Below are 133,902 nucleotides of genomic sequence, written 5' to 3'. Positions count from 1 at the left end.
CTGCAGTGTCTCCTGTTATGCCATGCAGTTTTTTCTCTTGTTCTCACAGCTCCTCACCTTGGCAAAATAGCTCTATCACACACCTTCTGCAGGCAAGGACACTGTTTTTCCCTGCTCCAGACTTTGGGAGAGGCACTCTCTGCAGCCTAAAATCTGGGGTGCTTCCTCTTCCCACCGGAGCTGTGACTTGAGTAGAGGCCTCTGCTGTGCCTGGGGTAGTGCTCCATTTGGTGCTTGGAACTGTGCCCAGTGGTGCAACACTATTGTTAATGAGTCCCATACGGTCTTCAGCTAATTTCTGGCTCCCTTCTGTGTGCCCTTCTGGGCAAAGAGCTGCTTCTGAGAGCTATACCTTGGGACATTTGCTGAGGGACTACCAATTATGTGGCTGTCCCCTAACACTGGCTGAATCCCCTAACACTAGCTGAACTAGTGTTGACTCTGCTTAACCAGGTTTCTCCTTTCCCGACAACAAAGGCTGAATCTGGAAATGACAGAAAAGCTCCCAGAAGATGTAGAAGCAAAGTCCAGAACTGCTCAGCAAACAGCTAGCACTGACAGAAAACAGCAGTGCAAGGAGTGCTGCTGCTCCCCTGCATGTGCCCCTGCACATGCCCTGCACTGCTGCTCCCCTGCAAGATCTCCCCACATCAATCTCTTTTCAGGAGACTATGAGACTGCCCCAATGCCCTCTGAGTGGGACTCACTTAGCTCGTGACTGTGGTTGCCATCACGTGCTGCTGCTACAGGTATTGCCAACAAGATTCCTGGAGAAGTCATCACCTGATTGTGGGAACAGATTCACATTTTCTACCTTCCAATAGCAGTTGATTTTGAAGAAACTACCTGGTTTTGTTAGCATCTCAGACACTTCATCATTAAATTCTTCAGAAACCTTGGGTAGAGAGTTTTAGGGCTTACATATTGCTCCTTTTTAACAACTGTTTTATTCCAGTACTTCTTCTTGGATGCTTCAGTTGTTGAAAAGTGCTTTATCTTACTTAGAGAAAAAGTGGATAGAAAGTTCCTTAAAATGTCAATTGTATTTTGGAAATGTTAAGAGTTGGTTGAACTGCTCACCCAAGTCAGTAGATAAGTCCTGGGGAACAACAACTCACAGACATTACAAGAAAAAATTATTTTCAGCCATGTTCTAAATCTGACTTTTTAGACATGGTTCCCAGTGAAACTCAGGGCTGAAGAATGAGACTTGCTGTTAGATATTGTAAGGCCTGCAAAGCAGGGAAGGAGGCTGGGCCCGACAAATGGTATTTGTCTCATAGTTCATTTGGCCAATGCTGGGGTTGTTGGCCTGCAGTTAAGGCCAGGGTTCAGGTCTGATTGTGTCAGATTTTGCATTTAGGACAGTCAAGACTGAAGACTTATGTTTGTCCTGGAAACTGCCAAGACTGGTGCTGATGCAAGCAGCACAGAAAGATTCATGGCAGATGACTGGGCATCTGGTGGTCACTGGGCTGTAGTTAGCTAAGATTAGTGTTATGCTTAGGACTTATGACACCAGGGCTGTAAGATTTTGCTTTGCTGCCGCACTTAACAGACGTAGTATGAGAACTAATAGTGGCAAGGGTGAATGGGACCAGCTAAGTGTTGCGTCAGAGTCACTTGGCAGGGACTATAACTGCTTTCAAATAGGTTTAAGGTTATGGCTTGGTAGAATATGGGCTGAAAGTTAGTCTTAACAATGGATCCTCTATGGCCTAGGGTGAGATCTGATGCTGGGAACGTTGGAAATGCTGAGTTGCTTATGGAGGCTTCTAGGGAAGTGTGGATCTTGCAGCTGTGGTCAATTCTAAAATTGGAATTGAAGTTTAAACAGTGTTGTGTACTGGGGTCTCATTCCTGTCTCGCAGGGAGATGTCATTTGTGTGCACTTATATTGGGAAAGTATTCAGCTTTAGTGCTGATTCTGCGAGACTTAAAGCAGTAGAAAATAGCTAATGCTGGGCGAAACAATAGCTTATGTTAGGGCAATTATGGACTAGTTGGCTATTACTAACTAGGAAAAATGTGTTAAGGGATTCTAGCATAAAAATGTGTTTCAGTAATCATGTTTGACACACATATTTGGTCTGGTGGTGACAATGAATTATAAATTTTTCCACTTAAATGTTGGTATACAGCACACAGTAATTGTGCCATCACTGTCCTCCTCCTCCTCCTAAACTTTCAACCCTTTATCTCAGAAGCTGAATGGCTTCAAGAAGTCAGTTAACATCTGTGAGATAATACAGAAGGCCCTTTTTCTATGGCAGTGAGCTTTGAGTGGCAAAACATTATGGTACATGTTATTCCCATGCAGATCATCTAACTTCTTTAATCAGTGTGTCCAGATATTAATGTTGCCATCTAATTATTAATGTCTTTGTTCCTGTAATATCTCATACACCCTGGGGGAAAAAGTGCTTGATGAAGCCAGACAAATATTATGGCATCACTTCCCTATTTTTCTAATTTAGAACACCTGACTGCTATTGCAAGATGATGTTTCAGAGGATAGTTTTCTGTTTGCATGCAAGAGGTGTAGTATTATTGATCTATGAAAATACTAAATATTTCATATCTTAATCAAAAAAATGATTTTAAGTCTCTGTAGTTCTTTGGTTTTCTTTGAATAAAGGAAAAAAAAAAAACAACAGAGTTTTAGTCTTTCACTCAGAAGGACTATTAAGTTGTATTTGCTCCCATTCAAGCTTGGGCATACACTAATACATCTGAGGATGTACTCTTTAACAATCTACCATGAATTTAACTTAGATATCTAGTTGTATAGCAAGGCGATTACTAGTGAATTTATTAGTGTGCCAAGAGTAATTTTCAATGTAATGTGGAAAATTTCAGCATGAAATTGAAACTTTAATTTTTTTAATAAACGTTATAAGATACTTAACAGGGATTGCAAACTTCAAATGTTCTTTATATAATAATTGTCTCTGTTAAATAAGTAAGCTTACAGAAAGCTTAAATTCCTCAACAGCTTCTCATAAGCTATGACCTTGCATGTGACCTCTTTAAAACAAAACCAAAAACAAACAAGGTGACAAAACTGACATAAATCTAATGAATATTTGCAGCAGGTAGGATGATATTGGATTGATTCAACACTGCTCATTAGTCTTCAGCATCAATTAAGACACAATGCCACTTCATATTCAAAATGTGCAGGAACAGTCGTGACTATTTTTAAGCTGAAAATATTTGATCCATTAGAAAAAAAAAAAAAGCAATGCTTTCCCCAAGTTGCTAGGTTTCCTTGGGTTTCCTCAGGAAAAAGAAAAAAGCAAAAACACAGAATGGAGTGGGAACCAGAAAATCAGCTGGCTTTCATCCCCTTGTAATATCTCTGCTAGCTTCTTTTTTTAAGCTTTGCTTATACAGAATTCTAGGTACACATGAGAGGCAAAGTTGTTTTCTTAACTTAGACTATTCCATACTTCTTTTGAAAAGGAACCTTACTTTTGAGACTTTTAGCCTCCATTTAGAGTATAACAATCAGATAATCTGTTTGTTTTAAGACAGATATGCTATTTTACCAGTGCATCACTTATTTCAGTACTGGATAGAGCTGTACAAACCTGTCAAAGTCAAAATAAAACTCTGTATTTGACTTCATTGCCCTGAGAAAAATAATACACAGATGAGACAAAGTATAGGTGAGAACACAGCTCTACAAACAGTAAATGTAAGCATATCTCATTCAGTTTCTGTTCAAAACTGTTAGTTTTGAATGCAAATGACGTAAATGTTGGCCTTGTGTTCTTCTCACCCAAGAGGGAACTTGGTATCTTTATGTCTTTAATATTTTTTGTGAATGTGCAACCCAGTTTACATCCCTGTGTTTGCTTTGTGCCAAATCTGAAAAGCAAGGTTTCTGCAAAACAGGTGAAAGATTTAAGTCTGAGTGATCCTCATGTACAGAGGCACAGTGAACTATCAGCAAAATATCCTTCAGAATAGAAAGAAAACAAAACAAAACAAAACAAAAAAAAAAAACACATCTTAAATAAGGAGATATTATGAGGGTTCAGGAAGAAACTCCCTTTCTCTTCAGTTCCAGGTGGACATTGAAACTAGTGCCAAATGAAAATTATTCTTCCTCATATTAGTCCTCTCTTAGATCTTAAGGAGATCCTGAGATTCTCAAACAAATATAATGCAGCTATAACACACACAGAGCTAATTTCTAGACCTTTCCTAGTCTCATATCTACATACCCTGACTCTTCCTTTCAGAAGGTAATGATTCCTTCCCTGTTTGCTTGGGAAAGTCTGTTTTCCACTCTGTAAACTGTCGTCATTCCCAAGAAAAAGCATGTATATACTTTCTATCAAGTAAGCAGTCTCAATCTTTTATATATGTTATCCAGATACATAAATGGTTCTTAACTTGATGATTTGACCATGATCATTATTTTCACCAAGAATGTTTTCAAAAGCTTACTTAAAGTAGAAATGTTACAATATTCTAAGAATGAGTTATTTTTTTTTATAAAGCACATCTAGTGTTCTGATTTTTGGATCTGTCTTTGATTATTATTTTTTCTCAGTTCTCTCATCCCTGAAGAATGTATGCATGTAACAGTTTGTTAACTTGCCAGCTTTGCCTGGAGTATGAATAGGACAGTTCAAGGCAATCCCCAACCATCAGATCCTCTCCCCATAGAGAAAGGCTTTTACAAATGCTCATTAAAGAGGCTTCTTTCTTTCCCCAAATCTGGCATCCAAGCTGCAAGCCAAAGCCATTTCAATTTAGTTGAGATGTTCCCACCAGATTCTTTGGTACTTCCCAATCTATAACGGCATGACACTCCAAGAGGAGTCAGGAAGTGTTCTCACCCACAGGGGAATGGAACATCTCTTATTTGCCTCCATGAAATTGAACTTCCTAGCAGAAAAGATGTAGGAGAAAAGTAAAAATAAGTTTGTTTCAATATAGTACAAAAGTTACATTACAAAGAACATATTACTACATCTGGAGAAAAATAGAAATGTCAAAAAAACATATATACTGTCTGTTGGATACTTTGTTTGGAATGTCTCTTCTTTTGCATGGTTGGCAGAACTAAGAATTGAAAATAGTGGAAAATTTTTGCAATGGCTAGAAATGTGACCCAGTTCTTGGAAGGACTGCACCCCCAGGCACAGCCTCCCAGAGTTAAGAACTACCATTTGGAGTAGGAGTAAGGAAACCTCCTGGAGTATAAACATACCCTTGCATATTTCCTATGATCTTTAATCTTGGTAGTTATTTCAATAGAGATAACAAATTTTAACTTCTCTGCTAATGAAATGCAGTTTGTTGCCTAAAAAGTAGTCACTTGCTGGATGGATCTAGAGAACTTCATTTATCAACAAAAACACATTTTTATACTGGCTTTTAAGTGTAAACTTAGTGTGGTAGATAATTTTTTTTTGGACTTGTGCACAAAAGCTCATCTGACTACTTAATTTTTCTATAAAATATACATTTGAGGGCCAATTATTATATAATTGCATGATAATTTATGCAGTTTTCTGTCAGCTCTTTGTAATAATAACACATGATCATTAATGAGAAAATGACAGAGATAATGGTATGCTTTTATCAGGTGCATCTGAATCACAGCTAGTCTCCGTTGAAACATGTCACCATAGCAAAGAAGAGAACTTCATCTTCTGCTACAAGAGTTCACAATTCTGCATTTATCAGATCCCTGGCCTCCAAACCGAACTTGTCCCATGAGACTGAGAAGAACAAAATGAACTCATCTGTTTTCTCTAAGCCACCAACTCAGAGCACTTCCAACTCCTACACAAAGATGCAAAAGTAAAGGAAGATGAAGAGAATTACTCTGACAGTCACGAGTTAAAAAAAAAAAAAAAAAAAAAAAAGCAGAATTCCCTCAAGCAGCTGGACTTTCTACTTCTCCCTTTCTGGTTCTGAGAACAATCCAGGCTCCTGAAATCTTAAGGACAAAGCATGGCCTGTCTCACAAGACAATTCTGCTACCACAGAGATGGCCAAGAGAAGGCTATTGGGGAACTAAGGATGGTCTTTCAAGCAGCCCTGGAAATTACTGCAATTGCAACTACAGTTCCAGCTAAAATCTACTAATTCATGAAAGCATCATGACAGTTGTCAGTGTAGATGACTTTAGGTTAAAGTGCTATCTCTGTCTAGCCTTGTAACAGTGTGAAGCTTGAATCATCAAGCTCAACAGCCTCAGAATTCCCTGACCAAATGCGAGATTACCAATTAAACCAGTCTGATACAAGGATACAAGACATCAATGTCTTTGTTATCAAATTGCCTTATATTGTAGTTCGGTAAAACTTGAAAAGCATAAGAAAGACATTCTTTAAAGTCTTAATTGAAAAGATCTTAATATGTAACCATACAAAGTCTAAAAGAACAAGGTAATTCTCAGTGCCAAAAAAAAAACCCTACTACTCAATACTTTTTGTTACTAAAAAGTAGTCAGTGCATTTACTCGTCTTTTTTTTTTTTTTTTTAATCAAAACCTTAATCCTGAAACAAGCAAATGTCAGCTGTAAGCAACTTGAGTGATGATAAACTTCTACCTCTTACATGGCTCATGGGAACAATGGTACACACTAGAGGACAACTTGGTCCTACTTTCTGGCTGAGACACATAATGATATTTTAAGTATGCACTGATTCATTTTTATTTTATTTTTTAACAGAAAGAAGACTGAAAATATAAGACTAATTCTCTAAAACAAGCAAGAAAGTCTCTCAGTTGACTTGAAGCAGCAGAAATCAATCTAAATTATTTGCCTTTAACAGGGGTCTTGTTATCTGGAAGTGTTCATATCACAGTTGTGGATGCCCCATCCCTGGAAGTGTTCAAGGCCAGGCTGGATGGGGATTTGAGCAACGGGGTCTAGCAGTAAGTGTTCTTGCCCATGGCAGGGGGGTTGGAACTCTTGTAAAATGTTTCCCCATTCCTAGAAGATTAAGCTGTATAACCCAAGCAAAGACAGTGGTTTGGCTCTCAACAGTTATGACACTGGCTAAGCTGAGATGAATATTAGCAAGCAAACCATGCCTGAAGCTACTGAAAGAATAAAAAGCTCTGTCAAACAAGCCAGAGAAAATGTTCCCACCTCCAAAGATAAGGATTAATATGAGCCTGAGAAAAAGAACAAAATCTCTGATTTAGCAGCAAAAAACTCTGCTCCACCTCAAAGCTATTCTGATGTCTAGTAATGCTTAAGTCTGATACTTCATAGGCAGATTGGAGGAAAAAATATAATATTTTGTTGAGTACTGATCTTTGTATTCTGAATTCTGCAGGCACTGTCAACTATCTTCAGCATAATAACTGAAGTGGAATGACTGGTGATGCTGAGTTGCAACTATTAAGAGTGTGCTGCAGATAATGTAATTACAATTTTCTCCCTAGAATGTCCAAGAAGGATGAACAAATGGATTTTCAGAGGCAAATTTTCCATAGTGACCATGATATGTCATAGCCCCCTAGTTTCTCTCCCTTTCAGATGCACCTTCCATTCCTAAGTACCTCAAGACAGTCACCTCAATTGAGTCACCTCACTTTTCATTCTAATAAAGAGAATTAGTCCTACATTGCAATACTGTTACAGATCTGGTTTTGTAATCCTACTCTGGACTGTCTCTAAGAACTTCAAAAGCTGGATAAGGGCACCTATTGAAGAGCAGAGAAAAGATTAAAGGTTATACACAGGAAATTATATAACAATCAGTTTAGCAGCAGTTCCGATTAAAAAAAAAAAAAAGTAATGAATAATCAACCCCCTAAATGACTGAAGTAGCAACCATCATGGCTGTGTTGAAAATAAATTGTTTCAGATCATACAAAACTTTCTGTGAGAGGGTAAAAAGCTTTGGGTATTAGGTAAAGACAACAGATGGCACACGTCCATCTCTTGTAAATTTTTGGTAGCCTCACATAAGACTTGCATAAGCAAGTCATGAGATACCTAGCATTGAGAAAATAAGCATATGGATGATATAAAAATGGTTGAAAAACAATTCAGAAGTAGCTATCATTAATTCACTGTCAACATGGAAGGCTGTATCGATGAGATTTGCAGGAGTCTGCCCTGGGTCTGATACTATTTGATGTACTAGCTATTAACTCGATGGTATAATAAAGAGGAAGATTTTTAAACTGTCAGTTACACCAATCTGTGAGGAACTGCAAGCATTTTAGACAAGAGTGCTATAATTCAAAGTAATCTTGACAAACAGGAAATAAATCTGAAAAAAGAGAATGCAATTCAGTAAGGACATGCGCAGGATGACATGCAAAACAATAAGCATGTATACAGCTTGGCAAATGTTTAGCTAGGAGTTCTGCTGAACAGGATCCAAAACTGGAGGGATCAAGAGTTGTGAGTCAGTAATACCAATGTCATTGGAAAAAGCATTTATGACTATGATCCAAAAGACCTGTAAAGCAGTTATTTTGCATTTTCAACACTAAGACACTAGCTGTAGTACTGCCTTTCATGTAGGCACCACACTTTCAGAAAGATTTGGACCAATTCCAGAGGAGAGAGCTCCCCTTCACTGACACAAAGAGAAAAGCAATAATCTAGTCTCTCTGTGGTGAACAGGATTAATAGACCTAAATGGTAGCAAAAGGGAGAATAACTTCCTAAGAGAAAGGGTAACAGCTCCTCAGAACCCCATGGGTGAAGAGGCTGTGGAATCTCCATCTCTGGAAGATTTCAAGAACCGCCTGCAATGATATGGGTATAGCTCTCTGTCCTGGTTTCAGGTAGGACAGAGTTAATTTTCCTCCTAGTAGCTGGCAGGGTGCTATGTTTTGGATTAGGATGAGAAGAGCGCTGATAACATGCTGATGTTTTAATTGTTGTAGAGCAATGCTTACACCAAGCCAAGGACTTTTCAGCTTCTCGCTCTGTCCTGCTAGCGAGCAGGCTGGGGGTGCAGCAGGAGCTGGGAGGGGACAGACCCAGGACAGCTGACCCAAACTGGCCAAAGGGGTATTCCATACCATCTGACGTCATGCTGAACAATATATAGGGGTGGCTAGCCGGGGTGGGGGGGCCGGCTGCTCAGGGATAGGCTGGGCATCGGTCAACGGGTGGTGAGCAATTGCATTGTGCATCACTTTGTACACATTATTACTATTATTATTATTATTATTGTTATTATTTTCCCTGTCTTAATAAACTGTCCTTATCTCAACTCACAGGCTTCACTTTCCCGTTTCTCTCCCCCATCCCGGAGAGGGAGGGGGGAGGGTGAGCGAACGGCTGTGTGGTGTTTGGCTGCCAGCCGGGCTAAACCACAACACTCTCCTTGCCTTAAAAAGGACAAATAGACTGCAGGTCATTTTGGAGTTCTGTATTCTATGTTTTGAGGGCAAGTATATCAGTCTCTTCTCTCCCCAACTCATTTGATCAGTACTGGTCATTGCAACTACTAAAACTAGGAAGTAGAGCTAATTCAGTGAACTAGCCTGGGATAGACAGGCTCTATCAAGTCATAAAATATTCGAGTTCAGACAATGCAAACAAAAAGTGAGAGCTATGTGACATGAAAAATGCATAGTAACACAAAATACACAAAAAAGAATAGTGAGTAATGAAAACAATTTCATACCCATTCACTAGTAGCTGAACTTATATATGTTACATAGGAATGAGGACTGAAATGTTTTTCAGCTTCTTCCAATAATTCAGAGAAATACTGGGCTGTACTGTGGAAATGGAAAAGCGAAACCATTTAGACGAGAGAAGGTAATTCAATAAGCACTATGTGAAATCTTCAGAGAGTTGGTGTAGTTCAAACATAATCTTTTAATCCTATGGGGATCTGCAGGCCCAAGTCAGAGAAATGACAAAGAGACCAGAGACATGTAGAAGCAAAGTGACTGAACCCAGAGGTATAATTCTGAAATGGAGGATGATGAAAAATTACTGTATCTGATAAGCAGAATCTGAGTATCTAAAATCTTAGGAAAAGACTGCTAGTACAAAATGACTGTGGGCAAGAAACAGAGTTTGCAAAATCGTAAAAATGCATAGAGAGATATTTTGCCCATCAAAACACCAAGGAAATGCAAGTAGTAAACATATCTAAAAAATATTTCAGGAGGAAACAAATGAACATGGATACTGTTATTTTCCAATACATTGGCTTTATACAAGGTAGGTTTTCTGTTTGATCTGTGTATGTGTGTGTGATGGCTTTGCTTCCGATGTGGTCAGGTTCCTATGTCCTTGTTTTACAAGACTTGAAACCAGTGGCAAAACACATGGGTATTCTACTTCCTGAAGAAAAAGAGGACTTACCACTATCCTCTTGCAGCAACAAGAAATAAGAGCTGTCTTCAGATTATCTAGTTTAACAGAAAGAGGATATAGAAAGACTATAACACAAGAAGCTGTATTAGTCAAGGAAAAAAATGGCACAAACACAGAAAGAGTTGGCAATACCATGTTAAGCACAAACAGCATTATAAAAGACAAAAAAAGTAATAATAATAATAAAAAAAAAAGCTTTTAGAAGGATAAGAGAGAGGATAAAGGGCAATTCCTAGATTTCTGGATTTAGAAGCAAAAGTTAGGAACTGAGTTAATAAAAGTCACAGAATCACAGAATCGTCTAGGTTGGAAGAGACCTCCAAGATCATCTACTCCAACCTCTGTCCAGACACTAACATGACTTCCACTAAACCATATCACTAAGGACTACATCTAAACGTCTTTTAAAGACCTCCAGGGATGGCGACTCAACCACTTCCCTGGGCAGTCCATTCCAATGCCTAACAACCCTTTCAGTAAAGAAGTTCTTCCTAATATCCAACCTAAACCTCCCCTGGCGCAACTTTAGCCCATTCCCCCTCGTCCTGCCACCAGGCACGTGGGAGAATAGACCAACCCCCACCTCTCTACAGCCTCCTTTAAGGTACCTATAGAGAGTGATGAGGTCTCCCCTGAGCCTCCTCTTCTCCAGGCTAAACAACCCCAGCTCCCTCAGCCGCTCCTCGTAAGACTTGTTCTCCAGACCCCACACCAGCCTCGTCGCCCTTCTCTGGACTCTCTCGAGCACCTCCATGTCCTTCTTGTAGCGAGGGGCCCAAAACTGAACACAGTACTCAAGGTGCGACCTCACCAGAGCCGAGTACAGGGGGACAATCACCTCCCTAGACCTGCTGGCCACACTGCTTCTTATACAAGCCAGGATGCTGTTGGCCTTCTTGGCCACCTGAGCACACTGCTGGCTCATATTCAGCTGCCTATCAACCAGTATTCCCAGGTCCTTCTCGGCCAGGCAGCTTTCCAACCACTCATCTCCCAGCCTGTAGCTCTGCTTGGGGTCGTTGCGCCCCAGGTGCAGGACCCGGCACTTGGCCTTGTTGAACTTCATACAGCTGACCTCAGCCCATCGGTCCAGCCTATCCAGATCCTCCTGCAGAGCCTTCCTGCCCTCGAGCAGATCGACACACGCATCTAACTTGGTGTCATCTGCAAACTTATTGAGGGTACACTCGATCCCCTCGTCCAGGTCATCGATAAAGATATTAAAGAGGACTGGCCGCAGCACGAAGCCCTGGGGGACTCCACTAGTAACCGGCCTCCAACTGGATTTGACTGCATTCACCACAACTCTTTGGGCCCAGCCATCCAGCCAGTTTTTAACGCAACGAAGCGTACGCCAGTTCAAGCCACGAGCAGCCAGTTTCTTGAGGAGAATGTTGTGGGAAACGGTGTCAAAAGCCTTACTGAAGTCAAGGCAGATCACATCCACAGCCTTCCCCTCATCCACCAGGCGCGTCACTTGGTCATAGAAGGAGATCAGGTTCGTCAAGCAGGACCTACCTTTCATAAACCCATGCTGACTGGGCCTGATCGCCTGGTTGCCCTTCAAGTGCCGTGTGACGACATTCAAGATAATCTGCTCCATGAGCTTCCCTGGCACTGAGGTCAAACTAACAGGCCTATAGTTCCCTGGGTCTACCCTCTGGCCCTTCTTGTAGACGGGCGTCACATTTGCTAGCCGCCAGTCGACTGGGACCTCTCCTGATAGCCAGGACTGCCAATAAATGATGGAAAGCGGCTTGGCCAGCTCCTCCGCCAGTTCGCTAGTCTATTGAAATCAGATACGGGGAAAATAAAAAAACTTTTTGATAATGACTTCAGTCTAAATGAAGTTATGCCTGTGCTCAGGGGATAACAGAATCAAGATAGGCATTTAAGTGGGATTTAAAAAATGCAGAATTGCTAATATGTACATATTAGCTAAATAGATAATGGCTAAAATATATACTCATTATGAGTTGTAACAGGATAAAGATATATAAAGAAACCTGCCAAGGGCAGATTCTTAAAGATCTCTAGAGATGGGGAAAGAACAATGTAGACCTAGTCAACACTGAAAAGTGAAAAGATAGAAAAGCATCTTCAATCAGTTTTCAGTTTCTAGCACAACAGAAAATGCAGAAATGGGAGAACAGAGATTTAGATCATGTCTGTGCCGAGTATCTGAATTACTTACTGAATTTTTTTAAACTATAAGCATCTTTACAAGAATTTTTTGTTATTGCTTTGCACATTATTTAAGGAGGAATATTCCATGAAAAAAAAATGTGGTGTTCATTTCTATGCTCTATCATCAAGCCATTTGGACGTTCAATTAGTCATTTTCTTCACCAAGTTTCATTCTGCAATCCTTTTACTTCAAAATAAATTTGAAAAGTCAACTTAGACTGATTTCTGAAGTATCTTTATCCTCATTATGACTTGGACAGAATGCTGTCTTTAAGAAAGACAAATTAAAGGTAAAGTCTTCACTTTTTCTGTGCAGATACCAAAATCTGACTATACCATAGTATCAATGCACCACCCTAATAAGGGCAAAGTTACCTAGTTACTCAGTGCCCATCGCTGCAGAAATAAACTGCACATTTGGCTGAATGCAGAATTTCAGTACAAAGTTATGAGACTTATGATTTGCTGCACTGCACAACAAAATAAAACCCAGTCAAAACTTATCCAGTCTTTCCTGGAGTTAGATTAAGTTGAAAAGACACTGCAAGCAATCTTACTTCTGACTGCTATTTAGACATGCTCAAGCCCCATCTGCTCTCTACCAAAATCAGATCTGTCATGTGTATTGGCCATGTGCAATAGGCAACAGGTTTGGAGCCTGGGTAGACTAGGTCTACCTAGAAATTCAGACTTCAGTAAGTTCAGAATTTCATTATCCCATTTCTAATAACAAAAGGATGAAAAGTTTTATTGGCTTTGATATAAAAGCCAGAAAGTGCAAGCAACAATAGTGTTTTTGATAAATAAGTCTTGCAAAACTGCAGTGAAGGCAGTTTTATTTGAAAAAAAAAAAAAAGGCTTTAAAGGAAAGAAAATATATCAGATGAAACAAATCAAGAAATACATTTTAAAGAATAAATTACTTTTCTCAGAAAGGATGGTGACAAGTAGTATACAAATAGAAAACTATTAATTATAGGGCACAATAGGGAAATTCAGGAGAGACAAGCTCTCATAATCATTCTTAATTAAAGCATATTGTATGGCTAAAAAGAGCCCAAAAGAAAAACAATGTAATTAAAATGTGTGCAAAGACGCAGTAACCATACAAAGGGAACAATGACATATTGAAAGTTAGAAAGAAATAATACTGCACTTAGTTGAAGGCAAATTTTATCTCCAATGACCAGTGTTTTCAAAATACTTTGGAAAAATTAGATTTAATGACACATGCTGCTATACTGCCATCCTGTGGCAAGGTACCTGCAGCTCTATGTGAACATAAAACAGTGTTACTGATAACTTACTTTCAGAAAGACAGGACTATCTAAACATTCTTATTCTGAAGACGTGAACAAAATCAGTAGAGATTTAGCTATATTTCAGGAGATATTGCTGGAGAAACTTTAACCCTACTGAAATTGGTATCAAAATTTTGCTGCAGAAGGCTCATGACCTCATTCTCTGGAAAGACAATTTGAATATACGGCTTCTGAATCCTAGTTTTCTGGTTCTTAAACAAAAATAGTTTATTTCATTCTTTTCCTCCTGTTATAACAGTAAATCTTACATTTCCCCTTAATATGAGATCCTAAGACCATGCTACCTTTTAGTTTCAGCTTTGGTCCAAGTCTCTCTATTCATATGACAATTACGGTTGGGCTTTCTTACAATATTTAAAATATTCCTAAACTGAAGACATCTTCAAATAGACAAAAGTAGATTTATTTAGATGTTTCTCTGAATTTTAATATGTGAATTTCCTGTCATCAATCTACAAGTAAAAAATGTAGTAAACTGTGAAATAAATCTGCATTACAGAAATATGAGCTTTGGGAGAACTCTCACCACCAATAAGGTGATAAAATGGAAGAGAAAGCAAACAAACAAACAAACACCTATTGCCACAATTGTTTCTTGTCATTACTCAGGAAAATACTTACATTTAAGATGATAATTACGGCTCAACAAGCAGATGAGGGTAAAGGACATTCTTAAGCACATGCAAAAAATCTTTTCTAAGAAAGGACTGAGTACATTACATGCTTCTGTATCCCCCTGAAATAAAGACACAAACTTTAGGAATAGGGGATGTATCAAGGATTGAACTAAAAATTCAAGATCTTTACATTCAAGATCTTCAAGACCTTCATGATCATGATCATGATTCAAGATCTTCATGAAAACATTTCACCTCAAAGAGCTGAAGTTCTGAGAAAAGGCCATAGACATTTACACTGTCAAATAAGCATGTACAGACATTTATAGTGCCAGTATCTGCATATTTAGTTAAAATCAGATTTCCAAAATAGTTAAGACCTTACGAATTGCTTTCAAAGCACTAGAAATTTGGCATGTAAGATACACTGAGCTCAGAATACTAAGCATCTTGCACAACCGGTTTCTAAGTTTATTAAAGAAGTTGGTAATTAACATTAGTCATTTTTGTGACATTTCTTTTTCTTATCAATATCATTAAAATTCTGCTATGAGTTGCCCTGTAAATTACACTAGCTTCAATTTACATGAAACCGTCAGATCGTTTGCTCAGAATACCCAATAATAGAAACTAATTTATATTTCACTATCAAGAGAAAATAACCCACTAATCAGTTAAACAACACGTGCTAAAATACCACCATCTTTAGAGCTGCGTGAATTACCCAGCTCAAATCCCGTTTTATTTTATAACTTCAAGTGACACCTAGAGGTTGTTCCCTGAATGTGACCAATTTTACTTTTTTTTTTTTTTTTTGAGTTAGGCTCTGACAAGAACCTTGCACCATTCTACATCATCCTAGAATTGCTGCAAGATTTTCAGAATACCCATGATATCTGCAAACTTTATTGTAGACTACAATACGTCATCATTGTACATATTGCCTTCTATTTTCCCACACACAGCAAATGTAAGGTAAGTAATGTGAAGCTTTCCAAATACAAGCCCCTTCACCTAAAAGGTGAATAAAGTGACCACAGGTTTTACAGTTCATTGAAGAATAAAATTCCATACAGCCATGTAACCTTTGTTTTTCAAGAGTCTTCTTTTCCTCTGTACAGCAGAACAAGGTTTGTTTACTTGTGTATGCTTTTGTGCAGGATGCATTTTGTTTGGAATATACATACTTTTCTTTGGTGTGGTCACCGAAGTACAGACAAAAATCATCCCATGATTTTTTGGGCTGAGGAACTTCCCAGGCTGGATCTCTTAGATGTTGCCCCTGATTTCCATTGCCTTTGCAATGTTTTCCAAACACATTTCACTGTCAGGAAATGGAAAAAGTATATTTGTGACCCTGACTTTGGAAAACACATTGCAACATTCTGAGCTGCAGTGCAAATGTCACTTGCAAAGGTAAGAACTACTTAGTATCAGCAGATCATGTTATGCACTATGAAAAGTACATAGGAAGAACTACAAGATAGAGGACTTCATTGGAAGAAACACGGAAAAAAACCTTCTTTAGACCAGCATGTCAAATCTTGGCTTACAGTAGATTTGTATCTGGAATATTCTTAATGGCAGAATAGAGATTTCTAGCCATCCCAGCTTGAAGGTACCAAATTTAACATTAACATATATTCTTGGCTTTATCACAGAGTACACTACATCTTTCTGCCTATTGCCAAAAAACATCTGACTATACAACTCAACTGAAGAAGTGTGATGGCATTTTCCTCCAACTTGGAAAACTGTCTTAACAGCTTTTTGTTTAGAAGACTGCAGACTGCAGGACCACTCAGACTGCTGAAATAGGGGTCTTTCGTAGATGTAATGGCCACAGAAATCTATAAGATGCTTTTATAAAAGAATTATTACTGGAGACTTCACCCAAGTTTGTACTACTAATAGCAAAACTTGTTGATGTCTGGTGACAGTTTACTTAGAAGGCCCTGTAGCCCATTTTTACTCCTGACAAGCCAAATCTTTGACAACATCAAATCTGGCTTCAATGTCAAAGATTAAAAATGACTGTTCTTGAATTAAGCATAGCCAAGCCTCCTAACTTTCATATGTCACTCACTCTGCCAGGCCCAGCTTTCATCCAAGCCTTGGGGCTTTGCATAATCTTACTATTCAACAGATTTGAAAAGAAAGATCTTTCTTCAGTCTTGCTGTAAGAAGATCTATCTGACGAAAGTCCCAGCAGCTACCATTCTACGAATGACACCCCTGCATATCCTGGAAGGGACTTTACATGGTAGGCATCAATCCTCACCTTAGTCCTCTGAGCCACTCAGGCTCTCATTTAACCTCAACCCTAATCTCTACAGGAAGCATAAATTCAAGACTGACAGCACCCTTCAGTGTTCACCATAAAAGATTAATCGCTTTTCATTTCAACCTGTCTCAATATCCACAGGCCTGTTGGTTTGCCAAATCCAGCAATATATACTATAGTTTGTTCCATTCCAACTATTAGGAGAACTTTAATCATAATCTAAAAGCTTTAATACAGTGAAGAGAACTCCATCACCTTTTTAATTAGCTATGAGTCTTCCCCAGAGAGCCCTACATGCAGAGAGTGAAACTTCCATGACAGTACCAAAGACAGACTCAAAGTCAGTTAATAGTGATTCTGCCCATCCGAAAGTACACATACAACAGGTAACGAATGCAGTTGCTCTCCATGCTGTACTGACTAGGGTTGTTAGCACAAGCCTCCTTTGCCATTTGAAATGGCCCTAAGGTGCTTAAGACATATACACAGATGTGGCATATCTGTGTTCTTCTGGAGGTCTTACAGATCTTTGTGAATCTGGAAGTCAATCAGGGTATCAAGGGTTATTTTAAATAGCATCAGACACCAACACTGATCCCAAGGAGAGATTCTGAGATAACAGCAACTAAGATATCTAAAACTTTATAGGGATGACAGAATAATCATTTGACATGTTTCAAAACTGGTCAGGAGGAACAATAATGTTCCAAAAATTAAGGGAATCATACTGCAGTATTCCAGAAGCTGAAGTCTAATGGGCAGAAGTAGAGGTACTTTAAGAAGTTTGAAGGATGTAGACCCCATACTCAAATTCTCTAATCACACATTGTGATTAATAGCTACAAGGATGCCAAAAAAATAAATGGGGTCAGGGCATGAGTATGACATCTGGTATATTAACAGCCCAGATAGCATGGTTCTTGATGCAGTTTCGAACTGTGCCAAGAAGTATGTAACATGTAACAAAACTGTGGTTAGCCAGGGTTTAGTGAAAGTCACAGATTATTCCAAGCAGGCATTGGTTGGTAATAGAGTTTATCTTTATGGAAGCTGTGCCATGCCAGTTGGCCTCTGGGCCAAAAAATGGATTTCAGGCTGTTTTATTTAGTACCGTCTACAAAAATAGGCAGTAAAGCAGCAGTTACTGTCAAATGTGAAGGGACAGAATGTTCTGTTGTCCTTGGTAATACATCCTAGTTTACCTTTCAGTCCTACAGATTCTCAATGACCTAAGTTTGTGTAGCCTTTTACCAGAGGAATATCCCTACCACAGGCATGTTCTTCTACAATTGAAGGTCCCTGGGGAAGCTGTTCAGATAAGAATACAAGTAAACATTCTCCCCAGCCATCAAGAATCCCATGATATAACGTGCAAATAGGGTAGCAGACTCAACTTGGGGAATTTAACTTAATTTCTTGGCGATTAACATAAATATTTAATGACTGATTCATGTCTTGTGAAACAAAACAAAACAAAACAAAATAGACAAACATTTAGAATATCTGTCCTCCACCTTTCCCAGGCTCATCTTCACTCCCAGGCTCATTTCACCTCAAACATCTCTCTGTGGTGGTTTTACTCAGGTGGGCAGCTGAGCTCCACCACAACCACTCTCTCACTCCCCCTCCTCAAAGGGAAAGGGGGAGAAAATATGATGAAAATGGCTCAAGGGTGGAGATAAGGACAGGGAGATCACTTAACAACTATTATCATGGGCAAAACAGACTCAGTTTAGGGAGATTAATTAAGTTTATTGCCTATTACTAACAAACTAGAGAAGTGAGAAACAAAGAAAACAAACTAAAACCACCTTTCCCTCACCCACCCTCTTCTACCTCCTCCCCCCAAGCAGCACAGGGGAATGGGGAATGGGGGCTGCAGTCAGTCTATAGCGCTTTCCCTACACTGCTCCTTCATGGTCACTCTCTGCCCCTGCTTCAGTGTGGGGGACGCTGTCCTTCCCAAACTGAGCCTGTGGGGGCTGCCCACAGGCAGCAGCTCTTCAAGAACTGCTCCCACACGGCTCCGTACCACGGGGTCCATCCCCCAGGAGCAAACTGCTCCAGCACGGGTCCCCCACGGGTGGCCGGCAGCTCCCCCCAGTCCCCCTGATCCTGCGTGGGCTCCTCTCCACGGGCTGCAGCTCCGGCCCGGGGCCTGCTCCTGCGGGGGCTCTCCATGGGCCGCAGCCTCCTCCAGGCCACATCCACCTGCTCCACCGGGGGCTCCTCCACGGGGGGGCTGCAGCGTGGAGATCTGCTCCATGTGGGACCCGTGGGCTGCAGGGGGACAGCCTGCTCCACCAGGGGCCTCTCCAGAGGCCGCAGGGGAACTGCTGCTGCCTGCCTGGAGCACCTCCTGCCTTCCTGCTGCACTGACCTTTGGGTCTGCAGGGCTGGTTCTCACTCCTCGCTCTCCTAGCCGCTGTGTAGCATTTTTTTTTTTTCCTTTCTTAAATATGTTCTCACAGAGGCGCAAACAGCATCGTTTATTGAATCGGCTCTGGCCAGCGGCGGGTCCCTTTGTAGCCGTCAGACTCTGGCCCTTATCTAACATGGGGCAGCTTCTCGATTCTTCTCTCAGAAGACTCCCCTGTAACCCCTTGCTACCAAAACTGGCCACATAAACCCACCACACTCTCCTCTGTCCTCATTATTGCCACAGGTTATGCTCAGTCCCTTCGATGAGGCAGTGATCAGTACAGGGATTTGAGGTCAATACATAAAGGTTTCTCTCTGCTGTTCCTTCCTTTTCACTCTTTTATTATGCTCCAGTGTGGGTCCTCTGCAGACTGTAGTCCTTTTTGGGGTGTATGTGATCCAAATGTCGGCTCACCCACAGCTGCAGTCCCTTCGGGCAATTACTTGCTATGGCATGGGCTTATCCACCTTCCTTCAGATGTGTATCTGTGTTGGCACGGGTACCCCCAGTGGTTGCAGTCCCTTCGGGGAAGTGCTTGCTCCACAGGCTTACCCACAGGTCACAAACCCTGCAGGGAAGTAACTGCTCTGGCATGGGCTGTTCATGGGTCACAGTCCCTTTGGGGGTTTGCCTTATCTTAGCCTGGGAGCAATAGCTTCTGCAAACATAAACCCTAACCTAAACCCAATTATAGCTACACCCAGAAAACTCATAAATATGAAGGAACAATGCGTAAAGTATCTATCTCCAGTTTGCACACTGCAGACTTTGCAAATTTGAGTGAAGATAAACGCTTTTCTACCCAGACTAGTCTAGATTTGAAATTCTCATATGTCTGGCACCAAATTTACTTTAGAATTGCAGAACATTGTCATGGATGACAACCCTAAGCATCTTTTGGTGGAAATGTTTTGCATACATTCCCACACAAATTCTCATTCTTTGTATTTAGAGATGATTGTATTAAGAGTAATGCATGAAAATACAAAGAGTGGGGGGAACAAAAATATACATGTAAAATTGGGACTGACCTCAAATGAAACTGTTAACAATTCAGTAGTTCTAGTTAGCTTTAAGTTTTATGTATTTTCCTCTAAATATCTCAACATAATCTTTCATTGTTCACTAAAACTACTCGCTTAAGGACTACAGTATACGACTAAAACTGAACTCAGCTCCTCTGACAATTACGTTTCTGTAAGTGAACATTTCTTACTGGAAATATTAGACACATTAGACATTAGAAGTAGAAAGTTACATTTGCAGATGCCATGCATGAACATTTTTTCACCTCATCATACTTGCATAACCATATATAGGTAACAGTTGCTAGGAAAAAAAATAAAAAGAATTTCAAAGAACCAGTTTCTCACAACTCTAGATATAAAAAGCACTAGCTTCCATATTTGGACTTTTAATTCAGTAGAGTTTGCATCATTTTAACTTTAACCATGGGGAAAACTGCAATACATTGTCAGCAAGAAGCCTGGTATTGCGAAGATTCCTGCACATTAGTAATTAGGAATATGAAAAATGCACTTAATTGTTTACAGGCAATAGTTTTTCCACTAGTATCTCATTCTCCTACCAATCAGATAGGTGCACATAAGCATTTGAGGACAGGCAGAGCAGGTAATTAGGGGGAGAAAAAAACAGCATCTGACATAATATTTGAGAAACAAGCAAATGATTTCAGTATGTATATTCTGACAGAAGGTCTAACTCTTTGACAGAATTCTAGGCATAGTACTCTTGGGAACTGTGTATCATTATCCTAGTAAGGTTGGACTGGTGCTTAGGGACATGGTTTAGAGGGTGACATGGTGATGGTTGGACTACATGATCTTGAAGATCTTTTCCGACCTTAATGATTCAATGATTCTATGGTATCTATTCCAAGCATTAACCCACCTCTAGGTTGTACCAATGGCACATGGGCAGCTGAAGGCTAATTTTACTTCACTTCTGAACAGATATGGTCATGTTCGTCCAAAACCTAGATGGGTTTCTGGGTCTAAACAGTGACCCTCCCAGTGTTTGAGATAACTTGGACATCAACAATTTATTTACTTTTTTATTATTAACAAATTGCAAATGAACAAACAGTTCTTCCATAACAATAAATCATTTCTTACTGCTGGAGAACAAACCATTGCATAAGTTATCTACTAAATCAACACAAGAAATTAAGTATCTGCATAGCTCGAGAATCTGCATAGCTTCAGTAAATCTATTTGTACTATTTTCAAAAGCTGATGTCTATGCCATTCAGCTCATAGAAAACCTCCTGAGTTCAACAAAGAGCATCACCCAGGTATTTCATCCTTCTGTAACCAGCTTTCATCGTTAGATGGACCTCAACAGAGCTACTTCTGACATTTTTGAAGTGGATGATGTAAATGGCTTTTGTTACTAAAGCTTTTCACAAATTTTGTTTTCAAATTTCCAATTTAAAAAAGGGCAAATTCCCAAAAACGGCCACTCCTCGGAGCTCCTCCTCGGCCCACCCTACCCCTCAGCCTGCAGCGGCCCCGGCAGTGAGCACAGAAGGGCGGCACCGCCACAGGGGAGCGCCCAGGCGGGGAGGGAGGCACTGCGCATGCGCGCGGGCACGCCTCTTGCCCCATCCCCCGCCCGCCGCCACGGCTTAACGCGCATGCGCGCCTTTATGGCGGGAAAACACCCGCGGCTGCCCTATTCAAACGGGGCCGTGAGGGGTGCGCGCGGCGCATGCGCGCTGTTTCCCTGGCAGCTGGTATTGTTTTCGGCCGAACCACCTGCGTGGCGCTGCGGAGGCGGGGGGGCGAGGGCGAGGGCGAGACCATTGGAGGAGTTAGACGGGGGCGGCTGCAGTAGCAGCAGCAGCAGCAGCAGCACTGCTGCTGCTAGTTCTAGGAGCAGCAGCAGCACGTGAGTCGGGGCCCGGGGGGCGGGGGGAGCGGTGCGCCCCGGCGGCCGTTGCGTCTGTACCCGACTGGGGCGGGCTGCAGCGCACGGCGGCGCCCAGCGCCGTGCCTGGCCTGTGAGGGTTCTGCCAGCCCCTGCCGGCGCGTCAGGCGCCGTGCGTCCCCTGGGTGCTTGGGCGCTTACGTGGTGATCATAGTGAAGTTAGCTTTAAAGGTAGCGCGAACGCCTGTTTCTTAAATAGAAACGTTGTAAGGCACGTTAAAAAATGCCTGATTCTTAAATCCGAGGAGTCCCGCTACCAGATGACTGATTTTGTCTAAAAGACGAAAAATAAACAAAGCCTGATAGCCACCCTAGGTGGCACTCGCTTGTTGCAATAGAAGGAAAAAAAAAAAAAGTGTTTTTAGTTCATGGAAATCCTCAAATGTGCAGTTATATTATGTCAGCTCAGCTTCCAAAGTGGTCCAAGTGGGGTAGGGAACTTCTCAGTTCCCACTGTTTCGTACAAATTATGTGTGTTCTGCTTCATTGTAAGATACATTGCTTTTGGGATTGTCCTATTATAGTGATTAATTGAAGTCTTTTTTCCTGAAAGGTGTGGCTCATGACATGCCTTATGACATTGAGAATGCCCATTTTACAGATGCAGAATGTAGCTACTTATTCTGTTGTAAAATACTGTGAAAACAACAAAAATTTGATGGAGAATTGTTTAGAAACACGGGTGAAATATTAAATAGCAAGTTAAATTAATTTCAGGGAGGTGTCTAGTAATTCTTGGAAGATTTCACGATATAGTTTTCCTGGCTATTCCTGATGGCTGGAATATACTACTGTTCCCAAATACATATTTTTGTCACTCCTGGATTGCTTTATGGTAACTAACATGGAAAAGATCAAATATGGCCAGGCATAAGTGCATCTTGCCAGATTAATCTGTATGATAACTGAGTTTATACAGATTGGGGCGCTGTGGTTGCTGAACTCCAATGTAAGATTAAATCTCTACTATTTTAAGGTGAGATTAAACTGAGTAAACACTCTTGTTCTTACCCTGTTGATTAATGATCTATATTTACACAAAGCTAATAGTTGCTTTAATGCACCATGTCAAATGTCATGTAATTCTAAATTGCAAGTGTGTATGAAATACAATGACTATCATTGTAGGACATCACCTCAATTTTATTGTCACAAGAGGATAGATTATTTACTGAATATATAGAGGTAAATAGAAAATGATGCAGTCACTGGTGAACTTGGTGAATCTATGCATTTTACAGAGAACACTGGTACATACAAGGTGTTGGTTCCATTATAAGCAAAAGGATCTTCAAAATTAATTTAGCTGCAGGTTTGTTGTTTGTTTGTTTTTGTGGTATGGTTCATTTATCCTTTGGCTATAAAGTTATTTCGGCTATAAAGTTATTTCAATAGTTGAAATACGTATGCGCTTTAGTTGTTGTGCTGTTATGCATTATCTCTTACTTTTTTTTTTAAACTTGAGAGCACTTAATCATTTCATTTGTTGTTTATAATTAGTTTTTTGGAGAGGTGGTTGAGGTCACTAAAGTAATCATAACAGAATCTTATGTGTTCTTGTCATTCACCATGAATGATTAAAGTGATTGAATGTGCTGTATTTTATCTTTTGTTTTCAACTCCTTCAAATTATAAATATTTTCTAGCTGATTGTGAATCAACTACTTGAAAAGCAGCACTTAATGACTATTACTTTTAAAATGGTCCATTTGTATAACAGGTTAAATTTCAAGGGTAGATTTACTTTCAGTAATATTTTCTGTTTTTCATTTCCTGTAAGAATTAGGCATTTGTGTTATTTTTAAGTTATTGTTCAGTTGTGACAGTAAAGCTTTGCTTTACCAGTCAAAACATTTTTAGTAAGGGAAAATATTCCTACCCTGTGGGTGAAAGCATGAAATTACACAAAACATTTCCTGTGAAGTCACTTCTGGTCATCCTTGTAAATTTCAAACATCCTTAGGCACTGTTGGATACTTAGTATAAATGCTTTGCTTAGTACACAAAATAAACTAATGACACCGGGAAACTGACTAAGCAGCACTTCTTTAATCCCAAACCAACCCTTGTGCTTGGTGTTTTTTTTTTGTTTTTTTTTTTTTTTGTTTGTTTGTTTGTTTTAATTTGGTTTGGTTTTGCAAGCAGGTGGGCCAAACTACTGTGAGTAAGAAATATGAAATGACCTGAAATTTTGTAGCCTGTGGGGAACAAGGAAGAAACAAATAACACTGTGAAAGAGAAATGAGAGGGATCTGAGGGTACTGTAGTGCAGATTCTGGGGGCACGTAAGTGTGTACTTGTAAAATACATTTGCCTGGGAGTGATTTATGGTGTTGAGGCTAAGTGGTATGCATGGCCTGCTTTCATGCTGTTAAACTTTCTTAGCTCCAAATCAGAGTGTCCACATGCAAGCTGCCTGTTAATAACAATCTATCATCCATACTAACTCCTAAACCGTATTGCAGGAGTTGTTGGGAGAGTGCTAGATGGGTTGTACTAAACCTGTGCCAAGGATGATTTAACAATATTTACTGGTATGTCTTAATTTACTAGGACTGGTGTAGTCTGGGTGTCCGGTGAATGTGCAAGTGACGTCTAACAGAAGGTGTTCTGCAGGGAGGACTTGGAGCTGCTGCCTGATGTGCTGTTGGAAGGGCAGGTGGGTATGGTAGTGTGCTGCATGGAAGGCTCAGGGGAACATAACATATTCATAGAAAGCTAGGTTTCATTAGTTCCACTGTTTACAAAACAGCTTTTTGTATTAAAGTTTTTTTGTGAAACATTATGATTTTTTTGTTTTGATGAGAAGATAAAGCTGCGTAATAGTTTTATTTGCCTTCCAGCTTTGGTTTGAATTACATTTGTAAGCTTTTCTTCACAACCAGGAGGGCCTAACATTTTTTCTTTAAAGAAATGAGTTTCATGTGATTGCTTGTCTGCTTTATATAAAATACAACTGCTTTATGTAAATGTAAATATTCAGGGATTTGCAATAAAGTTAGGTTTGCTGGCAGCTGTGAATCTTTTCATTGTAGGCTATCAGTTGGCTAAAATGTGACTTCGTTTATGATGCTATCAGACAGGAAACTGATTAGAAAAACTTCAATATAAATGGCTTCATGGTTCGCTATTTAAATACACTGTACAGTTGTTATTGTTTTTGTGTTTGTGGTGTTGCTGTTTGATTGTTTTTTGTTTAAGACTGGAGAACTGCAGTACTGAAATACTGACTATTATCTAGAAAAATACCTATTTTTATTGTCATAGCAGTTTTTTTATTTGCTCTCAGGTAACTAAGTATCTCATATGCTGAGCATTCTGAGCTGAGATCTGAGAGAACTTGTCATAATTTAGAGAAATACTTATTTCTAGACCATTTGTCTAAAAGGCCTGTACTCATCCTTGATATTAATTAGCGTGCATTCAATTTGTAGCTTCAAGTCTATGGACCAGTTATGTTAATTAAAGTTGTTAATTACTTTAAACAGAATGGTGAATTCTGAGGAAGAAGCATCTGGTGTGCTGAGCCGCTTTTAACTGAGGACTGAAAATGCCAGCAGGTAAGAACCCTTTGTGTTTCATTTCTAATGTGTATTTTATAGTCAGAATTATATGATATGTGTTACTTCTGTCCATAAATTTTTCATCCTGCATTGTTTCTATTTTGAGTCCACGCTTATAGCTGATTTTCAAAGTATTGTTTTTGCTATTATTTTTTGTTTTAAATTTGAGGGCTTCTGTAAATGTTTTTGTTTCAATGACATGCTATAGCTAAGGATTCAGTAGCCTTTTTTAGTGGTGTGACACAATGCATTTTTAATACTTTCACTGCAAGGTAAGCATTACTTAGGTGGGGGGGGCAGGGGGCTAGAACACCTACTGCTTCAAAGATTGAAATGCTGCTGATAGCACTGTCGGCTCTCAGGGCTATAGCTGATTTCAAATCCATGGGCACTCCTGCCTCTTGCAGATCTGCCCATGGTGGTGCTCTTCTGGCTTCTAGGCTCAGTAAGAACCCAGAGCTGCCCCTTCTCCTGGGGACAGTTTGTCATCTCCATTGTCAGTGTACTACTGCTCATAAACAATGAAGGGAATAATCTGTCGTCTGCATTGGCTGACCCAAGGTTTGCTTGATTTTTGATCTTGATATGTGTGCTGTTCAAAAAATCTCCTTTCTTCACGAAACAGTAAACAGTGCCAGTTTCAGCAACAGGTAGCAGTGTGGCATGTTTGTACAGTGTTGCTGAGTTATCCTCCTGCAGTTTATATACTCAGTGGAAATTCTTAACTGAATACTAGGCAAATTTCTTGGTAATTTTTTCCTGATTAAAATAATTCCTCTGTACTGAAATTGTAAAGTATGATTAGGCACTCTTATAGCAATGGTGATTATTGAATCATAGTCCAATTTTCTTTTTTCAGTTGAAAGTGAGGCAAAGGCAAAAACCAAAGTTCGCTTTGAGGAAATCTTCAGACGTCATGCTGGCCTAACAGACAACAAGAAATCAAAGAAAAAGAAGTTCCACTCTCAAGAGAATATTGTGGTAAGTTTGAACACAGCCATGCTTTGTTTGGTTGCCTTCCTTAGTGGAAAAAGACCACGAAAATGTATTGTAGAAAGGAGATATAAACTCTTTTTTTTTTTTAAATGTAAAGAGTATTTCTGCCTGTATCTTTTGGTTTTGATGTGGCTTTTATTTATTGTTTATGTACCATAAATTGATCCTTGTAATTCAGAGGTATTCCAAAATTATTTGGAGTGTAACATTGGTAAAGAGTAAGTGGAGTACACAGGTACGGACTCATTTAAAGTATGTCAATACTTTTTTTTCCATTCCATTTTTTCAGAAAAGATTTAAGATTTTCATATTCAGTATTGACTTCAGTGGGAGTTTGAATGATGGACTTGTAGGATCATGGACATAACAGTATTTGGTCTTGAGAGTAATAATACATCTGTGAATTGAGAATCAATGAGAGTTTAGATAATCAGCAACTTTATTACATTCCCTAAAGTTACTGGTATAACTATTTAGAAACAATATCAAATAACATTTGAAATGTACTATTTTCATTTTGATCTCTGTAATCAGCATGTTTATACATGTGCTGAACTTTCTTTACATGTATCACTGCAGTCCACCTGTTTTTAAGATATTTGCCTTAGCTTGTGACTTGAAGGTTAGGAATGCTTCTATCAACCTGTCTTTATGGCTAGATGACATCTTTGTTTGTGGCGTATCTTCCATTAAAAGAGCCTGTGAGATTCCTCTAAGTTATGGTTCGTATTGTAACTTTTTTTCTGAGCAGAAAAATAAATGTTCGTGTCCTATATATCCCAATTATTGACTTTTAATGTTTGGAATTTCAAAAGAAAGAAAATTGATTAAAAGGCAAATGTTCCTTTTTTATTTTATTTTTTTCCTGTTAGACTTTATGCTGTCAATCTTTTTTCTTACAGTTGCATCCATACCACATGTTGGAAGTGAATGTTCATTCTTTTATAACTTAGTTAAGACAAAGAAATGATATTTTCTTGAATACCAAAATTGTACATGTATTTATTATGTGACTATTCTGAATATACTTTTATATAAAACTTAGAGTTGTGACACAGAATGCAACTATATATTTACTCTCATAAATATTTTAAGCTTACTTTGGTTTTAAAATTGAACTATATATTACTCACATAAATATTTTAAGCTTACTTTGGTTTTAAAACTGGTTTTTATTCCTGAAGATTCTCATGTAAAACACTACTATTTTGGAATTGGCTATAAACACTTGCAGTATAATCATGGTGAGCTGAAGCAAAAGCTAATGGTACACAAGCAAATTAAGAAGCATTTTTAGTATCAGTGTGAAAGCCTAACTTTATGGTTTTGGTGAAGCTGTAAACTTAAACCTGTCGAAGTACTGAAGAACTTGAAGAACATGTATTGAAATACTGCAAAGACCATTCAGAGTATTTCCTTAATGTCTGGCAAAGATGTAAGAGCTCAGGTTGATATTTTCCATGCTGGTTGCATTCTCGTAGAAATTTCTGTAAAAGCTTCAGCTTTCTTTTCTTAGTAAGAAATGTGTGTGGGAGAAGAGGAGATGGAGGGGGTTGTTTGGTTCTGTTACAGTTTGTTCACTTCATATAACTTAACTGTGTAGTGTTTTGTGTGTCTTGAAATAACATGGAATTTGTCAGCAATGGTTGTCTTTGTGTCACATAATTGCCATAAATGGTTTCCCAGGTTTGATCAGAAACAGGTCATGGCTGAGAGCGTGTTTCCAATGGAAATGTTCCAGGCTGTTGCTTTTGTCCTTACTGAACCTTGCTTTTCTTGAAGTAATATAACCTTTCCTGTCATAGGCCACTGTTTCCTTGAAACCTGAGTTTGGAACTGCAGGAGGCTGCTGTGATTTTAAATGTCAGAAGTGAGGGTAAAGAGACCTCTTGTCTGCTATACTCTGTGTGCCCACTGTCTGGGGAGAAAAGAAGCAGAATGACTGGAAGGGGAAAGACCATGACAGTAGGGCAGGATGAGTTCCAAGCCACAACTGATCGAAATGAAGGGCAAGTAATGGAGATAGAGATGTCAGCTATGGCCAGCGAAAGGTCTGCTTTGTCATTCAGCTTTAGCTGCTGAACTGTTTTTTCTAACTCAGTTCAAGTGTGTTACATACAGGTGATTGCTTTTAGTTCTTTTGTCCTTCATTTCAGATGGAGGATCTATGCCAGTATCCATGTCTCTGCCTAAAACCTAATCTGACGCAAATAATGTTTTAATTATTATATTTAATTAAATGGTATACATAGAAAATGTGGCCTGAACTAAGATCACACAGGCTGTGTCTGAAAAATTTGTTTCAACTACAGTCCTGAAACAGCTTTGTGTTGCTTGCAGTATCTTTTAATGTTCCTGGAATTTGTGGCAGTTTGTGATTGTGTTTTCCTTCGTTATGAGGATACTCTGTTTTTTGTTTGTTGGTGGATTTTTTTTTCTGAAGAGTAAATTTCCTATAATCAAGTGACTGTGTACTGTATTTTTGTGGACAAATGTTTTTGTAGGCATAATAAATAACAGGTTCTAGTAAATATTTCAAGCAGGATTTTGCAACAACTAGGTTTGTTTTAGGAAATGATTCTTGCATGCCAAAGTTATTTTAAACTCTCAAACAGGTCAGATATGAGTTTTTGTTATTGTTTGTTTGGGGTTTCTCAAAGAATTCCACTTTATGTGCTTGTGGTTTAACACCAATAGGTAGCCAGTCACCACACAGATGCTCTCTCACTCCCACTCCTCAGCAGGATGGGGAGAAAAATACAATAGGAAAAAAAAAAGCTTATGGGTTCAGATGAGGACAAGGAGATAATTCATGAATTACTGTCACGGACAAAACAGACTCAGCTTGTGAGATTAATGTAATTTATTGCCAACTGATAACAGACTAGAGCAGTGAGAAGCAAAAGCAAACTACAAACAACTTCCACCCTCTTCTACTTCTCACCCACCAAGATGCACAGGGAAATGGGGGCTCCCTAACGCTTCGTCTCCACCGTTCCCTCACGGTCCCTCTCTGCCCCTGCTCCACGTGGGGTCCCTCCCACGGGATGCCGTCCTTCCCGAACTGAGCCTGCGGGGGCTGCCCACAGGCAGCAGCTCTTCAAGAACTGCTCCCACATGGCTCTGTACCACAGGGTCCATCCGTCAGGATCAAACTGCTCCAACATGGGTCCCCCATGGGCAGCAGCTCCTGCCAGGTCACCTGCTCCTGTGTGGTCCCCTCTCCATGGGCTGCAGCTCCATCACAGTGTCTGTTCTAGTGGGGATCCTCTCAGAAGGCCACAGCCTCCTTCAGGTCAGATCCACCTGCTCCTGCGTGGGCTCCTCTCCACAGGCTGCAGCTCCGGCCCGGGGCCTGCTCCTGCGGGGGCTCTCCATGGGCCGCAGCCTCCTCCAGGCCACATCCACCTGCTCCACCGGGGGCTCCTCCATGGGGGGGCTGCAGTGTGGAGATCTGCTCCATGTGGGACCCATGGGCTGCAGGGGGACAGCCTGCTCCACCAGGGGCCTCTCCAGAGGCCGCAGGGGAACTGCTGCTGCCTGCCTGGAGCACCTCCTGCACTGACCTTCGGGTCTGCAGATAGGGCTGTTTCTCCCACATTTTCTCACTCCTCTCTCCTAGCTGCTGTTGTGCAGCAGTTTTTTCCCTTCCTTAAATCTGCCCTCCCAGAGGCCCACTCAGCATTGCTCCCTGGCTTGGCTCTGGCCAGCGGTAGGTCCCTTTTGGAGCCAGCTGGAGCTGGCTCTGATCTGACATGGGGAAGCTGCTGGGCTATGCTCACAGAGGCTGCCTGTGCAGAGCCCTCCCCCTCCCCCCATCCCCCCACAGAGCCCTCCTGCTACCAAAACCTTGCCATGTAAGCCCAGTACAGGGCTTAATGCATTAATGATCAAAAATTAACATGACCTTAGTTATGGTCACTGATGTGTCTTAACAACTGTTGGTATGTTTTAACCTAGATTCCACATGCTCTGCAGTTAAGGCCTATCAGAAGAGGAGGTGGATAATCTATTAGCATTACTTTATTTTTTTCAGTTTTTGCAGAGCTCATTGCTTTAAATACTATTTTATTTCCCTTACTTTCTCTTTTTCAAGTTATTTATATGTGCTCTTCCACATAAATCATTGACTTATGAATAAAAAGGATGTTAGTGGTCTATTTAAGCAAAAAAAGGTGACGGTACAAGACAGGCCTTTTCATGATTTCATGTTGAGATAATTTAAACTATTTTTAGACGTGGGGAACTAAAAATAAAGACACCTACTGAAAAGTTACGTGGATGGGTTTTGATTTTTTCTGATATATTTGATAAGTATGCTTAAATTGGGTTCTTGATACTTATTCATTTCACAGAATCAGAGAATGGTTGAGGTTGGAAGGGACCTCTGAAGATGATCTAGTCCAACCCCCCTGCAGAGCAGGATCACCTTGCCTCCTGGGCACATTGCCCAGGATCGCACTCAGGCAGGTTTTGAATATCTCCAAAGGAGACTCTACAACCTCTCTGGGCAACCCGTTCCCGTGCTCTGTCACCGTCACAGTAAAGAAATGTTTCCCCATGCTCAGCTGGAACTTCCCATGTTTCAGTTTGTGCCCGTTGTCTCTTTATATTTTATTAGGATAGTGTTGTTTAATATGTAGAGTGAGTAATTCTAGTTAGTGCGTTTTACAACTTTCTAGTTTCAGACTTCAGCTGTTAAAGCTTTTTTTTGTAGCACTGCTTTTATTTGATGATTTTCCTATACAAATAATAAACATCTGTGATTTTTCCCTCCTGTGTTTTTACTCATGTAATTCCAACTTTTTCTTTCTTCTGCGTACTCATTTGTCAATGGGTATAATACTTTCCTTGCTCTCCGTGCTATCTCTTTGAATGTCAGATGTGAGTAAAACAAGATAGTGATGAAGGTTTGCAGGTTCACGTAATTCTGGCCATACAGTGTGGAGGCAGTTGACTTGCATAATGAGTATACTCTTCCTAGTCATGGAATATTATTATTCTCACAGGCTAGCGTTTTAAAGTCATGATCCTCCAAAATGTGATTGCCACTGCAACTTCACTCTCTGTCCATGTCAAGTATTTTCTTCTCTTCTTGTAAGTTTATACATTTTGGTGATCATACCTTCTTTTACACATACTGTCCATTCCTAAAAACGTTTGAGACAAATGTGATTTTGTAACTGAGAGAAGAATCCTAGCTAGAAGTGGAAGCTGGCCATGTTTATTGAGGGAGGAAGGTCTCAGCAAAGAAAAGATTGTATGCATTCTATGTGTATGTAAGCACATTCTTTGTGTTTTAAAGTCCTTTTGTAATGTTTCATATGGAAACTCCAGTTTTATTTAAGAAGATAGAGTAAATGAACCACGGTGACTTTATAGAAACTCCATCGAGGAACAGCAATCTGTGTGTCAAGCTTCTTACAGAACTGGGCATAAGTTACTTGCTGTGTTGTTTGTAGTTATGCTGGTTAGTAAGCCAGGAAAAGACACCTGAAGGAGGAAGGAAAGTTTACTACATGTTCTCTAAAAAACACTAACAGTGGTCAGAAGGAGTACAAAGACAAATGTATTAACTGAGATTAATCTCTGCTAGTTTTACTAGGCTGGTCTTTAGATTAATTATTTGTCATTTAACTAAGACTAATGTGGATTTTTTATCTTTATATATACTCTTGGAGTAAGTTTTTGGAATCAGTTTTTCAGTTTTAACACTTTCTAATAAAATTTCATTATCAAAAAGTTTGTCTCTAGCTTGGGTTTTAAATGTTCTTAAACATTTAAACAAATGTTTTCATGCTACGTGTTTTCTTTAAGAGTTTCATAGTGTAAAGCATTCACGTATACTTATGGAGTGGACTTGCGGATTTCTTTTTTCCTGGATATACATAAGAGTCATTTAAAAGCATAGTGAAAATAAACTGAAGGTGAAGTGCCCAAACATAATTTTCTGTTTGTTTGTTTGTTTTGTTTTCAGTGCAAATTATCTGTTGTATTTCAGTCTGTCACTTGTTAATTTTAAGTAAGAAAACTTAGATCCTTGATTTCATTTTGCTTTTTTCTTTGTGTAATGTTGCTTAAAAAATAACAAAGTAGCATGTTCATCCTTAGAATGTAATTTTTATTACAAGTATGTTTTATGTTCTTTTCCTTTATAGCTTGACACCTTTAGAACTAATATTGATCTAACTAAAGAAAGTGGGAATGATGAAGCAATTATACACAACACATATAAACCTGAAGAAGAGAGTCCCCGATTTACAAAAAATAAACTCAGAGAGAAAGCATCAATTGCAGAGAAGATAAATAATGATATTGTTAGTGGAGAGGCAAACAAGCAACCAAAGTCTAACAAGAAGAAAAAGAAATCACTGTTACAAGAACAATTTAATGAGGAGGAAAATTTATATGAAGCTAAACTGGAGAGTTTTGAAAAAAAGATAAATGATTTTCCAAAGAAAAAAACAAAAAGTAAATCACAAACAGATGTACCTCATCAAGAAGGTGATAGAAAGATTAAAAATTCCTTGACTGAAGTGAGAAATGTAACTGAATTAGAAGAGGAAGAAGAACTAATTCAAGCCTATCAGCTGCATGTGGCTGAGGAAGAGGTAAATGCAATTAAAAAGAAAATAAGAATGAAACTTAAAGAACAGATGTCTGAATTTACTTCCACTGTCCAAAGCCACGAAGTTGCACTGAATGATGAAGTGGGCAAAAAGAAGAAAAAGAAGAAAGAAATCACAGTATTTTGTGAAGCTGAAACAAGGTACTGTGATAAACTACCTTAAAACAATATGAAAACCTTTGCTGAAAGTTCATACACATGTAGTATAGTTTGTCAGAGAGCTTTTGCCTGTACATTTTTTTCTAAGTGATGAACAAATGGATAATTCTGTTACGGAAGTAATTACTAAATAGCGTTTCATAATGCTGAGATTAATATTAAATTTACAGATTTTGTATAACTTTTTTAAAAATACCATTTGATGTCTGTTTTATGTGGAACCCACTCTTAACCATTTAGTATGTTGTTTTGGTAATGAGTGATGGCCCTAATCCAGCAAAAAAACTATACACTTAGCTTTATTCAAGTGAATGGTTCTGCACACACACAGGAAAGTGTTTGGAATGGAAAAAGGAAAGAGATGAATTCCAGGGAGCCTGGGGGGTGGGGGGGGTGTGGCGAGAATGTTGTATTTTCAAGATACACAGATGGTAAGTTAGAGAACTAAAGATGAAGTTTCAGGTGGATTAATGAGATTAATGATGTTAACAAACAGTTGTATTCATATTTGCAATAGATTGCAATTGCTGACAGTAATCCATAACATTTCAGTGCAATGTCCCTTTCTGAGCTACAGCATCACCCAGTAGAAGATAGCAATGAAAATCATTCATTGGAAAGGCAATTTGTATCAGAAGGACAGAACCTGGAGGAAAGCATGGAAAAACAGAAACCAAAAGCAAAGAAGGTTAAAAAGAAAACCAAAAAAGGTATGCCAGCAAAATGTTAGAATGGTGTGCTGCTTTATCTAAGCCTCTGTTTTGTTTGTTTGTTTTTTAAAGTATTTTGCCTGTAGTACTAATGAAAGTGACTGAGACTGATGTTGAAGTTATTGAAGTTTATTTAGTTACTTGTATTTTTGTGCTTCCACTTCTAATACTTTTTTTTTTAAAGGAAGTTAATTTGATGTATCTATCCAAAATCTTGAGAATTCTTTTACTGGAGATAACTTTAGAATTGTGAAGTAGTTAACAAGTGTCTTTTAAGAATAATATTTTATATAGCTACCAACTTTACAGTTCATTACTTAGGTGCATATTCTAATTGCCTTTTTGTTATTTCATCACTTCTTATTTACATTGTAAAGGCTGTATCATCACTGTTTTAATGTGGTGCTCTATTTAAACATAAGAAATACTTTTTCACACAATATATACTGGAGAGTTGGAGAACTCATTTCTTCAGATGTTGCAGAGACCAAAATAAGTGATTTTTTTAAAAGGGATGTTACACAAATTCACGAGGAATAGGTCTTTTGATAACTATTAAGGGTGGCAGTCTTACTTTAACTTCCAAATCAGGATGTTCTTTAGCCAATGTTTGATAGATTCAGGCTTTTTTTTTTCTCTTTAAATTTTCTCTTTAAAAAAAGTTGTAGGCTGTAGTCCAGAGCAGGATACTGAACTGCATGAATTTTCAGTCCTTGTGGCAAAGAACTTCTGTCAATTAAGAGAAAGACCTCTGCCTTTAAATAAAAATGTTTGTTAATAGGAATTGATTGTTTGAATTTATATATACTATGCATTCAGTCATTCAAATTTTATGATTTTATTTAACCTATTACAAAAAGAACATATGAAATACTTTACCATTTATTGCTAAAGGAATGCAAAGTGTTTTTGTTCCTTTAAACTGTCACTAGCAGAACATAGTAACTTCTGGTGGTTGTTGTTGTTTTGTTACTATTTCTAGAAGATAACACAGGAGTTACTGCAGAAAATGATGAGGAAACGAAGGATTCAGAAGTTTCAGTTCAGTCTAAATTTGGTTTTGATGATGATCTTGTATTGGGAGTTTATATCCATCGATCTGATCGACTTAAAACTGATCTCCTGGTATCTCATCCTATGGTTAAAATCCACATTGTTGATGAAAGAAGTGGCTTATATGTCAAGAAGGATCATAGGTGACTTTTTTTAATAAACTATCTGTTATCTGTGATAAATGCTTTTTTTTTTTTAATCCCTAGAAAATATATGGAAGTAACCACAGAATGGCTGGGATTGGAAGGGACCTTAAAGATAATGTAGTTCCACCCCCCCTGCCAGAGGCAGGGATGCCACCCACTAGATCAGGTTGCCCAGGGCCTCATCCAACCTGATCTTGAACACCTGCAGAGATGGGACATCCACAACCTCTACCTCTCTGAGTAATCTGTTCCAGTGCCTCACCTCCCTCTGAGTGAAGAATTTCCTCCTAACCTCTAATCTAAATCTCCCTTCCTTTAGTTTAAAACTCTTCCCCCTCCTCCTGTCATTATCTGATTGAGTAAAGGGTCTCTCCCCATCTTTTTGTAAGTCCTCTTTAAATACTGAAAAGCCACAATGAGGCCACCCCACAGCCTGAAGCTTGGAAGGTCATTTGTTAGCTTCTACATCTCGGATAATGCAGATATACATACTGTAAATTTGGGTGGTATTCCTTTCTTTTTGAGTTTTAAACACTCTACACTACTTCTAATGCTGTCAAGGTTCATGCATTTACAGCATGGTTTATTCTATATTCTTTCCAGAGAGAAAATTTCTCAAATATCAAAAATATGTAGAAGCCAAGATTAGAATAAGTAAGCAAAATTCTTGTAGCATAAGTAGCACTTGCCTTTTCATTTTCATGAAAGGACTTGTAAAATCCTGAAATGAAGTTTAGTTCTTTGTATTTCTAATCACTTCAGTTGCCTCTTTCCACTGTCATTATCGATACGTATCCCAAAAAACAGATTTCAACCCTGCTTATGCATAGTGATCCTGGAAGGGTCTATGGAATAAAGTTGGTCATAGTAATTTGATTGCTAGGGTTTTGCAATTCAGCCTGTTGCATTTCTACATATGTTGTCAATTGCCTTAAGCTTTGTGTGGCTTTAGATTTTTATTTTTCTTCTAAAATCAAATAAATGGTATTTTGTATTTGCTTTCACTAACTTAAATTACTGTTTCATTTGAGATTCCTTTTTTTAAGGCATTATAACAATTATAACTGTTTGGAAATTTTCAAACAGCGAGAGGAAAGTTTCATCTTATTATGAAGAAGAACAAATAGAGCATGTTCTTCCTATTATGACGCAACCATATGACTTCAGACGGTTTAAATCAACAGTTCCAGAATGGGAGGAGCAAGTAATATTTAATGAGCGCTTTAGTTATTTTATTCAAAATACTGAAGAAAGCCCTCGGGTAATTCTGTTTTTTGAGGTAAGATTAAATATTTAAAATTTTTGCTTGTTATGATTTTGTTACATTTGTGTTTCTTCAACGGTATAAATTTCGCTTATTCAGATGTCTTATTTCAGTTATATTGAATTAATAGCAAAGCTTTAAGATACAGCATTAAGTGGAGATATCAAAAAGCAGTATTGGTGATTGCTAACGTTATTTATAAGCTAAAAAACGTTCTGTAAGCAGCAAGGGGAAGAAAGCTTTCTTATGAACTCATGAAACTTATGAACTTGAAAAGATTCGTAAGATTGCTCTAGATCAGGAGGGGTGGCACCACATAAAGAGGATATCAATTTCTTTCCCACATTCTTGAAATACGAAACAAAGTTTAAGCATGAGAAACTCAAAGATGGAGTCTGTCTGCTTGTAGCAATACCTTTTCTCTTGTACCAATGAACAAGCTGTTGCCTTGTTTTCCATTAATTTTTTTAGATATCTGCTTCTCTCTCATTCTTCATAAAGTAATTATTAGTTCAGCCCCCAATATGGTTGTGTTTATAGGAAAAAAAAATTGTGGAGTATATATTCAACGTAATTTTCAGCTCAAGTATTACAGTATTTATAAGAAAGTATATATATGAGATTCTGCAGTATTAAATAGAAAACAAAAAGTTAATGCAATAAATATTTTTTCATTTTAAAAAATATTTTATATACGTTGTATATACAATATCCCCGTATGTTTCTTTGTGTTCTGTGATGCTCATAAATGAACACATTTATGGAATTAAGAGTCCCTGGTTACTTAGCACAAAAGTAATTACAGCTGAGTGTAAAGATTCTTCATGCGAATCACATTAACAATGGAGAGCCAAAGTATGACTACATTGAAAGCCTACTGTTTGATTTCAGTGTAGGTTTTGAAGTAAAAATTTCAAGATAGAATGATATACTGGAAGAATTACAGGAGTTGCTAAATATGAGAAGATTCTGGTCTGATCAGAAAAATGAAGAATCTTGTGGGCATAACTGATGAAGTTAGGAAAGGACCTAACCATTTTTGACCAACCATTTCCAGCTAGATTAATTTACAGCTTGTTCTGGCTGTAGGATTTATTATCTATATGTATGATTTGTGAACTATATAGGATTTACGAAAATTACATGTGAACTTTTTTATTTTCTAATGAGACAGAAAGGAAGAAAATATTTTTTTAAGATCAGATTTATGTTCTTTTTTAAAATATGTTGTATATAGTTATAAGGCAAATGCAAAAGGTTCTGTTACTTCTAATGGTGTACTTGTGTGGAAGAAGTACTGTTTTTGTACTTGCCTAAAATTGAAATCTCTTTAATTTAATGAATCACCTCTAGCATATTTTCATCAGTATTTTCTATTAATACTAAGTATATATTCATTAGAAGTACGCTTATATTCCTTGTTAATGCTTGCAGATCCTTGATTTTCTAAGTATGGATGAAGTGAGAGCCAACTCTGATACACAAATTCAGGAATGTGGTTTCCGAAAAATCTGTTGGGCATTTCTAAAGGTACTGTAAATATTTCAAGGAAGAAGCAAAAATTATAAACTTTTTTTATTAAGTTATCTAAAAGAAACTAGCTTTTTATGAAGTGGTGAAACATTTCTGAATATTTCCAGACAACAGAGATGAAAAACAAATCTTTTCTTGCCTGTCTGTTCCCTCGTTTCCCTCTCCTTTCCCCACATAAAATCCATAGGAATACATTTATCAGTGAAAAATTAATTTTTTTCAAAAAAGTATAGGATGTGTAAGAATTTTGCTTATTTGTCAAGCGTAGATTTATTTTTTAAAAATTTTTATGAGATTTTCTTTGCAAAGGAAAGAACAAATTTGCTGATTTATGTACCTTGGCTGTGCTGTATTTTAATGCCATTTTTAGTTTTCTGGTCTTTGGAAAGACTCCCTAGCCTGATAATAAAATGCCTGTCATTTTTAGATGCAAAGCCTGAAATGAGATATATAGGTAGTTTAGCCCACACGTCATGTACCTTTTTCTCCTTTTTAGAGAGACTTGAGTGTGCCAAATGGGACTTCTGAGAGCTAACAAGGTATTATGTGCTCTAACTTGCCTGAAGATTGTACGTTTTGACCTACCCCTTTGGATGGTAGATCTTGACAGTCATTGAGCAGTCCATAGCATGAGACATACAGGAGAGGATAAATGGACTGCAAGCTTAGGGGAAAGCACAGGGACCTCCAGGTCATTCTGTACTGATTCTATTCTCGACACTTCCCAACATGAATCTGCAGAGATCAGGGGTGTGGTATTCCCTGTTTGGGTGTATATCTGGGCGTTCAACACAGCCTACTTCTGAGCAAATGGAAGGATGAATTTCAAGCTCATAAATACAAATAAAATTACAACCTGTTCTTCATTACTTATTCTTTATTACATCTATTCTTTCATCTATCAGTCAAAGTAGAAGTGTCTGGATAAACAGTGGTCAGTGTTAATGGCAGTAGGTACCCAAAAAGGAAAACACAAGCATTAATTTCTGATTTGTTCTAACAGCATGTATTGATTTTTAATCAGTAATAGGAATTCATTTTTCTAACTCTATTTAGATCAATAAAGAGAAGTCTTCTGTCAGAAACTGGAAGAGTTAATGCTTTCATGTATCTTCTGCTCTGAGTCAATGAGACAGAATGGGAAGAAAGTCTGCTCTGAGTCAAAGCCTTACCTATGCCCTTTGCTGTAGCATTCAAACTCACGTGGGTGAGGAGGCAGGAAGAGGCTTTTCGTGGATTTACAGTCATTTGAGATTTGGGTGATTCCAGCAAGTGGTATTTAAAAAAAAAAAAAAAAGTCACTGGGACTGCAGAGGGCATCCCACCTACCGGATGTTGTCACTGTGCATGTGAAGTATATTTAAGAACTAGACTGCCATCTAAGCTTTAATCTTAGTGATTTGATGAAGGGGATATTTAATACATGCTTATTTCATTATTGCTTTTCGGAATAAACTTCCCCGATGGGAAGTAGATTTTAGAGTTTATCCTGTAGTTGTTTACAATATTAGAAATACTCTAAGACTTCTATTAATTTTGTGTTAACGTAATGCTGCTTCTGTTTTTAACTGCTCTCCCAGCTTGTTGGTGCAAATGGAATTCTAAACATTGATGGAAAACTCCGTCTGCAACTGTATTACCCACCTCCAAAGACCAGGTCACATTCAAATGTTGTTGAGGTTTATGACTGGTGGGCAAGATGTCCTAGAAATCGTTATCCATCAACTTTGTATGTAACCATAAGAGGCATAAAACTTCCAGATCACGTGAGTTAAATTAAATATATTTACAGATACACAGACTTTTCTGTAGGAGTTAGTAACTAACTGGAGTGTATGTATGATGCATCTGTATGCGTGCATATAAAAGCAGTACTTATATGTAGGATATAAATTGGTTAGTACGTAACTAGTTATCGTAAGAACTTTGCATCTTAAGATTCATGTTCCAAACTCAGAACTTCACAGCTACCTTTAAAAAATAGACATTCTCTCCCGTGTGCAACTTTGCATATTCTGCCATTGACAGTCAGAAAACTTTCAGGGCATGTTCTGGAAAACAGGTATTCCTTCTCATTAGGAGAAACACTATTTTAAGTCACAGGGCTTATGCAGGTGTGTAAATTCTGTAAGTGAGAGGGACAGTAAGTCACTTAACTCTGAATTGCTTTAAATTTTTGCTATTCGATTTTCATGTATGAGGTTTCTTTCAGTCTCTTCATTTTTCAGATGTAAAAATGTAATGCATTTAAAGTTAAAAGTACTTTTTAATCTTTTCAGATATCACACTGTTCATTTCAAAACATTTTTCCTGACAATTAATTTGTTTGCCTTAAGGTTGCTCCTTCTTTCCGTTCTATGGTGGCTGTTCAGCAGGAACAAAGTAGTGCAACACTGTGTGAGCTCCAGAGAGAGGGATCTAAAAAATCATGTGAAATCACTTCTCCAGAGGAGAAAAAGGAACAACTTAAATGGACAAGATTGCCTGGACAGGTGAAGTATATTTCTTTGCTTTTTGAAGAAAAATAGTTTAAAATTCTACTACCTTTTAATAGCTTTATTTTTATGATGTGTTATGAAGCAAGTCATTCATTGAAACATTAAAACAATAACAAGAAAACTACTAAACAAAATACAAAACATAAGGAACTCTTAGAAATAGTAGCGGAGGCATAACATCTAACCAAATATGGCTGATCTAATCATTTTTTCCTGGAACAGTCAGGTGTTTTTAATCTTCAGGATTCTCAAGGATCTGAAAGAGTAGGGCTATTCAGGTAGTGGAAGTAAGACAGTTTCTAGATTTCAGCTCAGTTGTACAAGTCCTTTCAAAGAGAACACATAAATATACCTGAACTTCATTTTATTTCCCAATAATGTTTGCTAATTATAATAGTAAAGAACAGTCAAGTCTGTTTTACAATGCAAATTTTCTTACTACAAATAGCAGGATACATAAAATGCATATTTATGTTAATGTTAATTGCAGAAAATTGCAGTTCTGCAACTAAGTGTGTATTCAAAACCAAGTGAAATATAATCCTAAGAATATTTGCTTGACATCCAAAAACAAACAAACAAGGCAGCTCTTTTATTCTTAGACCAGTCCATACACATAATGAAGAACCCTTATTAGCAGTGATCATCTCTTTTATGATGTGGTATCTTGTGAAAGAGTTTCAGTAAGATTATCATGATGTTGCATGTCTTTGCTCCAAAGAATATTAAAGCAGATATTTCTTTTAAAAGAAATAATAATCACTCCAAATTATTTCCTTTATATACATAAAAATGACTCTTTTATCTTTAAAGCTAAATTACCTTTTAAAGAACCACAGTATATTTGTATCTGTCTCCAGAGATATAGATTGATAGGCGATGTTATTTTTAAAAATCCTCCATATAATTATGAATTACTTATAAATTGTATGTGAATTGCAGCTTCGTGAACTCTAAGAAGTTTGTTCTAAGCTGAAATTTATAGATTCAACATTGTAATGATTTATTTTAGAGAGGTTAAAAAGCATTAAAACACGTTTAGTTTCTAAAAAATGTGTTTACCTTTATTCTCGAGTGAAGAGTGAATACATAATTATTTAATAACCAGATCTGTTTGTATGTTTTAAATGCGTAGGAATCTGTTCATACACATTTGTCACTCTTAAAAATCAAATTTAGGTTAAATATTCGTATAACCACTCTGGATATTTTAATTTCCCTTAAAGTTTTAATTTAGTTCTGGGGAAAAAGCCCATGGATAAAACAGAGGAAATATTTTAAGAGAGAAAGAGATGCTATACTACCTGTATATTTTCTTGAAATAGTTCATTTCCAGTTAGACTATGAAAAAATAAAAAAAAAATAAAAAAAAATGGAAAATTGAAATACAGATGAGGAATGATGAAGGTGATTTGGTAGACCAAACTTTTGAGTTCCTGTAGTTACTCTTATGAGTTCATGCCATTAAGTTAGTAAAAGTTGTGCTTAGACTCCTTAAACAAGTTTGACTTACTAATTTCATAGCTTATATTACTGAGGATAGTCATGATTAAGCATATTTTAAACTGAAGGAAATGTTAATTTTAGATTTTCTTGGGTTTTAAGGACTTTTTATTTGTCTGTTATAATGTGCAGAAATGAACATACAAAGTAAATGCGATCTAAGTTATGCTGCAGAACTGTGTCTCTTTATAAGGTTGAATTTTTCTTTTAAATTCACTTTGGCTATTAATAGCTTTTGAAGACTTATGCATGACATAGTTGAGAATGTTTTTCTTTAAGCATTGATTAGTTGATATTTATAACTCTGTAATCCCAATTCTTGCCTGAAAAGCTAGGCTTGTCGCATACCAAACAAACATCTGTTTTCACTGCGAGGTGGAGATATGGGTTGTTTCTGTATTCGTTTCTCGCATGATGGGAAAACCCTGGCAGCAGCATGTGCTGGAAGGAATGGATACCCCATTGCTTGTAAGTTATTTTTTTTCCCTATAATCGAATTAGTTTGGCATTAAAGGAAAAAGTGCATTTTTAATTTTTTAAGAGGTTTTGTTTTATAGTGTATCTTGTAAATTTTCTGTGCATTAAAGACTTGAGGAAATGATCTGTCTGAGTTAATAGGGCTGGAACTGGCTTTTCATACATGGTAGTATATATACAAGTCAATGACATGAAATAACAGTATTTCTGCATAGAATCCTAATGGAAGTACTAAATCAGTTTACATAAAGAACATGTTTTCTGATAATAAGGTTTTAAGTGAAATAACTTTTTGAACCCTCACCCCCCACTTTTTTTTTCCTCTAATCTATCATCACGTCTGGAAAACTGTCATCTCCAGACTGGAGGCTGCTGTCTTCTATAGTCCAGTTCAGATGGAACTACAAATATTCCTTATTACTCAGACTTAGGGCTGCTTGTTCACAAGCATCAACTGCATAGTACTTTTCTGCATAAGAATTTTTAGATTTACAGAGAGTAGTATTTCAAGTGTACAAAGTAAATGTTTAAATGCAAGGAACTGTAAGTCTAGATTCCTTTATTGTACATCTACAGAAAAATGATCTCTATCTTAATGTTTATCTAACATTGGTCATCTGCAGCCACAGTTTCAGAAATTAAAAAAGAAATAATAATCCTAATGTGGTTCTAATAATTTAAACCTCGCGGGCCCAATCTCTTAAGCATTAAGGCATTTGTGGCATCCATGAACCACTAGATGGAAGTATATGCTTGCTGTCCATGTATACCTAGCAACTATTTGATACTGTTTTCTGAAAATGAGAAGGTAAAGAAAATGAATTGACTTATGCTAGCAAAAACTCAGCATGAGACTAGACTAAACTTTGCACTAGTAATTGTGTATAATGGATTGTAAACACTTACAAAAATTTTATTTTCCTATTTGAACTTCCATTAGTGTATGAAATTCCTTCTGGACAATTCCTGAGAGAATTTTATGGTCACCTTAACATTGTGTATGATCTTTGTTGGTCAAAGGACAATCAATACCTTCTTACTGCATCCTCTGATGGTACTGTCAGGTACGTGTGATAGAAATGTTCTGGCAGACAGCTTCGGAAGTGTGAGAGAGAGTGGTGCAATTTTGTGTATGTAAATTTGAGAGCAAAGCTTTTGCAAAAAAAATGTAGTATCTAAATGTACAGCAGGAAAAAAAGGCATTGTATTTCAAGAAATCACTGAGACAATTGGAGTACTCTATCGTTAGAGAATTGTCATATTCTGAATGCAGTATTAAGGTTAAAAATTTGAACTTGAGGCAGGAAATTTATAGTTGCCATGTTGCACATATATAAGCTTTTGAGTTTCTGGAGATATAGTTAAATACTTCAACTTTAATTACTGTAATTATAATTCAATATTATTTGAGTCTGAAGATGAAAACTTTTTCCTCAACAATTAAAAAATGTGCTTCAATGCAGTGTTAACTGTTAAAATGTTAAAATCATGATCTGTTTGAGGTTTCAAAGCAAAACTCTCAAAACTACAGAAAGAACTTGATAATATGGCTATGACACTGCAGAATTTTACTACAAGCAACTTCATAGGTTTTCATAGACTTTTTTTTTTTAAGCTCTTCAGATTCCTATCTGTTGTTTCTGTTGTGCAACTCGGTAATGCTACAGGGAGTTGCATAATTAAAATGCCAGAAGAATTGTTAAACGATGCATTGTATATGTGGAGCCTTTTTGCCCCCTCCCCACCCACCCCCTCTCCCCTTTCCTGCATAGGAATAAAGAGAATATTTTGAGTGCTTGTTCCATGTTTTTTTTTCCTTTTTTTGTTTGTTTGGATGCAGATTAAAGAAAAAATTTTGATATTAAAGTAAATATCGATTTCAGTCATTTATATTTAAACAGTCCAGCTGTTCCTCAATTCTTGAATTTGTGGCAACATGATGAAACTGTAGTAATCTGCCTCCTTTTCTGTGTACTACACATAGTCACTGTATGAGTTATTTCCTGTATTTATTGTCCGTTGCCGTAAGCTCCTTAAAAGTGCCTCAGTTTAGGAAAGGAGTTCTTCTTTTTTGCTTTAATGTTGGGAACATTTGGCCTGAGAAACATGGTAGAATTAAAGGATGAGGACCAAAAGATACCCTGTAATTGTAAAGTCATATCCGTTTATTACCTGGATCATCTCTCAGACTTGTGTTCTAAGGCATCTTAAAGCGAAGTTTGAGAACTTAGGTGAATCCTTCTTTATATAGTGTTTCATATTGGCACTGCTGCTCCTGAGGATACCCAGGCTTTAGTCCCTCATTATTTCTGAGCAATAAATAAACTTTTCTGTTGTTAGAGTAAAGCCATTCTAAAAGATAGGTTTGTGACCTTTGCATGGTAAGTTGCAAGTTAAATGGTGTACTCTTAAAGATTGTAATTTTGTAATGGACTTACCTCAGAGTAAGCTTAGAATTCTTCAGCAGTCACCAGAAACAACACCTGAAAGGATAGCACTCAAACAATTAAATTCTGTGTTGTAACTGTGCTCTCTGAAAATGCTACCCGCCTGTATTTTATGGTTAAATGGTTCCATTCTTTAACCTCATCTTGGGAGAAGGCTCGATATAGGTGCACGCAAAAAAAAAATACCTAAGAAAGATCTGATCTTACAGGTGTGGGTGGTGAAGGATAGGAAATAGAGCCATAGTAAAAACTGGGTTTACATGAAGAAAAGGTCCTTGAGAATCATGATCATCATGGTGTGGTAGGTAATTGTTGTTTTAAAATTTTCTGGAGTTCTAGTTACATTTAGTGGTCCTGAATGTTCCTTTGTGGGTTTTTTTTGGTGTTTGGTTGCCTGGTTGGTTGGTTTTTTTGTCATTCTACTTTTTTTCCCCATTAATGCTAGAACATCTAAAATAATGTGTTTATAATTACTGAAAGAAAAAGAAACCAAACCATTCCATGCATTGCTTTGTTTATTCAAAAATGTGCAAAATATCCATTAAATGAGCATGTAGTCATGAAATTACCTGGAAGATGGAGTACTTTGTGAGGTATTAAACATACCTTAATTCTTGTTTGAGAAAATGATATTGAAGGATTAAATATAGGTGAAACAAATTAGTAAGGTAAACAAGTGCTGTTAAGTATTTGCAAGCATTTGACTTTAGAACCACTAGCACAAAATACGTCAATTATACATGTGTACGTGATTGCTTTATTCAATAGATATCCTTTCCTTTTAGAATGTGGAAAATTGAAACACGGGCTGCATCTGCAGTGAGAGTTTTCCCTCATCCTTCATTTGTTTACACTGCAAAGTACCACCCAGTTGCTGACTCTTTGGTGGTGACAGGATGTTATGACTCTGTAATTAGAATCTGGAATGCAAATGTGAAAGAAATCCATGGGCAACTGCTACAGGAGCTTGATGGTCACAAAAGTTTCATCAACACACTTTGTTTTGATGCAGAAGGTATATACATAGTATTACTTCAAATATTACTCATTTCAATCGAAGATCAGTTTGAGTGTTGCTTGAGCCTCATTTCATAGCTATATGAAATATATATATGAAATAATATGAAATGCTATAATAGAATTATTTTAGTTGTGTTAGCAATTAGTATATCAGTATTGTGCATTATTTGGTACTATTTGGGGCAAACACAAAGGGACGTGTAGTCCCTGTTATAATTGAAGAGTAATCAGAAAAGGTAAGCATAGAAAAGGCAAGCAAACAAATATATAGTGATCCAGCAATCATGACTGGGCAAATTTTTATAGTAGTTTAGTTTGCGTTGTTCCTGTAGCTAGCTATTGTTAGCTAATGTTTTGTATCTATCGCAGTAAAAACTAGCAGAAAATAGAGCACAGAAGCTGCTATTCAGAAGGTGCAAATGCATCAGGATGCAGGTGAAAAGCCTAGTAGCTAATGTAGAGAGGTAAGTTTGAAAAAAGTAAGTTGAGATAAAGAAGTAAGTGGAAGAATTATGCAGTAACTTAAAAGCAGAAGTAGGTATTTGAAACCAGCTTCTAGAGAACTATCCTAGCACTTCAGAAGATTTCATGATCAGAACAGTAGTGAAGACAGCTCCTCTATATTGTTCAAAGCTGTCAACTAAATACAAAGATAGAGGAAAATAAGGTAGCAGTAATTAGATTGTGAGAATTTTAATGCTACACTGAAGAAGTGGGAAGGTGATGAATTTTTCCACTTTCTCTGCTAATGCTGAGAAGTGAGAGAAGGACAGAGATTAGTTATAACATTGTGAGGAATGTTAACGGGTAGATTAATAGCTGAAAGTGGGTATGAGAGATGTACTACTGGATGTTGGGAAGAGTTGAAGATATATGAATGAATAAGGTACTTGAAAGCGTTTGACTTCTGGTATTAGTGACATCATTAGTAGTTGTGTTTCATTTTTGGGGATGATCATGGGAGTACATACTAAGAAGAGGAAAGATGCATTTTTGTAAAAATAAATAAATTGTGCTTAAGAACAACTATTGGAATTTGTTCAAGGTGTTTCCAGAGAATGTATAGGTAAACAGTAGATGATCATGTAACACTCATTAAGCTATAAATGTTCTTTTTTGATAGCTCCCTGGAATAAAAGTAGAAAAAGAATACATTTAATAACATTTTCAGCATCCCTGTGTCTAACTTATTTGCTAAATGCATATTTGTGGTTTCAGCTTTCAGCACGCAAGTTTGAGCAGAATCATAGAATCCTTTAGGTTGGAAAAGGCCTCTGAGATGATCTAGTTCAGCCTTTAACCTAGCACTGCCAAGTCCGCCATTAAACTGTGTCAGTGTATTTGCACTGAGTACATCATAGCAAAAGAGAGGGAAGCATTGGTGTTTGCCTATTCACAAAAATAATAGAAAAAGTTGTTTATTGTTCATAAATCCTCTTTATTTGTTCTTTTGCATGGTATTCTTATATGAAGTCTTTATTTCACAGGGCTCCACATGTTCTCGGGAGATAGTTCAGGACTGATAATAGTTTGGGATACATCTGTGAAAGGAAGTTCTCAACACCTATTTCAACACTGGAGAATTAATAAGGTATACAGATTTCTTAAACAAGCATTGTAATATTTATGTTAACTGTTCCAAATCTAGTCATTTGATTTGAATTCATTTTTTTAATACATTAACATTTGTTTAACTGGAAAGGTGTATTTTCTTTAAACAACTTGTTAACCGTATGAAGAAGCTGATAGAACATGCTATGTTTCATTGACTTAGCACTTCGGAATTACTTTGCATTTTTTATTTTATATGTATAAAACATGAAAATGCTTGAGGTTTAATAATGTTATTAACAGATAGATGCTAATTCATTAAACTTATTCTCTAGAGGCAACAATAAAATAGACCACAGGTTTTACAAATCAACTTTGTTCATACTTTTGAGATGTAGTGTTCAATCAGCATTTCTGTCATCAACTGTGTTTCAGAAGTTTAGAGTCACAATATAGTCTGTTTTTTGGTTGTGAAAAGCTGATTGCTTGGGATACGGTGCCTTAATCTAGGAACAGACATTTTCAGTACTTGAATAGAGTGAAGAGAACACGAAAAGAGTAATGGAAGAGAAAAATGAATAATAATGTTTACAAACATGAGTTCTAAAACACCTTTTTCTGTAGGAAATAAAAGAAAATGATATTAGAGGAACTCCAGTAAATCATTTGGAGGTGCATCCAAATGGAAGGCGTTTATTAATACATGCCAAAGACAGTACCCTGAGAGTTATGGATCTCAGAATGTAAGTAGATTTTGGTATTAGTGCATATTTTCCTTTGTTTTTAAAACTTATTTAGCAGGGAAATAAGGTGCCGTAAAGCTACTAAATATATTATGGCTGTGAAGAAGAACAGATGTCCTAATAACTAAGGATAGCAATATTAGGGCTAGGAAATGGTTTCAAAACACTGTTGTGTTGCATACCTTTTGTGTGATGTTGGGTAAGTCTTTTAGAACAGAGTATCTAAAAATGACTGGATTACTTACTGAAGGCAGCATGAAAGAAAATACCATAATCTCCTAAAGACTGCATTCACTTTTAAAAATGGAATCTAGGCCTGAGAATATCTTTGAAATTATAATATTCATATATTTGTGCTTTAGTTTTACATTAGAAAGACTGTGGAAGAGCGTTTTCATGATAAAAATGGAATGGAGATCATCATCATATGTACAGAATAATGCAGTGATGTATATAATGGTTATATTGAGCAAGTGGTAAAATATCTTAACCCGATTTTTTTATTTTCTTACTTTTACTAGTTGTGAACATAATGCTTTAATAATAAATTACAGTAGAATTATTTATAAGAATAAATTACAGTAGAAAACAAGGGGTTGACAGAATCACTCAAGTTGTTGTGGTTGGATGCAACCTCTGGAGAGTGTCTTGTCCACCCCCCTCTAAGAGTAGGTGAGAATATGTTGCTCAGAGCTTTGTCCAGCTGAATGTCTCCAAGGATGAAGACTCCACAACTTCTGTGAGCAATATGGTCTAGTGTTTGTTTGCCCTCAAAGTAAAGAAAGCTTCTTCATAGGTTTAATTGGAATATCCTGTATTTCAGTTGGTTCCCATTGCTTCTTATCCTTTAACTATGCAAAACTGCGAAGAGTCTCACTCTCATCAGTTGCACACATTGATAAGATGCACCTGAATATTCTCTTCCAGAAAGTCACATTACAGATATGAATGCTCTTTGTAAATGATTCATCCCATCTTTAATTTCATGGGCTCCCTATCCATGAAAGGAGCCAAAGGGTGACCCTCACCATGCAGAAAATGAAAGGTCTCTGGTGTTCTACATGAAGTTAACTGAGGGAAGTACTCTCCCCACCCCCTGGAAATCTCACTCTTTAATAATATTGGGTTGGGTGTTTGAGCTAGCTGAAGACTTTCCAGTTTTAAAGTGTCTCTCTTCATTTGTAACTGCAAATGTTAAACTATAACAACCATGCTAGAAGGCTAAGCTATCCATGTAACAAAAGCATGAAATCAGTGGATTAACTGAGGTAACTTGTAGAGTTTATTTAAAGCTGGTGATGATCTCCTATCAATACCATTCCAGAAAAGTGCAGAGAGTTGTAGTTTAAGAAAGAAAACTGAATGTGCATATTAAACCTCTTAGAAAGGGTTAACATGGTATGCAATTGCACAATTATTTTAAGTCAGTTTATCAGTAGGATACAGCATCTCCCCCTGTCTCCCACACCTTTGGCCATGTATTCCTAGCATTTTCTCTGCATCAGCTCTACAGATCTTTGGATGCAGGCTAAGTCAGATCAGTGAACTGATCCGACTAAAAATCAGCCTACAAAAAACAAATGATTAATTTTCATTTTAATCAACTATCTGATCTAACTCATTCGATAGCTGCCAAAACGCTAGAGAAGTGAGGGAGAGCCTGGGAAAATAAGGGTGGAGAGGGTAGCAGCAGGACTGCTGCTTTGACCACAACCCAAAGTTACATTGGCTTAAGTCTATCAATAAACCACAGGGTCAGATACCCAGTAGTGATAATTTTACACGTCATCATTAACTGCTCATTCCCTGTATGAGAAAAGAGGGGGTGGAGGTCACAGATCAACACAATTCACTTTGACAGATAGTTGTTCTGAACTGTCCTCTTTCAACTTTTTTTTTTGATCTTATTGGGTAATGCTACTGTCCTGTCACTCAGGTATGTGATCAGGGTTTTGGTTCAGACCTTGGGGTTTCTTTCTTCTGCAGGTTAGTTTCACATTTTGCAGAACTATTCTACGTGACATCTCAGAGAGATTGTCTTTCTGTTCACACACCAGAAGCTCTTGTTTGGGCGAATATGGGCTTGCACTGTGATCATTATAGCATACTTTTCCCCTTCTTGTCAAATAGAATTGTATCTCAGGTATATTTATCCAGAATATTGTTAAAAGTAATTCTACTATCCAGTCATATTAATTGCATTACACTTTTCCCAGCACATGTCCATTGTCTCTTCAGTAACATGTTTTAAATATTAATGCCTTCATTCTTTGAGGGCTGTCATGGTCTACTGCCGTTCTTGCCTCAAAATCTGCATCACAGTATTACTCATATATTAGTCTCCACTTTGAACTTCCATACCTCTTTCCCAGCTGTACATCATGTTTGAGATGGCCTCTTACAAGCTGGGTTATGCTTCTTTAAACCCTTTTGCAAATTCTCTGTTACATGATGTTAACAAACTATTTAAAAGTAGTTAATTAGTAGGTCATTATAACTATGCTGACCAGCAGTGTCTCACTGAAAAAAACAAAGGATAGCTAAGTAGCAAAATAGTATTAAAACTATTAATATTAATGGTAAAATAATTAATGTTGATGTTTGAAATTTGTTGATTCTACTGCTGTTTTTGTAGCCAGTGAGACATTAGCCTGAAAAGTTTAAGGAGAGCTGCTGGATAAATACAAGCACTACTGGGATGTAATCAAACTCAAGAAACATAATGAAAATATTGGCAGAGCTTGGAATAATAGTGCTAATTTCCCCATTTTCTTTGAATCCCAGAATCAAGAAAACTCAAATAGCTATAGCCATATTCATTCTCTAGATCTGAGTATATGCCTTTGGTAATGAAAGACAAAGACATCTACTAAATTATCTATAATTTCAGGTTCATTAAAAAACAGGGAAAATGAAGGGTAAACACAACACTCAGCAAGAAGTGGGTTTACTAATGTGGAAGTATCTGCTATGTTTACAAACTGTTCTTTATCTTCAGTTTGGCTACAAAGAAATATATAGGTGCCACAAATTACAGAGAAAAGATTCACAGCACCTTAACACCATGTGGCACGTTCCTTTTTTCTGGAAGTGAAGATGGGAAGGCGTATGTTTGGAATCCAGAAACAGGTAATTTTATGGTTTTTAAGCCAGTTTGTCAAGATGGTGAGGAAAGGGTTCTTTAAGCTTTATTGAAACACCCTTTTGGTATGAAATCAAACTTCAATAAGATGTTCTTAAATCTTGAAGCCTTAGCTCTACTTTTTAAATAGCTGTTACTGATTTTCAAGATCTAATCCTCTAGAGGAAATAAATAGGCAGAGGTTGCATTTGTGGTATTTAGCAGGAATGGAGCACCTTAAACTCAGCTGCAATTCCACAATATGCAGATAAACATCTTAAAACAAAATGCACAACAGTGTTTTAAGTCAACTTTTTTCTGTGTGTTTGTGTGTTTTGGTCAACTTTCACTCCCACTGTCAATATTAAATAATTGAAATCCACAACTAAGATAGCTATCTCTGGTGAAATTCAAGCACAAACAAATACTGTGGAACGCTACCTTTCCAGAACTTGCTTATCAGAAAAACACAACTCAGCTAACCTGATGCATCCTCTGAGGTTTCCTGTAGCTACACATCTGTAGGTGTTTTCTGACTTCTTGAATAACTTAAAAACTTAAGACAATTTTTTTTTTTTTATGCCAAATAATATTTTTCTATAAGGAAAATGTCCGAAGAATATTTACAGTGGCAGTCACTACGTTGCAGTAATACAGGTTTTAAACAACTCAAACAGTGATATGCGAAGTACTTGCATTTGCCATACTACAGTAATATATCGTTTAAGTTGTTAAGCTGTGTGTTTAGCTTTTAAGATGAGTATAAAAATGAATTAGTTTATAGCTTCAGAATCACTGACTACTTCAGAAAGCTAAACAAAGACTTACAGTGCTTTGGCACCTTACAAAATACTGCAGTTAGTCAACTGTATCAAATACGTTTCCATGGTACTGATAACCATATTTCACTTTTGTAGGAGATCAGGTGGCAATATATTCTGAACTTTCTTTCACATCTCCGCTTCGTGATGTTGCCTTTCATCCACATGAACACATGGTGTCATTTTGTGCCTTTGGTCAAAACCAACCCATACTTGTATATATTTATGATTATAAAGGTACAGTACAAAGTCTTTTCATACATGTGCTTGTAAATGTTTTATTTTTCAAAGTGATTTGCTAGTGTTTGTGCTTTTGAAGGAAAAAGAAAACTGTATTTGGTGATAGTATCTATCTATATCCTGGGAGATACCGAGAGGCTTCGGGGAGACCTCATTGCAGCATTCCAGTACCAAAAGGGGCCTACAAGAAAGCTGGAGAGGGACTCTTTGTCAGGGAGTGTAGTGAGAGGACAAGGAGTAATGGCTTTAAACTAAAAAAGGGTAGATTTAGATTAGATATAAGGAAGAAATTCTACACTCAGAAGGTTCTGAGGCGCTGGAACAGGTTGCCCAGAGAAGCTATGGATGCCCCATCCCTGGAGGTGTTCAAGGCCAGGCTGGATAGGGTTTTGGGCAACCTGGTCTGGTGGGAGGTGTCCCTGCCAATGGCAGGAGGGCTGGAATTAGGTGGTCTTTAAGGTCCCTTCCAATCCAAGCCATTCTATGAAAACCTGACTGGACTTTACTCTGAACAGGGTGGTTGAACTAGGCAATAACTAGAGGTCTTTGCTGCTTCAGTTTTAGATGTATTACTGTATTGTTCTGTGTGAGTCTGTCAGCACTTTATGGCATATAGGAAGCATCATGTAAATATTTAGAATCCTCATTTCAGAATCAGGGTGGATTATGAAGCCAGAAAATACCATCATTCTGAAAATTATTGAATAGCTTAAAAAAAGTCAGTATTTTGTGTTGATTAAGTTAAAAAGTAATGATGAAGAGCTCTACAGAAATTAATTCATATGAGAGTGTATAGATTGTTTTATTAATGGGTGTTAAGTATCTGTGGCAGATATATTTATTCTCCATGTTATCTGCATGTTAAAGAGAATTTGGTGAGAAATGCTAGCTTTGAATTTGTGATCTGCAAAACAAAGTCCAGACTGTCTTTTGCAGTCTCCTCTGGTTTTGTGTTTTTGTGGTTAGCTTTAGCAGTGTCATTGTTTCAATTAAGCACATAGTTTCAGATGTCATGTTACATCTTGACAGTAGATAATGTTAATGCGAATTATGCATTAATTTTTGCATATCTTTAACAGATTTTTGTTTGAATTATATTTGCAGTGAACATAGGTTTATAAAGCTAATCCTGTCTTTATAAATTTACTTTTTAAATAGCATGTACTAATGAGATTACTCATATCAAATCTCACAGCTCAGGTTATTTGTCTATTGAACTGGTTGACTTTTACAGGAAAATAAAGTGGAATGACTTTACTATCAGTATTCAGTACTAAACTTCAACTCAGTAAGATATCTGCATTCTAGAGAACAATGGAAAATTTGTCAGTTGAAAATAAAATGGACTGTTTAGTAGACAGTCTTTAAAAAGCTAATAAGGTAGTTTAATGTGTGTATATTTAGAGATCACACTGATATCACACTGGTAGTTATTTGTATCATCTGACTGTTTAACTAAGTCACTGGTGACAGTAAGATTTTGCATAGGTTGTGGTATTTTCTATATTGTCTGTTAGTAACTTTTTGTTCCTTTTTTGGTTGAAAGCATACAGTTTGCTTTCGGAAGATAGTCTTACTGCTTTAGTATTGAAAGAGTTAATCATATAGTAATACTAATTTTAGTCACTGACACAGTTTTTCAGACTCCAACAGTAGGTGTTTTACATGCACAAGAACTTTTATAAATATCCTGGACAGAAGTTACATGAAGAATTCTGTTAACCTTTGTTGGCTTGAGACCTCAGTATAAAAATGACAAAAGTCAAATGATGTGTTGACAAAAGTCAAATGATGTGTTTAAATGCGAGTGGGCATAACTTTTAATGACAGTGTCCTGTTCTAGAAGAGTCTGCTACCTCCTAGGAATGACTCCTGTGCCCATATATATGTCTAGCAGCTTCTGAAATTTTCCTCAAGTATAATAAGCTCACTTGAACTAATTTGAAAAAGCCTTGAGGAGATATACACAGTAAAATCGCTGACTTGAACTCATGGCAAGCTATATGCTTCCTAGCCTTTGAAAATATCTTTCCTTCCCCCCCCCCCCTCCCCCCCCCCCCCCCCCCCCCCCCCCCCCATTTCTTCATGGAGAGCACCACTCTTTATCAGCAATACCATAATGCCAGCTCAGTGTGAGAGGCTACCGAACACAAATAATAGAAGGGGAGCCATTGTGGTCAGGAGGCTTTAGGGAGAAGTAGGGGACAATGGGGAAAATTTCATTTCTTTTTCAGGTTTTCCCCATTGCACTATTTACAAATTGTTATGGTGTTTCACTGAGGATGTGGCTGGTAAAATGACAGTGGGCGTTGAAATTTTTTCTCCCATGATAATGTAAGGCTTCACCTGACATATTAATATTGGCTATTTCTACAGTTGCACAACAGGAAGCTGAACTTGTAAAAGATCTCAGCTCATCACTTACCTCAGCTGCACCAAGAGGGCCACAAATTTTTAGCAGTTTTTCTGAAATTCCTATGCAAAAAAGTTCAGTGATGTCTCCAGCAGATCATTTTGTCAGCGTTGCAAGAACATCAATGAGAATGCAAAAGCTGAAACAAAAACTTGATTCTGTTATGGTAAGTCAACTTTCATTACTTTCCAGGAATATATAGTTTCCTCAGGCAAAGTTCATATTCTGTGAATGGTGTATGTAACAAAACATATTTATGTAGTCTTTGAATCCCATCAGAAATGAATACATATCAGTGATACTAATACATCTATAAGTATCTCTTCAGAAGAGATTAATCATGTAAAGCTTGGTTACTCTTGTTTATCAAGCATTGATGACAAGGAATGCTTTATGTTAATGCTTATTGCCATTCATACAATTTACTCCATGGATCAATATGATCATTATGGCTGAGCATTAGAAAGGTCGTTAGAGGTGGTTGCGTTTGTTTATACACCTCTAGAATTGTATTTGGCAGAAGTGGCAGAAGTTTCATGGTGGGGGGCTGCAGGGCTGACCTGCGTGACAGGAGATGAACTGCCCTGTGGTGGGCACAGACGTTTCCAGCAAGCTCTGCAAAGGTCAGTATTGGCCCACTGCACACTGAAATTGGAAATAATCAGAAGAGCATGTGGTACCTCTGCAAAAACATATTTAAGGAAGGATATGTCTGTGAGGGGCAAGAGACACCAGAGTGGAGGGGTGGCGAAGGGAAGCACGTGAGGAGACACAATTGGAGATACAGGAGGGAGGATTTAAGAAGACATGGAGGAGACACAGAACTATACAAATGGAGTTAAAGGGGGAGATAATGGAAAAGGCAGAAAAGGAAACGCAGGAGGAGATGTGTGAGGGCACACAAAGGAAAAGACTGGAGGAGGTACACCTCTGAACAACTGCAACCCATGGAGGAATCCATGCTGGAGAAGATACAGCCCCTAAGGGGGTACTTTGGTCTGTGGAGGACTCACATTAAAGCAGCTGAAAAGAGTAAGAAACCAGGAGAGGCCTAAAGAAGAAACCACTGTGTGCTAATCCCAGTCTCCTGCACCACCCATTGCTTTACCAAAGGGACTGTGTATAATGCAGTAGCAAAAGCAAAGGAACTAGAGACTTGGAAGGGGAAAGGAGAGATGTTTGGAGTAAAGTTGAGGCAGTCAAAGAAGGAGGAAACGTGTTTCTAAGTATTTTTTGACTGTTTGTCTTGCTTATTTCTCAGTATTTGAATCAGTAATTATTGCCAATTACAAAAGGTTTTTAAGTTAAGTAAAGACTTGAGGCTATTTTGCTTGTGACAAGAACGCAGAATATTCCAGAACTGTGCAGTTATGATTGCTGTACACAATGACATGATCTGTATTTGGTTTTGCATATTTTTTTTCATTTTAAGTATTTTTGAGTGCATATTGATTTTATGTAGCTTTCACCTTTGTCTTCATTAATTAGTGAAGCACAAAAGATGCAGACGATTAGATGAAAGTACTTATTGCTGAGGATACTGTAGCTTCTCTCCTCAAGTTCTAGGGGTTTTGATTTGGTTTAGATGTAGTGTGGTTCCTTACATTCCCATTATGCCTGTACTTTGAAACTATCCAAAGAAAAGCTATCCCACAACCTTGTGCCTTCTGGACTGTGAGCTCCTAGCGGACCCCTTTATAAAATACCGTACTGTAGCTTGCGTGAATAATTGTAGAATCTTAGAATGGCTTGGGTTGGAAGGGACCTCAGAGATCATATAGTTCCAACCCCCCTGCCATGGGCATGGATGCCACACACTAGATCAGGTTGGTCAAGGCCCCATCCAGCCTGGCCTTGAACACGTACAGGGATGGGGCATCCACAATTTCTCTGGGCAATCTGTTCCAGTGCCTCACCGCTCTGAGTGAAATGGTAGCGTGTTGCTGCTGCCTGTACCATTATGTATGGCTCACGTAAGGAAGGAAGCCTTTTTTTATGTTTCTTCTCATTGTCCATCTTCATCTACAAGTGAGCCCTGGTGCCTTGAAGTTGATTATGAGCCAAAGAGATATATAAACTATGGAGGGAATGGAGCATATAACCTTGCATCTGAGACATTTTTTTTCAGGAAGACGCTCTAGAAGAAATTTATTTTCTTTCTCTTCTATTATTTTCTTTCTCTTCTAGATGTCTTCTTGTTTAAAGAAGAAGACTGGGATAATAAATTTGTGAGTTTTTACCATTCCAACTGCTTGGTCCCTGATTAGCCAGGGATTTGGGCTTCTGGGAGACAAATCTGGTTTAGCAGAACCATGTAATGCCTAGGCTATAGGATGGCAGCAGTGGGCATTCATTTTATGTCATTGTAGAGTACACTGAAGCCTTTTGACAAGAATTTGCACTATGTTTCTGTAGTTAGATGAGATGGTGTAAGCCTATGGTGTCAGCCTGGAGAAGTGAAAGCTCTAGGGAGACCTTATATCAGCCTTCCAGTACCTAAAGAAAAGCTTCCTTTCCTACAGGAAAGCTGGAGAGGGACTCTTTGTCATGGAGTGTATTGACAGGACAAGGTGTAAAGGTTTTAAGCTAAAAGAAGGTAGATTAGGTAAAGGGAAGAACTTCTTTACTCTGAAGATGGTGAGGCACAGGAACAGGTTGCCCAGAGAAGCTATGGATGCCTCATCCCTGGAAGTGTTTAAGGCCAGGCTGGATGGGGCTTTGAACAATCTGGTCTGGTGGGAGGTGTCCCTGCCCATGGCAGTAGGGTTGGAATTAAGTGGTCTTTAAGGTCCTTTCCGACCCAAAGCATTCTATGATTCTGTAACAGTGTTTAATAGAATTACTTTCAGCCACTGAAGTTTTGTAACCCCAAACTCCCACTGTTCAGGACTGACCAGTTTAGGATGGGCAAGTCCATATGAGCAGAACCATGATCAAGGTCTTGGACAGCATCCTCCAAAACCTCTACCCTTGAACCATATATAAGGGAGATGTTGGGAAGGTCATCTGAGCCTTTTTGGCTGTATGGATTTCCAAATAGTACAGGATGGCAGTTGAAAGAGCCCATATTCGGTCTGATGTCTGTCCCAGAGCAGTGATGATTATAAAAACTTCAAAAAGCTCTGCAAGGAAGTTTATGAACCACTGAGGTCTTGGGTGGAGATTTCTTTTCATTGATAGGAATTGTGATACTCAATTTCAGCAGTCAGACATAGAATCAACGGGATCTCCTTTCCAGTGAGGGACAGGATCATTTCTTGTATGTGGGTGTGGTGCCTGTCTGCCTTACCAGAAATTCCAGGCTGCTGAGTCAGGAAGCTCTACCTGGGCAAAACTGGAACTTAAGCCAGTGTTTGCTTCCTTCTCTCCATCTGTCCGTCCTTGCTGTAGGATGGCTTTCTGGACCAGCACTCCCGTAAGTTCTTGACTTGAATAAGAACACAATTCACTGGTTTGTTACCTGTGCCCATTCTCTCTAGCCCCAGGTTCCCAAGGATGTAATTTTTTTGCAAGATATTGGGTGTATTGGGGTGTGTACTGGTGCTCTAGCTTCTGTGGAGAACAGATGAAATAGAGCTTTGAACAGTTACCTCTGTGCCCAACACTGGAAAGCTACCTTATGTCATGACTGGTCATGTGCTCCATAAGGGTCTGTCCTATGATCTGCTGACCTTTGGATGGGGAGAGTAGAGGCAAGGTTGGTGTTAGGAAAACAAAAGAGAGCATATGGTGTCTCCCACAGTGATGTCTATCTCATGCTTTGTTTTTCCAGCATCCACTCAGTGGAGCATTTATCTGTGTTCTTATCTGACACTGTTCACCATATGTGCTGTAGACTCATGTCATGCTGACAGATGTACCAGAGCATCCTTTTCCCTCCTCCTTGTGGGGTACATTGCCCACAACTAGTATCCTCTGTACTGATCCAGTGAAACAAGGAATAAAAGGGACTCTGTACCTCGCACCCTTCCTGCAAGACCTTTCCTCCCCAAAGCCAAACTGACTGTGATGCTCTGTAGGCTATCAGTGGAGAAAGGTCCAAGACTGAAGGGTTAGGAGTGTGCAGTCAGTGTTCGCCGATAGTGACTGATGGCAGGCAGGGAGGCCTGCAGCTCCTGCAGCATTTTGTGCTCAATAGAATGCAGAGGTGGGGAGATCACCACTATGACAAACAGCTTCAGCCTTTTCATGCTTAAAGTCTCAAATAAGTAGGAATCAGTCCAACCTGTACTTGTCAGCACTAATGTTCTTGGGACTGTGAATACAGTCTTAACTTGTTTTACATGATGCTGTTACCATATCATTGGTCTTTGCAGTATTGTTGAAGTCATTAATAGCCGTTGTGGTCAAACCAAAGAAGTTCAGTACCTCTTTGCAGACCAGGGACCAATTCTGTGGTTCCACCTGAAGTTTTGTAAGCTCACCTCTTCCCTTCATGTGTAAGAGGGCAGTATGCTTACTTTAGTTGAAATCATGAGTACCGTCACAGGGAGTTGTTGATAAGGGTTGCAGCTGTGAGCATGCAGAAGAGAAGTCTGTGTATGCTGATGCTCCCTCACAGGGGTCTTTTTAAGCTGTAAAAACAGGATCTGTACAGCAACACAGAACCTCTGTAGTGAGGACACAGCTGTTGTGCTGCCACAAACAGCTAGCTGTCTGCCTAAGTCTTCAAAAGACAGCCTCCGTCTTTTGAACTTCATGCAACACTGATCATTGGTCCCCTTATATTCAGTGACAATCGTGAAATCTGCAGTTTCCCAATACCACTAACATAAGATTGTCCTGCTGCCAGAGAAGCTCTAGCTGCTCAGCATGATTTGTTGAGTAGTGTTGTTTCCTGCTGGTCTTGGGTAGCATCACACTGGGTGACTGAAGAAATATGTTGCCACTAGGTGGAACAGCAGTTAGGAAGGAGTAGTACAAGAGAGAATAGCCTTAGCATGGGGGAAGTCAACAGGAGGTAGGACTTGTAAAGAGGAAAAAGGGATACTAAGCAAGACAAATCCCGTTCCTGCAGACCAGAACCACACTGCAATGCGGAGCAGTGCACTGTAGGTGAGAATGATTCTGGGAGACACTCAGAAGGTGTGCTACTTCTTCAAGTTAAAAATACTTGTGTGGATGCAGTCTTAGTTTCACATTCCTAGAAAGGGTAATGCCTTGCAGCTATGCACATGAATTAAAAGACTGCCCAGTTCTGCTATAGGTGGGAGCATTTTGTATGACTTTTCAGTGAATCACAGCTAATGCTTCTGTCCTGTCTTGCAAGCACAAAATAAACATAACGTCTTTCTTTTCCAGTGGAATTTCGTGAGAGGTTTCCTATGTCATTGCAGTAGATGGCTTCACAGTTTCTAGTAATTGATCTTCCACTTACAGTTTAGTTAAGTAGTCCACTCTGCACAACTTGGAGTAGTTAAGCAAGAATAATGAAATGGCTGTTGCTTTTCAAGAGCTGCACAGCTACTGTGGCGGTGTCTTTAGACAGTGGTGCAAGAGCACCACTCAGATTATGAAACTGGTATAAGAAACAAGGTAAACCATGTAGTTCCTTGAGTAGCACAACACATGAAGCACGGTTTCCTATGATTTTCATTTCTCTTTCCTATGTGGACTTTATAGCATTTGATACAGTTTGGTTTTGCCAGCTTTTGCCAACCTTTCTGTTAATATGTAGACTTATTTGGGGTTTTGTTCTCTGGTCTACCATTTGCTTTAATGAAACTTTAAGGACATAGTATTTCTGAGACCTCTATTCCTCTGTTCAGTTTGACTGAAATTTGATTGGAGGAGGTTTAAAATTTGCAGGGGATTAAGAAAACTGATGGACTGATTATCAATGTAAGTAGATAAGCCTCTTTTTTGTTAGGAAATCTGGGATGAATGTTGACTGTGAAGTAATTGCAGACATAATAAATATATATATACTTATTGCCATCAATGTTACTTTCAGAACTAAATGTAGTACTTACTTCAGAATCAATTTTACTAAGCATTGCCAGTACAGTTTTTGGCCTCAATCAGCCTGTTGATAAGTTGCGTGTTTGAAATGGTCTCTTATTATTACTCGTCTGTGAAGACACTAGCAGCTTGCATCACAAATACTATTTCAAAATACGTTTGCTGGTTTTTAAGAAACAGTTTCATCTTTCATTTTTTTCCAATTAAAGTGTCCTTAATTTAAAAAATAAGTTGTTGTTGTTTTTAAAATATAAAATAATACATCCAGATAGAAAGTTTTAATTTCTCTTGACTTATTTCAATTTAGTAATTATCATTATCTTTGCAGAATTATATATTTCAATATGAAATAATGCTTATTTACCCATGAGCAGCAGTTTTACATAGTCTTCTGGGCTTGTGTTTTACATGACTTGATAACATCCATGACTAAATGGTAGAATTTATGTAGATCTTGGTAATGTTAACATTAAAACTCAAAGTATCTACTCACTTGTAATCTGGATTTATAGCTTTGGATGTATATACATATATGCACGTACAGCTCTCTTTCTCATGTGAAAAATGATGCTTGCAAAAAATTAAGTGTAGGTTTTGCTGGAGCCTTTGTTAAAGTGTGTACTCCCATCAATGCTTTGCTAACGTGTTAGTCAGAGTAAGCCTAATAAAAGCTTCATCTCAGCTGATTATATGAGAAAATATGTCAGAGTGTCTGGGTACAAGATGCTCAGTCTGCCTAAAATGAATACAGGAGTCAATGAAGCCATACGTATGGTGGCAGGCTGCTGCATGATGGGGCCGGAATGTGAAAATCCAAATGAGAATGCAGGTGTTGTCTTGTATGTATTTGTCTGATGCTATGTAGGACTGGAAACTATGCAAACTTTGTACTGGTTTACAGGTCATATTTGCACACCAGCGCCTTGTCGCAGACATATATGGAGTACTATGTTGGAAAAAGCATGTTAGCGGCATGCCTTGTAGGCAGTAAACCTGGCCTGAGATCAGGCCTGGGCTCATGCTTTATGAGACAAAGGTGTTGGAGTTTGCAGACAACAGATGTGCCAGCCCAGAGATCTCTGGGTGACACCTGCAAGTGTGTAACAGCAATAACTGATGGATATAAAATTAACTTGTAAATGCAGAGTTTGGAGATCTACAACTTAGCTGTATGATTTGGAGATGTAATGTGAATATGTGAAAATTCAGTTTAAGCTAGACAGAAATTGAAAAAATTCTGATCCTGTATGAGCTGTGTTTTTGGTGTTGTGACCAGTGTCTCCTTTTTAGGTCCCTATAGATCAATGTTTTTGGTTGTTTTTCTTCTTCAGTACCTAAACATGAACCTTAATGAATGATAGAACTTTCTTTCCTTCTCCTCTACACCATTACCATTATTGTTAGCCCAGAAAACATGTAATTAGAACCAAGAGTTGAATATTGGACTACAAGGATTTAGGAATTCACAAAAGCTAGATTGTTTAGCTACATTACAGCATGTGTGATAAAAATGTTTCTGTATCATTTTCAGTTGGAAATGTAAATATGAATTTCTTTATAAATCCAGAATGCGGAGCTGGCTTCTTTACCTCACAGGGAAATTGCACTGTAGTGAATCTTGGCAGCAATTATTTATCTGTGCCTCAGGGAACTAATGCTAATGTATGTTTCTATTCACAGAAGTTTTTGATAGGAAAACACTTAATCCATCTCTAGTCATTAAAAGAACTCAAATGCATTTCTTTCAGTGTTACTACTTATGTACTTAAAATTTCACTTCCATCTAGCAATCAAAATACCTATTTATAACTTTGCAAAGCAAGAGGGTAATACATGTTATGTAGATATGGAAAGAAGGACTTCTTTTAAAGGTATAATATCCTAGCTGTGAAATTGTGATTTTTTTTTAATGTCAAAACTTTGCATGCTATAACTTGAAAGAGAAAAAAAACTTAAGGACAGCATCTATTTATGCTCTGCAGATTGCTAGAATCAATTATATATTGGCTGCCTTATCTCTTAATATGTGAATAATTCTAAATTAATTAAAAATGCTTGGCTTTTTCCAGTCATCATGGCATATTTCTGAAACAAACAAAAAAAAGTTATTAAAAGGTTATTGAAGAGATTACCAAAATTCTGTTACTCAGAGGATTTTCAGTATAATGTTACATGAGTAGAATGTAGAAGAATTTTTCCCTATACACAGAACTCCCTACAATTGTTGTGGTTTTTTTGTTCCTTAAGTGTATTACTACACCAGAATTCATTAAGAGAGTAGGTACTGGGAGAGCATCCAGAAGCTTTCTACCTCAGATTGCACTGAATGTAGTGCACGTTGATCATTAAGCTGTATGACTACGTTGTCATATATGATGCTTTGATACAGTATATGTCAAATCCTATGATATATAGTTCTCTGTGATGGCCTCCTTTTAGAATTTAGTTGGGATGCAAAACAGAACTCATCTATAGAATTTAAAGCCACTGCTTTTCAGAAAAGGTACATAGCCTTTGTAGTGAATACATAAACATGACACTGATGCTATCTAAGCCATCAGGTGGAAGAAGCTGGAAACTTGTCATTTTGTCTGCAACAAAGACCGAGAGCCAAATGCTGAAGTGGTGTCTCTTTTTATGCTGCCATTGTCAGAATCTGCCTTCCAGGTTGTCCTGTATTTGGCAGATTCCAAGATACCATGCCTGACATCTGGGTTTTAGTGTAGGTCAGGAAGACAAGTGCTCTGTAGTAACTTAACTTCTACTTGAAGATGGAAAACCAGAAGGTCACAATATAGTAAGTACTGAGGATTCATTTTAATATACTGCCAGTTATGTGAATGTTTTTGGCAAGTACAGGGAGATGCTGTAACGTCTCTGCTGGCTGAAATAGTTTTTTTTACTTGATCTTGCCTTCAATACAACTTTTTTTTTTTCCTACAAGTTGTCAGAGGAGCTACTGACATTCTGTAATCTTATCTATCTTATGTATAAGAAATACTCAGTATTCTTAAAACTTCTTTTTCACTCTCAGTAAATTCATAGAGTTATTGTAATTTTCTCCCAAACAAAACTTGCAAATAGATAGGAAGCCATTTTTGCCCTATTGTGCATCCTATAGTTGAAAAAAACTTAGTTTTCTTTCTTATTAGAAGCAAAACTGTCACTGAATAGTTGTTTTTTTGTTGTTGTTCGTTTTTTAAAGATTTAAAAATTTAAAAAGACCTTAAAAATTTAAAGATCTATCCTATTCCAAACTGAATATGGAGAGGAGGCTTTTGTGTTTTTACTTAAGAAATCTTGGGTGAGCCCGTGTATTGTATACGTAAATTTGTTCTGGATACCCCTTCTGTAAAAGAATATAGTAAAATTGGAAGAAGCTCAAGCAAGAGTAAAACAGTTGCCAAGAGGTATGGAAGAGTTTGCATGCAGTGACAAAACTGATTAGAGCTTCTCAGCTTTGCAAGGGGATCAGGTAGAGATGAGTGAGAGGGAAGTTGTGATAGAAATACATAAAATCACGAATAGTATGTATGTGTGCGTGTGTGTATATATAAATGTAAGTTATACTGTTAAATATGTGGCATTGTCATGTTATTTGCCAATGGGTTGTGTGGTAATTCTCCAGAAAAGTTACTAATACTCTTTTCATCAGATTAGTAAATAATTTTAAAAATCCATTTAAATTTAGTTGAATTTTAAAATATTTATCAAGGCTACTTTTCTCAAAATTACTTCTATAGGAAACTCAAGTCACATCGATATGGACTGCTACATGATGGTTGGTTTGGGTTACAGTTATTTAATTATCATATTCATGGAAAACACGATGCTATAACGTAGGCAATCATTTTTCTGATGACCTGTGCAATACAGTCCACTGGAATAAGGTCTCCTAAATGAAATAGGAGCTTTTGAAGACTACTATATTCTTTCTTTTTATTTCCCTTCCCTCTTCCCCCAATATTCGTTTTCAGAAGCTAGGAAATAATTTTCTTGTTCTAGGAAATTCTGTTGCAGTTATTATTCTAATAATAAAAGTAATACTAAAATAACTTTTTTGCTACTCCAAGATGCAGACTTACAAGGATGTGTTTTATAAGGCATGGCAAAACCACTTTGGGGTCCAAAACCCTATAACCTTATGCATTTTACTTTTTTTTTTTCCATTTGTCAAGCAGATACTGTTGAATGGTTGTGATAGCAAAGCAATTGTTAATATGAAGTGACTCAAGTATTATTAGAGGATTTATATAGGTAAATACTTAACATCAAATGAATGTTTTGCCAGAATTTCCCTTTGTATATCTTTAAGAATTTTCCATGCAAATTCATTAAATGTGCCAGTTTTAAATATAAGGCAGTTGGACACCATTATAAATTGCTTTTAGATTACGTTGCTTTTGTTAGGAAAAGTTGAACAAAACTCTTTTTTTCCCCTAGTTTTCTTCTCTGTGAAAACACTACAAAGCAGGTCATATCCTTAAAAATCTGTATTTCCCTATGTTAGAATACACTTCTCTTAGTAACACTTTTTTTCTAGGCATTCTTCTTTTTTTAATAAATATAAAATGAAATTTAAAATAATACAGACAGATGATTTGAAAGAAAGGAAACTATTGACTGTATTTTGTAAATAAAGGGAATTTGGCATGAATGTGATGAGTGGTTACACATACCCTGTCTTCATACTACTTTGTATAGATTTACTAGTTAGTTATTCTGCAGTAATTGCTAGTCTTTCCACACTTATGCGGTAAATAAAAGAAAACTGGTAAAAGCAAGGTATTTTACTTATAAATAAATGTAATTGTCTGGGTAGCTACCTTAGAAATGAGTAATTCTTTTTAAATAGGCATTCCAGCTTGGCTTTGTGCAGTGTGAGCTTCTTCCAAAGTGAGATCTCTAGTAAGATCTGGTACCAGAATTGCAAAGTCTTCCCCTGAGTTCCCTGAATATCTAAGTTAGTTATATTGAGGACTTTTTCCTCTCTCTAAGCTTTTATTTATCATTAGCAATATGTTTATATCTTTTTATGTGGATTTTGCTGATTGGTCCTTTAATTTTATTTCCAGTTTTGTCACCTTAGTTTTCTTGCCATGAATGTTTGTACAGTATTAAGCAAAAGTTAGTCGCTGTTTGTTTTCTCCCTGCTGAACAAAGTAAACGGGGGTATCTGAGCAGTGTTACGTATATTCAAATTGTATTTAGAGCAAAGAAAGCTAGGCTCACTCATACTGGTAAAAGAGAATAGATTATATCTGCTCGTGCCAGCTGGCTTATTGTCACCAAGGTGTGGAGAAAGCACTTCTTGTTAACAAGGACATGTTATGCAAGAAAGTACCATAAAGGTGCATTGATTCAATTCACTTAATAGCATTGTTGTCCATTTTTTATTAGTGTTTTTTTTGGGGTGGAGATAGTTTCTTGCAACATGTTGGGTGAGAAGGAACACTACTTGTGGCCCAGATACTGAGATACTGTAAATCAAGAGTAAAAAAAAAAAGGTTATAGAAGAATAAGCCTCAAAGGATTTTTAAGAAAGTTTCTCAAATTCCTTTTGTATTCTCTCAGCTGGAGTAAGCAATTTGTTTCTCATTCAAACAAAATAGATTAAAATAACTATAAATTTGCATTCAAAAGTGCTGCTTTATTATGAGGAAATCTATCAGGTTGCTGCTTTTTTTTTTTTTTTGCCTTCTCTCATTATAGTTACATTACAGTTAATCTCTGGAACAAGCAAATGATGGCTTGTCAATTTAAGAAATTAGATTACATTTTTTGTTTAAAATACATAGCTTTAAAAACAATGTAGTGAAATTCAAGCTGGCTTATAGAAAGTTACTCTTTTGTTATTTAGAATAATAGGAATGATAATGTTTTCACAGAAAATATACCTTTTGAACATCATCTTGGAAAAACAAATCAGAAAAATCTACCTAAAACGGATTTTATATATGCTTGGGAAAGCCTAGAGTATACCCAGATGCTTTAGTTGGTGAATAAAGGGGGAGGGGGCTTACAAACGTTTGAGTATTTACACGATTACCTGAAACTGTATGCTGTATTTAGAGTTATGTCCTAATGTCTTTTTATCACCAGATGCAGAGGAATAGGTTTCTGTATGTATTTGAGCAGCTGTGAGTCAGAAGAATTTCTGGTGTCTATTTTTCTTAGAAGGAAGAGAAATAAAATTGTAACATAATCTTTGGGTGTGTTTTGAATGGGATACAAGTTAAATCCATCTCCATTTCCAAGAAAATGATACCTTTTTTTTTTTCCCTGTAACTAGTAAAGAAAAGTCTTTTTTTTTTTTTTTTTTTTTTTTTTTCCTGGTCATATCATCTTTGATAGCAAGATTCAAAACCAGCCTTGGAAGAGTCCACAGTTTACATATGGCTTTTATTAAGGTAACAAACCTAGTTTGTACTGCTATTGCTGATGACATTAGCCAATTCTGCTAACTTGTATATCCAGACATGTTCTCATGCCGAAATGCCAGTTTTGTCCAATCCAGGAAAGGTCATACTCTCAGTGCTTGATGATTGAGTAAGTCTGTGTAGTGTAACCTATATTTAACTGTTTTGTGCCTTGTACAAAGAATTTGGTTTCCTTTGTGGCTTAAACAATAGCCTACTACTTCAAATGTGTAATTCTTAACAATAAAAAAAAATATCTTAAGATTAAAAATATATATTTTTTTGTGGTAAGCCTGTAATTGAAATGCAGGAACTCTGGCAGAAATCAGAAATTGAAAATATATATATAAAATTACTGTGTGCTGAGATGTATCAGCTGTAGGCAATGGCTGTATCTACACTGTACAATGGCTATCTCTAAACTGTAGGATTGAGCACCTTCTAGCTTCAGTTTCCACATGTATGCCCTAATCATTTCTGGGCTTCTATGGGGAAAAACAATAAAGCACACAAATCACAGGGGAGCTACGTTATAATCTAGATGAGTTCCTGATAGGAATAATCAGAGTAGGAAGACTGCAGGGAACAGCGGGTGAACAAGCTTGCTTCTGACAAAGTCAGTGTGTTTTAATTTTACCTGTGTGTAAGAGGACGATAACTTATTTCATGATTTTGGTATTTCACATTTAGACTAGAAGTTACTTATGAGTAGAATAGATTTGTCTGAGTGATTGCAATATGCCTGCCACAACAAAATTCCAGCCTTTGCTGGACACCTTCTAAAACTATTGTGATAGAAATAAATACATTTTTACCTAGATATGAACTTGATTCACACTTACATTGCAAATATAAAAATTGTATTGTACTATTTAAACATTATCACTTACGTATTTTTCTCAGTGCTAGAAGAATAGAATTTGCTTTGGTTTTGTATCAGATTCAGTTGTTAACTCTTATTTAAACCATGATCTTAAGGAATTTAACATTTTTTAAATTGTCTTTAAAAACAGCGTCCTACAGCCCTGAAGTTTCAAAAGGGAAGACTAAAACTAAAAGAATAAGAGGCAGTATAGAGCTGGCCAGCTTGATTTGACTTGCAAGTACATATGGAAATGTTGATAATATTGGTTGCAAAGGTCATAAAATTCCATTCTCAGGAAGAAAAAAAAAAAAAAGAAATGGCTGTTGTCAGCCTGTCAAGTCTTGCAGTATTCTGTTTTTTTGTCTCATGCAGTTCACTTTTAATGTGAAAACTAGTTCCACTGAAAACATATATTTGCATAATTTGCATAGAGCTGCCCTAACAAAAAAGAAAATGCAAATCATGTTTGTTTAAACTTGGCAAAAAATATGTAGGTATCTTTTTGTTGCTACAAAAACTACATGAATGTTATAACTTAAGTTTTACTCAATTCAGGATAGTAAACTGTGTCTTTGATAAAGCTGTGGTTTTTGCATGAAGCAAGTGAAGTCTGTTGTGAAAAAAAACTAGATTGATGGTTGGTTATCTTAGCCAACTTTGCTCGTTGTTGTAAAGGTATTTAGCAATGCCTTCCCACAGCATGCGTTTCAAAAAAAAAAAAAAAAGATTGCTTCACCCTATTCCGTAGGTAGCCTGATGTCTGTTGTAGGAAAATTAATTACTCTTCATAGAACGCTAAACTTTACCTGGAAACAATTCTGTTGAATCATTAGTCCTCATTTAATATCTGAATAGTTCCTTCCTCTCCTATGGTGGTGGTGGTGGTGTGTTGTTTTTGTTGTCCTCCCCTTGGGCCTTTTAAGAGATTTAAGTAATACTTGGGAGCTAGTGGCACAAAGGTCATGAAACTGATTCTACATTTACTTCAGATGGGCAGTCTTGTATAGCTCACCTGCAATGAGCTTCCCTGTGCTTAAGGGGAGGAATGAATCCCTCTTGGCAGACTTCTTAAATTTATCACTGGCTTTTAAATCTCTCTTTTATAAAAGCATGGGGGTTGTGGGTTTGTTGTTTTTGTTTCATTGTTTTTGTTTTGTTTTTATCTTGCTTTTAAGGACTTGAAGGGGAAGAGTTGTAAGATAGAACTGACTTTGCATTTTTAAATGCCTGATTTTCTTAAATCTTCAGGAGCACATTCACTTCTAATATATGTGTCTAGTGCATTTGATTTCAAAGCATGCTATGTGGCATGTTTAATGAAAGTATTTGGGTAACAGCAGGAAAATAAAGAAGTGAATTAAATACTGTACAGGAATATTTACAAACTCAGTTTGTAAATCTCTCTCATCATTTCATTCAAGCATCGTGATCAAAAAAAAAGTTTCTCCTGTTTTTTTTGCTCTCTCCCTTTCCCCCCAAAATGAGCCAGAGAAGTGTCTGTAAGTGGTAGTTTGGAATAGTTTGCTCTGCTGTGTTTAGTTAGATTTCCAAAGACTGATACGTTCAACCTGTCTTTATTCCCTAGTAGGGTTGGAATCCATTTGTTTGCTGTCAAATTTGAAAGAGAATTCCAAAATGTTTCATGAGCATACCTGACTACAAAACATGCATTTGTTTCATTGGTTGTGAGGAAAAAGCCAGTAGTGTGCACCCAGCACAAAATTCATGCAGAGGAGGGATCTAATTGCAGTCTTCCTGCAGAAGGGCTCCCACTAGAGCGAACAGTCGATAAAAGGAGATGAAGCACCAGCAAACTGGGCTCAACATGTTTGCATAACAGGATTACTTTTCTGTGTTTGAGTAAATACATAAGTTAATGGCTTTCCGTATTTGTGTGTATCACAGAAAACTTTATATTAATGAAACTTAGTTGCTTCCATATGTAAATGTACCAAAAGCAGATTGATTTTGTTGTCGTTCACAAAACCAGGTCTTGCCAACATGCTTACATTACACAATTGGTATTTATTAACATTCAGTCAAAGGCACTAAAATCTAGATGCTTTAAAGCTTTTATATCATGTTCCTTGGCTGATCTGATTTTGTCTTGCTTTTCTTTCTGTTCACTTTTGGAATATAGTCATAACAATCACATGTAGTTGCTGAGAGAGTACTCCACTAGTAAAAGGCAGTTTTTAACATATGCTTCTTTCAATAGATGACTTTACAGTAAGATGAAGGTCTAGCGGAGTAATAAAGAGGAGATGATAGCAGATATCCTCCATGCCCCAGTCAGGTTACTCAACACACATTTTTAGTTCTGTATTGCCTTCCTCCCAGGACACCAGCCAATGCACAAATGCTCTGCTTTAATGAAACCTGTTGAATTATTTAATATTTATTATATGACAGAAGTAGTATTTATATAAATTATATCATTTCTGGGAATAAAACTCTCTTTGTTTTACTGTCTTCGTTTCTTTAAATAAAGTAAGCCAGTAAATTGAAAATTTGAAAAATGTCATTGTTATGTTTTGGCCCCCAAGTGAAGTTTAAGGGTCTGATTGAACTTTACTGAAGTGTAAGGAAGTGAGAGAAGGCTTTTAGTTAGATTAAGCGACTATGCACATTGTTCTACATTGTGTAAGAGGCTTGATTTTTGAACGGGTTAAAAATTGTTTTATGTAAATAACTCTCAAAAAAAAATTAGCATTCATATCTACTTTGTTTGAAGAAATTTACAAATCTTTTATTTAAGGTCTATTTTCCCTCTCTTTCGGCCATTTTACCAAAGGCAGACAATCAAATCGAAAATTTTACTATTTGTTAACTGTTTTTACTATGTGAAAAACTCAATTTCATATTTTTTATATAGGCTCTGTGGGATAATATGTCAAGAGTAAAGTTTGGGAAACGTTTATGCTTTGTACTAGAAGCATGTATGCCAAGAAACTCCACAGCAAATCAAATTTTAACTATATTATCTTTGTTATTATGGAAATTATGACTGCAGGTATTTTTTTGTGTAGCTTACATAAAGGAAGTGCCTGGTGTTTTGGACTAAGTGTGCTGTGTTGGCTTGCAGAAATAAGTTTGGAGTTAGGACTGGTTTAACTTTTTTATTTTTTCTTTCTCTCAGACTTATATTGAGTAATCTCTTCTTAGATTTAGCATGGTTTGACTACTCAAAAATGGGAAGTTATTTTATATATCACAGTTTATAACCATATGTAAATGACATTGTATCTTTATATACTAAGATGCAACAAGATGCTAATTCAAGCAATTCTTTACACTTCTCACTGCTTGAGAGTTTATGCTTGTATAAAAAACATGCAGTTCAGTTTGTAGCTCAGTCAATAATTCTTCCACAACACTCTCTCCAAATGTTAAAAGGAAAAACAACAAAAAACTGTCCCATCTAAATTGCTATTTTCCATCCACTTGTCTTAATTTTTCCTAGAATTTAATAGTTATTTCAAATAAGTAATTATTTCTGTCTTAGCTGTTGCATCAGCAAGTAACCCAGGAAATTACAATTCATTTTCTGATTTGTCTTTCCTATTACAGGCAAGCTCAAATCTCTTGCTTCCTGCGCCATCATCACTGTCACCACACTCCAAGCTAAGACTGCCGAGCACTCTGAGCACTCCACTGAATCCTCTGTATGCTTTCACAGCTAAAAGTGGTATGTTTTTCTTTATTTGATCGCTCTCTCTAGCGAATGAGTAATAACTTCTGCTAGGATTTTTCTTCTGTCTGTATAAACTTTGCTTTGTAGCTCTTTCAGGGGGTGGCCAGGTTGTTATGTGATACTGTTTATTATGAAGTGCAGTGTGATGCTGTCCCATACTGATATTTGTTCCTTCACAATGTTCATTTTCTTTTATATGTACACTTATTAATGCTGTAAGTTCCCAGAACAGTGTGTGATTGCCAGTTTTTCTTAATTTAACATTTTGTTTTGAAGTATTTTGAGCACAGACACCGCAAAACAATGAAATCATATTTTTAAAAAGAGTATGTATTAATAGAGGAAAACAATAATAAGAAAAGCATTTTACTTACAAGCAGTAGTGCTCAGTAGTCTGTTTACAGTTGTATTTAATTTATATTTAGTTTTTCCTAAAACATTGTGTTCAAAGATTTTGAGAAAAAGGGTAAGCAATCAACCTCCACGTTTTTGTGATACGTAATTACTTTGATAATATCTTGTTGCATTGCTAATCACAACGTTTAACAACAAAATAGGTAATTCCATATGCTTTTTTCTTTTTTGGGAACCTATGAAGACAGGAAATTGGAACCTTAGTTTCCAAGTGTTTATTTTTTTTGTTTTGTATCCTTCAGAAGAGTAAAAAGAAGTCTAGGGGAAGAAGGGAATATATAGTGAACTAGAAGCAGGTAATAGAGATTTAAAATGTTGATAGTACAGAAAAGAATAGTCTCTAATTATATGGAATTATCTCATAATGGAACATAAAATTATTTGCAAAGCATGTTATGATTACATTTTGTATTTTTTTTAAGAATGAGTCCTTAGCATGGAACACTAGATTGACCACTAGTTTTACAATCACTCTCAGCCACAGCACAAATGGTCAGCTACCAATGAACTTGTGCATTTCCATTTTTCTACCTTAAGAAAAAATCCATAATAAGCATAATAAGCATCTGCTGTGAAATAGATATTATTGTTTCCAGCATATGAAAATCTTACAGAAAGAGAATACATATTCTATTTTCTACATACTTTAAATAGAATAGATAGAATAAGTGGTTAAAATAAGTGGACTAGCCATTTGAAGGACATTAACATTATATCCATTTGACAACTTAGTGTGTAATATTGCTCAAGCCAGTGTCTTGAAGCTTGCAGAAGCACAGATAAATGTGTTGATGGCAACTTCTTAAGTAGAATGATCAAATGTAGATATGTGTTCTAGATGTTTATGCATGCTTCCAGAATGGTTGTTTCCAAAACTGATTAATACTTTAACACGATCCTCAGATATAGGGTATTAATTATGGAAGAGAAGTATAGTGAAAAGAGGTAAATTTTAATGGTCTTTCACCAGTCAGTGAAAGCAGTGAGAAAATGAAGAAAGTCTAGTGGAGCACAACTGAAATAAATTTCCCGTAAGAAAATCTTAACAAATCCTAAATGATTTTTCTGTCATTTTGGTGTCCTTCAAGTTCTGCTGCTGTGATAGAATTGCTTTTATTGAAATATACGAGAAAGCTTTACTTATTTAGTTCATCTTTCACCATTTCTTAAGTGTGAAGATAGGTGCTCATGTTTGTAGCTGTTAACTGTCAGTTTAGTTTTACTTTTGAATAATATAAAAACTGTAATATATATACTTCTATATATATAAATGTATAATATAATATATGTAATATATATAATAATCTTCTATATAATCTGTACTGAAACAGATCTACTCGTGTATGGAGTCTGCTGGAAGCACAAAACTTTTTCATCTGTTGGTTTCGTTTATGCACCGTATATGTTTTTTGTATAATAAAATAATACATCATCATCAACTGCCTCTAATACAAGGATCCTTAATTTTTGTCCAGTGAATGGTTACATATTCCTGAGTGCTATGTAGGAAGTTATTCTGTCTTCCTTCTCATGCTCCCCATCAATTTTTTGCTGTGTATTTAATGCTTCTCAAAGCAAAATGCGGAATTTTAATTACAGTGAACTCTACAAAGGTAGCATGTAATCCTACTAGCAATCTTTTTAACTATGTAACTGGTGTATGTTCTTGCTCTACTAACTTAACATTGTAGTTGATGTCTTGTGATGTGGACAGTGTAGTAGCATGGATGCATGCAGCACTTTCTTCTTTTAACATGACAATTTAGTTGTCTAGGTCTTCCAATAGGTAGAAATAGTGAAAGGACTGAGGATCTACTTTTGTGATTTATTAGTGATAGCAGTAATACTGCAAATCTTTCCTGAGTTTTAAATCTTACTGTATCCAGATATATTTGTAGAAATAGCTGTAAATGATTTTATAGGATTTCAAACGAAACTAACATTCACTACTGTGTCTTTAAGCATGCATGCTTATTTAACAGATGGGTTCTGCGCCCTTTCAAATATATAGTATATTTTAGCTTTACTTCAAGCGCACACTTTCACTGTATGTAGGCTTTCATGAACCCCATAGTTCTTGTGTTGTTCTGCTTCTTGCCTTCCTCACTTCCCCCAAGATCAGTTATCTCATGGTCACTGAGGTAGGACTGCCTTTGTCTCCAGTCAGTTCTGCTTTATTAATTGTTATCAGTGTCAGAGATGCAGCCCACCTTAGCCTGTCTAGCATCTGTATCAAAAAGTTGTCCCCAGCACACTTATAGAATCATAGAATATCCTGAGTTGGAAGGCACCCACAGGGATCATCAAATCAAGCTCAGGTTCCACACAGGACCTCCCAAAACATCAGACCATGTGTATGAGAGCGTTGTCCAAACATTTCTTAAACTCTGATCGGTGCTGTGACTGCTGCCCTGGGGAGCCTGTCCCAGTTCCCGACCACCCTCTGGATGCAGAACCTTTCCCTCACACCCAGCCTGACGCTCCCCTGTCCCAGCTCCATGCTGTTCCCTCGGGTCCTGTCGCTGTCCCCAGAGAGCAGAGCTCAGCGCCTACCCCTCCACTCCCCTTGTGAGGGAGCTGCAGGCCGCCATGAGGCCTCCCCTCAGCCTGCTCTGTCTTGGGGCTGAATAAACCAAGGGCCCTCAGCTGCTCCTCATACGCCTTGCCCTCTAGACCCTTCACCACCTTCATAACCCTCCTTTGGGCACCTTCTAGTGGTTTTACGTTCTTATACCGTGGCACCCAAAACTGCACACAGCACTTGAGGTGAGGCAGCACCAGAGAAGAGAGGGACAATTTCTTCCCTTGACTTGGCTAGCAGTGCCATGCCTGATGCACCCCAGGATACAGTTAGCCTGTGTTGGCTGTGACCAATGGCCACATTGTCTTTCAGGTGTTTTTCAAGAAGTCTGAATTGCTTGTAGCCTATGTTTTTGTCTTTTAAGCAGATATAAAATGGTTAAAATTTTCTGTGAGACGCAGGGTCTATGAGTGTGACCCTTCCTGCTGTTTAAAGAAAGCTTTATTCAGTTGCTCTTCTTGATCGGGCAGTCTATAGCAGGTACCCCCAAAATATCCTTCTTCAAAGCCTCAAAATTCTTACCTATATGCTCTTGACAAAGCTGTCACCTACTCCATTAAAAAAAATAAAAATCTAAGACTAAAAATCTTTGGTATCTACAATTGAGGTTTTACTCTCCTTGTGCTGTATAGCTCTGCTTACACTCATGCTTCAGTGCTAACTTTATTATATCTATCTTATAATGCTACTCTGCAGCACTACAGTGTGCTAGTGCAATTCCTGCCTTTTCCTTATCATGTGCTGATCCTTGTATCTTCTTACAGGATAAGCCATTATCTAGTTGTTATTTTCTTAAATAAATAAGGAAGTAGCAAAAGCTACAGCTTTCAATTATCCATTTATTGAGTGATATTAAAATCTCATTTTTTTTGGTTCATTTCCTTCCCTCCTTAAGATATTAAACATCTTTGCACAGAGAAATCACCTTCCTGCACTCAGAGGCATGGTTTTGCAGATCTGTGGCATACCATGAAAGAAATTAAATGCGTTTTTAGGCTTTGTTCAGCAGTGACTCTTCAGTAACTCCCACTGTGTTCAGGGTATGTTTTCTAAGATAAATTTTAGGCTATAAGTAGTTGTAATTAGCAGTGACCCTAATTGTTAACTATGTGGTAGATTGAAACTCAACTATAGATATTACACAGATCTTTTGAGTAAAATTTTGACTTCAATAAAACTAGTTAATTAAACTTGCTTTTAAAAATCAGTTATGTTATGTTCTAGAAACATGATGGTTCTTGTATCTTAAAGTCTCAAAACCAAAAAACATAGTGCTTTGGCAGGGTTGAGAACAATTAGAAATTTTCTCTCTGTTAACACAACTGACAGTCAAAGGTGTTTTCCACCTGCATAAAGCAAAAGCTTCAAAGAAGTCTTTCTTGCTCTCTGAAGATGTTAGCAAAATTGACTTCGCATTTAAGTCCTCAATTATATTTGATAGACTATTCAAAACGTACCTTTTCTGTCTCAACCAGTCCATAAAGTAAGTTTTTACACCAGTTATCAAAAAATATTTATGCATTATCCAAACGCTCTTAAAATACTCTTCATCATTTGGGTGTTTTAGGGTACATCAAGTAACAAAATTCACATTTTTGCAGAGATGCTGCAGAAATGTTGTTGGAAGTTACACCCTCATATGTATGCTAGTGTGCTAGTGCACAAGTCCGTGGAACCTGATGAGATGCATTTGTGAGTCCTGTGGGAACTGGTGGATGAAGTTGCTAAGCCACTGTTTATCCTATTTGAGAAGTCATTCCAGTCTGAAGTTCCCACTGACTAGAAAAGGGGAAACAACCCCTGTTTTTAAAAAGGGAGAAAAAGGAAGGACTACAGGCCAGTCAGTCTCACCTCTGTGCCTGGAAGGATCATGGAGCAGATCCTCCTGGAAACTGTGCTAAGGCACATAGAAAGTAAGGAGGTGATTGGTGACAGCCAACATGGCTCCACTAAGGGCAAATCATGCCTGACAAATTTGGTGGCCTTCTGTGACAGGGCTACACTGTTGCTGGATAATGGAAGAACAACTGACATCATCAACCTGGACCTGTGTAAACCATTTGACACTGTCCCACATGACTGCCCCTTGTCTCTAAATTGGAGGGACATGGATTTGACAGATGGACCAGTCAGTGGATAAGGAATTGGCTGGGTGATCACACTCAAAGAGTTGCAGTCAATGGTTCAATGTCCAAATGGAGACTAGTGATGAGTGATGTTCCTCAGGGGTCAGTATTGGGACTGGTGCTGTTTAACATCTTTGCTAGTGGCATGAACTGTGGGATTGAGTTCACCCTCAACAAGTCTGCTGACAACACCAATCTGTGTCACATGGTTGACACACTGGAGGGATGGGATGCCATCCAGAGGGACCTTGACAGGCTTGAGAGGTGGGCCTGTGCAAACCCAATGAAGTTCAGAAAGACCAAACACAGGGTCCTGCACCTGGGTCAGGGCAATTCCAAGCACAAATACAGGCTAGATGGAGAATGGATTGAGAGCAACCGTGATGAGAAGGACCTGGGTCTGTTGGTTGATGAGTAGCTCAACGTAAGCATTTCTGGGCTGCAAGGTGTACTTGCAGCCCAGAAAGCCAACAGTATCCTGGGCTGCATCAAAAGAAATCTGACCAGCAGGTATAGGGAGGTGATTCTCTCCCTCTGTTCTGCTCTTGTGACACCCTACCTGGACTACTGCGTTCAGCTCTTGGGCCCCTAGTGTAAGAAAGACATGGATCTGTTGGAGCAAGTCCAAAGCAGGGCCATGGGGATGATCAGAGGGCTGGAGCACCTCTCCTATGAAGACAGGCTGAGAGAATTGGGGTTGTTCAGCCTGGAGAAGAAAAGGCTTTGGGGAGACCTTATGGCAGCCTTTGAGTACCTAAAGGGGGCCTACAGGAAATCTGGAGAGGGACTTTTTACAAAGGCATGTAGTTATAGAACAAGGGGTAATGGCTTTAAGCTTTTTTTTTTAAGAAAAGGTGGGGGGGATAGGTTTAGATTAGATATAGGGACAAAATTCTTTACTTAGAGGGTGGTGAGGCATGGGTACAGGTTGCCAAGAGAGGTTGTAGGTGCCCCTGGAAGTGTTCAAGGCCAGATTGGATGGGGCTTTTAGCAACCTGGTCTAGTGGGAGGTGTCCCTGCCCATGGCAGCAGGGTTAGAACTGGATAGTCTTTAAGGTCCTTTCCAACTTGAACCATTCTCTAATGATTCTATGATGGCATCCAGTTGCTAGAATTTCTTTGTTCTCAAAAAAGTACAAGAGAACTGGATAGAGACAAAGTGCAAGCTAAACACACAAATCGGATCTTCAGCAAGTGTTAGCTGACTTATTTACCTGGCTTCACTGTAGATATTTTTTTCAAAAGCAAAACATTAGGTCTAAAATGTTTATTGTATATGTCTGTGTGTTAATTTGAACGGGAACTCCCCTGGGGAAAATGGTCATTCATTTTAAGGTATTCTTATCTCTAGCCTTTCCCTTAGGGACAATAGTAAAGAGAACAGAGTAAGAAAATATTTTTTTTTTAATTTTTTAAATTATTTTCTCATAGAGGAGTAAAAGAACTGAAAGATTTAACCTAAAATATTTTGTCAAAATTAATTTCCTTCTTTAAATAATAGACACATCTATCACAAGACTCTTCTTATGCCTCTCTTTTTCCTTTATAAGCTATTTTGCTATACAATTTACATTTTGAAGGCCAAATACTTGACTATTGTGTCTCAGTTTCTTCAGTGCAAATAGATTATGAAGACTCGATTGTCACCTGCAGCCAACCTTTGCACATACTTCCTAGATTTTATTCCTTCTGCTCAGTCACTAGAGCAATTTAAGGATACTTTGCCTTACTTCGTAGCTGACTTTGGCAGTAAACAAAAATCAAGAGTACCAGGACACAGCCATGTCTTTACTGTAGCTCACAGGCTGCTCAGGAAATTCTGGCGGGGAAGGAACTTCCACAGAGCTCTGCAGCCCCCCCATGCTTTGCTGCCAGTATCAGTTGCCAATGTCAGAGTTTTGGCCCAAGGCACAAATACAGGACCTTATTTTAAGGTAGAAGAGCTGAGTGTTTACATTTACAAAATGAATAGTAAAAATGATTTTTTAATTTGAAAACAAAAGATGTATAAATAGATACATCTAACCACAAAAATGTTCCAACAGAATAGCAAAGACATAGAGACAAAACCATTAACATTAATGACAATCTAGTTCTTCAATTTTAAAAGGTCGGTTATCCAGTTTCCTCTATCTGATTGATAAGATGTTATAAATGTCAGAAGAGTTTGTATTTTCTAGTTAAACTTGCAAGAATTGTTTATACTGAGATCAAAGATACACATGTTCCTTTATTATATGTTCTTTTTCATGTTTCTTCTAGGCAAGTTAATTAAAATATTTCTCTAAAAATTACGCTAAATACAGAGCACAATAACAGTAATCTTTGAAGATTCCAAAAACTTTATCAGAAGAACACCATTTATATTTACTTGAAATTGGTGTATGTTAGGGTAATTACTGCTGTGCCTTCAGGGTAAAGGAAGTACTTTCAGCCAAATTATACAAGGGTGTGGATTAAATGAAGCATTACTCTCTGTTTGGCAGCAGTGGGTATAGATTGCAAAATCAGGGTGTGACGTAGTACTGTGGAAAGACTCTGCCAAAAGTGATTTGGCCTGAGTGTGCCCTTACTTTCTCAATTATGTGGATCCTAAACCAACCAAATCTAATTAATTCCTAAGTAGAGACCTCGTGTTAACTGTTTTCAGTCTGAGCTTGTCTGTATTTTTCTGAGCTGTGGAAATGCAAGACAGCAAATATTGACAAAGTGTGTGCTTAAATGAAATTCTAGCTGTTTTTAGAGGTGGAAACACTTCTTATGTCAAAGGACTGTGCAGTAAAACATCAACTCTCTGTCCAGAAGAAAGTTCAGGTCAGCAAGGATGCTATCTGTGTAGCAATAAGCATGCAGGAATAAGGTGAGTAAATTCATCCTTACATGTATTGCTCTAGTACTTCAGTTCTAGTCATTTCCAGAGCAGCTGTAAGGACTATGCAGAGGACCCTGTGGCAGCCATGGTGTACAGGAGGGAGGCATCTCCCTTCCCTCCCCGAGGGCGCCAAGCTCCTTTGATTTCATTCTGTGCTTTGGCAAGCAAGCAGAAAACAAGTACACTTAAAAACCGCCTTATTTTTAAGATACATTTTCGATCCTTTGCATACATACTTCTTCAACTTTTCTAAATATGCTTTGCTAGTTTTGTAGTTGTATTTTTATCTGTGTGAAAGAAATGAATTTTTATGGATTCAGGTGTAACTTCTTTTATTCTCATTGTTGAAGCACCAAGTTCAGTGAGAGCCATCTTCCCTCACAATTCGTTGTTTTTTTTTTTTAAGTAATGACTTTTAAATTAACTTTGGGAATCTGTGGACCATACTACAGTCTGCAATTTATTCATCGACTGTGGTACCAATATAGCTCATGGTAGGTTAGTACTGATTATGTTGGTCCTATAGAAACTGATCATAGGGGATGGTGGCTGGGAAAGCATTAAGAAAATGTACAGATAATTGAAAGTGTGTATGAGTGCATAACTTACGCATTGCCCATTGGTGTTGTCACACAGCTTTGTGACTGGTAATACTTACAGAGCTGGTCTCAACATGCCGCTTTGATCCAGATTTTCAGCAGAGCCTGCCTCCTCGCTGTTAGCTTGCTCTCTTGCTCACTGGAAGTTTTAAGGAACAGTGACTCATTTGCTTGTTGACTCAAATGAGGTGGTAGAAACTCTTAAAACTCTGCATATCACTTCTTCATTTGGGAGTTTTCTGCAATCTTAAGGCACACTCAAGTGAAGAAAAGAACCTGTGGAATCTGTTCTTTACCTTTTCCTCAAACAAACAATTTAGTGTTTCCTGGGTAGACCTCAGGCCTAGCTCCAACGTGCAAGGCAATCCTTCTGCAGAAGACTCTTATTCAGGCTGTGTAGCAGATAGTATTTGAAATGTTGCATATCTCATCTGGAGGCTGGTTGTAGCGTATGGCATCCCGATTCCCTGTCCTGTCCACATCTCCTGTTTTGAAAAGAGGGACACTGTCTCTACTTCAGCTGACTGTAATAGCATCTGGTACCTCACTGCTTTTTATTTTTTCTAGATTTGTTGAGGTCTGTTGCAGTGATACGTATATTGATACAGGTCTTTCCAGAATCCATATAGAGCCTATCGACTAGTCGAAGGAAACGGACTGCTGCAGCTAATATGCCAAAGAATAAAACAGAAAATTGTAGCCTACTTAATGTATATTGAACATCTTTTGGTGTGATAAATTGACTACTAGCAGATGTTTTGGGAATTCTTTCACCAAGCTTCTGTTTGTCCCTATCCACCAGTAGAGCATAAGAAGCAATTCCCCTATTTTCTTTTTTCTTTTCTTTTTTTTTTTATTTCTGGCAAGGACTGTAACTGCTTAGTTTCACTTTGTAACATGTCATATTTTCTGTTATTCTGCAGGTGAAGAGAGTAAATAGGCTGTGTTTCCCTGCTCTTTGCATCTTTGAATTTTCATTTTGGATAACCACATTTAAGCAGAGGTCACCATAATAATAATAATACTATGGTCTTGCCCGTGAAGTTTTTTGTTTAAGGATGTCTTGAGCAGTGAGGTATGTCACCTCTATTTATTCAGGAGAATCTATCCATAGAATCATGGAATCATTAAGGTTGGAAAAGACCTTCAAGATCATCTGGTCCAACCATCACCCTACTACCAATGTCACCCACTAAACCATGTCCCTAAGCACCAAGTCCAACCTTTCCTTAAACACCTCCAGGGATGGTGACTCCACCACCATCCTGGGCAAAAGACCATTGCATTGGCCGGGAATCGAACCCGGGCCTCCCGCGTGGCAGGCGAGAATTCTACCACTGAACCACCAATGCTAACTTCTTAATTATGCAGGTCACTTTTGGAAGAACTTCTATTGTGAACCAGGTGCAAGCTAAAACCAACTTAGCTTTTATCTCTTAAAGACTCCAAGTCACACTGAGTTCTTGGAATTTTTCATTCTAGAAATCAATTCAGAACCTTTGTTTTAGGCTACGTATAGATCAGTTTGTGGTAGCTTTTCCCCTTTTGTGTTTATCCACTCAGTCTTAAAAGATTTTACAGCCTAACTGTTGTTGCTTCAGATTTTACTGCTTTTGTATAAAAACCAGAACTAACAGGAGAAGACACATTTGTGCGGCTCTTGGAGAATCCGAAGTGCAGTGCATACCTATAATGCACGCCTACAATATACCACATCATGTGTACCTTGACAGCAGTACTTTATCAGAAGGTTGTTTTCTTTGTGCTGAGGAGCATAAGGGACAGTTCTAACATTTTTATCTACTCATATACATAAAGGATCTTCAGCAATTTAAATTGTGGTTTGAATTAAGGATCTTTCTGTAAATCAGCTTTTCTTCATACCAAAACAAATCCTTTTCAGGGTAAGTTCCAAGAATCCTGCAATGAGAACAAGGTGTGTCTGGAGTTGTCTGTATCACCAGTGCTTGAGCTGATAACTTGGCGTGTGCAAATGTGCAGAAACCATCTAGGAAGATCTAACAGCTATATTCTTTTATGTGAAAAAGCTTAAGGTATATGCTTTCAGAGTTCCAAACTTTTAGAACACTAGTAGGCAGTTTTCTGTGTTTTCTATGATGGTTTGGTCCTTCCAAAGGAACAAATGTTTGTGTATCAGTTAGCAGTGCTAAGTCAGTTTTAAAGAAACCCATATATCTTTCACAGTGCATAATATATAAAAATGGGATACTTTTGTAGTAAGGTATGGAGAAGAATTTCCTGTCCTTGAATATTCAGACCTCAATAATGTAATTTTTCTTACTGATGAATATGAAAACTTAGTAGTTGCTGCTTTTATATGGGTTTGGAGTTATTGCAGATGCAGTATGAACCATAGTCAGAAGTTATTTTAACTGACATTAGAAAAAAAGAGAATGTGTGATATAATTAACTGGTTATTGCTGAATTTCAGTTGTGAGAGGAACCACTCAGAGTAAATAACTTTTATTTTTCTTGTTTGCTTAATTTTCATTAAAGAATATTTTTTTTCTCTCTAGTCAGGTGTGGTTGTATCATGACTATCATAACATGTTTTGGGAAAAAGATAGGCATATATCCTGCTATTTCCTCCCATTGCAGGAGAGTAAATTAATACAGCACAACAGAAGCAAAAATGCTACCAAAACCAAAAGTGAAGGTTATTTCTTCAGTAATGTGCATCCACAAGTGTAGGTGCTGCAGCTGCTCTATTCCTTGGATGTGCTTTTCCACAGGGTAACATCACAAGCTTTATTTAATATAATACAACACAAGTTTCTTTTTCAAATTGAATTTAGTTTTGTTTGTTTTTTCCTTTTAAATAGTTCTGATGAGCTTAGCAAAAATAGTAATTACTTTCTCAGGCTATCTGCAGCACTAGAAGAAAAATAACCCTTATTAATACAAAGTATGTGTCAGAGTCTGCATTTTCCTTACATCTTTTTTTATCTGCTATCTAGAACTTGTAAATAATATTGCCAATCTGATTTCAGAATGCTGATGTTATCTATAGAGGCTTATTGATGTTTGCTGTACAGTCACTTTCCGTTCTCTACACTGTAGAAAGAAACAACTGGGTACTATAACCCCTGTTCATTTTTCAATTGTATCTAATGCCATTATGATGTAAGGTTGTTATAAATTAGCACGTTCCTGATTAGCATGGATTCAATATATGTTCTTTACTTCAAAAGAATGCTCGGGACACGTGCTACTACTTGCATTGTTTATATATGGTACTGTAGAAACTTAACATTTGCAAGAAAAATGTGAGATGATGATTTGATAAGATTACTCAGAAATAATTAGGTGGGTGTGTAGGCTGCTAAATGTATTTGATTTTAATCTCTAATTAAAAAGTTAGATTTTTTTATTGTTTTTGTGATGCAATAGCTTTTACTTCATTATATCTTTTGTAAATAGGGGCCAAATTCTGCATGTTCATTATGCCAAAGTAGAGGGTGAATGTATGTATATGGAAACACTCTTCTCCTCAAAGACAGTGACAGACTGTCTCTATAGTTCCTTCTGGAGGATTATTCTGAGATGCAGAACACATTCATGTTTGTATCCATGTGCATCTTGAACCAGGAATTAAAATGATGGCTAACTTTGCATGAGTATCTCTGTGCATTCCTTTGGCTGATGGTAGGTGTAATTATATTGTGGGATGTGGCACTGCCAGAAGCGCAGTGTTTTTCATGTTGGTGCTGTCTGATTCTGAGATCTCTTATATGAGTATTGGAATTAGCTGGTGTTGCAGTGAAGATATCTCTTTGTGGATCTACAGGTGTGAATTCAAGCCTTGCTCCATTCCACTGGTAGCATTCACTTAGCTCTTCTGCAAGGGTGTACTTGGTCATTTGGGCTGGGGAATCAGAGAGAACCAGATGCAGTAGCCATAGATAACTGTATAGGTCCTTGGATAGGAAAGTTACTGTGTTTAAGCACATTAGACCATCTGTCTTGCTCAGTTGAGGAAGAAGGTGACCAACTCTCAGTTTGCGAAGCCAACTTTCTCCTAATACCTGGAGTTGGTGCATCTGCTGGAAAATCACTTGGTGTTGTGGAAGCAGCAGCAGCAGTATGTGTGGAACTGCATGGTACTGAATTGTGTAACTCTCTGAAGTTATTTTTCTGGGTAACTGTTTTTAAGACCAGCATTTAGTAAACAATTGGTAAAAAGATAAATATTGCATACTTTCTGATGGAAAGCTTATATCCTCCTGTGCAGATTTTTCTGTATAGTGTAGTATTTTGAGTGTCATTCACAGTCTGACCTATTGACATATGTTTCTAAGTTTTGTGTCTTTTGTTGGTTTGTGAGTTTTCATAATACTAATGGGAATGGGGAAAGGAAACAAAAAGATGTTATGCCTTTCCCCACCTGTCAGCACAGCTCTTAATTGATTTTTTTTGTCACTGACACCTAGATCACTCTCTACACTAACTGGAGCAGTGACATCTAGCAGCTGTAAAGCTGGAGTTTCTCTCTCTCTCTCTCTCTCTCTCACACACACACACACACACACTTTTTAAGTATATAAAATGAAAACACTTCTCATATCTAACAGGTATAATAAATGAAGTTTATATATATATATTTATATTGTAGAAAGTAAGACAATAAACAGAGGGATTTTATTTGTCCTTTATGCTTTGTTTTTAAATGGATAGATATAGGTAACAAATTGGAACCCCATTTAGAAAATGATCCCTGGATTGAGGTGATGAATTGGTTGCTCTGAAAGAAAACGTAAGTGGGGAAAAGATGAGGAGAGGCTAGTAACAACATGGGCTCACCTGTCATTGGGTAGAGTTCTGTGAGTCTGCAGAATATATTGCAAGAGCCATGTGGGTGTTTGCAGAAGGCTGCATTCAGTAGTGATGCCATCACAGCACTTTGCATGTACACTTAAATATATAGCATGTCAGAACAGTCTGTTTTGAGAATATACGGGGAAGATACAGGCTCTGAAGAGAATTAACCATTTCCTTTGGCCTCAGACTAGTTAAAAATAAAACAATATTTTAGAAAGACTGATAAAAATAGTCAATTCAGAGTAAGGCAAGGAACAGCTTTTGAAAGAGGTTTTAATGCTTTACAGCTTCAGCTGAATGTGTTTCAAAGTGGTTTTAAAAGCGACGATACAGATTAAACTCTGTTTAAACAAATTTCAATACATTTTGGTCCTAGCTATTTTCCATTCAGTTTAGAATACATTGAGAACCATAGGAGCTAGACTAAGTAATTTGTAACAGAATTTGAACTGAGTGCTCACCTACAGTGTTGGACGTTAGTAATAACGTCTGTTTTGCCGGTAAAATGAAAAGGTACGTGTGTGTTCAATGAGTGCATCCTTTCCTTTAGTTTTATGTGAACTGCATCTGAAGATGTTTGTGGTGGGTTTTGAAAGTATTTGTGATCTTGTGCTTAAGTAAAGGAAAACAGTTTCTTATCCAATATATAAACAATTCTTTTATTTAATGAATTCTGTTTGATCTGTTAAAGCATAATTATTGTGAGGATAAAGCCTTTGAGGGAAGTTTAATATGTATTTATATCATTACAAAATGGTCTTCTTTCTCTTATACAATACCTAGCTTGGAAAATAAAGTCCCAGAAAGAACTGAGTTATACTGCTCTGAAAACTTTTATTTTAAAAACAAACAAATAAAAACCTTTTTCTTGAAACCTGAATTAAAGATTATACTGCGTACTTAAAGATCTTGTCGCAAAAGTCATACTTTTGATTAGGTGACTCTGCTGAAAACATAATTGTTTACTAGAAATAGTTGTAAAGCCACAAAAGGTGATTGGAAAAGGGGATGAGCTGATACACACGTATTCATCGTATATTTCAGATGCCTTTTTTTTGAGATGTTTATTGTTTATTTGGGTATATTTTAACCATGCTATGTTGCAAGAGGCCACAATATAAATTACGAGATGTATGTCTGCAATAAGAAATACTATTTCTTAGAAGCAGAGTTTATTTTCATGTCTTTCAGGGCATTTTTCTTTTTTTCTTTTTAAAGACAAAATTAATAATGTGAAACTGGAATAGATAAGATTTTTTTCTCTGTATGCTTTAGAGGGGTTCATCACCGAAATAAGCTGGAATATTACCTTCTTTCTGTTTTCTAGTTATTTATTTGTTCAGTGGTATTGTTCATTGATTTTCTGAGGACTTTCCATGCTAAACCTTTGGGTGATTTCACTAACTGTAGATTCCAAGAGATTGGAATTACCAGAGATTTATGATGCAAAAATACTTTTATTGATTTACAGAATTAGTTTATCAAGAGAATTTCATGAAGGGAGAAAAACTACTCTTTTGAAAAGTTAATAAAAAAAACAAACACGAGAATTGTCTCAGCCTCTGTTAAAAGAGGATTTTTTCACATAAACATTTCATATTAGGTGGTCGTAGGTACTCCAATATGATAATAGTATAATCATGTGACTACCTAGAAGGACATTTTGTCCCTGTCCTGGCTCTCTTGCTATTACTTTAGAACAAATGCAATAACTAAAGATGCTGCTGTTTAATAGGAAGTGTTCTCAATTAATTGCTAGTGCTATTTTGGGGGCACTGTTGTTATCATTGTTGTGAAATACAAGCTACTTCCTCATTTAAATTTCTGTATAAATCTAATCTGTGTGGAACTGAACTCATCTGCATCCGGTGTATTTCAGCCCAACTATTTGGAATTTGATCGCTTCACACAACATGCTTATCTAGAGTAGGGGGTAATATTTTTCTTCCAGTGAAAGCACAATAAAACTGGGAACCTGGTAATGTGGACATGTGTTCTGGACAGGAGAACAACTACCTGGTTTCTATCTTTCCTCTTTAGTTGTGATTATACTGGCGGAGAATATATCGCCAGAAATGGCCAGGGGACGAAGGATGCATTTGCAGTTCACTGTTTAAATTGTACAGAAAACTAATACAATTTGAGACTCCCCATCAAGGCAGACAGCTATCCTGTTTCTCACAAGATATCAATTTGGTCGTCATTTACATAAACTCAGTGCATGCTTGGACTCGCAAAATAATAAGAGCTGTCCTGCTGTTAAATTGTGTCAATGGGGAAATTCTGGTCATATAAGAAAAAGCAATAGCACCTATCATTTTGAGACATTTAACATCACATTTGGACACTAGCAGTAGGTTTTCCTAGAAGTGATTTATTCTTCTCATATAAAATACCTTGTGAAGGAGACCTCTGAAGAATCAGTGCAGAGTAATAGGAAATACAGTAATTCAAATGTTAATACTTTCACAGGAAAGATTAGCTTCTCGAGATGTACAGGGCGTTGAAGGTGACATCAGAAGCTGTTAAGAGAGATGATTGTTGGAAAGTTCAAATAAATCCTCTGAGTCAATAGAAGCGCTTCCCCAGTAGTGATTCTGAAGCATCATTAAGATAAAGCAGTCCAAAAAGACCTGGGGGAATGTGTTTTTTTCAGGTTTGACCTTACAGGAGATTTAATTACCTTTATCAGGCTAAGTAAAAGCTCCCACAAGTCATGGTGTTCTGTAAACATCATTTTTGGATGAAATGTCCTTCTGCAATCCTGACCTCAATTTCAGTACCTCAGTACAGTAGTTGGAAAGTTTGCCCAGCCTGGATCAGAGAGAATTGAAGCAAGCACTGCTGAGGCTGTTAGTCACACCTGCTCGGTGTCATTTACATGCTTCATCAGGCGTGGAACCATGTCAAGCCAATAACTGTGTAGCATTGCTTTAAAAATCTACTGCATCGTTTGAGAATGAAGGGATGGATTTCCTTGCTTGCTGAATGGACCTTGTTTTGTGAATGAGGGAGGTTTCAACTGTGGTTTTTAAATGTCAGTGTCATCAATGTGAAGGCTAATAATGCTTGATAGCTGAAAACAACCAAGGATAACACTAAAGAACAGTCAGGGGTAACCAGATCACGATCAATATGAACAAATAGCATTGGCTCTGTGGAGCACAGAACACTTGAAACCGAGTGTGCTGTGCTCTGGTCAGCATTTGCACCTCAAGCAAAGTAATAGGAATTCCCTGCTTGCTTTGAAAGAAGGCTCTGCTGACAGGAAATGCTAAGTCACAACCAGTGCTAGATGCTAGAATTCAGTACAGTATTCCTTATGTCTTTGAGTTACAAATCTGCCTCTTTCCTGTGCTTGCAGCAGAACAGGTCTGCACTGCCTTTATTCAGGTTTTATGGTTAGACTGATATTCCCCCAATTAAGTCTTCACTTGACAAGCAGCTGCATATAGAGGCCCACAGGAGTACTCACATAAATACAGTCCTGAAGTACTCAGAGGTAATACATCTTTCTCCACAGGAGAACAAGAAAGTAATTGGTGTTACTGATTTTAAAAAAAAAAGGGGGGGGCATTTTTTTTAAACTTGGAAGATTTTTCTTTCAAATAAGCAATTGATTTCATGATATGTTTTTTACAACTTTTACCTTAGAATGGATTTATGTGAACTGGCATAGACACTACAATTATCCAAAGGGAAAAATATTTTTTTTATCGTGCAGATATTTTATTAGTCTTGAGTTTGAACTGTTTTTAATCAAATAGTTGATATGACACCTGTATGCAATAGCATATCCATATGTATCTATGTATGACTACACAGATAGTAACGTTAGTAGGAACACTGATCTTTGGTGTTAGTGCTGAACAAATGTTTTGGCAAATAACATACTTGAAGAAATGTAAGCTTCAGGTCTCCCATCTTTGAGTGTCAGTTGAATTCAGAACACAGTTTCTATTCTCATCTCTTTTCCTCTTCCACAAAGAGTGGAAATTAATGAAATAAAAATTAAAGCAAGCCTTTCAAAATGAAGAATTTCAGAATTTATACAAACTTTTTTGAAATGATTAAGATCACATTTTTTAATTCATATACTAGATTTAAAAATTAATTATTGTACTTATTTAGGATTTTTCACAAGTAAAAAAATATTGACATACAAATGATCTGCAGGAGCATGGCTTAATTATGATTGTTTGATCTTGCATCTTTTATTATATTTGGAAATATCTAAATATCTTAATGATTAAACATTTATGAGTAAATCTCCTGTGAAAGTCTAAACCACTAGGCTTTAGAAAGTATACTGTAGGTGGAATTGTGCAAGCTTCCCTATGGAGCTGTGCCAGTACATGGGAATCTGAATCTCAAAAATCCTCTTTATTCATATACTGGGCTCCTTAAGAGTAGGCTTTTGGAGTGGTAAATGAAAATGAGTTTTCAGAACTCATTCGTGTTCGAAAACATAGCTTGTTTCAAATCTAGTGTCTCACAGAGAAAATCCAGTGAGCTTAACTCTGTGTTGTCTGGCATCACTATACTTGAGAAAAGAAAAAACATTCTCCAGTGAAGCAGTAGCATTTTTCATTGTCATGTTCAACAATTTTCAGATTTTTGTGTCTTTTTAAGATGTTTTCTTAAGTATACAGCTGAGGAGACCAATAACAAAAAGGTAAATCCATAAGTGATGAAAGGATTTTCCTGGGCTTAGTAGTTAACATAATAGTTTGGAAATAAAAGAATTTACAAGTACTTGTTCAAATGCACTATGTTGAGAATGAATAAAATAAACAGCAAGATGTGTTGTGATAGGAACTCAGATGATCAAAGGGAACTACTGAATAGGCATAGTTATTCTTTCAGATAAAATAAGGAAGTAATTCCTTTGAGAGTTTTTGTGATCGTTTCTGTTGGAAAACTTTGTATGCATTACTTGGAAATTCAATGAAGAGAAAAGCAATACAGGCTAGATAATAGTGTCAGCTCTGAGCACGAGGTGGCATGTGGACATAGTTAGAGCTATTTCTCCAAATCATTTGAATGGAAATATTGGATTAGTTAACCTTGTGTCAGGTCTGTTAGTTAAATAAACCCTCCAACTGTTCCTGACTGAAGGATGCATAGTTGCGACTGAAAGATGCTGCTGCTTTTCATTAGAATTTTGTCAAACATATCCTGCTAACATAATGATTTTAAAATAAAATGGTTTATTCGGTGGAAAAGGATAACAAGCAAAAAATTCACAGCCTTTTCTTTTCACAGGGTGTTTCAGCCCAGTAGGAAATCCTCTTAGCGGAACACTATTGGGTAGAATACAGACGGTAAGGAATTCTATCTTTGCATTTTTTTTAAATTGATGTTTAACTTTAAAATGTCATTATTCACAAGTTCTTATTGTAGAGAGGTTTTTTTTTTTTTTATCCTGTCTTTATTCACAGAAGAATTCAGCAAATTGTCTGCAAGGGCAAATAAGGTTCTGCCACTGCTAGCTGGTAGAGAGATCAGATATCTGCAAATTAAAGCTTTATTTTTTTCAAGTTTTACTTTTTGTTATCTAGAAATAAATAAGCCAAAATCACAGTCCAGTATTATTGATTCGTATTAAGAATATGGGCATCAATGGGGGAGAAAAATGGGACAGTATCTTGAAATTTAATCCTGTTTTTACTATTTACTCATATTTCATCTTTTTTTTAACAAGTGACATCACAGCTATCCTCTGTTAATTTAATTGCTTATATGTAAGTATTGATTGGAAGCATACAGTAATGTTATTTTTTCCTTTATTATATTTCTTGTTTCCTGATCACTGTAATAAAAAACCAGCAGGATCTGTAAATGCCATTAATTCCAACTACACACTTGATAAACCTGGATTAAGCATGGAGGGACTCATCAGATGATGGAAGAGTGAGTGGTGGTCTGGACATTGAAAGTGTAGGGAGCTCTAGAAGGCTGGGCCTGTTGTACAGGACATGTTAGTCCTCCCTGCCCCCATGTACAGAATGTCAGCATTTAACATTCTGTGTTAATTGTATAGTGATTGCAATTTTTCAGAGAAATGTTAGAAAATAACATAAATTAACATGGATTGTTTATAGTTGTTTTACAGTTTGAGGTTTGGGGTTGTCTTTTTTGGACCTGCATCATTTAATAGAATCTGTTAACAGTAGGCTTGTAAGGTGCATAGGATTCACCAAAAATTTTTGAAAGTTCAGTTTTCCATTGCTATTTCTTTTTTTGTCTAATTGGTTCTTGTTTATACATTTTTGACTTATAAGCCATCGCTGTCTAATTTTTAGGAAAAATGATAAATTATTCAACGAGTATTTTAGTGTTCTCTTTCACAGAAAGCTTTATAAGCATTTATACGATCAGCTGTTTTGGTAAATACTAAATATTTTTTCCCTGAGGGTTAGATTAAGGTTTTGAGTATTTTAGTTACATTTTCTGGTATATAAATAATAATATGCCGAAATATGTGTATGTTGTTAGTGCAGATAAATTGATTTGTTCATATCAAGAAAGGAAAATAGTAACAAATGACAAAACAGTTGAAAAGGTTTTGAATAATTTTAGGAGCTGGAGTATTCCACATACATCTGAATTGATCTTTTTTTCCCTTTTTTTCTTTTCTTTCCTGTCTTTTTTCTTTTTTTCTTTTCTTTTTTTTTTTTTTTTAATCCCTGTGGGCTTTACTGCAGCAGCTGTGTTTGCATTTCTGTTTTCTGTTTGTACATTGTAGGTTTCAATAAAGTGCAGCCTGGCACAGGTTATTGTTTTTTTGTTTTTTGTTTTATTTCCTCTAGGCAGATTATAGATTCCCATGCTCATTAAATATTGAAAGGCTGTAATCAAATAAGGATTGTAGTCATCTGAAGCCTAAGGAAGTATCTTTACACTAGTTTTGTGATAGCAGACAGATTAATTAAGACCAAAGAAGAGTACGTTATTCTTAGCAGCTAATGCTTTTAGAATCATTTTAATTTAGCTGTTAATACTGTCCTTGTACTTCTGTTTCCTGTAGACTAAATTTGTGCAGTTAAGTGTCCTGAGCTCAGCATGTGTTGACAATTAATTGGAACAGAGAGCAAGAACAAAAATATGACAGTGCTAACAATATTACATTACTTTATGTTAACTCTCAGCTTATTTTGTGTTTCGTTTAAAACTTCAGTTCCTGGAGTAAAGAGATTACATGATGTTCTTAGGGAAGGAGAGGATTAAGTAAATTTCTAACACTTGGCTTCATAAGGAAAAATGAAAACAACAGAGAAACTGTAGAAGCTCAGATTCCATAAATTTTAAAAACGCTTTCAGTATTATCACATTTTTAAGCCAGTCATGTTGTTGTGTTTTTTTTTGTTTGTTTTTTTCCCAGTGTTGTGTGTTCATTTCTAATTTTCTGTTCTTAAAAACAAGCAAAAGCAAAGCCACCACCACCAAAAAACCTCAGTCTCAGAACCTCAGGTGTTAAGCACTGAGGCACGGATCTGTTGACCAGACAAGGGAAGCTGTAATACACATTCTCCGTGTCCTTGCTGGAGTGTCTGCACAAGTCATACTCCCGGTTTCTCTTCCACTCTGGCAGAGAGAGGTACAGGGAGCTGGAGAGAACCTGTGGCACTGTGCAGCATTGAGGAAAGAGACGTTTGTCCTTCTTTGTGTCACCGAGTCTCTCCCTCTGACAGGAAGCAGGCAGATACTTGTGGTACTTGAAGTATATTTGTTCAGTGCTGGAAATGAACTGCTGAAATTTTTCAGAAAAGGCAGTAAAAAACGTATCACTTCTTACTCAGTGCTGCTTCTTTTAAGGTCACGAATGCCCTCTGATGCCCAAATCTTGTTGGCCACCTGAATCTGCCTGAATATAAAAGCAAAACCTCTGTTACCACAATCACTGAAAATGCCCAGTTAAGAAGAAGCCATAAATATTTTAATTAGTGCTATTAGTAGGAATCAGTGACACTTGATACAGCAACTTACTTACCAGGTGATTCTTACCTGCAGTGCTCTCTCGTATTAGTTATTAAAACATTTTTTGTCCATTTTTGTTAGTAAAACCAAAGCTTTAAGTGGGCCTGTTGTGGATAACCGATATAATGCTCCATGGTGTGGAGCTCTGAATCAACTGCTGGATCCATTTGTCTTCATCTGAGGATGTTCCTTATGCTAAAAGCTTCTCACAGTTTTGTCTGAGCCAAATCAATGTGACATGGTGGGCTTTTTCAGCAAGCATTTTATTCCATTTTCTCACAGGTGGTTTGCCTCACAGTAAGACCAGCTCCTTGGAGCATAACTATAGACCCCATGTCTGTATGGATGCAAGAAGAGGATTAACTGGCTTCCATCTTGCATTAAAAAAAGAAGACATTATTATTACATTAAGAACAGTGTATTTGTACACTTCAGTACACCTGTTGCTTTTTTGTAAGCCTGAAAATGTGGCTTAATCTTTTGATATGGCATTAAAAAATCTAATGTTTTTAGACTGAAATGCCAGTTGTTTTTGCTGGGTGGTTTACTACCAGAGTAACTGGTAGTTAGGATGTTTGATAAATCACATAGCGTGGCAGAGCTGGCTCCGGTACTACACAGGGTTAGCACGCTTGTGGTAAGCAGCCGCAGGCAATTCCCCAATTCGTGTTTCAGCTGCCACAGGGACTGGAAGGGGGATGTATGGGCAGCCTATGCCGTGTTTCATGTACCTCTTTAAGAAGAAATTCTCTGGATTGGTGTTGCCTTAAAAGTTTAACGCAGTATCTGAGAACATTCAGCATAGTCTCAGGATGACTCATGGATTTTAGCTTGTTATTTCCAAACAACTTGCTCCCTTCGAGGTCTTCTTACATCGAGTGTTTGAGAGCACATAAATACTTTATTAAAAAAAACAAAAAGAGTCAGATTGAGACACAATAAATGGGGCAATGTGAGTACCTGAGCTAGATACCTAAATAATACTACTAATAATTCTGATGAATCATTTTTGAGCAACAGGAGGCACTCCCATCCCACAGGCTAAGCACATTGCCTGCACAGTTCTCTTAACCTTGAGAATGAAAAATGAGAATTAGCTGAAATGTGGAAGGCACTGCTAACTACCGGTAGACCATTGGTCAGACCTCTTACTCTGAACTGCGCTTCCACTATTCTTTGTTCAAAATTTGCTTATCAAATCAGGCAGGTTTGTTGTTTTGTTGTTGTTTTGTTTTGTTGGGTCTTTTTTGTTTTGTTTTTTGTTTTGTTTTTGTCCTCTGTGTATACACACAATTATTCAGAACTCTAGGTGGTAGGCTTAGATGTTCTGGTAAATTATAATAACTGAGTGCAACTGTTCACTTTTGTACTGCATTCATCAGTATGCACTGTGTGTGTATCTAACTATTGTGACGCTGCCTAAACAATCTGGAGACAATATGAAACCTTGGTTTGCAGGAGTATAAAAGATTTCTTTCCTGTATGGGATAAGCATAGCTAAGTTAAGAAAACAACGTGTAAGGGCAAGAATCTCTGTCCTACAGAATGCCATTTATTCTGTTGAAGATTGCAATAATGATGTTTCTTGAATCATCCTAATATAAATAGATAATAAAGGGAGCAATATATTTTAAGTACATTTAAAAAAAAAGAGAAAAGTTAATGCAAAAGACAGTTAAATGGGCTCTAAAATATGAAAAAGTAGTATGTTGGATAGAAATTCTCAAATATCAATGTTGTTTATAACATGGCACAATCTGTTATAGCTGGAAATGTTGTTTACTCCACAATATTCAGATTTGATTCTTCTAAAATATTTTAATTGCTATGTAGTATTTCTATTCCACAGTGTAGTTGGTATCCTTTGATGCACGCAAAATCTAGGGGAAACTGGTTTCCACATTGTGAAAATAGGCCGTTGGAAAAAGTTAATTTAAGCAACCAGCAAAGTTCAATCTCTTCCATTGTTCTGATTTCTCTTCTGCTAATTTTCACTGTATTTCTGTTTTATATCTCGCAAATGAAAGGCTCTGTTTTTTGACAGAAATCAAATTTTTTAGCTACTGGCACACCCTAATTATTACATTTTATATATGGTATTCCTTTGACTTCATTGGAAGATGAATGTCAAAGATGGAGCAATTAGAACTGAATGTGAAAGTATTAGTTATGTTAAGACCAACCTGAAATTCTCCATTACATGAAAGTGACATCTTTTGCATACCAGTTCAGAGCTAAAGTTAACTGCAACAATTTCTTAAACATCTACTGTATTATTTTCAGTGCAGACAAGCTTAGACTGTGTAATCATCAATCCTGTCCTCCCACATGTTGTCTTTAGCAGAGTGTACATACTTGAAAAACTTAGTGAATATATTCTAAACATCTGTATAGTCAATATCACTCATGGTTGCTCAACATCACTTCTGCTTTTTCTTTTTTAAAAAAGTATTTTTATTGTAGTTTTTTTTGCTGCAGCAGCAGATGTGACAAATATGGAAAATACTTTAAATTCTAGTTTATTAAAATACTTCATGTTAAAGTTGAAATCATTTCTTCTTCTAGAGTGATGACTGCCTAGCTGCACTGGGGGAAAGAGGAGGAAGCAGTTGCCCACTCAGGCAAGAGACAGTAAGTATTATGTAACTTTTTGCATTATCTCCATTACCTGTTGCACAGCATCTGTGCTTTTGAAAACTTCTTTTTTAGCATGATCCCAATGATTTTTTTGCCACTCTAGATTATCCTTATCAACATGTTCATAACCACCATTACCCATGTTACTGCTGTTCTTATATCACTCCTGAAAAGTCATTTCGTAAAATGTTGATGGATGTAGATTTTTAACTTCTTCTTACTTGATTTGGACCCAGACAGCATTTAACATGTATCTGAATATCACATCAGAAGAAATTCCATTGCTTTGGGCATAATTGTGAGGCTTTTATATTCTTCTTTGATCCAGAGATGCATTTCCTGTATCCCCCTCATGCTCATTTTCTGATCATTTGTCTCCAGAGAATATAACGGCAATTTCCACATTTCTTTTAAATTTTCAGGCTTGCTAAACCAGTTGTGGTACAGGACACATTGGTATTTTATTTTTTTATTTCTGGGAGACAGATTGCGGGGCTTGCTTGGTTGGTTTGAACTGTTTGTTGGCAGTGTTTCCATGTTACTGAATTTTTGTAATTTTTTCCAAACGACAAAACATTTACACTAAAACTGCCTTGCAAAAAGGCACAGCAAAAAGAAGTATTTATTACTCTGCCTTTCATTGGGTTTCATTCTGCTAAGTAATTAGTGCTAAATTCCTTTTACCTTAAGTGACCTTTCATAGTACTATCACTAAGGAAACCTTTGCCATTAAGCTGAAGTGGCTACTGTTATAGCACCCCTTACTGGACATCATAATTTAAGCTTCCAGTTCTGCACCACTTCTGTATGGTGCTCTGTAGTGTGTTTTAATTTGGTTCTGTTCTATTCCGTAGTTCATATTTCTATACTGTCAACATCACCTGTAGTTGTATTAGCTTTGTTAATGCAGGGAGGAGAATTATGACAAAGGATGGTCATTGTTTAGCTCCTTTATGTAAGCGCATGATTACTGTTCACACATTTAGATGTATTTCCTGTCTACTGACAGCTAAGCTATTATTTTTGCTTTGATGCTGACCAGCTCACAAATTACCAATTCAACTTTCAATGGTAGAAACATTTTCATTTTTTCCCATTCATAAATGATTCATCAGTGATGTGCAAGTATTTTCATACAATGTCATACAAATGACATTGGTTACATTTTTACACCTATAACTTGTAGGTGATCATACTGAAAATAGAAATACAAATATGAAAAGCACTGTACAGATCAGCAATTTTAGGATTTAAATGCATTCATAGGTAATAAAAGGAAGTTTACTCCAAATCCCTATTTTCATAATGACTTTGCTGTCTTTAATCCCCTATTCTTTCTATCACTCCCTAATAATCTCTGTTTCTGACCTGTCTATGATTTCATAGGGGGACCTGAGGTGAGGATTATATGTAGGGAAATAGTGTTCTTTTTGTAAAATAAGTCATAATTCTGGTTTCCACTTATGATGAGGGAAGTGAGCAATTCCCTTATTCTTTCAGTTCACTTCTTTTCATTTTTTTCTGACTCTGAATTTGTCAGGACAGATTTTTGTTCATAGATCAGGGGAAATAAATAAGAAATTATGCTTGATATCTTCATATTCAGAGTAGAAAGCAGGCTTCTGGTAATGCATTATATGTAGTGTGCATGATGTTGACCACTGTTACCACTTTTATCCTGAAAAGTATTGTGTTTTTCAGTGGCAAATGGCTTTGTTATATGAAATGGAATATATACCTATTTTTTGCAGATATTTTTAAAATCGTATATGCAAATCCTTATTTCTAAACAAGAAAAAAAAAAAAAAAGGAACCGATCAAAGCAAAACTTTGCAATGACATTTTTCCACTAAAATTTTCCTTCTGGTAAAACTGTAGCACTGGTGAAGTATTTGTTTGAACACATATGCTTCGTGCGCACAAAGTGGGATCTGAAGGTGGTGTAACAATTCTGAGAAAGTGAATGTATGAAGTGGTTTTTTTCCTTTTGCTTCACAAGTAAATTGCTTATAAAACTAACAGCTGCTGTTTTGAAGCTAATCTTAGTGAATTGAATGTTCTTAACCATTTCTACAATCCCACAGTCCTTTATCTTGCCTCTCCTGCTGCTTTCCCACCACCCCTGATCCCATTAGCAAAACTTGAGACAGCCTCAGCTTTTACCAAAGTGCAGCTTTGGTTTCAGCTGCTTTTCTGCAAGAGGAAGTGAATGTTGCGCTTTTTTCTCTGTGGCATGGTTGTGATAAAGCTGTGGTGCTCTTATCTCTCTTTTAGGTAGTGGCTCTTTATGACTACACAGCGCATCGATCAGATGAGCTAACCATCCATCGCAGTGACATTATCCAAGTGTTATACAAAGATAATGATAACTGGTGGTTTGGCAGCCTAGCAAATGGACAGCAAGGCTATTTTCCAGCTAATTATGTGGCTGGTGAAAGTAAGTTTACTGCTGTCTTCCTGGTATACCAATGTGGGTTTAACTGATGGTCCAAGATTTTACTATGCTGTACTGCTTATTATTCTGAAGATATGAATTTATGTAGCACACAGATGGCATAATGATGACTTATTGTGATGCAGAAATTATATAAAGTCAGCTAACCACTTAGCAAGTTGGCATACCTGACTTTAAAAGGTATTGACAATTAAACATTCCAGCTTATATAGTACTGCCTTGATTATCAGTTAACTGGATTGATTCCTCATTCTTTATTACATATAGCCACCTGGTTCATGCCCTGCCTTGCCAATGTTTTAGGACACATCTTAGCATTTTGCTGGCATCTTAGGCTTTTATAGGCAATATTGCTTAGCTCTAACTGGTTACCATTTGTAAAAAAAAAAAAAATCCCTCCCTCAACTCTAATGCAGATTGCTCTGTTCCCAAGTAGGTGGATTCCCGTATGAAGCTATAAAAGAGCAGTGATGGTTAAATGTCATGTCTGAACATTGAACTTGCTACCAGGCCCTTGTTGTTAAAATGGTTTTGACTCAACTAATACAGCAAAAACTAAATGTAACTGAAAAAATAATATTGGAAGCATCTGACTGAGTCAACTGATGTAAAGATGCTCAGTATTCTACCAGTTGTTAGTATTCAATTTATGTATATATTGTGTGGTTGCATGCTACAGGAAATACATTTGCTTTCCTAAACTATCTAGCTATCAGTTATGCTGGTGTTTAGAAATCTTTTAACCCAACATTTCTCAAGATGTTTTCCCCCCATTTGCTAGTTCCTCCCACTGTCTTCCAAGTGAACTCTAAGATTTCTGCCCATTCCTTAAAAAACTTGGACATGCTACTGTGCTAACTAGATGATGCTACTTAAAATAAGTTGAACTGCTGTCCTTCCCCTTTGTCCTCCCCTCACACATCCTCTGCATTTTCTCCTTGCTCTCTTCCTTGCAAAATAAGCAAGAGAGCAGTCTCTAGGGAGAATCTTCAATAATGTCCTGTTGCTCTTGAGAAAGTTTTAACAAATGTATTTTGAGGTAGTTGGCTAACTTGGGAGCACAGGGAAGTGTATAATTTGTTTCAGTTGTTGACCATATTAATAATGAATCAAAAGAAGTATGAATTTTATTGCTGTTGCTATAGCCATTGTTCCTAGTCATGTAAATGTTTGATTGTTTTTATTACCTACGAATTTAAATCTAAGCATAAAGTTAATGGGCAAATTTTAATCAATTCAATCAAGTTTAGTTTCAAACATTTTTGACTAGTATTAGTTCACATCCCATTTTTGGTTAGATCATAATGTCATAGTTGTTCACATAAAATAGATACTTCTATAATTCTTCCATGTCTCTCACAATGATGAATTATGAATCCTGCTTTCAGAAGAATATGAAGAACAGACTTCAGGATTAGTATCGGATTCTGCTCCACTTCTGCCTGAAGGACCCGCAGAAGCAAAGGAAGGTTCTCCAACACTACAAAAGGTAATAACTAAGAAAGTTCTATAAGTAGTGGTAAAGTACATCCTTTGTATGCCAGGTGGACTGTATTAATTTTCCTTTCTTTTTGGAAAAAAAAAAATAAAAAATCTGATGCATAGACCTCATTCCAGTACAGCATTTTTTTTTCAGCAGATGGCTAATGTTCATTTCTTGTGTCAATTAAATATTCTACCTATTCTTGAACCATTATAAAGAGAGCCTAATCTGCCATTGAATCCAAGGTTGATAGAAGTGTCTAACAGTTACTAAATAGAAGTAACTTTTTAAGGAACAACATGGATTTGTCAAAAGCTGACACATTTTCTGGCACTTGATTGTCATTCTTGGAATATGTACTGCCCACAGAATCTTCAAATTTTCTGCTATGAGATTTCCATATCTGTCAGGTTGCTAAAAGAACAAAAGCTGTGATGTTTTCTCTCAAGCATTTTCCAGTCCATGTAGTACTTCCCTAATTAAGATACCCAGTATGATCATAAAGCCTCATTACCAGACAATGCGATATCCTGCATACAAACCTACTTATTTGTCAGTGGATCTTTCTATTTAAAAGCTGATGATGATCCTCTGATATGAATGACTGCTCTCATCCTGTAGGTTGCTCAGGAGGAGACTTTATAGTTTGGAGGAATAAAGGAAAGAAATACCAAGAAACCTTAAACAGAGCAGTATATTGGTTTTTCTGACTCCATCCCTTTTTCTTAATTCCAGGCGTAATTGTTTTTTGCTGTAATATGTAAGGTACTACTGAAATAGTACTTTTAGGGGTTGTCTCCTTGGTTAGTTATTTTTATCCCTAAAGTACATTTTAAGTAAGTAAACAAGAGTTTTTACCAACTGTTAAAGCTCTTGATCAGATATGAAGTCTCTCCACTCCCATAGTATACAGCTTTTGGGTTGCAGCATTGTTGTTTACGCATCACATGTTGTATTCCATGCAGAAACATTCCTATTTTTGTGATTTTAGTTAGAAGCTGGAATGCACAAAACAGCAAAGGAATAGCAGCCAGTTTTTAGTAACGTTAGAGAAAATGTACATGATGGAAAAAAATATTAAGGTGGTAATTTTTGTCTAGATCTTTTGAAATACTGCCCTGTTCAAAGCAGGCCAAACAATTTTCACTTCTCTAGACAGAGAATCAGAAACTTACTAACTTTCTGTGTAGCTTATGTTCCCCTTCTGTGAAATAAAGATGATGATTGTCTTACACTGTAAAACAGCAAAGCAGTAATAGAAAGGAGTTCAGCAACTGTTAGACTTTAAGAATTGTTTTATTCCAAAGTGTTTGTAGCCCTCTTAAGTATGCTTTCAGCAGCTACTCATTTAGTCAAATACTACTAATATAACCAATTTAAAGGGGATTTTTGTTCAGATTCCTTTTAAGTGATTTGACTTTTCTATATACTTCTCTAAAATTGAATTTAATACTTTGTCTGACTTACAGGACTCAAAGTATGCAGAGTGGCTTGGTTACTTTTTTTTCTTTTATCAGATGGTGTATCTTTGCCATGTAATATATTGTAATGTTGAAGGTTAAAACACTCAAAGCCACTTCTATTAACCTACTTTGTGTAACTTTTTTTTTTTGTATGTGTGAATAGGGAGGTAACATTTATTAAATTATTTAGTACAGATTACTCACTTGGCAGTCTTGTTGAAGCCAACCGTCTTGTTGAAGCCAGCTGCTGTAAATTGAATGTTATGAGTGTTATGTGTCTAACTATACTTTAAAAATGAAATTAATCACCACATCGAGTAGTAATAATTAATCTGAAGTATCTGTTGCCACTTCATGGCTGAGAAACTAAAAGTCAAATATCATTGTCCCAGAAAGGCAAGGCTGCATTACTTCCAGATACATGCTTTCTTCCAAAGTCAGAGTGGAACAAATTCAGGAAAAATAACTTCGTTACTAGAAAGCAGGAGGATTTCTTTTATCTGTTATCTATGTTGCTGGAGGCAAGAAGGGTATCACAGAGGGAATATGGTGCTATACTCACCGTGTTTCACACATACCCAGATTAGAAACAGGGGAAGAGCTGGGGTAGTTATTGTCATTAAGACTTGATCATTTTTGTCCTAATCCTTTTTTGTTTGTTTGTTTTAGTTTAGTAGAAATCTAGTTTGTTAATTAGATCAAAACAATTTTTGTGCACGCTAACTTACATTTGTCAGTTACAACCAATATTTGTTATTCAACTTTATAAGTCATTTTTGATTAGCTCTAGATTTTGTCAAGTGTCTGTGGTTGACATACTATTCTATCATTTTTGTATTACTAGTAGCTCTTCCAGTAACAGTTTTAGTAATGTTTCATCAAAATTTTCTTCACTGTGATTCTGCTGGCACTTTAAATTAAATTTACCATATCATTAATCATTAGTTTGAGTTTTGTAGTAAAGCACATACAGTCCATACAGATATTCAAATGGTATAATGCATAAAGTATACAATAATAGTCCAAAAGCAGGCAGATATGTTGCTTTTCATCTTGTGTAGCATTGATCAACACCACAAAATCACCAGGGGTCAAGAAAAGTCATGAAACATTTTCAAGTGCTGGAGAAAATGGCATAAGAGATTGGTATAATGGTTACAAGTTAGATACTGTCAAAGAATGAGCAATGAAGAAGAGAGTACACCATGATACATGGTGTAGAGGGGTGAATTGGATGCAATCTTTTTTCCCCCTCTCCTGTTGTTAAACAAGAACAGGGAACATGAAGCTGAAATGGAACACATCCAGTATTTAGAGATGGAAATTCTTGTTTATGCCATGCTTAGTTATCTGGCAAATTAGCTACTACAAGACACTATTAAAACTTAGACATTCGGGGATTAATTTTTTTAATAAAAAGTGTAAGGCTGATGTAATGGCTGAGATTCTAAAAGCGTCTAAATAAATGAGTAGGAAACACAAATCTGGCTGCTGTTTTTATTTTATTTTTTTTTTAGGTTACACAGGTATTTAGCATACTTGCATATATGCTGTATAATTCACCAAAAAGATACTGAGCTGAAGTTACAGCAAATGAATTAAATCTCTCTGGAAAGCATGAGATGCCTTCAAGTGCAATGGTTTTACAAAAACTGCTGAGTGCTGCATAGACGAAACAAATGTCACTGAGCTGTTTGTCATAGTGAAGGAAAGTTCTATAGTGCTTTGACTTTAGGCAATACCAGATACTTCTGAGACAAAACTGCTCAGAGGACCACTGGGGGTCTGATCAGTTATGGCAGTTCCTGTGTTGCAGCAGTGACACAGCAACTTTTCTTCCTATTCCTTTTGGGTTTTTTCATTAGTAGAGCTGAAAGGAAATACCAATTTCTTTTACATGAGAAATATGAAAAATCATTTTTCTGTAATACCCTATGATTTTTATCTTGACAGAAAAGGAAGCATGTTTTCTTTGAAAATCCAGAAAATGTATTAAATAATTAAGTTGTTGCTTAAGTTGTTAAAACAGACTATAAAATATAACCAATATTTTTTGTTGTTGTGCTCTTTTTTTTGCCTTTTTCCACAAGCATACTTTCCCAAATACTTAGTTATATCCAGGTTTGATACATCTCTTGTTCTTTATGTATTTTTAAGGAATATTTAAATATTTAATTAAGACTGCAAAAATATTATTACTGTGGAAATCATCATAGCAGCTACTCATGAGATTTTGCTACCATACTAGTCTAAAAAGGGCACCTGAAATGCAGATGAAGAATACGGTAGTTTGAATCACTGACAATACCAGATAATCTTATTAAAAATAGTTTTCCAACTGCGGATATTATAAGTACCTAACTATCTAGCTAAGCATCAGAAATTACGATGAGTGAATTAAATGGAATCATTAACATTTGAAGAGTGTGTAATACTTAGGGTCCAATATTAATGTTTGCAAATACAGGCCATTTTGTTGTAGTTCAAAGAGCTTTCAAAATGATTTCTACCATCAGCTTTGCATTCATAACATAATAATTTTATGCAAACCTCGTTTTCCTGCCTTATGAGTTACTTAACTCCCGAGCCACAAAATTAGGTCATAATCATGTTTAATTACAACATACATTTAAACTGCCAATAGAAATTTCATGGAGTGAAGCTCTCACTATGCTGTTGAAGAATTCCAAGTATTGGGGACAGACCTACCATCTGGCTGGTCCAGTAAATCTGCTGTTTTCAGGTGCCTTAAGCTGAATGCAGAAAAGACAGGAATTCAGATAGGTTTGTGCTAGAAATCAGAATTTGGGGTTTTGTAAAATTTTGGCAAGTCTGAGACATTTCAAATTCAATACAGTACCTTTTTTTTTTTTTTTTTTTTTGACCAGAAATGTACTGCTGTCTAAAAGCCTTGTGAATAGGTTTTATAATTTAGGTTGGCCTACCACTTTTTATGTGAAATGCCTCCAAAAAGATTCTGAATGTTAAGTATTTCAGTTGGGTTATATGGGAATAGTGGGAAGGAGTGATGGACAAAACAAAGCAGTAATTTAAAATATCAGTTAAAATTATAAGAAAATATTCTTCCTAGTATATTTATCTTTGAAAAATTAAGTCAAGGTATAAAATAATGATCATAAGCATGAAAAGAAATTGTTTACTTCCTAGAACTACATTGTTATTACATGGTTTGGATAATCTAACTAGAGATCATCAAAATTTGACTGTATGTATATTTAAACAAATTTTGAGATTATCACTGTGTTCACATAAATAATTCATGTTCTCACTCTTCTTTCCCCAGAGTAGGTTATAAGACAGCCTAGCATCTGTAAAATAACCTGCCAAGCTATTGAGGCTTTTCCTCTGGGCTTGAGCTCTTTCAATGTGGTTGGTTTTGTGGACTCACAATTCATTAATTATAACTAAAAATTAAAAAGCATAACAAAGTTACTCAACAGTATCTCCAAAAATACTAGCTAGAAACTTTGCTAGTTTCGTCAAAAATGTTAATTTTGTAGTTTGTTCTGATTCTGTTTTGTTCTTTAATTGTGCCTTTCTTCAGGTTACTGGGGAACAATTCATTGACTGATCAACTGTTAGGAAAAGGAGGGACTAGAAAGATCTGAGAATCTGAGAAACATTTATAAAAATTAGCATGGTAGAATTTTTTCAATCAATAGAGCTGAAGACTTTCAGACATCAGATGTGTGTCTATTTTGAAGATTCAGAGAGGTTGCAAACCCTCTAAAATGTGATATTCAATTGAATTAGAATGGTGAAGCTGATAATTCTGGGCTTCGTTCTTGTATAATGTGATTACAGATCTCTTCTAAAGGCATTGACACCTTCCGGGCTGAAAGATGCCATGCATTTTTAGAATCAGTCTGCAAGGTTGCTGTGTGATCTTCCTCAGCAATCATTGAATAGGCATAAAATAGATACAACTTCACAAATCCTGGTAACTGTTTTGATTGTTCTAGAAGAAACCTTTCTTCTGACAGAAATTTACTATGGTACCATCTACTAGGAATAGACTATTTTCCTCGAGCAAAATCTGACTTTAACATATTTCATCTTTTTAGTTCTGTAGTTTGTTATTTTTAGATACTGTTTTCCCTTTAAAATGGAGCTTGTACTATTCAGATTGAATAGTATTAAGCATTTGTTTTGCTACTTCATTTGTCAGCTGGTAGCTCTTTCTTTTTCAGGTCCAAAACCACCTCTGTGGTTCCTATGAGTTCTGTCTCATAAATGTTTGTGCCTGTGTCTATAGTGTTATTTGAGTTATTGAAATAAAAGTTATTTGTTTAATAAGCAAACTAGTATCTACTGGGAAAAAGTCAAAGATGATATGACATCCATAGCCATTTGCTGTAAGTGACTGTGGTCTATTTAAAGATAGGAAGAATCAGGCTGAGACGCTGAACTGGCGAAGCAGAACCAAAAATACTATTGAGCGACATTTATATTGTTAAGATAGCTCTCAAAAACAAGCTAACTTCTCTCTTCCCCATTGTTTTCTCCTCTGGTCCTCATAGCCTCTTTCTGAAGAGGATTGAACTATTTTTATGCAAATTTTAATGCAAAGCTGTAACCACAGATGAGTTCCCAGAGGCCAAGACTTCAAGACCGAAAACGCCTGTTCTGAACCGTAGTGCTTCAGTCTGAAGCATCTTGTCTCCACTCTTCCTCCTCTTTATTTTGCTGTCTCTCAAACAGTCTTCCAGTGATTTGATTTCAGAGATATGGTATTTGTCAGTATTCAGCTGTGACACTTAAAATTATGATTTTCATCCACTAGATTTCCTGCAGGTCTCTCCTAGCTGTGAGCAGGCCCAGGATTTCGCAGTTTCAAAGACTGGACAAGGCAAAGTCCTCTGTGCCTGTTGCTCTAGCATTCCTAGATGCGGAAGCTAGTGAATGTTAGCATAGTCCCGAACACTTCAGTGGTTTAGCTGCTTTTCAAGGGAAAGATACAAATTCATTTCAATGTCTTTGATGTACACAGAGCTGCAGTTTTGTTAGATACTTGTAACTGAGGTAATAATTTTAGACATAGGGTTGACAATATGGTGATCTGGTTTAGATAGGTTGGTACTTAATATTAGAGAACTTTATATATATATATATATATATATAATATATATATATAATTATTGCATTTTAAATAAGGTCAGGGCAAAACAAATTATGCAATTCCACTAGCAAAGCTTCCTGTCAATTGTTGATTTAATGGGGAAATCTTTGGGTAGGTACAGAATAGGATGAGGGAAATAAGGAGTGTGGTGTGGTGTCACAATCATTTCTCCCAAACTTGACTCATTAGAAAAATTTTGAGAGGAGGCTTTAACATAGGTCTTGGGTGGTAAAGTATGTTGGTATAAATCATTTCATCCATGGACTGCAGCAGAAAACAAAATATAGACTTAATACAAAAAGAGTTTAATGTTCTAAAGACTAATTTAAAATACACAGACATGTTTGTTCTTGTTGTCTGTGATCCAATGAATCTTTAATTAGGTGAGGTTCTGTAGAAACAGCTTCTATGGGAAAGTTTAGAGCATTTACTTTCATGGCTTGCATCACTAAAATAGAGGAAGAAAATAAATTCAGATTGCATGCACCATTCCATCCTGTCCATCTGCCTCTTAACCTGTCAGATTACCTCTCCAGACCTTGGTTATAGAAACAACTCTACGCAGCCTAGAGGAAAGTACTGCAAAAAATCTAGAGTTAGGATAAGACTTTGTCCTTGTTAATTCCTTTAGATGCACTCTGCTTCAGGTTTTCCTGTGAAGTGTGTTCTGATGCATCTGATTCTTTCCATGAATGCACAGGGAGCGTTTATTGCTTAAGTTACTTCTGTGGATTCTGCAACAGGGATCAGGAACTGAACTGTTTTTGTATACTTAGCCTTTCATTTATTTTATTTTTTTGTCTTGGTCACTTCTTGTGTAGAAACACCAACAGTATTAAGGATCAAAGAATCAAGGCCAAATGAACTGTACAGCAAGTGTGTCCTCTAGAAAAGGAAAGTAATACAGTAAACATGTCAGGCTTTATTACAATTTTTGGTTTTGTGGTAGTAAACAAAGCAAAAGAAACTTCAGGATGAACTGATGGTGTCTCCTGCATTTCTGGTGTGCTGTATTTTTCAAAGGGTGGAGAATTACAATAAGGCAACAAAACAACACCACTCGCGGCACTGCACAAGGAGCTCATATGTTGTACTGTGTTCAGTATTTGTTCTTGTGAACAGAAAAGTTCAAGATATGAATATTAATTATCTGACGCATTTACTGTATTTTTTGTTTAGAACAAGCGCAGCTCTGGTAATTTGGTTTGAATGTTTAAGCTCTGCACTGTGGATGAACTTCATAGCTAACACCATGTTACAATGCAGAGTTTGCTGAATCTTAGTACAGACACACTGACAATAGTGGAGAGGTGTTCAGAGCTTCCCGTGAGATATGCCCATGCAAAATAAGAGGTCAAAGAGGTTTAGAAATGGGAAAAGGAGATAAGCAGTCTCCTCAGCCATACTCTAGAATTCTGTTGCCTGCTTCTTATATTAGCACGCCCCTGGTGCACTCTCCATATACAAGTGTTACTGCAGCCTCATTAGCTGTATACCTCTTGCCTGCTCCCCTACCCTCCACTGCCTCATTCACTGTGCTCCTCCTGCTGCTTTCATCCTCTTGTTGCACCATCTAGTTAATGCACTGCCTTCTTGCATCTGCCCCCACCTCACCTATTCCTTCAGTACTGTTACTGCTTGCCTACGTCGCTGGGATGGGAAATGTAGGTCGAGGACTGGGCTAAGAAGGACGCAAAGATAAGTGGGATAGTGAAGAACAGAAGGTAGTGGCAGTGAGATCTGCTTCAAAAAGATCTTGTATCTGTGCAGTTCCTGCCTCATTAAGTGCTTGAAAGTTTGTAGGAAGGAGGTAAGAAAGCTATCATATTCAAACAGTACTCTGGAGAATTGGGAGTCTGTCCCTATGTACCCTAGGAATTCTCATTAATTACCATGCCAGCTGAACACAGCTTTTCCAAGGTAGTCTAATTGTGTGCTCTTCTTTCCTTGGTACCCATGCTGAAATGCTGTGCTTGAATATATAAAAATCTATGTAACAAGCAGTTTTAAAAACAGATCATAGGAACTTTCAGTTAAGAAGCTTAATTTAGTGGGTATTTTAACCTCCTGACTGTAAAACAAGCATAATTTTCTGTGTTTTGGTGTTTGAAAGTATTTTAAAATGTAAGAGATGTCAGTCTTCTGTAGTGTCATTTAAGGGAATTCTAGCGGAATGGACTTTGGAAAGATCCATATTTAATTATAGTATTAGTACAATATAGAGATTGTCACATTAGCTTAAAAATGGAACATCAAAAAAAAAACCTAGTTCAGCATTGTTCACATAGGGTTTTCAGGGAAAAAATTAGTTCTGACTGCAAGTAAAGGCAGTGCCTTATTGTGTATGGCAAGGAGCTACAAGGTTACGAATGATGTAGGAAGTATTAGTTATTTAAGAATCATTCCCTTTACATCAGTCACTTGTGTTTTCATATGAATGGCATTATATTTCTTCCTTTTGTTTAATTGTACCATTGACTTAGTCTAAAGTTATTGCTGTATTAACAAGAATTTTGTCTGTGAAACAGAAGATTTTTTTCCTAGCCCAGCCAATGCTACATTAGTACATTGTAATATGCTGATTTTTGTCTAAATTAATCTAGTAAACTGTTATTTCAGTAGACTAATTCTAATGACTAATGTTTGCACATGGTTGTTGTGGGCAGTGTGCTTTATATGATCAGTAAGTCAATGGGAGCTTGATCCTGTTTCTTCTAACTCAGCAGTAAAATAATATTAAACTAACAAAATAATACTAGGGAGCAAGACCAAGACAAAAAAGTTCAAATTTAATTAAACTACTTGCGTTGACTAGATTTTATTTTATTTAATTCCATTTTGAGTTTAAGAACGTAATTAAACTCTTCAAGACCTAAAAGTGAGGTTTGGGAAATATGAGTTCTGTTTCTAGTACAGTCTTTATTTGTGTGTCAAGACAATTTTAATCTGTGCCTCACTTTACCCAGAATTAAAATTGGACGATAGCACTTGACAGGGAAATTTTAAGTGTTTTTTATTAGGGCTTTGAAATCTGCGATGGATAAATTTAGTGTCTGAAAACAGGGTATTTTCACTCTGTTTCAACATACTGAAACAAATGCTTAATTTATTTAAAAAAAAAAAAAAAGGTTGTGAAGCAACCCATTGTTTTCTGTTTCCATTCTATGTAGAGTGACTATCACTAGAGTGATAGTATAAGGTCACACAAAATGAAATAAACAGTTGGCAGACTAAAGTGTCAAGAACTATCTTTTTTTCCCCTTTCTGTTACTTCCAAAAAATCCTTGTTGACTTTGTGGCTACTTTTTTAGATGCTGTGTTGTTGTCGGGCGCTCTAGAGTTGCTGAATGGCACTCCCTTCCAAATACTGCTCATATTTTACCAAGCCTTTCCAGCGCAGTAACGTCAATAACTAGCTCTTTCCTGGAGCAATTCAAGCTGATACCAGAACATTAAACATCTTATTTACAAGCAGATGAGTACATCTATGCTTGGCAGAACTGAATGGGCTGATCTTTTTAACACCAGGGCCAACCGAGAAATTCAGGAGCAATATTTTGCTTTAGGCAGGCTATGAATCTGAAGCTGAACTAAAAAATCATAAGCATGGGCCAAGTTAGTTTCAAGCCCATTCTTCTCTTTAGTCCCTGAAAAATATTACTTTTTGGAAAGTACCAGATCTAATCTGTCCCTGCTTTCTCTGGCCTAGGGCTCTACGACATGACACTTTTTCTCCAGTTTCTTTGTAGGGACCAGTTGCTACTGTCACAACAGCTGCCTGGATATATAACTCCTGTTTTTCTTTCATGCATACCATACCAGACACTTAAAGAATGTAGCAATCCTGTCAACCTGAAGTCCACAACAGTTTTTCACCAATAGCATTGCGTGCTGTCCTGCTTTCCACAGTTGTTGTTTGTGGGTGCTCTGGAGGCCTGAAGTCCATGGCTGGATGTGTGTGTATGCCCTGTTCCAAAAGAGCAAATTCTGAGTGAGTCTGTCAGTTGTGTTGGCTTCTGTCCTCCGTGAAAATTAAGCTGTATGGTTTATATAAGACATTTGTGAATGGTCTGGGTGGAAGAAGCTAGAGAAAATAAGGTGTCCCTGAAGACAGTAATCTCAGGCCTCGTACTAACTGAAAAAAAAATCTAAAAGGAACATGATGTCTTCCTGATGGAATTAGAGTGTTTACAGAGGGCTAATTGCATTTTTTTTCTTTTTCTTTTGAGCCCTGAGTAGTAAAGCAACCTGGAGTGTGTTTTTTTTTAAAGGCTAGGCATCTCTTGTTAAAACTATGCAATGAGATGGCTTTTTAGCATTCTCCAGTAGCAGACATAACTTACTTTTCACAGACTGTTTGTATTTTAAGTTTAGCAGATTCATAACTTCTTGTTTCTACACATACCTGAACTGTCTTCTATTTGGAAGTAGCTTTTTTTTTTTTAAACCAGGCTACTGTTTCCTTGTTCATAACCACATAGGAGTTAACATTTTATGGCTGATAGACATTATTTTTCAAACGAGGTATATTCTCTCCTTATTCAGGAAGCTGGTGGGTTTTCAATGTACATGTGTTGGCCCCGTTGTCTTTCTTCTTTCTACCTTCCTGCTTTTTTTTTTCTTTTACAGATGTCACCAGTCATCAGTAAGACGGGGGACCTGAAATGTATCTCAGGGCATGACACAGATAGAGACTCACCTGCAACACAGTAAGCAAGAAATATTTGAAATGATTTGCAGTGTTACATCTGTAACTACTGTTAGGAAACTGTCTTAGCAAGCAAAACAAGAAGGTAACCTTAGGATACTTATTCAAAAAGAGTGCTTCACACTTAAAATGTGAAGGAAATAACAATTTCTATATACATATACAAACAAAAACATATACCATAATGTACATCAGAATAAAAACTAAGGGACACGGGATTGTCCTATGGCTTTCCTTTGTTATGTATTAGACTTTATTGATACAAATTAAAAAATATTTTTACACCTTCTAAAAAGTAATACAAATTGGAAAAGGTCACGTACTGAGAAGGTGCAAGCTACCATCTTTGATTGTGACACTTGCATTTCTTAAAAATTGTGTTCATTTGTTGTGTGCTGTAAGCAGATAAGATCTCAACATTTTGAACAGGAGCTGCTACAATATATTTAGCTATTGCAATCATTTGTACCTGGAAAAAAATCATCTGAAAATACTTCTTGAGGTATTTTATCTGCCACTTTAGGTATCTGTCATCTAAGCAAAGTTATTTCACTGATTATTTTCCAGACTGGTCCCATAACCCTCCCTCAACGTTGCAGATGCACTTACATATCTAATTTTAACTTCTGTAAATCCTAAATGATTTTTTTTACATCTCCACCTGTATCTAGATTTGAATATAAATTGTGAGTGGAAAGTTCAACACTCGTGTTTGATGAGAAAGGGACTGTAAAAACTATAAGTTGGTAATAAGTTGGTATAATTCAGGGTTGAATTTTGAGCATGACTATCCTGATAGGACTTAAGGAAGGAAATGCCTTAAAAGTACAGTTACTGTGACAGTTGATACAGTCTGTCAGAAGCCATTATCAAAAATTTGATGACTGGACAGTGTTAGTAGAACTTCAGCAAACAATTTGTTTGAGTGCCTTTTCCCAGGCAAACACTGATTAATGCGGGACCACAGATTTAAAATGTGGAATCACAAATTATTTAATCAAATTCAAGAGTTTCAAGTCATGTCAAATGTGAAATACTCATTTTAATGGAAGCTAAGTCTACCCTGAGAAGAGGTCAGGCTGAAGTATCATGCTGAAGAAATAGAGCCCAAACTTCTTCAGTTACATTTCAAAAATTTGAGGGAAGCTGCCTGCATGCCTTTGTTGCTGGAATGTACTCCCTCCTCCTGAACCTTTGGAGTAGGAATGTTATGGAGATGGCAATCTGAAGTCGTGCTTCATGTCATTGCTCTCTGTCATTGTCTGGACGAAGAGCAGTGTTTCAGAGCCTCTTTCACAAACTCTCAAGGCACTGAGCCATTTATACCTGATTGTTGGTGAGGGAGAGTGAAAGATGCCATGAGATAGTGTTTCATGCTATACCTTATGAGGGGAGAGCTAATATGAAAGGGAGAAGAACAGATGTTTCAGTACTACGGTGCTGTATTGTATTTTGCTTCACTTTGACCAGACATTCTAGGCTTTGTTATATATTTGCTGCCTTGAAAGTATATATTTTGCAAGCTTTTCCATGAAGTAGAACACAATGAAATGTAATTCAGTTGTCTTTTATTATAGCAGTGACCGCAAACACCATTTTTTTTTGTTTTTGTTTTTTTCAGAAGAGACTATAAGTTCTTGCTATGTTTTAGTAGCTGGAAGAGAAGAGGATATTCTTCTCTTTGCCACTACTTTGAAAGACAGCTCAATGTTTCTGTTTAGAGGTTATCCATGTAGTACGCATTAGATAGTAAAACATCTCAGAAACATGGCTGCATATTTTTCATTAAAACTGTCACTTCTCTGTACCTGAAACCATGACCCACGGGCGCTGTGACAGAACTGCAGTTTTCCTGTATCATGGCAGTTGGCTTGTTGAAATATCTAGAAAATGACACACAGGCTAGAGTTAAGATTTTAACTGGAAAAGTTTTCTATTGTAGCATCTAAAAGAGATTTCAACGTGACTTGAGATCCAGTCCAATCTGTGATTAAATATTCGATTCAAAAGTTTCCATTTTCTTCCTGTTTTCTATGAAAACATATTTAACATCCATGTCATATGCTAATACATAAAAGGAACCGATCAGTAACTAAATTTTGTAGCAATCAGTTCAGTTGTGATTACCAAGTATGCAGGTTCTGTATGGAAAAGTGAAACTTTGCACCTCCACAATTCACAGTATCTTTCTTTGAGCTTCCAAGTGGTTGTTTGATGGTTTGCCTGATAAAGAACAGTATTCATTATGACCACAGTACCTGCTGCAAAAGAAACTGAAGGGCAAGTTCTGATGGAATACCTATCTTTCAGAATTTCCAGATAGAAAATACCATTTTTCAACATGAAAATAAATTTCAACAATTTATTCACTTATTCAATTTATTTCAATTCATTTTTTATTTCAATTATTTTCAACATGAAAATAATTATCCAAGATGGCAGCTGATTTTTATCTTAGCCAAGCAGTTAACCTGTCTTCTGCAGACTCTAGAAGAAACAGAAATGTCTATATAATAGATGTTAACTAAGGTTTTTATCCAAGCATCTCAAAGATTAGTTACATTGCTGCATCTGATGTGATGTTCAAATAATAAAAAGATGAACACCTCTTCTCAAAATTTGAGTAGATTAAATTTATGCCAAAAATCTGCATGGTAGCCTCACCCTTTGAATATTAATGATTAGATATCACCTCTCAGAACAGACTTGTATATCCCTAGATATATTCCCATTTTACATTTTTCTTGAGCTGCACAAGGTAGTGCTCTCTCCATAGATTTACAATAATTACACATCAAACCCAACTGAACACTCAGTTTGGTAGAAAATTGTACTTACTGGTTAATTATGATTCTGATCTCTGGTTTTCTCAGGTGGCAATACTTTTCAGCTTGTCCTAGGAATCCTAATGCAGAGGGTATTAACTTCCTGAACCTTTTCCCTCAGGATGTTCTGGTATTAGAGCTGCAGCAATTCACATTTTCATGAATAAACAGTTTAGCTTAAAAGAAATAAATAAAACTTACAGGCAGATAGTATTAATTCCATTAGGAAGGCCAATATGTAAACATTTTAATCTATAAAAATTATTACATTAGCACAATATCACCATTAGTAATGGTCTTACAGCAGTGTTTTTTGGGAAACTACACCATCTCATTGCATTCTTCAGTCTTGATTCCTCTGCTTGTTTACATATTTCAGCAGCATCCAGCATTAATAGTTCTGGTCACAAAGAAAGATCAGTTTATGCTACATGCAATACAAATTTTAAACAAAGACAGTACCTGCTCTTGATAGATTACATTTAAATGAGTATTGTATACATAAAGTTACAGCTTCTGTCAAGAATGGGGATGCATGGTAGAAGTGGTGTAACATCTGCATAGTCACTGGCAACATCTACAAGACCAGCCTGGTTCCCTTGTTTGAGGCGCTAACTGGTAAAAACACAGGAGCTTGCCTTGTTTTGTCATTGTACAAAGTCTGAGAAGCACAAATAGACATAAAAATCACTAATTCTATGAACATATCATAGTTTAGGTAAGTTCAAATGGAAAAACTAATCTTTTGCACTTTGTCTGCCTGTCTCCCATACAATGGTTAAATAAATAAAACATGAATTTCTCTTAAATTGCAAGTATTTTGGTGTTTGAGCTTAGAAAAGAATAAAAGTGCAATGGCTTTTATGATTGGAGGAGAGTGGTAATTTGTATTTTTAATGATGTGTTGATTGTTGAACAAGACTTGCTGATTTTTAAGATCATGAGAAGTTCTTTTTAAAGCAGTGCTATGACATGTTGAAAAGCAGGGTAATAGAGTGGTCTCATTTTGTCCTCATGTTTTTTCTGTCTTTGTTCTGCAGTGGAATGGTAGTTTTTGTAGCTGTTTGAGCATTGTACTCAAGGGGGACAGACAGACAATTGCTCTAATGCATCAGCTGTGTGTGGAAAAAGCTCTAAATTTGAGCTAACTTTGTGTTTCTTTTACTCTTTTTATATCCACTTTCCCCTAGAGGTGTAAAGAAAAAGAAGAAAAGGATACAGAAGAACGAGACAGAAAATCAGACCAACTTAATGGGTCTCGATTCTCCTGTATCATCAGTTACAGCTAATGGTGTTGAAAATGAACCTACAGCCCATGGGGTGGAATTGAAGAAGAAGAAAAGGGCAGCGAGAGGCTTGAACTTGAGCAAAAGTGGAAAGACAAATATTGCCTTTGAGCCTGAATGCTATGACGTATAGTCATAATTTAATTCCAAATACCAATGTGACGTTCAATATACACACAGAAATGTATTTGAATGATGCAACTTCAATCTTGCTTCTAAGATCGACAAGAAAAAACAACAACAAAGAACTAAAATACACAAAATGGTGGCAGTTGTGACTTAACAGTGGTGTAACCCTGTTCAAAATAATTTTGATCAGGGTTCCTTGAAATTAACAGAACTTGAATGTCCAGCTCCTCACTAGACTGGTAAAATCTGAAATGCACTTTCATATTTTGTGAGAATCCCACTGACAAATACAATGTTAACCATCTGGTTATATCCTAAGTTGGGCTAAGCAGGCATTTCTGTGGACTGCAGATCAGTCTATTGTGAGCAGAGAATTGAGTCCAAAAGTGTGATCTAGAACAAAACAAACCCAACCACAACAAAAGTTCTTGAATTAGCTTTTTTTTTTTTTTGTATATAAAATAGAGCAGTGTTCAGGATGGTGAAGTTCTAAAGGAATGCTGACATTACAATATACCTGAAAACATGAGCTTTTATTTATTATTTTTTTTCTGACATGAAATATTCACTTGGACCACATAGTGCAGCACTTAAGCAAATTGTTGAGTAACTACCTATGCAACTAGTCAGACTTCAGTGGGACTGTTCATGCTTTCCAATCCAAATAAGTGTTGCAAATTCCAGGCACTTATATTTTCAAATGAGATTTTTATGCGTATAATAAAGGTGCATTGCAGTTTTGTCAGAGTTCCTGGCTGCTTTGGCAGCAGTCTTGCCAAATAAGTGTTCTTTCTTCTGAATGAAATATTTCATTATCAAACTGTGTATTGTTATACTTTTTCTTGTAGTCTTTATTCAGCTGTATGTGTCATTAATCTTTTTTTTTTTGCTTGAGTACTATGTTGTGAACTTTTACTAATAACTTCGCTAATTATCTACAATTCTAAATAATTTATGTTTTATATTAAATGAAACACTTCCTATCAGTTAGTGCTGGTATTTTTTCTGGCTGATGATGTCCAGTTTATTTTTACTCTGCTAGGAAATTCTTCCTCCTCCCCCTCTGAAGCAATAAATAACATAAAATTAGAAAGCCCTTATTTAGTAGACAGAGCACTTGATTCCATTAAAAAAAGAAGTGAAAATAACAATGTTGGGCACTGATGTGTGAAATGCACCCAGATGCAGAGCACTAGTTGCTATATATTCTAATACCTTCCCTGCACATGTTAAACCAGACAAACCTGTAAACCTGTTTCTTTTGAGTAAGAAGGAGCAGCAAATGTTCTTTTTGGCCCCACTGGCCCACTGGTAATGGTTCTTTGCCAGCAGTCCTAGCTCGGCTTTTTCTAGTGCATGTGTATGGAGTTCTCTCCTAAATGGGACACGTGTGTGTATTGGAACATTATGAACATCTCTTTCCCAGTCATAGGTTCTGTAAAATTATCTTAGTCCAGGGACTGCCTGCTTCCAGCAAGGCTACCTGCTTCTTATGCTTTTACTTTTGCAATATATTCAAATTCATGCATGACATGCGGGTTTTAAAGATTTTAGAAAAGAGAAAAATCTCAACATCTTAGGTTTCGTTAAAATGTCCAGGGTTGCACTTAAAAGAAGGGCAGAGCGTGACATCAGGCTCCACGTCAGGGAGAGCTGAGCAGTAGCCAAGATCTGGGAGCTCATTGGAAGGCATTGTAAAATGTTAATTTGGCATTGTGGATGCTGAAGACAGAAATAACACTTCAGATAAACACCACAGAGAGATGGTAGTTCTAATCAAAGGCACAGCACCTCCTTTCATGCTTGCGAACTAGGGCTCCAATTATGTTCACTGCTCTGAAGCTGAATAGAGTTGCTCTGCCACACTTTCCAAATTGAGAGGAGAGGCAGCAGTAGTGTCTTCCAAGGCACAGTTCCAAATAACAATTAAGCAGAAGAAATCAGATAAGAGCCAAACATGAAAATGCAGGGAGTTGAAAATAAACTTTTCATAATGTTTTCTTGTAATTGCAATATCTTTTGTTTTGTTTTTATATTTTTTTTCCTCCCTATCACATGGTTGGCTGGATTTTTCTATTGCTTTATACCAAATCACTGCGGTATTAGAGGTTTCTGCATTCATTTACCAGAAAATGAACAAAAATAAGGACCTGCAATTAAAAAAAGTTGAAGTGTTCTTTCAGTATTTAAGTTAGAACCTTCAGACTATTATCACTTCTCAACAAATTATTAACAGGGCACACTAGAAATTACAGTTTTTACATTTTGTTCAGAAATATGGCTAATACATTCATTGTAAAAACAGTTTTTCTTGAGAGATGAATCATTCTTCAGATGTTGCTGTTGGCATTTTAAAGTTTTTCTTTCTAAAAAGCATTCTTCTTTTCTTTTAAAGAATAAAACATAAACAGTTCAGAATAGAATAATAGTTTAGAAAAGTTTTGAAATTTAACTTCATATAATGCTTCTTGTTTCTATGTCAATGCAACCTATGTATTTTTCAAATCACTTCACAATGAACATTGTATACATTTGCTGAAAACTGTACAAGTATTTAGAAGAAGACAAGAATTCAAGAAGGATTCAGATTACCTCCTGAAATTTTCCTTGTTTTTTTTTTTTTTTAAGCTGAAGAACTACATTAAGTACCCTAAAACATGAGTGCCCTGCAAAATTGCTCCCTAAACCATGACTTGAAATACCAGAATTATAAACATCTGTTTGAGGAATTTTTACAGGGTGATACTAATTCATTGCTAGAACAACACGGATAAAAACTGGTTTAAAAAAGGGTAAATATTAGATATTTATAACTGCCTGGTGATAACAGCACAGTAGGTCTTTCATTGTTCTGGCGTTTTTAGTTTTTGTGTGTGTGGTTACTACATACAGCTCCTATTACATTTTTGTAATTTGTCAGAGGTACTGTGAAGAATGAATGTATAAATTAAGAAAATAGGAAAGAAGAGATGGCACATTTTTCCTGTGTTTCCCAATTGCTATCAGATTGCATTTATTTTTTTTCCTTAAAATAATTTGAGGAACAGACATCATAAAACACAATAATTGTATTTGTAGCATCACTTAATTCAGAAGGCAGTAGGGGATGGATCACAGTCAAACAAGGGCTAATGGGAACACAGAGGAACATGACAACCGAAAGTCTCTGTTGACTAGTGAACTAAATCTGCCGGCTGGACCCAATTGTCTGACAGAGAATTGAATGTCAGGATCATTTAGGGTTAACAATAGCCCATTACAAGCGAAAGCAGACAGCTATGAAAAATAGCCGGCATGGTAGCCATTCTGCAGAGACTGTGGATACAAACTTGATAATGAGGCACTTCATTCACTACATCCTTCTGCTCTAATTACTAAGGTGAATAGGAAATACTTCATTTAAGGCGGGAGCAGACTAAAGCAAAAACACTTGTTTGGTAAACACAAAGAGTGGGGGGGGGGGGTTAATGATCCTTTTCTAGCACATATGAAATTAGTATGTGTGCAGTACAGCCTATTTTGTGGATGTGGAAACTGGGAGGAGATAGGAGTATTTTCTGAATAGTAAAGGCAGGCTGGAAGGTTCAGGTACAGGCTTGTACTGAGGTGTTTTTCCTCAGCATTCTGTCCAATGGCTGCCCAGAATGTTTTGGACAAACTAATTTATGGATGTACACCTGCACTTGTAAAAACATATTGCATCAGTTCAAGGACTTTTACTGCTCGAAGTATAAATATGTGCATTAGGAGCAAACCTGCTGCATGTAAGGAATAGAAACAAGCGGAGGTCTGAGAGAGGGAAATAACAAACTTAAGAAGAAAACTACTGTGTGGGGGAGACTTGCAAGAGTGTGGCAATTAGAAATTGGAACTTTAGAAGAAGGAACAGAAGATAGTGGGAAGGCGTGTTATAGCAGAGCTTTAGTGGCTTCAGTCATGTTTTTTGGGCTTTAGAAATTAAGATATTTAACCACTTCACCTTTTAATACATTTAAATGTTGTGCTATTTACAGGAGCTTTTTGAGTGGACTCTTAGAACCCGTGAAGAATATTCTCCTGTGGCTTCCCAGCAATTCATAACTTGTCACTGTTCTATCTCTGAGCTACAGTCCAGAAAGCTCCATGTATCTGGCTTATATCCCAGCTCATGCTGCTGGGGTAGCTGAGGCTTTGGTTCCCTAATTCTGCTTCGGGCACGGGTCTTCAGAGGGCACCTTTCTAGTCGTTGTCTGTTGCAGTGCGCACCTCTGCCTTGATCCATTCCCCTCCAGACTCTTTATCCGCTTTAGAGTAGCTACAGCAGCAATGAGATTTTCACACCAAACATCTAGCTGCTGGTTTGAACATTAAATATGTGATCCTTTTCGTATGTATAGATGTACCTTACTCACAGTGTTTTATCCTTCCTTCTGTCTGTTCTGTGCTGGTTGGTTGCTGCCTTCCCCTTCAGGATGGTCTGTTCTCCAGCGGTGACACGTATGTTGAGAGTTCCAGTCCTGCAAGCTGCTCAGGGTGAATAAACCCCTCTTCTCAAAGTTTCAGCAAAGCTGGCAAGGCTTTCAGTAGCCCCATCATGGCTGTAGTTTGTCAGTGAACATACACTAACTTGGATGACTGCAAAAAATAGCTTGTACTCATAAATGAAAATAGCTCTACTATGGAGTTTCCATCCAGAACTCCAGCCACCTGTTTGATGGCTTTGGGGTGTGTGTATGTGTGTGTGAGGACTTTGTCAGGCCAATGAATTTGCACTGTGTTTGGTTGTGGCAAACAATTTACAAGGTCTGTCTAATACTCAGAAACTGCAGACGCCACTTTTAGCGGAAAAATGTTTCCACACTGGTAAAGCAGTATCAGTAAAATCTATGCACTGAGAAGACATCAAATTCTTGTTGCACTTATATCGCCTGCACAGGCAGGGAGTATAATAAACTAGTGTGTAGCAGCTGTAAATTTTCTGAGGATTTATCTAACCACAAATACATCGAAATGGGGAAATAGGGCTATATTAAACTGTGCAAGATGCTGCTGGAACCGAGCCATTTCTGCAACATCCTGTAATTAATTTATTATGACAGGTCTGGCAAACTGAAACACCCAATACGCTTGCGACAGACTGTTATGATATAGCTGTTTGAAAACCCTGTAGTCACATAAAATGCAGGTATAGCTGGAAAGGAAAATAAAAATAATAATAATAATAATAATAATAATAATAATAATAATAATAAAGCATTAGAGCACGCAATATTACCATGATTTCTCTGAATTTAGAAATATTTCCCAGAGCCACATTCACTAACACCATGGAGTGGCCATGGCAGAGTCAGTGCAGGCAGAGGTACTAGCTGGAAAGGAAATCATTGCAGAATATATTGGCTTAGATTCTACTCTTCTGGGAGTCAGAAAGGCAGTTAATGATGTTCTGTGGGCATGTTCAGCTAAGGAACCTCTTTTTCATACACTTCGTGAGTCAGTGCAGGCCCTTGCCATGTTTTCTGGTGATGAAATTCAGAGTTGGAGCTGAAACACTCAGTGCTGGTTTAACTATTTTTCGATCACTCCTTATCATTGTTTCTCTGCCCATGCTAAAGACATTCAGTTTTGTTTAATAATAGTGAAAAGGTTGCAATGAAATTCTGTGAGTTGAGAATTAGTACAAATTTCTCACAAATCAAATTTTCGTTCTTAACGTTGATTCGAATAGGTCCTCCATGCACTGCACATCTGTATAATTAGAAGAAAATTCCTCTTTCTCCCTTCCTAAATTTTGGTAAGTAGAATAGGTTGTTTTGCTTCCTTGCTTGCACTTCTTGTTTTAATGTGCACAAATTAAGCCTTTGTCGGTTTATCCGCTGCTGCAGGTGAGAGGTGCGTAGTAAATGCAATTAGTTGTCATCGCCACATGTTACTCACTTGGCAGTGGTTATTTTTCATGGACTGGAAATGTTCCTTTAGTTCCACTTTGAAGTTTTTATTTTGCCATTGCATCATCAGCCATTTTTTTTCTCTGCATTTCATCAGGGTTTTTGACACCTTTGTGTGGACACTGTATAAAGCAACTCAATTTTACGTTCTGCATTAATTTTAGTGCTTAATGGGGATATGCAGTCATGGCTGTAGGAGTGACATCATCCCTGGACTCATTAAAAGAAATGCCATGTAAAGCCAAGCTCTTAACAGCCTGCATAAGCCTATAATAAGCTTATAGGGGGGTGGTTAATCCCTATTGTGGCTTGGTATAATGTCATAATGAGAAAGTGACATCAGGAGAAGGGCAGAAGGGGCAGTCAATGTGCTCGCTCTGCATTGTGGCCAAGGGCACCGGCAGGGCTCCCACCACTCCTCCTGTTGAACCAGCAGCATGGCCGGCACTGACAAGCCCAGGTTACAGCTGAGGGTGACTAAAAATGTCTTTCAGTTAATGGAGGCAGAATGCTCTGGCACAATAAATATTTTGGGGTGGCTTTCCTTGATGACGCAGCATTGACTTGTAAAGGCTGGCAGAAGGCGTGGAGCTGCACGTCGCCCTCCACTGCCCTGCTGTGCAGTGAAGGTCATGGCCTTGCAGGCACTATTTGCTGGAGGAAACTCCTGCCTGGGACCCCAAGGTGCCTCAGTTGTTCAGCATTGCTGGAATTTAGCTCTTTGTACTCTTTGGCAACAAAATAGCATAAGTTCTCAGGTCACATTTGGAAACTTGAGCACCTGGTGTTTGCTGAGAATCACTGGAGGCAGTTTTTTTGACATCAGGTTTGTGTGCCAAGAGATACAGACTCGGTGCCCGAAATTAGGTCTGTGAACAGCCTGAATTCATGGGGGGAAAAAGAATTCTGATAGTGCCGGGGTTCTAATAGTTGGTCAAATGCTGTGATGAAGGGCAGAGGCCTGTGTAGACATAGTCTAAGGTTTTCTGCCTCCTGCTCTACCTGTAACTGAGATCCACCTCCCAACACCCATCAGATTGGTTCGGACTGTCAAGCAACAGCTTGATTCAGTTTGGTCTATTGGGAGAGCTTTTTTGGGGGGGGAGGGAGTAGGGGGTGGACAACAATACTTAGCATTCATTCACTGGTGTTTTTTCATGCCAGTAAAACAGGATGCAATACAGGACCAGTGATGCTGATGGTCATACCACTAACAATGAAGATTCCTCCTAAGGCTATGAAAAACTGTAAGCTTTGGAAGAAAATGCTGTAAAACTAAAATCCCTGTCAGCCTAACCAATAAGTGCATTTAGACTGGGCCTGTCACTAAACATGATAAACCTGATGTTTAGCTAATTCTGGGAACGAGTTTTGCATGGAGAGGAAAGAGTAAGTGGTGTAGCACACCGGGGTTGACACACAGGTCAGACACTGCCAAGATTCAGTCTTTTTGTAGGCTGAGGTTGCTTCACTGAGTCATCTGAACACTGCCAGGTTCCCATGCTGAGAGTAGCACCATAACATCTGTGAATGTTTGATTTTTCTTTTCTTGTGCCTTTTTTGAATGTTTGGTAACGCATATTGGAAACTTAGCTCTGTATCATCCAGGAAACCTGTTCCTAATTTGTTTGAACTCTTGGTATCTTTTTCTGGAGCATTGCCATCTGTTCCTAAACCTAAAATCAGGCAAGTTTAGGACCTTTCTTAGGACCTCACAATGGGCTGACCCAGATTCCAAATTTGAAGAATATATTTGTACCCGAAACATCCACTGAGTGGTGGCTAACCTCACTTGCAGACTTCCGTTGTGACTTGGAGCTTCCATTGTGACTTGACGCAAGATGAAGGGCTCCGGGCAGGACATGGGATTGGCGGTGCTGCTCCCATTCTCCCTCGCAGCTGCTCTCTGCTCCCTGCTGGCCTGCTGCCTCCTCTGTAACATTCCAGCTGAAATGGAGAGACGGAGGGGTGGCAGCGTGCCAGCCGCCCAGGCACGGAGCACAACGCAGCCCTCTGACGGACACCCGCAGGGTGACTCACTTCTTCAAGCGCTCGTGCCTCGTGTAGCTCAAAGAACTTTTTCACTTCTGGGCAAATGTGGGCAAATATTGATAGAGCTGCCTTATTTCGTACCGGCCTTTTTGAAGCTCGGGGTTTCTTGTTTAGGTTGGTTGGCTGGTTGTTTGCCTCTATCCTTGTAATTTTCTTTGACTGGAAAGGTGTGAATGGAACTGGTTTTTACTGCCTCCGTCCTAACGTGCTGAAGTGTCTGCTGTAGGGTGAAAAGTACTCAGCCAAATTGAGTTTAAAGCTGTTGGGATCTTAGTGCTACCTGAAAACCAAGCAAACGATTTCACAGAAGACATTGAAATGATTGTTTCCATTTTGTTGGATTTAATTTGCATCTGTTTTCATGACTTTTTTCATAATATTTTAACTTAAATCAGATTAATCTTTAACTGTTGTCTAAATATTCAATGACCTATTTTATTATCCTATGTTTCATCAGTATTTAATAAAAATATCAGCAGCAATTTTACAGTAATTTTTAAAAAATAGTAATTACAGTGTCACAGGAAATGTAGAAGGTGTTGAAAGTTTTTCAGAGAGAACTTCTGTGCTTATTTAAAGACTGTTTTTAGGAAAAATCTTTGTATGAAAAACACTGGCATTGAATATTCTAATGAATTTGCTTTTTTGGTAATATAACTAATCTAAATGAATAAGACTGTGAAAAATTTTGATTTTGGTAAGGTTTTTGATACTGTCTCATATGATATTTTTAGTAAACAAAGAAGAGAAATATGGTCTAGATGAAACTATCATAAGGAGCTGATGCATAACTAATTAAAAAAGAAAAGCTGTATTCAAAAAAAGACTTACCCAAGTTTAGTTATCATACCAGGGAGATATTGCAAGGGAGGTCCCTGAGGTCAGCTCTCTGTCACTTCTATTCACTATTTCCATTAATGAGTTGGATGATGCAGTAGTATTTATAAAACTTGTGCGTGACACCAGGAGTTTGCAAGCTGTCTGTAGGGTGTGATCATAATTAAAAATGATTTTGGAAAATGGAACAAATGATGCAAATCACTAAAATAACAGTCAGTAAGATCTGTGCAGAGTACAGGAAGAAGGAACCAAAGGTAAATATATGAAATGTATTTTGGTTTTATTACAAAAAATGTTAGGGGCAGTAGGCTCAAACAAAGTAAGTGAATCAACAATACACTATGCCTTTTTTTAAAGAAAGCCATCTGGGTGTTGATATTAGCAAGGGTAAGATGTGTAAGATCAGATGCTTTTTTCTTTCCAAGTTATGCTGGTGAAGCATCAGCAGGAATACTTTGCTCTAGTTTGGGGCAACGCATATTGAAACCTGTAGACAAATCGGGCCCAGCAGTGGAAGCATGACAGCGGTGCTTAAACATTTTTAGGTTTTTATAGAAAGCAACAAGTTAGGCAGCCCTCTGTTTGGTATGATCTATGTCTATGTGATTTTTATTTTTTTTTACATAGCATGGCTATTATTATTTCTTTCTCTTTTGTGGACTAGCTTAGTTTTATCTGACAGCGGTGTGACAGAGCAAGAAGTATTTCTGGGAACATTTAAATTAGATGGTAATATATTTCCTTTCATCTCTCTGTTACATGTACTATTATTAGCTGCCTTTTTCGTCCTCTAAAATATCATCTGTAAGACCCACTAGATCAGTGCTGGTACTTAACTGCTCTTTGAAAAAAAATGACGGTGAAAATGTTTTATTCATTACCTCCTCTGTCATAAATCTCTAACTGGAGCAAAAATCCTGACCCTGAATCTCTCTACAGAACTCATGAGCCCATGGCTATTCAGTTTTAATCGTGCTGTTCCAGTGATTTATGGCATTGCCTTGGGTAAATTGAACCCCAGCCTCAATTTCCCTGCCTTTAGCTGAAGATACTAACATTTCTCCTGGAGACAGCCTGAGAGCTAATCTGTGTAAGGATGCCTTGACAATGTACAGTCCTCAGGCCCTTGTCTAGCAGAATCTCAAAGGTTCAGCTGTCATGCACCTGTATGACTCAGTAAGTAGTTGGCAAAGAGTCCATACTTACGATGGGACTAAGTTTTGGGGATTGTTTTACATAGTTTTGTAAACTCATGGTTTTCAGTCTTATGGCTTGGATAGGCAATTGTGTTGCTCTTGTTTTGGGGGGGGCTGGCAATAGCAGACATGAGATGAAAAAGCTCTGTCAAAGGCCTGTCTTTGTAAGGGAGGATTGTTCAGCTGTACTTGGCGACTGTTACTTATGACAACACACTCTCCCCTGGCAGCTATCAGAGACTGTAGAGCAAACCCAGTAGAGCAAAGCTCCAGTAGGAGCTCCAAAAATCTGGGGTGGGAGTCTGGCCAGAAGAACTCAAAGCCTTGAAGTATGTTCCATGGCAAGGAAAGAGAGGTTCTTTTCCCCTCGGGTTTCTTGCATTCATAAGTGATAATTACCATCAAAACAGACAGAGGAGATAAATGCTGGATAAGCTGGCAAGGAAAGGACACAAGTTGCTGTCCCCCACAAACAGGAATGCACGCCTAGCATACAGGATGGTGTGCTGATTTGGTAACAAAACACAAACATGTTAACAAGTGAGGGAGGAGACAGTGCCTGTTTTACAATATGTGAAATAATAATGCAGCATCAAAAGATCAGAGGGTCATGCTGCAATTCCAGTGTTCATCCCAATGGTAAGCACACCCTCATTAAGGATTGTAAGTATCTTTAGGTTGAAACTGGACTGATATGGGCTGCAACCACTTAGGCTTTTGGAAAATAAACTACTACTGTGATAGGAAAGGAGGGGATTCCTGGTGGGTTCTGACCTATGCACCTCCAGTTCAATAATTCACTGAGCAATATGTTTAAACTAAAATAAATACCACAGTCCAACTGGAAATGTTTCACTGTTATAGAACTGGGCCTTTTTTCAAGTCCATTTTTCTTCTTTTGTGGTTTCAGTCAGTGAGTGGTTTGTAATGATCTCACATTTTTTCTCAGTGTGGAGAGAAGGAGGACTCTTTCTCCACAGCTCAGAATTAACACCATTTCTATTCAGGAAATAATGTAGTCAGTGAATGCAACCATTTAGCAGAAAAGAGGGAAATAACAGTCAGGAAATTAACTACACCATGTTTAGGTTGGGTTATTTTCCCCACCCTTTCCAATTCCCACAAACGCCCTGAAAGCGCCAAATTTACTCTGCGTATTAGGCTGAGAAATCACTTTTTGCCTGCAAGTAAAATGCATTCACTCTAGCTGAACATATTTAATTTTATGTTACACAGAGTACATATGGACTTTATAGCATTTATGTTGAGTAATCCCACCAGCCATTAAAATAGCTTGGGGTTTGGTGGCAAGCAATGGAAGCTGGACATTTCTTCTACAGGGCCTGATGCACAGCTGAACACACTCAATCGACTTATTGTCTGTAGTGAGTGGCGCACGTGGCCCTGAAAAGGTTCCTCCACCATCTACTTTAAAGTGGAGCAGCTTTAGGTATTAGCTTCCACCCCACAGCCCTTACCCTGGCTGATCCTTGGGTTGACTTTAAAACGTGGAAGTTCTGAAAGCGTAAATATTTACACGCTTCATTGCCGGGCAAGTCCCACTGAAGCCAGTGGGAGCTGCTTGGCACAACTACTCTATAAGGACCTGATTCACCTCTGCATGAGTTTTAGCCGTGGTGCCAGTGGCAGACAGGTTTTAGGGGTCTGGGTAAGAATGAGGAGCCCAAATGCACTGGGTCTGGGTGATGCTGGTCCTTGGCCAGCTTTTGGGGTGCCCCCGGAGGTGCTGCGCTCACCCACCGTCCACAAGGAAAGAGGGAACGGGTAACCTCAGGCTCCGGCTGCTTGGTTGCTGATACTTCGTGTAGGTCATGCTGACAGCACCTATTGTTCCAAAGCATTTGAAGGGCATCCAAGTTTTGGCATCATTAGATTATTGCCATGGTGCTCGGGCTGCAGATCCTGTACAATAAAGGAGTTGTGCTTCATGTTCAATCACCATGAGCCGTTATCTGCGGCTTTCATCTAGTCTCCATTAATGAAAGAACAAATCATTCCAGGGACTAAATAGAGGTTTGACCATTCAAATATATGCAAAGTGATATGATTTATGAATGGGAGGAAGTCGTTCTGCGAGCTCAGAATTCCACTTGCTGAGGAATTTCAGTCTAACAGTGAATCCAGTCGGGTCCTGAGCCCTGGACTTGGGAGCCCTTTGCAGGCAGGGAACACATCCTGTCATACTGCGTTACTCAGCTGCATGGTATTTCAGCTGAAGGCTCCCAAAGACTAATATTTCCAAATCGCACTCCATTGCATTAGAGGATGATCATATGTTAATTTTAACTGCTAACATTGCTGCAAAGAGAAAAATAAGAAACTGTTCTCTACGTGTTTTGCCAATTGAAAAAGAAGGAATGGGCTTGAACTGCAGCAAGGAAGATGCAGGTAAGACTTTCAGAATAAAACACTTTGTTAAGAACAAAGAGGCCTGAAGAAACTTGTGGCGTCTCCCCCACTGAAGACATGTAAGAGGAGGTTAAACAAATCTATTGTGGAAATGTCTCTTAGGCTTCACGCTGCCTATCAGCATGAGGATGAACATAGTGACCTCTTGAGATGCCTTCCAAGTGTATTTTCTATTTTTGTCACCATACAATGTCCAACACTTGCTGTTGAAGTGTTTTTGGCAAGGAAAATGATTTTCCTTTCACAGAGTCCGTGCATGGCACCCTTCAAAGCGAGTGGTACAGAAGTTACAACAGGCACAGCAGCAGACGTCTGAGTGCGGCCCAGCCAAAGGTGGCCAAGCAATTGCATCACAGCCCTGCCTTCCAGGCTTTGTCCTTTTAGTCCCAGCACTATGCATTACTCTGTTTACCAAAACAGCCTTATTTATGGCTACGGAGACTTTGGCAGGACTGAGTTTGGGTTTTGTCACAGCTGGAGACCAGCTGCAGAGCACTCTTCTGTAATCTCCACCCTGGAAACTGAGGCACAGAAATCACGAAAGCTTGGCAGAAAAACAGAGCAAGGCAGTGAACGTCTCCCTTATTTTTCCTGCATATGCCTTCCTCTCCTGCTAATGTGGTCATACCAAAGGAAGAAGGTGAAAGTAAGCCCAGAGGCTGCTAACCTGTTTGGCCTTTCTGTTGTGGTCTAGCTCAGCTTTTTTTTTTGGTGGTGGATGGGAAGCTGTCAGTTTATTTCTATTTGTGACAAATCAAAAGTGTGATTGGGTCATAAATAACGCTGAAGTGGAAAAACTTGTGTTGGGGTAAAAAGTTACCTGGACCAAATATACTTTCCACAAGGGACAAAAGTTCTCTGGTAGTGAAGTCAGACATGCTCACTGTGTGATTAGAAGGGGAATAATAGACCATCATGCCAAGATGACTGCACTGCGGTGGCAGGTGATGGTGGCAGGAGGCGAGAACCTCTCCTCCTTGTGGCTGCAGTGGATGGCTGGAGGGACTCAAACCAGAGTTCGGGCATCACCAGGAGTGAAATGAGTGAAATTATTTCAGTGAATGAAAATGAGGTACATATTTGAAACTTGTAAAAAGTAATGATGGATGTTTTGTTTTCAGGGGAGAGTTATAAGCAGCAGAAATGAGATGAAAATGAGAAGCGTCACTTAGACTACATGTAAATGGAAAAATTCTAACATTGGGATTGTGGAATAATCTCCCCGGGGGAGTAATGCAAACCCATAGTTTAGGACCTGAACAACTGGGCCAAGAAGGAGCACAAGAAAATGCATCACAAGGAATGGCCCTGTCTTTTTCACAGATCGTTTGTATTTCCCGGCTTCTCTGAGCAAGAAGGTTAAAGATTGGAAAGCTCCTTGGCCACTTCTTCATGAAGATCCAAAGGAATGTTTAATATTGACGTCTCAGCCAAGCTAGAGTTTTGGGAATTCTTATCTATCCTCAAATTCTTATCTTTCTCTTATCTTCTCAGTTGTTTACATTTCCTGACTTCCTGTCTACAGTACTTATCCAAGTTTATTGTTTAGTTTTACTATTCCTTTCTAACAACTCCTCCTTTACACTCAAGCATTGGCTGTGCTTCAGCAGTGGGTGATTTCTCTGTTTATCTTTACCTCCTCATTCAGGTGTGAGAAGCAACATGCTAGTGCTTGGAACAGCCTCGGCGATCCCAAGATGCGAAGTTTTCCTCATACATTGGCTGTTTCTTTTTCACCCTTGTAGCAACCTTTTAGTTTGTGGCACTGTTTTGGACTAGATATGCTTTCTTTACTCGTATAATTTTAAGCTTGGGTGGTGTTTTTTGTTTTGTTTTGTTTTGGTGTTGGTTTTTAAGTTGGTTCCCCCTAGGCAAAAAAGGGTTAATTAGTCTCAGTAAAACATTGACAGTCACTAGGGACTGCTGCGACTGAGATGAAAAACAAGACTGCACCTGTATGCTGGCAATTTCAGATAGATTCTGGTCAACTATTTTTCTCTAGCGCTTTGTTCTGCCAGCTGCCTCAGTGCTTTGGATGCAGGTGGAAGGATGGACTTTGCTGTCTATAAAAAAATTTAATGGTGAAGACCAACTTCCGCTTCACCTCCCCAGGGATCAAAGTTATTGCATTGCCACATAGCATGGCAAAGCACACAACAGGCAGCAGGCTCTGTGTGCCTAGCCACGGTGTGGAGTTCTCAACTCAGAAGAAATAACTTGAGAATTTTCCCTCCCTCTTTTTTTTCCTTTTCTTTTTCCTTCTTCTTTTTACTTTTTATTTCCTTTTCCTTTTTCTCTTTTTCTTTTCTTTTTCTCTTTTTCTTTTCATTTTTTCCCTTCCCTTCCCTTCACTTCCCTTTCTTTGTTTTAGAAGACACAATCCCAAAAGGAATCCCAAACTGAGCGACGTTATGCAGAAGGGACAAGCAGCCACTTTATAATACATGCCATGCCATATCATTAGTGCATTTCCTTGACAGAAGGGCTGTTGTATTTCTTCCAATAATCCAATACAAGGCAAAGGATTGCATGGGGGAACTAACTGTATGGCTTGATGTGTGCTCACAAAAGAAGTTGTCACAGAGACCCTATAGGTTTATGTCGTAATGTGCTGGTGTAGGATGAAAATAAATAGTCTCATCTGCCCTTGAAGGTACCTTCATCACCAGTAGTAGAGCAGCAGACAACACAAAGACCCTTTGTAGATGCTGGATCTATTCTCCTGACAATACAATACTCTTAAATAAATCTGGTAACAGCAAATTCTGGTTGGCACAATGGGAATTTTCTGGGGTTGTGTTACATTGTGTCATACAATAAGGTTCTTCTTGATATTTTAATTGCTCTTGTGATAGAAATAAGCAACAATTTAACAGCCATAGTAAGAGTGGAGGTATTTATGTGAGGAAAGCGTAAGACTTGCTAGGTTAACAGTTTCTATGAAAGGACCTTTAGCAGAGGGAAGAAAGATATCCAATGGAAAAGTAAGAGAGCTATGTAATGTTTGTGTGGGCTTTGGAAATACTATTAGAAACAAAAGCCATCTGATTTTTTGCCCTTTTTATTTAATGATACAAACAGATGTTTAATGTAGGTTGTTTTCTAAGATAGTTGTTTTACATCACTGCTGTATAGCCCCACGCCTTCAAAGTGCCTTATAAAGAGGAAAAAAATACAGAAGTTGCTAAATGGAGATCAGCAAGTTACAGCAGCTGAAAATAGCCCACATGCATATTGCAATGAAATATGTGAGGGCTCTAGAGTAGGTAGTTGGTTTGATGTTATTTTTATATTAATTTTATTTTGAGCTGACAATGACCTTCTCATGCTCATCTTCCTGTAAGCAGTGTATTTTTATGTACATAGCATGGGTAGGTGGCTACAGAATAACATTTGGTATTAAGAAAGATTAAGAAAATCTCATATGTCAAGACCTGCAGTACCCTGTGTACTGAGCTGGTTTGTAGATGGATCTCACCATCTCACCTGTCTGTACCACAACAGGCACCACCATCTGCTGTGCAAGGCAAGATGTAATAATAGTTGAACCACGGATCTTATCAGGTTTATTAGGCAGTGTGCTCCTATGTGTTCTATGATATTTGGACTTTCTCACCTGTGGTGTTAAGGACACATTTAACTTTGTCTAGGAGGGTCTGGTCAATACTCAGTTCGCAATGCTAGTTTCACATGTAGTCATGGGACACCACTTTGTCCCGTGTGTCTCATGTAATTTATGAATGCTTTTGTAGCTGTGGTTGTTTAAGGACATGGATGAGATTCTGCTATCTGCTACAGAGAAAAACAAAGTCTGTGGTATATTTGCATTGGTTCAACTATTGGTCTAAGAAGCTGTATCAAGTAGTCTAATAAAAAATATTGCTCTCCCTATAAACTTTGTCTTACTGTGCTGTAAATGAGTCACATTTCATGATAGCTGATGAGCGCTTACATGATCCTATGTTGCATCGTATCTGAATGGGTTTCCGAACTTTCTATCCACACTCTTCAGTGTTATCTTATGTTTGGCAGAATATTGATGCCATTTAGATAAATGACTCATTATATCTCTTTTGTTTGGGGAATTACATAAAGCAGTTACAATGCTATTGCTATGCCTCATATTATGTCCAGATGCATTAGTTATTTCTCATCTTACAGACAGGTTGAATTTACTGTGACATTTATTGTCTGTACTTTTTTTCCAATAGGTGCTATTTGTAAATAGGCAATTTTATGTTGTTGTGAGCTTTTATTTGACATCATTTCAAATTGCTCTCCAAATGCACACACAGATTTTGTGGAAGTGGCATAGTCTGTGTAAAATTGGTGGAGCTCAAACCTGAAATACTCTAATCTGTTAGCAAATAGTAGTAACTGAACTACATGAATGCAGATCACTTATACAAATGAAAAGGTTTTTGCCTCAAATGAACCAAGCCCAAAAGGTAAGTGTGATTTTCTGAAGAGAACTTCCTCTTTGGTTGTACAAACTTTGAATGAACCAAGTTAGTGGAGAAGGTCTGAGTTAAAAGCTATGCTGTTTTATTGTTAGGCTTTCACTTGGTAAAGTTTTGTTTTAAGGCAGGTTTTAACCGTGTTGTATGTATGGGTTTGTATGTGATGGTGTGCTGGAATGGCATTTGTTTCCTTGTGTTTTGCTGTGTGAATGCATAAATATTCTTGATAGACACGTGGTGCCAGACATGTCTAATGATGGGAAGGTCTTTGGCACTCCACTTACTCAGCATGTTGATCGATTCCCAAGTTCTTCATACCTATGTGCTCTACACATTTTAATCTTTCCTGTGAAATACTGAGTGTCACTAGACAGAAATCCCAGGGCTATTCATGTCATTCTTGTCACATTGAAAAATATCTATTCAGTCCTCGATCTCTACTATTTGATTTGCATGAACATATGCAAGACTTTTTGCATAATTAAATATATGGTTAACTCATTGCAATAGAACTGCATTTGGTAATAACCAAGTCCATGGGACTGTATAAGTAGCACACTGCTGATTTCCAAAAGTAAATAATGAATCCTGATATTAACTTAAGATAAAGGGACTGCTATAGGGGATACCTAAAATAAGATCAAATGAAAGTGTTACATCATTTAACCTGCCAAAGGCTGATTTTGGCTGTCAGAAGAGAGTACTGCACAACCATTGCATTTTCTTTTTCAGCAGTATTCACCTCTGAGGCTTTCCTTGGTGTGGGAAAATGAATGTTTGTGAGTCTAAATGATATAAATCTGTATTTTCCTTCAGACCCAAAGTATTTTTTTTTCTGAAGTATTGAAACAGGATAAAAGTGCTGAAACGGTATAGGTGTTTCTGAAGAAGTTTCATAGATTTCATCCCTATCTTTGCTGTATCTGCAGTTCTCACGTAATGATATTGAACTATTCCAGTAGACTTAGTATGTTCAGATATGAGTATGAGGAAAGAATGCTGATCCTCATGAAGTACTAAGTGCCTGAAATTTAAATAACACTGTGGTTAATGAAGCTTTGCCTATATTAATATGCTTATTCATTTTACCCGTGCTTAACACAGAAGTGCATTCTGCATATCTTTTCATTATAGGCATTTGCATCTTTTCAATTACTTTGCTTGAATGTAAAGTGTTAGTGTAAAATGTTGCCCATCTTTTGAATAATCAAAACAAAAATTATCATTTAAAGTATAAATTAAAAGACCATTAAGGCTTGGGAGTGTGGTACTTCAAAGTTAGGGGAGTCAGAATTGAGGTTCTCTGTGCAATTAATTCACCCTCCTCTCACTCCCCACTTTTCTCTATGTGCATGATAAGACTAATCTTCATTACACAGTCACATTTATGTGCGTGCACACACTCATACACACATTTACATATGGATCCTAGCCAGTAGTTCCCATTGCTTCCAACTTGTCTTTGTACCTGCTTTGCTCTGTATCCCTCTGCACTTGTGTCAGGTAACATCCTTCCC

The 133,902-nt window shown here is 37.4% G+C and overlaps 1 protein-coding gene and 1 non-coding gene across 3 annotated transcripts; one reads left to right on the top strand and one right to left on the bottom strand.

Annotated features, from left to right (window-relative positions):
- Positions 1-21,880: 21,880 nt before the first annotated feature.
- Positions 21,881-116,479, top strand: AHI1 (Abelson helper integration site 1). 2 transcript variants are annotated; one of them, XM_035538747.2, is made up of 26 exons: positions 21,881-22,079; positions 24,672-24,777; positions 25,607-25,678; positions 26,541-26,662; positions 32,836-33,446; positions 34,017-34,174; positions 35,157-35,370; positions 36,460-36,652; positions 38,072-38,167; positions 39,751-39,936; positions 40,507-40,662; positions 42,507-42,639; positions 43,589-43,712; positions 45,881-46,110; positions 47,603-47,706; positions 48,291-48,409; positions 51,408-51,538; positions 52,448-52,588; positions 54,968-55,170; positions 71,820-71,937; positions 90,640-90,698; positions 95,920-95,985; positions 98,266-98,428; positions 99,835-99,935; positions 111,162-111,241; positions 115,256-116,479. In XM_035538747.2, exons 3-26 carry the CDS (start codon positions 25,669-25,671, stop codon positions 115,482-115,484), a joined length of 3,747 nt encoding a protein of 1,248 aa, XP_035394640.1. In that variant the 5' UTR covers positions 21,881-22,079; positions 24,672-24,777; positions 25,607-25,668; the 3' UTR covers positions 115,485-116,479. The 2 variants fall into 2 exon arrangements, with proteins under 2 accessions (XP_035394640.1, XP_035394641.1); XM_035538748.2 differs by lacking the exon at positions 21,881-22,079 and adding an exon at positions 23,353-23,430.
- TRNAG-GCC (transfer RNA glycine (anticodon GCC)) lies at positions 81,817-81,887 on the bottom strand. The gene has a single exon. It is a non-coding gene; the product is annotated as a tRNA-Gly (tRNA).
- Positions 116,480-133,902: the final 17,423 nt, after the last annotated feature.

This window comes from Cygnus atratus, chromosome 3 (assembly GCF_013377495.2).
Source record: "Cygnus atratus isolate AKBS03 ecotype Queensland, Australia chromosome 3, CAtr_DNAZoo_HiC_assembly, whole genome shotgun sequence".
In the NCBI taxonomy this organism is placed as follows: Eukaryota; Metazoa; Chordata; class Aves; order Anseriformes; family Anatidae; genus Cygnus; species Cygnus atratus.
Note: the sequence above shows the minus strand (reverse complement) of the source record. Positions and strands in the feature narration are given on the sequence as shown.

Coding starts and splice junctions, on each gene's coding strand:
- AHI1 (XM_035538747.2), top strand. Junction 55,171..71,819: donor AAAAACTTGATTCTGTTATG/GTAAGTCAACTT, acceptor TTCCTATTACAG/GCAAGCTCAAATCTCTTGCT. Junction 111,242..115,255: donor AGAGACTCACCTGCAACACA/GTAAGCAAGAAA, acceptor ACTTTCCCCTAG/AGGTGTAAAGAAAAAGAAGA.